Below are 107,589 nucleotides of genomic sequence, written 5' to 3' on the forward strand. Positions count from 1 at the left end.
GTTCTCCTCAAGGAAGGTAGGAGTGACAAAGCGCACTGACTAGCGGGGATCCTTGCTGCGGATGCTTCTCCCTGTACTCCGCTTAAAAGAACCTGGGAGGCTGTGGGAAAATGATTCTCTCAACAAATCCCTGAAATGCTGATGGCTGCCGGGTAAATTCGGGCAGTTACCAGGATGAGTGTCCTGGAGGAGAGCTGGGAGGCGGTGAACAGGACAGCAGTGAAATAGCAAACAAAAGTGTGCGTTAGGCCAGATTTCCCATACGCTTCCCAAAGCTGTTAGATGGGATGGTCCAGAACCAAAATCCCATCAGGGCTCCAAGGTGGCCCCTTTAGGCAGGAGGCTAGGAAGCATGGACGGTCCTTCTGACAATTGTCTCATCCCTCCGCTGGCAAAACTTCAAAGTGGTGTAGGAAGAAAAATCAGTATTTCAGGAGTCCTGTAATGAAGGCAGAGGTGAGGTCAGAGGGGAACTTGTGTTCCTACGACTACGCTCACTATTTCCTTTTATAATAAATGTATAGCAGGCAGCATGGATTTTGACAGTTCCCTGCAGCTTTTACCAATGCGTGTCTGAGAAATTGATAATTCCCCTATGTTTTCCTTCAAACATACAGGCACGTGGCTGACTTGCTGTCCACAGGGAGAGCAGGGGAGTTCAGTGGTGGAGGCATCTTGCCTTTGGGCTCCTGGACTTGTTCTGCAGCTCTGGACTGTCCTCTTTGGGGGCCAGAGTGTGGATTTGAAGCTCTCATTTCACTGCCAGGGGAAGGTGGCAGTTTGGACTTAAAAAGCTTTAAATCCTTATCTTTTTGTTTTCATTCCTTCTTATGCTCTGTGTTGCTTAACAGTTTGGAAATGAAAATCCTTTTTATAAATTATCTGAGGATATAAGAGTTCCATATAAACCTGAAAACAGTACAGTGGATCGGAAAATATTGTGGTCACGGCCCTGTGCATTTTAATGAGGACAAATTCCGTCACAGTTGCATCTCAGTCCTCGACACTCCTCTGGCTCATCACTGGCATAGTATTTCACGCCTCTTTCATTGGAGCTTTGTAAATGTGCATCTGTGCTGATTTACTTGGTGTTTTAGAATCCAAGACCTGACTTGGCTGCTCTCCAGCTCTGTTTGATAATGGTTCTTCAAGAGGAAATGCCTAATACATGCTCGTGAATGAATTAGTTTCCTCTCTGGATTTCTTTTTCCTTCACACAGGTCTCTCAGGCAGCTGCAGAACTCCAGCAATACTGCATGCAAAATGCCTGCAAAGATGCCTTGCTTGTTGGGGTTCCTGCAGGGAGCAATCCCTTTCGAGAACCCCGATCCTGTGCTCTACTCTGAAATCAGGTAATAAAGTTACAGATACCACAACAACACTGATTTGAAACTCAAGCCCTAGGAGGGACAAGGGCACATACATGGTGATAGTTGTTTGAATGTTGAGTTTTTGGTAGAAGAGTGTTCACCGCTTCCCTGCTGGCTCCACAAATTGTTTTCTGTTTCTTTTAGGTGTGGCAATTGAAGCATGTCTCTTTCCTACAGCTCTTTCTAGAGGTGTTTTGTTTATGAGGCTTTTTTTTCTTTTGTTGGTCGGTTTTTGTGTTTGAGCAGCCAAAATAATAAAAACTGTCCGTGACACACAGCTGTGTTTGACGCAGCCAGACATAAAAACCAGTCACGTACCCAGCTTGAAGAAGTAAGGCAAAGCCATGGCACTTGCATGTGTTCTTATGACTAGCTCACAGCTTCAGCCAGAACGTTGTTAAAATGCATTTTGTCTTCAGCATCATATTGCAGCTCATTTGGCTGTGTCTGTCCTTAGGCTCTTTCTGTTGTCACTGTTGGTACAGCACCAGAAGTGGTGGAAGCAGAGAGGAGCTGAGGCAATCTATAATCACATCCTTTGTAACCTTTTTCAGCACGGGTCTAAAGGATGACATGCTTCCTAAACCGTGTCTGCCTTAGCGCACTGCATTGCTTCTGCCTGCGTAACAGCTGTAGGGTGGGTGGGGACGGTCCAGCGTTTGGAAACCTTTGGGATCCAGTTCCACGATTCCCACTCTTGTCTCTCCCGTCTGTCACACAGATGTCAGTGATTGCGGCAGGAGGAAGAAAAGCCATGTGTGCTGGTAGTCATGGGCAGGATCACACCATAACTTTTGTTGGAAAATCTTATTTCTTCTGCATGACAAACAAACGTGGAAGTAGGATATTCAGAAGGGGTTACTCATCTTTAAAAGAAGAAATAAAAATAGTTCCTGCTAAAGAGCTGAAAAAACTACCAGAGAGAGGAAGAACCACTGAATTCTGTTCTTTTTTTGAGAGTCCTATCGAAGTGAAAATGAATGTTTTCTTTAAGGGCAGAATTTAAACTAGAACACAAACAACTTGTAAAATCTTCCCCTTCCTGCTGCCAGGTTTCCTGAGCTTGTAATTGTGCTTGTGCCTCATTCAATAGCATGGTTCTGATTGTTGCTGCATAGGTTTGACAAAACAGGATTGAACCTGAAGAGAGAGGACAACTGAGCATGAGGTGCTATTCTGGGAAAAACTTGGCGGGGGAAAAGCACAAGCAGAAGATTTTCTTAATTTAGGTGCTACCCTTAATTCTTCCTGCAAATCAGATAAAATTGATAGTGACTGTTGCATGTATTCTTCTGTTACTGAAGCAGCCTTTTTATTTTTTTTTTTTTTTGGTGTGTGTGTCTGTGTGTATGTATTTCTAGGATTCAAGTTTGATTGCATCATCCAGACAGGGAACAAAATATTTTCTCAAACAAGTTCGATGGTTAATTTGTGATACTTTTAGAAATGCATAGCTCAGCCCAAGATGTCATTTAGTCATCTTTTTCTGATAGATCAATTATCTAGTTTATTATTATTTAGTTATCTTAGGATCATAAAAAATGAGAGCAAAGTTGAAAAGCCAATTAAAAAATTTTATAATATTCAAGGATGCCAACATCCAACAAAGGAAAGCAGTTACTTAGTTTTTCTCAGTGCAAAGGAGCTGTTGTGTTATAATTTGTAAGAGAAACATATCAGCCTAGAAGACAGCATTTAATAAACCTTTTTGTTTTTATTCCTATAGGGAAGGTCATCAGAGAGTTGCCTTCAAGCATGACATGAATAACAACTGCCTTCCTTCACAAGAAAAGTCTCTCTCTGTGTCCTAACTTTTGTGTGGCTAAGTGTCCTAGATATTTATCTGTTTGTTCTTGTGTATCCGTACTTCACTATCTTTTGCTAATGTTCTTAAAGTTTTTAATGTAACTCTTTTCATAATCGTCATCATTGTTACTACACTATGCTAACTATACAAATATTACTTGAGAAGTTTACATTTTAGAAAAGAAAAATACATTAATTTTTACCAAATTACTTACTCCTGTCTTGGAAAACTGTTACACCGGAATGATAGTAAAAACTATTTTGTTTTGTCCAAAATAAAACATCCAAAAAGTGAATTGTTAAAGTATAAAAACTAAATGCTGTTAGTAGTGCAGTAATGTTCTCAGGGGGAATTTTGCTTCACCTAGCAAGACCTAGAACCAACTACAGTTTTTTTCAAGTGCATCTAAGACCATAGATGACACATATTAGAAACTGCTGGACACAATGTGTAGCACAAGGCTTGATTCCTAAGGCATGTTTCTTACAGAACTTCTAATCTGTAATACTTCTCCTAATTTGTATTTGTAAAGGTACTGCCATGGTGGAATTTCCTTAACATGTTTAAAATGTGACCAAACAGACACAAAAAATCCATGAACACCCAAAGATAGTTGCATGCATAATTGTCCAGGTTTGCCATACACAAAACTTACTAAAATGTGCTTGGTCCTTTGCTTTCAGTTTTTTACAGAGCACTTTTACAAGGACAACTAACTTTTTTATTAGGTTTTTAATTTTGTCTACTTTCTATTGTTTGTATTAATCTTTTAGAAGTTTGGAAATAAAATTCCTTTTCCTACTGGCTTTGAACTCATTGTTTAATTTTAACAAAGAACAGATACTGTAAGGAAGAGGATACTTTGATTTTGCAGTGGGAGGGGAGGCCTCAAGCTATTTGGCTTTTTCGGAAGAGAAGGTTGCTGCTGGATTTTCAGAAAATGTGTCTTATAACTAGAAAAATCCTATTCATAGCTATTTAGCATTTTTGTGGTAAATAGTAACAATATTGTCAGGCTCACTTATACATTTTGAAACTCTAAGGAAGAAGTTTGCAATCGCAGTATTTAATTTTCATTAATATTAACTGAAATGGGGCAATGAAGTGTCCTCCAGGCAGCTCAGTCTTTGTCAAAAGGTTTTCATGTTTGCTGTCCTGCAGGAAGACGCTGAAATGAGAATTGTAATACTGCCAATATGTACTGTGCCTCTAAATACAGAAGAGAACGTCCTTCCTTAAGAGCTTTTCTTCGCTCTGGCTTCCTTCCTTGTTGGCTATTTGAATATGGCAGTTTTTCTTTTAGCACTCAACACGTGCACAGACTGTGGAAGTCTAGAGGAAGCATGGTTATTCTTACTTGCACAAAGGTGATCAGACTCAGACTGAGGTCAAAATGCTCAGGTCAGGGAGGGAGGGAGGAATGAGAGGATGCATCAAGTGCCTTTGAGCAGCCAGCATCTGGCTGCTAGCCACTCCCTCCCAAACAAGCCCTTCATATTTCTTTTACCTCCTGCAATAAAACCTCTCCCCATCCCCACACCTGTTTCTCTCCTCAGGCCACCCCTGCTGCATCCTGCTTAGCATCCTAGCTTGGAGCTTGGGTTCTGGAGTGGCTGCTGAGCTGGCATACGGAGCTGCCAGATTATAGTGTGCAGGAGAGAGCAGCTGCTGCTAGCTGTTGTCTCTGGGCTGCCCTGCCCAGCGCCATGTGGCATCTCCCAGCTGGAGCACCACAGTCTACATGTCTCAGAGGAGCAGTGCTGCGTGAGCCTACTGCAGGTCCTGACTGCATTCCATGTCTGGCACCAGCAGCAGATAGAAGGACCTGTGCAGCAGTTGTGAGATGGATTGGGAGCGGTCCACCCTGGTGTACCTGCGAGTGTGGTGGTTATCCTGCAGTCCCATGGGAGGAAGACACGGATTCCAGTCTCTTCAGAGGAGTGTGCTTGCCTGTTGTGGTTTAGCCCCAGCCAGCAACTCAGCACCACGCAGCCGCTCACTCACTTCCCCTACCCCGATGGGATGGGGGAGAGAATCAGAGGAGTGAGAAAAACTCCTGGGTTGAGATAAGAACAGTTTAATAACTGAAATAAAGTAAAATAGTAATGATAATAATAACAATATAATAATGATAATAATAACATATGAAGCAAGTGGTGCACAATGCAATTGCTCACCACCCGCTGACCGATACCCAGACAGTTCCCGAGCAGCAATCGCTGCTCCCTGGCCAACCCCCCCCAGTTTCCATACTGAGCATGACGTCACATGGTATGGAATAGCCCTTTGGTCAGTTTGGATCAACTATTGTGGCTGTGCCCCCTCCCAGTTTTCTTGTGCACTGGCAGAGCATGGGAAGCTGAAAAGTCCTTGACTAGCATAAGCAGTACCTAGCAACAACTAAACCATCAGTGTGTGATCAGCATTCTTCTCATCCTAAATCCCAAAGACAGCACTATGCCTGCTACTAGGAAGAAAATTAACGCTATCCCAGCTGAAACCAAGACACTGCTGCTCCCCTTTGCTCTCGGAGCAGGGTGCCCACGATAAAGCAAATTAAGTGAATGCACAGATCTGTACACAAAGTGCCTCACATGAGCCACACAGCTCCCTTTTCTCACTGTCATCTCTCACAGTCCATCAGCAAATCTCTTCTCCATCTACAGGTGCCACCTGCCTGGTCACAAAGCAGTTTACAAATCTGATCCAAGAACTGAGTGTTCCCGCCACTGATGGAGGACTGGTGGTTAGTTTTCGTATTGCATCTTTTTGTCTGAGAATTAGTTGCTTCCTCATTCTTCTTAGTTATAGATGATTTAGGGGGGAAAAAAAAAGTGCATCTCTACAGTGCAATAGTAATTTTCCTCCACCTTAAACAAATGGGAGGAGGGGGGAGAATGTCACATGATAAAATTGTCAATGTACTTATCTGCGAGAGATTGAGAGTCATAAATACAGTGAAAAACAACTGGTCATTGCAAGTTCTTTTCCTTATTTTCCACTACATTTCCAGTAGCTAACTGTACACTGACATTTTTTCTACCTGATGGAAACTTAATGCAGACAGTGCTTGAATTTTGTTATTTAATATAGGCAACATGCCTTTGTTTTCAAAGTGATCTATAGATTATCTGTGCTAGTCTTCTGTGACTGTTCACATGAGAGTTCTGGTGTCAGCCTTTGCCTGTGGGAAAGGACATAAATACATAGCTTCGTAGAGGCAGCTGTAATTTTCTCCACTGTGGTCAAGACTTTGCAGAGCTGCACTCTTAAAAGAACAGATTCCTAGGCCTGGCAATCTGGGAGACAGTTCTGAAAAACAGAGCCAAACCCATGATACAAAGAGATGGAAAATGATTAGGTCAAGTGACCACAAAAATGGGCCATAAATAGTAAGCAAACTGCAATTTTTATTTAAGTCTTTCTCTTATTCTGGGCAAAACAGGGAAACACTGGCTCGTTTGCAATTCTGCTAAAAGTCTTTTTATGTTACACTTGAAAGGTGTTTTCTATAGTCTTGCAAACAATTCGGGTACAAATAATTTGTGGATATTACTGTGAACTAAAATTGCTATTAGTGGTGTCAGCACATAACTTTTAGGAATTCTCAGCTAAAAATCAGCACTCCATTTTCTCTGAGAGACCAAAGCTTTCTCCCTTAAGTGCTGGTTTCATTTATCCAAATAGTGAATATGTGTTTAATGAAGGCTCAATGTCAAGAAAGTGACATTGCTTTTTTATTGCAAGCGTAAACCATAAACTTGGGGTTTTTTTTCTTTTTTTTTCTCCTTTCTGTTATTACATCAAACTTAAAAAGATTTGTGAGTTTGAAAACTGAATCATCTCAGCTGAAGGCCACTGAACAGACACTGACATTCTGGAGCTGGCAGGCGTGCCTGTGCAAACCATGTATGCATTCCTGCAGCAGAATGGAGTTACTGTCTACCATTGCTCCCTGTGCTATTTTTGGGTGGGATCAAGTTAATTTTCTCCACAGTAGCTAGCATGGGGCTCTGTTTTGGATTTGTGCTGGAAGCACTGTTGATAACACAGGAATGTTTCAGTTACTGCCCAGCAGTGCTCACACAAGGCCTTTTCTGCTCCTCACCCCACCCCACCAGTGAGCAGGCTGGGGGTGCGCAAGAAGCTGGGAGGGGACACAGCTGGGACAGCTGACCCCCACTGACCAAAGCGATATTCCATACCATATGACATCATGCTCAGCATATAAACCTGCAGGAAGAAGGAGGAAGGGGGGGATGTTTGGAGTGATGGCGTTTGTCTTCCCAAGTAACTGCTACGCATGATGGAGCCCCGCTTGCCTGGAGATGGCTGAACACCTGCCTGCCCATGGGAAGTAGTGAATGAATACCCTGTTTTGCTTTGCTTGTGTGCACAGCTTTTGCTTTACCTATTAAACTGTCTTTGTCTCAACTCACAAGTTTTCTCACTTTTACCCTTCTGATTCTCTCCCTTGTACTGCTGGTGGGGGGAGTGAGCAGCTTTGTGGGGCTTAGCTGCTGTCTGGGGTTAAACCACAACAGACCCACAGGCATTTCCAGTTTCATTGACAAATCTTTTGATGGAAAGTGAGGGTTTGGGTACTCTTCTATCCCCTCTTCTGCAGCTTGCAATGAGAGGCCTCTTTTTTCCCTCTTACCCCTTCCACCTGTAGCCTACAATAACTGGCACTGCCTCCAGATGATTCTCATCTCCCTATTTGCCAATGCACTGTAACAGGCTGAAAAATGTGGATGCCAGCAAATGGCCTCCACCAGATTATGCAGAGAGCTACAGTCACAGCTTAGTTCTCTGAATCAAATCTATTAGAATCCTAAATTTCAACATATCTTTCACACATTTTCCATAAAAAAAATAGGTTGTTTCCTTAGCTTGATTATGATTAAAGACAGTTCAGGAACTCATCACATGGTTTCTAAAGGAGCTGTCAGAAGGAAAGAAGTGGAACTGAGCCCAAGGGACAAATGCAAAGGGTCACAGCTGTAAGTGCAAGAAAGCTCTAAGACTTTATGAGCAGCCTTGAGATTCCGGGAGATCTAGTCCATCTCTACGTTTGGAAAGCTGCATGCTCAGGGAGCAAACATAGGTGCCTTGAAAACTCTATGAGCTTCAGTGTCTGGTTTTTTTAATTCATATTTTATTTCTTGCATAAAGAGTGATAAGGTAACTTTACATCACCCATGAGAATAAACAGAGGAGTAATTCTCCAGGTTCAAGGAACTAGTTTCTTTAGTAAAATTTTAAAAACATACAAAAGAATCCTGAATTACTAAGGATTCCCAAACCTAATTTCTCTGTGAAAATGAACAAAAATTTTGAACTGAATCTATTTCCCTTCAAAGAGCTTAAGAATTTTAAAAAGTATGTGCAAATCCCCGTTCCATTCAAAAGAATTTAAGACGTGTTTGTCCATCTCTTCTTCCAGGGACTCTTTCATACGTCAATCTCCTTTTTTTGAACTCTGGTGCTTCTGCAAATCCTGAATCTGGAAAAGAAGTGGAAGGAAAATATATGTATGATAAACTACAAATACAACACATATGCAGACTTAACTATGTGTTTCTCAGAAGCAGCAGCAGACTTTAGCTTTAACCAGTATGCTCTGTATGAAAAGTATCAACCACCGTAAAATTAAATGTGTACAGGTTAATATCAACTAGTACTTACTACTACCAATGAGTTTTATGCATATCATCCTGTAATAATAATACAGGGCCTGATATACAATATAAATACATGAACCTGCACTATGCTTAACTACAATATTTCAGTAAAGATTTTAATGCTTATTTCTATTTTATTAATATTACACTCAGTACTATTCAGTAATTGTAACTGTTAATTCTTTTTAACCAGAGACATGTTCATGTTTCTAAGTTGTTTAAAAAAGCTACTTTTGTTCCTAAGATTCCGGTATTTTTACAATAAAATATTTGAGAAGTTGCTTATTAAAAATAAGTTACTGTAAGAAAATTCTGTATAGCTTTTACAAAAAGTATTGTCACAAAACTTTAACGCTGACCTAAGGATTTCATCTTTTCCAGTGGAAATACTGGCTTGGCATATTGGCATTAATTGTTTGTGGTTTAATAAAAGTTTGATCTGAAGCTTGAAGAAATCCCTGGGGGTTCCCAGTGTGTCTCTTTAACTTGACTCTGCACACATTTCCTAAACTTGAGATTTCACATTTCTTAAATTTGGGACTTTGGAAGGCTTTCACTGTATTAAGGTATTATTTCGCATTAGCATGCATAACTATATAGTATACTTATTTTTCCCCTGGCTAGTGACTAATAAAAGTAAAATAAACCTATTCTTCCAAAATCTAAAGCAAAATCATTTTTCCTTTTTTGATTTGATTCAGATTTAAGTATACCTTTGCCCTACTGGGCAAGAGTATTACAGAAAGCTTATCAGTTGGAGATCACAGTATTTTCAGAATACTGTAAAATGTGGTACCAGAAGAATCTGCCTGATCTCTACTGAAACTATTGTATTTAGAATTTTATACTATCAGTGCCAGTTACAGGTTACTGAAATACTGTTAACTACTCAGCAATACTCCAGGTCTCATTTTTAATCCCAACAGAGAGGCAATAGGTCTGTTCAGAGTTTCTGTAGGAACATTTTAATTTACACAGGCTGAAAATCAAAAGCAGTTCACCATATCCAATTAACTTTCCCTCTCTTTACTTCTATAATTGCCTTAAGCAGCCCATGAAACATGATGATATTGATGAGTTATTTGTGTTTTCATGAATGAGTCTGAACTAATTAGTGAAAGCATTTAATGCTGTGCTGACCTTACTGTACTACCAAGAGATTTAACAACAGGCTGCAACAGAGAAAACATAAATTAAATCATCTGTACTAGGAGTTAGGCACTTTATTTAAGAAGTTCAACCTTGGATTTTTAACGAATGTGGCACCTCACCTATAGGAAAGGAGCAGAATTTTAAAAAATACTACAATATACGTTATAGCAATACTTAGTCTGACAGGGACTAGCGATGCTCTCCTACTTTTAAGACTCCATGGACATAGATTATTATCAAAGAAGGTCTCAAGCTAACTATATTTGAGAAAGTAAACCAGGGATAAGAAAACTACAAAAAAAGGGAAGCCCGGAGCTTTTATATAAAGGCTGTACACAACTTCAGGGTAAAAAAGTTTTGAAGTACACACTATACCACCTATTTGAAGAAATATGCTTTGGAATGATTTCAGGATGGAGAGTTTAGCCCTGGAGACGTTAGCTAAAAAAAATATTCCAAGAATAAGGGAACGGTATGAAACAAACTTAGAAAGCTGTCAGAGTGAAATTCTTACTCCATTAATGCCAACAGCAAAACACAGCCTTTAGTAGTATCTAAATTGTACCCCCTGAATTTGCTGAATCTACTTTTTGTCCTTTAGAGAAAATACTTTCTAGTCTTTTCTTCCCCCTTTTGTCCCAACCTATGTTTACAAAATAATCTTTCCCATAACTTTTAAAATAATTCTGGCATGTTTATTATGCACATTTCAGGCACGGTCAAAGAGAGAAGAGGCTGAAGCTTACAATATTGGAGAACTACACTTTTCAATATTTTACCAAGGAAAAGTAATGGCAGTAACACAACTCAATTTTTTTTTAAATATTCTTTATGCTCAAAACAGAAAATAAATGCTTAGGAACCTTTTATCACAGAAGAAATATATATGCAAGTAAGTTTTTAGCAAAGGAAACATGCAACCGTTGGGTTGGATTGGATTTAACAACCACGTGAAGAAAATACGAAATCTAGTCTAACAGATACTCCTGTTTCCAGTTGAGTTACAAACAGAATTTCAGCAAATTCTGTTTTCTTTGGACATACCTGTTCTACTTTTTTCTTTTGTCCATACGAATGGTGGAATTTGTTTTCTCTTTCCTTTAGATTCTCCACCTATTTGGTGAAAATTCATACTTTGAAGCTCATCTGGGTCAACAAAGAAATCAGAGAGAAAACTATCAGATGCAAACGATTCACATGGGCCTGTGGATGAAAAGTCATTCCATGGGGTCTGGTTAATCAGAATTTCTGGGCTCTTAAATGTTGTGTCTCTAAATTCTTCTAGAAAACTCTTAGAGCTCTCCTGAGGTGCACAGTCACTGAAAGTTGCAAAGAAATCCTCTTTTTCAGAGTTTTTGGAAGAATGATCAGAGCTATAGTGCATCCTGAAAGGCTGTCTTTGAACACGAAGACAATTCGTAACATCTAGATGAGCAAAATCTTCACAGTCCTTTGGCACAGCAAAGACATTCTGCTTCTTCCGTGTAACTACTTCTGAAGAACATGAGTTCTTTTGCATATAGCTTGGAAGATCAGAGTCAAAAAAACCCTGATGGTGATTCAGTGGAGGAATTATGGCTTCAGAGTTCGTATGAGATGGTCCTGGTAGAGAAAAAATTGAACCATTCCGTTTGGAGAATGAAAAATTAGCTTATTTCTCTACATTTTACAGAAAACCAAGATGCCATTGAGCATTTCCATTGCAGTCTGTCTGCTCAGAATAACTGACCTTTCCATGATTAGAAGATAAATATTCTAATACATGCAGATTTTCACTTGGTTTCAAAGGTAACACATTTTCCTAGTAATTCAAGATATTACCTGTGCTGTTTTGTGCCTTACCAAGCAGCTGTAAAGACTGATGATTTTGTTTATAATCTGGATAGAACGTATTGAAGTTATTCTGGTTTTCTGGGGGTGATACACCTTTCACTGCTGTTTCTAGTGGAGCAGCAACGGTTAGGCTGTACGAAGATGTCATGTCACTAAAATGCTAACACAAACAAAAAAAAAAAGATACTTGAGGAGTGTTTATAGTACATGTCTACATGTCTACACTGTCAAATGTGAAAAGTTAAACCAGTTGTTAGGATTCTAAGAGGTGTAAGTTTTTGTGTACTGGAAAGAAAAAAAAAAAGATTTACCAATACAGAAGGAGAGGCATGTGAAGTAGACAATGTGCCACCTGTCCTAAATCTATAAACAGAGTAAGTAATAGCCTGTCTCTTGAAATACAGGAAAATCAGAACCTTAATATACTTTATTCTCTTTCATTAGTCCAGGACTGTAGGAAGTAGTGTCTGCAATGGTTTGGTGTATATCATACATCACAGAGGAATTAAACTGACGAGATCTTTTTCTGTTTTTCAGTCAGTAAACATGGCTTTACACATATACAGTTATTACAATAATATTCACGAGTTGATATTCAGTGCCCAAATACCTGTTCACTTGCTCCCTTACCTTAACTGAATGCTTCTGATGTGGAAGTTTGTCATCCAATTTTCTTGACTGATAAAAGCTGTGCATTTTTAAATCTAATTAGCTGACTATAATGAGTCTGTAATTTTCCCAGACTTGGCCCAGCTGAAACAGCAGGACCACATGATTCTAACTGCAGAGTGGGCACTTTAGTGAATGGAATTCTTCATCTTAACCTCTAGGGCTCTTTCAAATGCTTAGTACTATGAATTGTAAGTGGTCAGTTTATTATTGTGTAAGAAGATGGAAGGAAGGAAGGAGGGAAGGATAGATAAAAGTCCTGGAAATACTTAATAGGAAAACATTTCTTATTAGGGAAACATATATATAAGCTTGCATGCTGATACAATACTAGGTACAATGAAGCCTGAACTGGAAGCTGATCAAATGTGGGTTTTTTCCAGTTAAGGAAATATTCTAATCATCTTCATGCGAACATAATGGTGACTTGATAAAATCTACTGAGAATTAGCAGGCTCAACATTTTAGGTATGAATGATATGCTAAAGCATACAATTCATTTTTAAATGATACCAGCAAATGTGCATGTTGCTTCAGATTAAAAAAAACAAACTGTATTACAACATGCAAAAAGATTGATCTAATACATAAATTAACTTTGGCTAACCTTTAAAACTTTTTTTGGAACCTCTGGCAGAAGTTCCTGAAGTTCATCAAGGCTCGCAAGAAACCACCTGTTCAGTGAAGATCCTTTCTTTAACATAAATTGAGCAACCAGAGGGTTCATACATGGAAAAGCAAGCAGGCGTTTCTCTGTCTGGAAATGGAAATTATTTTGTTAGATTGGTATCTGACAAACTTTTTTTTCCTTTTTTTCTGTTTCTACAGAATGACATCCCTATGAATAGGTCACGCAGTATATCATAGAAATAGAGCTTTCAAACAGTGCACTTTTATAGCCCCACAAAAACTTTTTTTTTTTACCTACAGATGTAACAGTGTTTCATTTTTGCAAAGAGTAAGTTCTGCACAATAGTTTGATAAAAAGCAAGCACCGTCTAAAGATGTTTCTATTCTAAAGGATGAAAACAGTGAATCATGTAAACTTGATTTGAAAATGCATTACCAGCTTTACCATTTATTCTCCATTTTGAAGAGAATTACCAAAGTCAGGATAAACCAATAAAGCTGGTTTGTTTTACGGAAGTTACACTTGTAAAAAGCAATGAGACAGGTGCCAAAAGCAGGAGTTGCTAAGGGGAGGCTGAATGTCACACAGAGGGCAGCAAGTTGAGAGCTGTAGCATTTTAAGAACGTCAGCTTCTAGTTCCTGACTTTCACAAAGCTCCACACTCAGCACATACCAGGATCTACTACCTTTCCCAGAGACAAAAAACAATCAACGACTCTCAGTTTTTTTCCTGGTATCCTTAACCTCTAAACTGGAAAATCTATAATCCAATATCCCACACTTGAAAGGCCATGCCAATACCTGCTTTACAACGCTTCCGAATTTTGCAAAAGCCAAAAACAATCTTGGCTTTACAAGAGTTCAGAGCTTCCACATAAAATGAACAAATCCATATGTTTAATTTGAAAACGTTAATATACAAGTTAAAGAACATGATATATGTGACTGTGATTGATGGACCTGTTCCAGCATTTGTTGTAAATATCCAATATCAACTACTGCATGAGAAGTTAAACAAATTTCTACTATCTTGTATCAAAGCAAGTCTGTAAGCAACACCACTGACTTCAGTAATGGATCAGCACTAATGCATTTGGCTTCCTGCCCAAGTGAGCCATTTTATGTTTATCTTTTATAATTTGGACAGTTTTTCAACTGTAGTGCCTAGAACTGTAGAACCATACACAACGGCTGGTGGATGTGGAGGATAAACTTCTCTACTGGTTAATTGTGAAAGCCTGAGGAAAGTCCAAGTTGCACCTAATTGTGCTGCCAAGGATGACAGAAGCTTTATATATATATGTGTGTGTGCGTATGTATATATATATAAAAAAGTAAGTATGTGTGTGTGTATATAAAATAATACTTATTTTAATAATATATTTTAAGAGAACAACAAAAAAAAGCCTAGAACTTTATGAGTCTGAGAAACAGGAAGAAAACTGTGCAATTTAATGGAAAGATAAGCAAACCTCAGATGGCAAGACAGAAAGCCAGGATTTGTCCAACCACTCATGAGGACTGATATGAGATGCTATCAAAATGTTGTCAGCAATCTGACGAATTACCAGTGCTGTCTCTTCAATCCCTGGCGTAAGAACTACCTAAAAGTGATACGTAATATTTTTGGTTAAAACTTATACTAAGGGACGTCTTAATTTGCTACAGTAGTTAAATGGGAAAGGTTAAAGGTGACCCTGAACACAACAGCTGGTAATGTGGAGTAGTTAAACCTGATCCATGCTCATCATGAGGTAGAATACCAACCTCTGACCACTAGCCTGGCCTCAAATTACACTCTGTATTTATGCAAATCACACTCCTTATTAATGCAAATCCTATGTAGGTGGAATTAGTTTATCCTATAGGTCTTTTATATGTGATCAAGTTTATGGATATAATATGAATTCCTAAACAAACAGGTAATTCTGAGATCTAATATAGTTTAAGAAGACGTGTAGTGCTTCAAAGATTGCACACAAACTACACAAGAAATAAGTTACAAACATCAACTTGGTAAGCCAAATGAAACTTTTGCCCCATTTTTTAATGTTGATTATTCTAGATACTGCATTTCTGATTTATAATGAAAAAAGTTAATTTATCTTGCCTCATAAAAAGAAAATGCAAACTAGCTGACAGCAGAGAAAATTACACTTTCTTTTCTTCTACTACATTAGTAACATAATATTAATCTGAAGCTGCTGAATCTTAAGACATAAGCAGGGTTAATACACATTCTAATAATTTATAAAATTAAAGGTACAACCTCATTTTTTGACTCCTAGTCATAAAAACACTTCAGCTGCTATTTGAATCTGATGCAACTGGCACTGAAATCAACACAGTCTTTTCACTGATCTCAGCAGCACTGAATTAGGCTCCTTTCTCTTATTTTAGTAATTTAGAGCTATTTATGTTGTTGATGTAGAATGCATACTTGATTAAAGCACTTTAGAAATACCACACAGTGAAGATTAAAACAAAAAGGTTGTAACAAAAAAAAAATTACCTTCACTTCAAACTCTTCTGACATCTGTGTAAGTTCAATTAGAGTGGCATAAATTAAGACAATGTTAAGCAGAGTATCTCCCCTGAGACTGTATCTATAAAACAGTTTCATTGGACTGTTAATATTTAATATGCACTTGTAATAATTCCAAGATGTTTGATCCATGTGTTAATAAATGTCTATCTCATTTCCTGGGATTCAGAATACTAGTACAGTTTGAGCATTAATATCTGTGAAAGGAGAACTAGGACACATTAAGTGACTGAGTGCTGAAGGATGCACTGTGAGGAAGAAAATGGAGTCAGCCCATAGCAAAGCAAGCCTGGCCTGAAGCGAAAGGACTGGATCAGGGTCAGTCACAGGAGAAAAATCATACAGAGAGGAAAGGTGATGCACAGAAAATTTACCACTTGCTCATAGAAAAAAATCTCACAATAGGTAATAAATGAATGCTTATGAACTATATCAGCAAAAGCTGTGCTTCCATAGCAAAAAGAGAACTACTGATGGATTGGGAGAACACTTGAAGAATGTCTCCCTGTGTATCATATGCATATGCAGTGATGCTAATACAGTAATTCATAATCTTGTAACCCCTACAAAGGGGTTAATTTACTTCAAACAGTTATAAAGAATAATTCCAGTGGTTAATATCCTTAGACTTGTGAAATTTCAGGACCTGTTGATTTGAAATACACCTCACATTACCATTGCCTGCCTCAAACCCTGTTATTTTATAACAACCATTTCTTCATCTCTTGTGTAAGACTAAAAAGATCGTAACACACGAAAAACATCTTTGCTAACTTTTTTGGGGGGTCTCCAGTGATCGCTGTTGGTTGTATCATTCCACTGAGTTTTTCAGTAGGAGCATGATAACACTGTAATTAAGTGAAATGTCCAAAGCACACTACAAATATAAGCTTACAATATTCATACTGTTCTAAGGGAAATGTGTTCCTACACAGGAATTCAAAGAACAAAGAGTGTTAGCTTATTCTAATAAGCAGCTTCCTTTAGTGATAAGTTTGTTTTGTTTGTTTTAAAAATGCCAAGATAACAAAAGAATTTCATAACTTACTCTAAATTCAGTCTTTCTCTGGAATAGAAAACAATCCAACAGCACGTATACTGGAGTGATAATGCCATCATCTTCCATATTACGTTGTCACAGCATTTCTCATAATTTAGTTCTTCCATACTCTACCATAAAATTAATATAAAAACTAAATAAATATATTTCCATGGCTAAATATATTACCATGGCTGTCACAAGCTTTTAATGTGCATCACTGTATTATGCAGAAGTTAGATCAAACATAAATACAGCTAAATAATATAGGTATTAAAGACACATCTGGGAGTCAGGAAAACTAAGTTGTATTCCCAACTTTTATTTTGTTTGACCTCTAAAAACCTGATTCACTGCTTCATACCTCTTTTTCCCTCCCATAAAAAGGAAACACTGCTACTAACTTTTTAGGATGTTCTTAAGATTTTTGAGAACTTTAATAATACAAAATACTGTTATAAACCTCTGAAGTAAGTACTTAACCTACACAAATCACATTATATCTACACTGAATATATAAAGCACAACATTGCAGTAGCACTTGCAGTAGCATGTAGGAATGTCTATCTGTGTTGTGCTTGTTGTACTAATTGATTATTTTATTCTTTACCTATCTTTCAGGAGCAGTTCTTCTACCTGTAAAGTCATCTGTCTTGCTGCACACCAGAATTTAATTATTATACTATTGTCTAGGCTATTATTTTTTATTAAAAGTAGGATAAATTATTCTCTAGACTAATTCAGATAACTACATGAAATGGGAGGACTTAACATGCACACTGGTAAGAGAATATAGTCACAGGTACTTTTAATTGGTTATTACAATATTCCTTTATACAACCCTGGTTTCAAGTATGCATCCTTTAACTATAAAACAATCCAATCTCAGATCAAATGTTACACTTCTGTGAAGAAATGTAGGTAGAGACATGAGAACATTTTAAACTAGACAACCTGGCACAGACAGAATTTTGGAGTTAATGAATTTAGAAATAATTTGTGTTGTGAGACAATGCATGAATTAAGTATGATTATGAGGAAGAAAAGATATGACAGAAGGCTGCAGAAGTGACCCAATGCATAACGGAATTTGGACATACTAGTTTCATTTTGTACCTGCAAAAAGATGGCAGTACATTCATCTATTGTCAACACAACATATCGATCCGTACTTCCAAAGAGCCTTAAGGAGTAACTACTTCTTCTTTCAACAAAGGTAATGCTGTACCTGAAGAAGTCAATTATTTTAATAAATCTCAGTTAAGTAAAATAACAAGATTTTCTTAAAGGAAATGAGTAACATACATCTCAATATAATTTTTTAAATTATAGTCTTTTCATACCTTGGTCTTTCTCAAATGCTCGAGTTCACTTTAAGACACATTTGAAGAATACACATCAATGTAGCAGTGACTTAATAAAATATTACTGGATTAATTCAGTTATGTTGATAAGTGCACTGAATATGACCCTGGTATACAGCCTTTGAGTTTACAAAAAAATAAGACATAATACAGAAACTAAGATAGATAAATCAAGAAAATACACTTAGATACCTCTTTTGAGTAATTAAATCCATATTGCATTTCTTCCCTTCATGATTGTGCAGCACAGGGAAAGCAAACCCAGTGAAAACTCTCTGACTGCCATTGGTATGATCCTAAATTTTTCTGAGTGAATGAGAACTGCCAGCAGCACAGCCTCCTGTTACCAGCTGTGTTAGCAAAGACTCACTGAATGAACATTACATGTTTAGGGCTTTTGGGGAGTCTTGGCTAAGGGGGGCAGTTGAGAAGACACAATCATCACACTATCTGGCCTCATCCCTAGGAAACACAAGAGACCTAAACCTGAATCTGCCAGCACTAAGTCCTCTCGAAACTTGTATGGACAGTGTATTCACACATTAACAAAAAAAGTTAACTTTAAGATTTTCTGAAACTATATAGCTCTTTGCTCACCTATTTAATTACTTCATCAGTGCTAAAAGGAACTAGTGAGAAAGTACCAAAAAGCATTCCTGGCTATTTAGCTTATGGCCAGGCTGAACAGAGACTTTGAACAGGTCAGAGTTTAAAAGTGTATGTCAAATTAAATGTTCAACTTTTAAATGTCAAACATAGAATTCTTTTTTTTCCTATTGAACTGCAATTAGACACAGCTCAAAAATGGCTTCACAGGTGACTCAAGGATACAGCAAGGATCAAAATTGACATGTCTCTTCAGCAACATGGTGAAATCAATGATCTGTATCTCTGGCACTATGTTTAAGAGATGCTGCTGCTCTGTCCCCTGTTTCTTTCTTTCTTTTTTTTTCCTCTCCCCATGATAGAAGGTACTTTTACCAGGTATTTATTATTGTGAAAGGAAAATGCAAGAAAATTATGTCAAAGAAAATAATGCACATATGCAATGATTTACACACATGAAAATTTTTGTACAAGTTAAAGAGTATTCAAAATTAAGTGAATATTGGATCAGAATTTTACAAATAAAGTAGTTTTGGTTTTAACTTAGGCTCTCCCAAAAGCTGTGATGCATCAGAAAATGAGACTGTTTTACTGTTGTTTGTTTTGTTTTTTTAGCATAGCTCCGGTAGTTAAAAAACAAAAAATCCAAAAGCAATTTTCATGAAGAATTAAACACAAAGTCTTCCACAAACCAAGAGGCACTAAAGCAAAAAATGCTTTGGGATAACATTATGATTTTCAGGGAAAAGTACACAATTGAAAAAGTTGTTTTGATTAAAAGTGCCAGCTTATAATTAAAATAAAGAAATCGGCCAATTCCATTCTGGTTGACATCTGTGTGAATCTATAGAATTAAGCTATCAACTTCAGCAGAAAAATTATCTTCTTGTCTCTTAAAATGCTAATAGTATAATTGCAGTAATGTACCTGATAGCCAAGTAGGTGGCTACTACATGATATAGCAGGACAAGATACATGTCCTGGAAAATGGAAAATAAATAGACAATAAGATTAAATAGATTATTTTCACTCACTTGGATTCCAAAAGCTGAAGAATATCTGGCATATTAAGAAGACCTTCAGTTGTCAGAAATACATATGGAATCTGTACCTCCAGAAGAAAGGAACCACAGTGATTCCCTGAAACATTTTGTGTATGTAAGATAATAGTTTCATATGCAAAAAAATAAAGATACATTTAGGTATTTAAATAGACATATCTTTTAAAAATGCAGCTTCTATTCATCCCCATTAAAGTGCTTCCATTATATGCTTTTTTTTCCCCAGAATTAAACTGTTCTAAATCTCTTTGAAATTAAGCTTTAATTTATATTCCTTTAGATCTACAGCAACATTCCCTTAGGATGACGAAGGGTAGATATACAGCCTGTAGTAACTGTAAAGAACCTGTGAACTTGGCACAAGTCTTTTATCAACCAACATTTACTACTATATCCTGGCCAAAACTAAGCTCACAGTCTAAGAAAAACACCTTCCTATCTTGCTGCATAGAAAACCAGCTCTGTTTGCTTAGCTTTAGCCTTCATAATTTATTATTCATTCTCTTCCACAGGCATATGAATGTAGTATTCTAGGGAACAGAAAATGCTTTCCTTTCATATGCCAGCCCAATTGTTTATTACAATTCTAGAGAGCACTTACCCATTTGTATTGTTTCAGGGAGGGTTGTTTTAAAAGTCATGTAACTAACATTCAGATTTTTGCACAGATTTTTCCAGCAAGAGTTTTCAGAATAATCATATTCCATTACTAATGAGAAGTGTGTCCAAGGGAAGTCAGCTCCAATTTGCTGATTACGTACAATAACACAGGAATATCTACTAAGGCTTAAAAAAACAACAAAACATTAACAGAGAATTACCCTCAGAACAAAATAAACACATTTTTACTTTGAAGAATTATCACTGTTTAATGTCTGTTTACAAAAAAGTATTTACCCTTCCTGAATTTAAAACTGTAACTTCTTTAAGATTAATTTAAAAATTAAAAGCTCTACTCCCCCCCAATTATCTACTTGAAGTATTTTTTCCTGCAATGTCATAATTTGCCATTATATCTCCTATGTCCTCTCACACACCCCCTTTTTCTAAAACATGTAAACCAAACATATTTTTCTACACATTTTTCTAAACAAGTTTTTCTGAAGCCTGCAAAACAAAACAAGAAGTTAAAAATACGCAATTGCATGCCTTCTAAAAGTTCCTCTGAGCCTCACAACTAAGCATTTTACTAGAGTGTGGACAATATTCTCCCCTCCCAGAATGAAGCTGTAGATCCATATTCTGAAATTTTTACTCCAGACTGGAAAGTCCCATGGAAATGAACAAAAGTAACAAAAGTTTCAATCATGTTAGTCCTGAGTAAAGACTGTGTTCTCAAAAATCAAGAATTTAACTTACTTGCTTATGATATCTTTATAACCTAAAAAGGTTCCCTTTTTCTCAGAATTCAAATCTACAGCTTTTAAACCTGCATGAAAAGAATTAAAGCCTTCATCAAACAAATGAGCCTCTGTGGGTATGAATCAATGCACAGTGGTAAGAAGCAAATATGGAACCACACAGGATGTTAAAAATTTATGTATTTCATTGTCTGTCTTGATGAAGTCCTACACAATTTCAGTTGGTATTGCACTGGTGGGTATAATGATTTAGAAACTTCCATTTTTGAACCCAAGGAAGTAATGCAAACAAGTTTCATGTCTCACAAACTCACAACCCAGTTACCTTAAAACGAAAAATTAAAGGTTAGTGCAAAAGGAAGCATCTTTGCCACTTTATCATTTAAATTCCTTTACACTTTCTGCACACCTCAAGTTTTACAAGTATGACTGGAAGATGTAGCTAAAAAGGATATTTGGATAACACAAATGCCTCTCTTCAAAAGTTTAGTTAGTTGGATTAACCTGTGTTTGCAACCAAGTCTTCAGATCTTAAAACAAATAAAATACTTTTCATTAAATACTATTATTAGTAAAAGCATTGTGAACATGCCTCCTCCCTTTCAAAACATTCTAGAAGACTGGCTTCTTTTAAGAGCATAGGAAATTTAACTTTATTTTTAAAGGCACAAGAACAATACAATACATGACACTGTTGATAAGGTTCAAGCAAGAATGGGTTACAAAAATGGGCTTTAAAAAGAAATATGAAAGGAATCAGTGGCTTGCTCTAAACGTAAGTACAGGCTCAAATAACAATCTTCCTGAAACATGTTTGTTTTACCAGCTGAATCCGCAACGTTGAACAAGCTTGTACAAAAGTTACCCACAGGTAAAATGATGAATTGATGAAAGTGTTGCTTGTATCAGTGGGGGGGGGGGGGGGGGGGGGGAGGGCGTGATATTGGAAACAGTATCTTTTTTCCTTGAGTTTAATAGATTGCTAGAATTTATGCTTACATAGTTAGCAAATTAGCAAACAAGGTCAGCAACAGATGGCTAAGGGAAATCATGATCTGCACCTAACTATTCACTTAAGGTTTTATGCTAGGGAGCTTAGTTAAGACTTCTAAATTCTAACTCCTCTTAATAAGCTTACAAGGAAGAAAACTTGTGACCACAAATCAGCTAAAAACAATGGGACAATCTAACCAAGACAACAGATGCAATTATAATTAGGCAATGGGCTGCCCACATCTTCCTTTGTATTCTCTTAAATAAATCTTTGACTTGACAGATGAACTATCATTCTCTTGCAACAGAAAACATCATACCAGAACTCTTAATCATGGGGAAATAAAATTACAAGAAACAAAAAAAGGCTGTTGGAAGAGTTAGGAAACAAAAAATAGTGAGAAAGGCATATAGAAAGGTTCCTGATAAGGAGAAAAGAGAGAAACACCTGCAAAAACCATACAAACATGAATGCAGCAAAGCACAGAGCAACAGACACTTTTTCTTTCAAAAATACACATAAAAATAATTATTTACCTTCTACTCTAGATAAACTGTGAATGAGGGCAGCTTTTTCTCTCTCAGAGTCCATCCTTGTTATGATTAGTATCTGGAAGAAGACAAGTAAAAGAATCTCTAGTACTGTAAAAAAAATTATTCTTTCAGCCTGCATACATCTTTCTTCCTCCTTTGCACAGAAAGCATGAGATTGACTAAGCAGGTGGCATAAGTGGAAACCTCGGAGTTTTCCAGAATGACAACAGAATCATAGAATATGATTCTATCCAGTTGGAAGGAACCCATCAGGATCATTGAGTCCAACTCCCTGCTCCTCACAAGACGACCTAAAACTAAATCATATGACTAAGAGCATTGTTCAGATGCTCCTTGAACTCTGACAGGCTTGGTGCCATGACCACTTCCCTGGGGAGCCTGTGCCAGTGACCAACCACCCTCTCAGTGAGGAACCTTTTCCTAATGTACAATCTGAACTTCCCCTGATGCAGCTTCATTCCATTTCTTTGTGTCCTGTTGCTGGTCACCAGCAAGAGGAGATCAGCACCTCCCCCTCTGCTGCCCCCCTTGAGGGAGTTACAGACTGTGATGGGGTCACCCCTCAGCCTTCTCTTCTCTTCTCCAAGCTGAACATTATATTATTAATTATATATGTAAATATTAATAGTGTGTTAGATCTTGTCAGAAAAGAACTTCCAGATATTGGTCAGCCTGACAAGCTTAAGGCAGATTTCAATTTCCGTATGTTGGTGCAAAGAACAGCCACCTGACAACCCACTGGCTCCTTTCAAAGCAGTTTTGGACAACTGCATTTTAAAATGCAGACCTGCTTTTTCACACACGATACAACAGCGTACTCATTACATGATGGTGTGAGCTAGATGACATTTTTAGTCATGTTCTATCTAATAATGAGTACAAAAGATAATGAAACAAAGAGTAAAGTCCACTTTATTCCATTCCATTAGCAACTTCTTGCTTGCAAAGGAAATGTCCCATTATAATCCTGCATCAGTAACAATTTTGGCTAATGAAAGGATAACCAGATTATCATATTTCACATCATATCAACTGATGCTGATGTGATGTGATAGAACAGGAAATGGCTTATTCAGTACAAATTTTACTTCTTATTTAAACTGGAATACTCCTTCTGCCTATTCTGGCTCATTGATACCTGTCTCTGAATGTTAGGGAACAGTAAACAATCTTATCATTGTGAATAAAATCATACATATTCTTACATTGCATGGGTATGTGTGCGTGATCTCAAGTTTAAGTCAAGCAAGCAAGACAAAACTCAGGAAAGTTATAATTAAAATTTTTAAAAATCGTATCTAGTGGAGTTCAGAAGAAAAGCAAAATTGTCACTAGCTGACATTAAGATGACTAAGTTTCCATATGTCTCCTAGTACAGAATAATCCTAGCAGCACAAAGCAAAACGTATTACTCTTAAGAAGAAGAAAATGATGCTGAAATCAGCTTAGAGGGTCTACTGAAGGACAGACACCAAGACCATCAACACCATTTTGTTTTGGTTGCTTCATTTCCATTTTAAATTCTAAAAGGGCGTACAGTAAGCTATTATGGTGTGCGTGCTCTGAGCCACACTGTACATGTACACAATCCTGACTTGTGCTATCATTCTCTTTGCACCAGAAGATTGAGGCCTTCAAATAAAAGGTTATAATACAATTTTCAGTAAGGGACTTGATACAATATACTTACCAGGGAAACAAAACCACCTGCAAAAATACGAAGCCCTGGCAACGTGAAAACTCATATGCATGCTATTTCAGTCATCGAACAAGGGGAGATTTGATCAAACAGAAACCTGCAGTGCTCCTGATAGTGGTCTTAAACTTTGTTACCCTTATTTAACAGATCCTGCGAGTTGGAAAGGTAATTATAAGACTTTCTTCCATAAACCAACCCTTGTTAAAAGATGGTTTTATAATTATTCACATAGTTTGGAGCAGTTTTGTTTGCTTATAGAAATTGTTTACATCGTTAACCTTAACACTGTGTTCCTGTCGATAACTTTGCATCCAATTTAACATTTGACACTGAAGTTCTGTTATTTTGGGATTTGTTTCATGCTTTTTCTGGCTGCTGTACTGTACAATCTTCAACTGCCTCCAAATGTTATTCAAACAGGATTCTAAGATGTTTTTATAGATATCCTTTGCCTTGGACAAATAACCTGTTAATAAAGCAAAAAAAGAAGTAATTGCAGTGACAAAAAATAATTGCCATGGTTTGTGTCTAATCTACACATAAATTTAAAATCTATGTGAAGGTATCTTGCACAAAAAAGATGAAAATTTAATGGCTCACCAATATGGAAGGATACTGTTACTACTAATCAGGTACATAAGTGGCCTTTATAAAACTGCTATACCTCCTGTACTATCTGTTATATTACTCCAACTAGAATTATAGAACATTGCATTCTATAGCTGCAGATACCAGCAGCAGCACTGTTATATTTAACTAGTCTATATCTTTTATACTAAATAACAACTTTATTAATATTCCCACTGTCCAAAGCTTTACCTGTCCTGTGTTTTCACCACTCTTCATATTATCACAACTATTTCTCAACTCTGAATGATGCCTTTTGTATATAAATGGTGAACAATGCTGGGGTTATTTGCAAATGCGTAAAGAAAAAATACATCTAAGATAACTATGTGATGAATCACACAGCACAGCACATCACAACAATAGGATCTACTTAGTATCTGTCTCAATTTTATAAGTTTTTTTCAGGTATTTTTTACTTGTGCAGTTTCCTGTGTGAGGTGTTGCTGGGATCTGGAAGGACAGGTGCTGTGTAATTCTGAAACATCATCTAGGAGTGCTTTTGCTACAATAGAACAGAGGAGGAAGAACTGCTCATTTGTCTCCCTCCCAACCTCCTATGTTGCTTATACTAACTGTAGAAAATAATTCTACTTACAATTCTACTTATATATTCATTCTGTATTTTTCTTCCTACTCTTTTATTGTTAGAAATATTTAAGTGAATACAAAATAATTTCTTTTCGCCAGTTAGGTTTATGGCAGATGTTTTCCATTTTACATCAATTTTAAAGAAACACCCTCCATCAAGGGATAATTCAGAGTGACTCAAGTTAGATGCTCTGAACCGCCTTATCTCCTCTAAGGACAGAGGGAGCCTGACTTTCCTAGGGCATTCATAAAAGCTGACTTCAGCTCCTTATGAATCTATTCCGATAAATCTATCTGAAAATTCACAACACACAACTATGGGAACCTGACAAGCACGGCTTTACCATTTCAGGCATAAAATTGGGTTACAACGAATTTTCATATTCCAAATCTGAATAGCATGAGACCAGAAAAGCTGAAAAATAGCCTCTGTGTGAGTCCAGTGCTAAGAATTGGGCTGTAACTTCAAACTCCTTGTCTCATTAGATAATATTTCAGATTTTGCTTAAAATACCCTCAGTTTTAAGTACCTCATTTCCAAGGAGCCTAAGAATACTTTTAGGTGGAAAGTGTTCCACACTCACAGAAGGTGGACTGTAAACAGCAAAGGACTTGCCATTTTTGCACGTTTCTCAGTTTCCACACAGAGATTCTGATAAAAATTTGTCATTCTGAGATACAAGACAACACATTATATATATGTGGAAGTTCATATGAATGTTTCTTAGGCAAATCCATGTAATAATATAAACAGTGGTGTGTTAGTCATGAACTGAGCATATACACTGCTAAAGTACAATCTGCATTGAATTAATTTCTAATGATGGAACAGAAATAAGGAAGCAAAGGGCGTTGAATATCATATTCAAGCTACACTGGAGGTATACGGATGGCAAAGAATCACAGCCTACAAACATGAAAGATGGACTGCAGAATACACACAAGGTATTGGGTTTCTGGGTATCATCATTCACTACTAAAAACAAACCTAGTGCTGTGTCCAAGCCACACGTTAATAGAAGATCTCGAACTGTCACCAGCAGGTGCACCAGAGCAGCATGTCTGAACAGCATGATCTCTTTCTCATCTATTTTACCTTTACAAATAGAAGACACAGGTGTGGTCTGTAGAAATCATGCTATACATATGTAATCAATTTAAAAGATCCTAGTATCTTAGAATTTTCATTAAACACACTTAAACAGACATAATCTTGAAAGGTCAGATCTGGTGGTCTTGGCAAATAGCTTATGATACAGCATAACTTTTCCTATGTCATCTGACCCAGAGCAAGTGGCACACAGGTAAGTGTTTTTGAAAGGTGTGGAGGGATAGATGGTGCTATCAGGAGATAACAGTTTCCCTAGGTATGCCATTAAATCCACACTGCCTTACTGATTTTAGTAAGGCAATCTTTAAATATACATGGAAACTGACAAATTTCCCATCTTTTGGTCTGTCATACAAGCCCAGATGTTCACATTACTACTTCCTCATCTGACTAGTCAAATCACTGTATTTTTCAACAGCACTGTAACTCCATCTAACCTATTTTCCAAACATTTCAGAACTCTTCCCAAGAAATCAAAATGGCAGATTATCCACTAATCAATAAGCAATTCTAAAGCAGTGATAACCTCAGATGGAGCTTTTCACAGAACCTTTCCAACAAATTTTAGATTATAAAAGCCACATTCTTTACAGCAAATGATTTGGACCCAGCTAGTCTTCACACATATCATGAGAAAAATTCCTATTGTCTCACAATAATGATCCATGTAGAGTCTTAACTCCTAATATTACCTTCCCCACATGTAACTGACCTCTCCTGATGAGACTCTTAACCTTCTTTGAGAAGGTAAATTTGGAGGACATCTGCTTCTTCTTGGACACACAGAGTATATCAAACAATTTATGGACTACGTATTCTGTATTATGTCCCCATTTTGAATAAATCTTCAAGGACTTGACTGAACAGGAAGGAATTACTAGTCTGAAGAAGGAAGGCATTTTTGGGAATTGAACTCAAGGTATGGTGTAGTTCATTATCTTAAGAAAGGAAATATGTGACTACTGCAGAGTAAGTGGACTTAATAATAAAATACTTCAAGATGCTAAAAAATGGTTGAGAAAGATAATTAAAGAATAAATGCCTAAATGACTACAGCTGATCAAGGAATTACTGAAGGAGATGCATTACACAAGAAAAATACTAGTTCTGTGTGCTGGGATCAACACAGCTTTTAATTAAAAAAAGACAAGTGAAGTGCTTAGGAAGGAAAAAATCAAACTTATGAACACAGCATACAGAAGAATTAGCTGGAAACAGCATGGAAGGCAAAGATCTTGCCACTGTTTTGTATGAAAAGACAGAAAGTGACTGTCATCTCCGTCAGTAAAGGTGCTGAAACTGAAGGACTATGTCCAGTTCTTGACACCACTCACCGTAAAAACTCAGTGAGGAATACAGGTCATTTAGAAACAAATCAAGACAGTAAGAAATCACATTTTATGACGAAGGACTGGAGTATTTGGTAATATTTGGTGCAGAAAGAAAAGACCAGCAGGGGAATAATAATCTTCTAATAGATCAATAACATCATAGTAAGTGATTGTTTCTACGTTCACTGGGGGATTAATGAGAAAATGCATCAGCATACTCTGGAGTAAAGTGGAATGAGATTGGCTATTGTGAAACTATTTAAAACCAGGAAGGCAATAAAAGAGTGAAGTAAGTTACCAGGGAGGTTTTGCAATCTCCTATACAGTTATAGAAATATTCATTAGGAATGGATTGGATATGTTAGAGTTTTCCTCATTTCTATGTTTCTGTAGACCTTCCAGCAAGAAAATTCTTATATCCTTCTGTTTCTTTAGTTGGGGACAAAATGCAAGACCTCCCTTGCACTTTTCTGTCTCTTCAGTGCAGAAAACAGTAGCTAAATCAACCTGACTCTTTTCGGTATTTTAAACAAAGAGCAAAAAGTTTTTACTGCTTTCCTTGAGCTGTAGTCCAAAGACCCACCTATTTCACAGGTCAACTTTGCGTTCAACAACAGTTATTTCTGTATAACAAGGGATGGGTAAATATTATCCATTCCTTAGACAACACTTGCCCTTAAAAGGAAGGTCCAATAGATGAATATTGCCTCATCAGTATTTAAGCCAGTAAGCATTTTCATTGATTCATTGCTGTTATTTTAGCAATTGGTAATATACTGCACAGCTAATCTACAAACAAATAGCCAGGCGACTTGGCCCAGCTCTTACTTTAGGCTACATTTCTACAGCACATAAACTGCATTTGAAAGGATATAAGTTTTCTTAAATTAATCTTGAATTAAAATGCAGACTCTTAGATTTTTTCCCTTGATCCTGACAAGCAGTAGTAGTTCTCGGTATACTTTTCTCAGCAATGTTTTCCTTTCAGTGATTCACTGATACAGATACAGAGCTTCTCCCTCATGTTTGTGAAGCTGGTGTTTGCTTTTTTTAAGTTCCCTCAAATTAAGAGAACCCCGCTGCTGACAATTTTAATATGGTAATTCTATACATTACAGGCTGTCATTCTGCAGACACCACTAAAATTTTTTTGTTTGCCTTCTCTCTCATTGTAATTTCATTATCATTAGTTTTATTTTGAGAAAAATATATTAAGCACAGGAAACAATACAGTTTAGATAGCTAAAGTTTATCACATAACTCGTGACACAATATAAAAACTTGGCAGGTAGTAGATGGCCTGCTATGTTATCCGTACAACTAGTTCTCAACTATGAGCAGTACAACTCAAAAAATAATCCAAAATACTCAATAGCTTTCTAAATCTTCCTCAAACACAGTCTGTATTTTGCTGTGAGGTTTTCCTGCCACTCTCTTTACCTATAGTCAAATATCTTTGTAAGGGGACACTGATTTTGCTTGGTTTTGTTTTCATTTTTTCTGGTTCTATACAGTTTTCACATGCCAGATAGGAGAGAAAGTAAGTCAGAAAGGAATCAAGTTAATATGGATTTTTTTTCCTCCTCATTTCTAACATAGGCTTAGCACTTTTCATCATGCAGGTGTGACTACAATAGCTACTAAAAGGAGAGAAGCAACAAAAACACATAGACAGCTTTTAATTTTAAAATCTAACATGAAAAAAAAGAAAACCCTTAAACATTGTTTGATATAGAAGTAACATTTCTGAGGCATACCTAAAACATTTTTAAATGAAATTCAGTCAGAATACGTTTTGTATTACAATATTCAGGTTAATAAATGTAATGCTGAAGAACTAGGAGACATTCTTTTGAAAATAGAAGAAGGAATTCACTACTGCAACTCTACAAGATAAACTGCTCAAAGTTCTATCATTAATTTATCAAACATCTTGAACCTTGTGTCACCAATTAAACCCATATTAGTACTGAAGATGAAAAAAACAATTATTTTTCTAAAAGACATACCTTCTTTAAAATGATCACATATCACTTTCTCTTGCTGTTTTAAGAAAAACCTTGTGTGATCAAATTTAACACTGTCAAAGCTCCAATTTACAGAAGCAAGTACACCCAGATGTGTCAAATCTTTTAGAACAGGAGTGGCTGCTTCTTCCAAGAGGCAGTATGCCTGGCATTGGCTTTCTGGATAGCACAATAAACAAAACATTAACAATAAAGTTTGTTTTCATATACTACTACTGGACAAGAATATTCCAAAGACCTAGCAAAACACAAAGAACACTGTCTTCTTCATGAAAGGTGTAACATTAGTAGAAAAACAGTTGCTCACCAGGGAGCCCCCTGGGTGATAGAATTAAGCTGCTCCTCACAGCAGGCAAACATGTTATTCCATGCATTTCATAAAGTGATCAAACTCCATGGCGAAAAGTTAGAATTTTCTACTGCTGTGACTCCCATGAAGATTGTACTACTATTCCACTGTCCTACAGCCACCTTCTACTTAGTAGCCTAAACTTAGACTTAGTCCCTTTATATCCATTTGCTACTATAACTTCAACTGAAACAGCCCTTCTCCTTCCCTGGTACTTAACTTCCAGTGTCTTTGTCTAGCAAGGCTAAACAAGCCAATCTGTTAGTCTCTGTTTTCTTTCATACTAACAGTTCTTAATAGCTTCTGGGTGGCTGTTTTACAATTCTTTCCAAATTACAACTGAGTCTCTTGCTATTAGCAGCCATGACAGAGCTGTCAATTGCTGAATGAGTTGAAATTCCTCAGGTAAGAAGGTGAAACTCTTCCATAACCATTTTTTAAAATTATAGTCGAGTTGATCACATCAACAAGATCGGAACTCTGCGATTCTTCATTTTCAAAGATTTACTATTACTTTTCAAAAATATTTTCAACTGAGCTATACAAATTATTTGACTAGCAGCTGACTTCACTTGGTCAATGCATTGTTTCATAAGAGCAATTAATAACTTCCTATTTTTAAGCATTCTAAAAAAAGATATATTATGATGTCCAGTTTTTCAGCCTTTATAGAAATAGGTCAGATACTGCAGTATTCTGGATGCCCATGTTATAATTTCATTTGGGCATTCCTGTATTAATGTATCATCTTCTTTTTAAATTGTATGTCTAATCATGCATCTTCAGTGATTCAATGTTAAGTGAAATACTTGCGTTAATCTTTCTAATCTCTATTTTGGCAATAGCTTGGTTTTGAGAAAGACTCCTTTCCTTCATGTGCAAGGCCACCATGGTGAAACACACTTTATTTCAAGGACTGTAAGAGGACATTCAGTCCCAACAAATACTACCTTTGCAAAATGATAATTTTTATTTTGACTGCAGAAAAGCTTTAATTTTTTTTCCAGTTGCATTAAAGGAGTCTTGCTTTAAAATTTATTCAAAAAAAAAAAAGCTTACAGCTGTTCAGAGATTCCCATCTCAGATGGGAACAGACAAAAATACTGCTCTACTCTTTCACTGGTACTGTGAAAGAGACTCCCATTAAGCACATGGTTGGAGTGAATGCATGTCCATTCTGTGCTAGGTCTACAACTTTCTAGCACTGGGTGTGCTTAATTTGAGGCTGTAAAATATCTTGGATAAATATCTTCCATGTTCTTCTCCACCAGTTCTACTGCATGACAAAATTCTTGTCAGTGCATGTCCTTTGATACAATGCCTTGAAAAGTACAACAGCAAGAGTTCACAGGGTAAGGCTCAGCCATATATGAGATAAATTCATATTGGATTACTACTGTGTTAAAGACATTTCCTACCAAAATGACTGCCAATCCCTTCCATCTCCAATTCTCTCATTTACTCTGTCAGAGAAAAAAATGCAGAATAATAATTTGAGGGTACTGATTGGCGCAAAGAGATTTCATGTCCGCTGATTTAGATCAGACATAACTCAGAAGTCTGTACTTTTCAGCTTGCATGCTAAAGGCTTTAGTCTTAAGACAGAATTCCATAGCCTGCTCTCACACCTCTGTCAAAATAAATATCCATCTATTTGGAATGTTTTCAGTCACAAGGAGTAGAGACTAAGCCTAATAATTTCCATATTTGTCTGAGTAGTACTATTCAACATAAAATTCTATTGCAAAGCTATATAAAATAAAGCATATCAAAAACCAGTATACCTGATGCTTGAATATCGACTGTGACACTGTCCTCATTCTCTTGTTCTTTCTCCTCTATTCGTACAGTCTCACAAACAGAACTGTCCTCTTTGTGAACATTCATATGCTGTTCTTCAGGTTGCAGCACTAAATCATTAGACACAAGTATCACAAAAACAGCTCAATGAATAAGAAAACTGTTCTATAAATGACTCTACATGCAAAAATATTTTCAAATTAAGTAGTTTCTATGACACATACATTTTTCTTGTCATGAACTTTATTGTTTTCATGGGCTCATACAGTATGGAAAAAACATTGAGACACAGAGAGATGAGGCCCTGTCAGCCTTCACAGCCCAAGAAGTCAGGCATTATTAGGTTCCTCTTCCTTAGGGCAGAAATACAGAGCTGGGAAAATTAAGGAGCTGGTACTATAGCTCTATAATACAGCTCCACAGGAAAGCTCATATGCCGGTATATGGAGAAAAACCATGTATGACAGGAAAGATGCTGCTCACTATAAGGAGCTCAGACTATGAAAACTATCTCAGTGAGTGTGAGCAGAAGAGGTTAGATACCCTAAGTTACGCAGAAATAACATGAAAGCTGCAAATGGCAGGAAAAAAAAAGAAATTTGCTTATTCAAAAGAACTTTTCCTCCTGTCTTATAGCTATCTTTTGCAACTTCTTAGTATTTCTAAGTCTCCTTCCCTTCTTCCTTACAAATACTGATGCATGAGCTACAGCTTCTGCCCAGAAAGCTTCTTTTGGCAGCTCTACTTCTTTATTTCTGAGAGGGGATTCTGGCTGAATAGTTGCCTCCTAAATATTGCTGATTTTTTCTGGTTGAGAATGTCAGTTTCCTCAAAAACCAAACTGATCATACAGAGACAGAAAAAATTATTTTTTTTCTAGTTAAGTTAAAAAAACCTTCCTGATTTTGAAAAGCTGTACAGGGTTCAAAATTGGATCAATGAACTGTTTCTACTACTTCCCTCCTGTGTATTTTCTGAACTAAATATTACACACAATGACATCTTTGCAAAATAAGCCAAACAACAAAGACAATAGAGAAAGAACCCTACAAGCAGTGTTGGCATTTCTTATGTTTAGTTAAATTTAGAATGACCCTTAATAAAATTTTTCATTATTACAAAAGTATACAACAATTTACATAATTTCTCATCAGTGTGGTAAGACCTATACATTTTAATGGGTTCTCTATATGGCAGACATAACTGACCTGCAACACTGGAGTCTACATTCTAAACTGCATTTAACTTAAACCTCCACAAGCCTGTTCGTACATGTAACATAGCTTGTCTTCCAATACATTTGGATTTCTTGTTAGGAGATGCAGTACTAGTCAGAGTTCACTAGATGGTAGCATAAAACTTCACTTCAGGTACCTTGCTCTCCTACTTTTGGGATTGTTGCTTTCTGAGGCCATGGAAGTGTTTTATGCATGTCTACTAGCGTCAATAACAGATTAATTTTACCAAGAAATAATTTCCTCCACAAGATTACATAAGTTTGCAATTAAACAAATGTCCCAATTCCATTCTATAGGAATTATTGCTGAAAGCTTTTATGTAACAATTTTGAACTTTTTTTTTTTTTTAAAATGCTGGGACATATAACTGAAACACAGATAAAAGTTATTGTCAAAATTCTGCCATACAGGTCCAAAAGGTGAAAAATATTATTTTTTAATATAACTTTAACCTGAAAAGTGAATCTAGAAATATGTCACTGTCTCCCAATATTTTGTGTCACAAATATTTATTTTTTAAAACAAATAAGGACCACCTTCTACTTCTTTTCCCTTGCCACTATTTTTCATTTCTGCAATCCTCAATGGATAGGCTGAGATTCTCTCATAAGCAGTCATCAACAAGAACAGGGCTACCAACAACCTTCTGTTTTCTCTAAGACCTGTTCTGCCTCATTGTTTGATGGGGTTTGCACCAAGGCTGCTGGCTCAAATGGTTCTTTCCAGAGAAGAACTTGAGCTCCTGTTCATTTTCTAGGCTATGTTGGTTCTACAAAAATAGGAGTATTGATAATTCTTATTTGATAACTACAGCTGATAACTACTATTTCTCCAAAGAGGCCAGGAGATCTGATTCAGAACATATGGACAGAAGAGATCTTCTGGAGTAAGTACCATTCAGAGGTACTTTGTCAGAATACGAATAAACTCATATGTTTATTTTATTAAAAACGACTTCTACCACCAAATAAACCCCAAATCCAAACCCAAAGCACCTCCCCCAACCAAAACAAACAAACAGAATCCCCTAAGATATCTAAAGGAAAAAACAAAAGGTTGAAAAATTCAGCTACATTAAAGATCATAAAAATGTTACCACTGACTTCCAAGGATTTTTTCCCCCATAAATCCACTAGCATGAACTAGCCATCTATTGTAATTGATATAAGAGAGTAGAAATAAACCTGGAAAAATGGCAGAATAAAGTGGTTCACATACCTTTTTCAGGACTACCTACATCATCTTTTTCCTCTCTCTGGGTGAGTGTATCTTTAGATCTCAGCATGATAAAATTGCTTAGATCAGAATCATCGTTGTTCCACTTTCTATCAAGTGCAAATGATGCAGGCCTTTGATTACTGGATGAGTTGTCTTGTTTAGAAGACACATCTTTACAGCTGACTGATTCAGATGATTTGGGGAGTTTCTTTTCTTGGTTTAAGAAATAAACTGCCTCTTCTACCTTACTCTTTTTTATGCTTCCTTCAGTAAGCTCTTCCACAGATGTATTTGTACTGCGAATTTTGGCAGATGATGCAGCATTCACATGCAGGGCAAAGTACTGCCTTTGAGTCTGCGGTGACATGCAAGGATTAATTACTTTATCTGACTGATCTCTTTCAGCAGAAAGCAGATCCTGGTTTGTCATGGAATTCTTCTCTTCAAGCCATCCTAAAAAATAAAATCTAATTTCTCTACTGCAAGATAGATTTTTTTTTTTTCTTTTCTTCCTCCTGGTTGGAGTTAACTATTTTGGATAATTATAGAGAAAGCATTTTTTTATTTCTTCTTTCTGCCTTCCCAGATCATTAGAATCCACTTTTAGAAAATTTGTACTGATTAGTCTTATGTAAAAATGTACAATGTTGAGAAACAGAAGGCCATGCTACTGTTTGGAGAAGTTTTCACCATCTGCATGGTGCTTAGTGGTGTCAGATTTCTAGGAAGTGGGATGCAACACATTTCATTAGGAAGAAAGATTAAAAGATCAACAGTTTGTTTTTTTTTTTAAGAGAAAAAAAAAAGAAGTATGCAATTAAGCTCCCTCTAAAGATGTGCCTCACTGGAACTGCAATTTTTTGCATTGCTGCTGCACATCCATGTTAAACACAGTAGATAAACACTTTGGGATATATGAAAAGCAGTTAAGGGGAAATGTTCTTTCATGAGCGGTGCCTATCTTTTTCACAATATATCATATTATTGCCAATCCTTGGAGTTCTACAACCACAACCGGTGCCTTGCAGTCAGGTCATAATTATATAAGAAAAGCTAAATAACTTTTTCCATTTTCTGTTCAAGTTTGATTATAAGTATGCGTAACAGTCCACGAGAAATTCTGAAGTTTATGAGTGGTTCACATTTGAAACCACAGTCAGCATAAAAAACCCCTCTGAATAGCATCACAAAATAAAGAATTTTCACCGTAACATACTCTCCCCACTGACATTCTGCAGATAGGACTATACAAATATCTGCTTTACTAAAATATTCCAGTGCAAAATAACTATTATTTGTTAAGAAATTCTCCTGTATGAAACTATTTTATTAAAAAATAAAGGCTACTTTTCATCTGCACATTAATAGAAAAGATAACTTTGCGTAGTTAAACACTTTTGTTCCTACAATTTGTTCTAAGTTTGTGAAAGTACACCGTAATTGTAGCAGTGTTGCTACTTCATGTTGCTATAAAACATTTTGTTCTTGACAATAAGAAATCTTCCATTTCCTTCCCTCTTGGAGGTACGTAACTGTCACTGTGTGATTCTCTGTTAAAGAGAATCTTTGCCTTTTTGTAACTTTTTTTTAAAAGAAGATACTTACTTTCTAACTGATACGTAATTTGTGTGAATGTTTCTACTTCTGTAGGAAGCAAACTGTCTGTATTACTGGCATCCATATTTAATTGCTCCAAAGTTTCTGTAGAGACTGGATTTAAACCCAAATGAAGCCACCAGCCCTCCTCTAGTGAGCTAAGCACTGGTGCTTCTACCTTAACTGGTAGCAATTCCTTCAGTTCTGTAAGCAGATGATGCTGATGTACAAATTTAACAGTCTGATGCTCTACAAAAATCAAAATCAACATACAATATTAATAATTGAGAAACATGAAAACAGAATGCCATTTCAGAAATGACAAGTACGGATGACCTACTACATATATCCATTGTTTATACTTCCATTTTTAACTCAATGTCTATTAATAGACTTCAGAGCAAAGCATTTAGTGTTACCAGGGCAAGTGTGCTTTTTACTTATTGAGTATATGAGTAAAGGGGGGCATTACATTTTTTTCAGATCTAATAATGTGTAGCTGCATTACTAAAGTAACAAATTATCTTGTTCACTATCTGTCATGCTTACAAAGATTTAACATAACCCTTACCTGATAAAAAATGAACTTAAATAGTAATGAGCTTACTATACATTATTTTCAACTATGAATGCATGTACAAATGAATTGGACAACATAACAAGTCAATATATGTAACTTAATCCTGAGACTTGTAAAATGAAAGCAAATGAAATGAAAGAACAGTGGTAATAAGAATTCTGGTACCGTTAGAAATAACATGCAGCTTATTTTGGTTTTGTATATTTTGCTTCCTAACATGAACTCTGCTCTTGTCATGTTATTATTTTCCATTAACAGTACTTTTCTATTGATTGATACAGATTTTTAAACATTATTCAAGGAAAAATAGCACACAGAAAAAAGTTCAACAGAGTACCAAATTTCAATTACCAGTTATCAAATATAATTAGTAGTAGTGAGCTGAACATTTTCATAATGAAATAAAACTCTTACTTCATTCAAATTACCTCCACAGAAGGATACACGACATACTAACTTCTATGTTGCCATACTGTAACCTTTGATATGTACTAAAAGAATCAGATAATCCAAACTTCAGAGGGTTACATTAATTGGATAAAGTTCAATGGTTCAAAAGATGTGCTCTGTAATACAACATTATCTTTTTTGCTCTATTTTCTCCATGTACATGGAACTCTTCAACATCAATTAGAAATCCTTACCGACAAGCAAAAGAGAGTTGATATTATCCCGATACTTCTCTGACTGCCATACCAAACATTCTAAGTATTCCCTAGAGGGCTCTGTAATCAAAATACTAAGAACAACACAAAACAAGACTTGGAGGTGTAAATTTTAACATCTTTATCTGTCGAATTTTGATTTATACAAAACTACCTTTTAAAGATCCACTTTCTCTCTAAATTTTCAGTTTGTTCATTCATTCACTCATTCATTAAAATTTTTTCTTGTCCGTATAGAGGGTCATTTCATGCAAAACCGCGGTGAACAGGAAGGAGTGAGAGAAGCCACCAAGGCTAGTTCATGAAGTAAAGTGGCACCAAATTAAAATTCTATCTAGATTGTGGTTCTCTCCCCAAAAGGATATTTAAATTCTTCGTCTATATGCAAGAATGATAGCAAGGCAAAAACTGCTAGTCTCGCAAACAAGATGAGAATGAAAGGATGAAGCAATCCTGACCCTACGTCAGCATGAAAAGGCTTAAATTCCATTGTTGGCAGACACCCCCAAAACACAAACAATACTTAATTCCTGTATCTCTTCTGGATATTTTGTAGGTGATACTTGCTCAATGTATGTGTTTGCCATATGTATAAGTATATGCATATACACACACAGATACTTGCTATATACAGAAATATTTTCTGTTGTCTACTCCAAGAAGGAGATTGGATTTTCAGGCTATTAAGTCTGCCAGGAGAAAGAGGTCTACAGTAGTGACTGTCATTTCTTTTTCAAGCTACCCTGGAAAGCCACAGATATGGATCATGCACTCTGTTCACTCTTTCACACAGAAGACAAAATATATGCAGCTGTCTCAAAGAACGTTAAGTACAATTCACAAACAGACTAAAGTTATTTTTCCACTAATTTTTTGAGGATTTATGATTTAGAGGATATATGAGAGGATTTATAACTACAAAGTTTTCATTACCTGTTACCAGAAAGAGGAATAGCTTCTTCTTGAAGTCCAGTGCACAGAAAATTAACCCATGATCTTTGTTGTCTGCATGGAGGAGTTAAAGGTACTTCCATTTTGTCTTTCAGATATGGAACACAATTAGCTAGAAATTGCAGAAAGTCCCACTCAAAACAAAAATTAAAAAATCTAAATCACAAAGCTACTTGTGAATGAAACACACATACTTAGGAATTCAGAAACAGACAGTCAGGATTTTAAAGACAAAACTACTCTTCCAAGCAGAATTAGCACTCATTGCAATTTCTAGGGATGACGACTGAAATGAATTACAACACCAGTTTTTTTAAAGCAGTATACAAACAAACCTGGCATGTTAAAAGTCCTCTGCAAATCACCTTTCACATCCTTTTTTTGCCAATCATATTAAATGCAGACATTTTAATGGATTATTGCTTTTTATTCAAATCTAATAATGAATTTGCAACTTCATTGATTTTGGTGTCATTCCATAAAAATTGGTGGTTTACATGATTGCCCTGGTATTCATCTCTCTGGTATTCTTCTAATAATATTTCTCACTAAGCTTGGCCAGAAAGTAGAGGCCACAAAAAACACAGTTCCTCCATGTTCTGTGAAACCTAACAGCCAGAAAAATTGTATGTAAATAAGTGCCTCCAGAAGGAAAAACACTTGTAACAATTCCCTATTCATTCCAACAGGCAGTAAGCAGCTGCAATCACCATACACACAGTGTCTGGCCAACTGGCACACAGCAGGCTGAATCAGCCACCTGCCCAGCTGCTTACAGCTGCTCCTTGTCCAACCTAACAAGCAGATTGTACAGCAGGAAGGATAAAGGACAGTGTTAGAAAGCCAGAGAATGTACAGTACACATTGGGGAAAAAAAAAAAAAAACACCAAGGCAAGAAATAAAAGTGGTTACAAAAGAAAGGAACAGACTTTCAGTCAGTTTAATTTCTTTCCCATTTACTTAGAGAAAAAAAAGCTCAGTGAACTTCTGCTGTGAACTTCAGCTCACAAACTGTTTTTTGTGGTGAGAAACAAATTTAGCACTTTTCTTTGAACAGGACAGGAGTTGATCTCAGGACAGCAAAAATTCCTGACATATCTAAGAAGAACAATTATTTCTCTGAGCAATACTGTTCATATTCATTCTTGTCTAGTTATTTTTGCCTTTGGGACTGGAACATTTTGACCAGCTACATTAGTTAAACTCTGCCTACATTCAGGGTGCCATTCTGCTTCTCAGAATATTAATAACAGAGTGACTTCTCTTGTCCCTCAACCCCTTTATCAATAAACAATCCCCACACCTAGCAGGAGAGGAAGGCAAACAGTTAAATGTTTACAGAAAATGCCATTATTTTATGACTGTTTCTTCTCTGAGTTCAAGCAAACATATTTCACTTCTGTAACTCATAAATAGCAAAATTAATGAGGAGAAGACTGTAGCATATCTCTGCTGAAATTTGACACCTGATACAGGAACTTCCATTATCAAGTAGTGTCTTATCAGTGCATGTACAGGTTTGCAGGTCTCTATCCTACAGATCTGAGTATATCCTAAAAAAAAAAAAAAACCCCACACACACAAGCTGCCTGTGTCCCAATGATTGAATCTTGCCCAATTCAATGGCAGAGCTAAGCCAGCAAACTGGCAATGAAGATTAATGCCATCACCTTCTTTTAAAAACAATTCAAGATGGTTTGACTACTCATCTACTCTGGAAGAATGGACAATATCCTAGACAAGATCATAGTTAACTTCTTGTTACTGTATACAGGAGGAGGGTCCCAACCTGAACAGATCTACTGCACTTAAGCTCCTCCTGCTTATCATAAACTTTAGAAGTAAAGAGCAGTCAGATAGCTCACTAGATTCAGATTACAGTTAATCATGCTAGGCAATAATCTGCAGATGGAAACTGAGTTTAACTTTGTCTTGGTGGGACAACATATGGTGGGTTTGCCTTGAGCTTTTATATCAGACACTTGGAGCTGATATGATTGCTCCCAGCAAAAGCCCACTACAATACAGTATCAGGAGTGTGATGCTATTAGCCTGAAGGGGACAACAATCAGACCAGTTTAAATCATATTGAAACAAAGACAAGAAGTGGGGTCTTGGTCTGGAGAAGACTCAAAATTTCTCAAGGATTTTAGTAACTGCTGGATGGAAAACTACCAAGTGAACATGCGCTGGAGGATAATATTGCTACTGTCCAATGCAATAATGGATAGACTTTTTCCAAGATAGGCTATACATTAGGAAAAGAGGTACATGTTTATTCAGGTATTGCTGCTCTGCCCAGATCACATCCATTGGCAAATGTCACTCTTTGCACAGGCTTTTCTGCATGAAATTAAAGGTGAAAACTGTCACCAGCATAGCCATTTTTCTGCCACTCTTAGCCAGCCAACATTAAGCTGTGAAAACAGTAGGGCTGGCAAGCATATCCATTATTCTGAGAGATTACACCTGGACCCAGAAGAAATCCAGCTGAGGTTGGATAGTTAGTCTGAACAGTCTGACACCAAACCCGTCTGGCATTGGTATGCATTGTAACCAGCAGGCCTGACTGAGTTTTCAAGCTATTAAAGGTGGGTACATATAAAGGATTTCCTGATGCTAGTGTAGGAGAAGCCAGGATTCAATGCACATATTAGTAAATATTCAACACTTTCAGTTTATTTCTGTGGAAAACAACTCTGATGACTACGTGTCTTAATTTCTTGATCACACAGCATTACTGCACCACTTCCAAACCAAAATGTCTGCACAGGAGTTTTGAACCTCTAGAAGTTATAAACTCAGTACTCCTCCCTGGATTGTCCTCCATCACCCTCTTTTGAAAGCATTTACACAAGAGTTCAACAAACTTTAAACTGTGCTCTTTGACTCCACAGTTTTAATCAATCTGCCTTAACTTTCCTCTGCCCTCTCTGGGCAGATAAATTGTTAGATTAAAAAATGTAAAAAGCTGATCAAGTGCAAAAGATAGAGACACCACTTGCAGCCAAAAGCAACATGAAGGAACTACAAAGTTGGTTGTGTTTAGCTTTCAAAACTCTTGAAAGGAGTACAGCCCTTCAACCTCCTTATGGTGCAGGTACAAAATAGGAGATTAGACAATGCAAATGTTCTTATCTTATATCTATACGGTGCATGTACTCCCAAGACAGAATATGGGGACAATCACTTGAAGAATTAATTTTAAATATCACTCCTTGATCTATGTAACTCTTCCTACCTGACTCACAGAATTCCAACATACTTCTACTATTACTGGAGCAAACCTCTTGTGGTACGGGACAGTACTTGGAAATTTCTATTTTGTATGTAATTTCTGCTTTGAGATCTGAAAACAGATTTTAAAAGGTGCTATAAATGAACCATTTATTCCTTTTTCCTGTCAGAGTAATTTTTTTGGTTTAATCTTTTAATTCAATCTCCATAATATATTGCTATGAAAAATTACAGTTACGCTTAGTAACCCCAAAGGCCGTAGATGATCAGGGCAGTGCTCAGTCTTATCTCTTAAAGGTGCCAGAAAAAAAATACAATATTGTACAGTCACTATCCAAACTATTTAAAGTTCTTATTAATACAGTGATGTGATTTCTGGAACAAGTAGGTAGCCTAAACGTAGTTTACCAGGAGTTTGTGTATGTAGATTCTCTTGCTACTAAAAAGGACTAAAACGGAACAAAAAAGAATAATAGGTTGATATCTATGTACAAAATCCTCAAACCTCTGCAGTGGAGATTGGGTCATTCAGCTTGGAATGTGGCATGTAGGTTGTGATGTACTAAATATATCACAGGAATGCACACGAAACTGCCTTAGTCAAGTATACACTTTTAAAAGTTCTGTTCCTGTCTTCAGTAAGAGACTGGATTACTCCAAACTGCTGCCCTATCAGAAACAGAATTCAGCACACACCCTCCACACTCAGAAGGATGAATCTTGCTTCTTTGAGCTGCTTCCTGTCCACCAAAGGTTTGGTTTTCCTCACTTGTTTGCCAAAACCAATGCAAACTATTTTTTTAATCAAAATTTAAAAATCTGAGGCACTGTCTTATTCTTTTAACTACACAAAATACTGTCACAATATCAATCCAATAGCCAATAACTGCCATTAAAGTTGTACTTATCTGTAGTATAAAAGCATTTAGTAATTTTTTTTAGATTCCTTTAAAGAAATTACTACTGTCATTTAGAATGTTGCTGTTATCCATGGAAATATTTAACCCTTTTTTTCCCAGAAATCTGCTTTCATGTTTGCAATTACAATATAATACAAGCAATTTTTACAGTATGATCGTACTGCATATAATCCTCTTAAGAATGTCTCTGCAAGTAAATTTAATTACAGATAACAAAATATAATACTAAATTACTATATTCATGGTAGACTGGATATCATGAATCATGGCTCATTTGCATTTGTTCCCAAGATTACAACACACCCATGGATTGAACCAAGTGGCAAATTATTCACTTCCTCTTGGCTACTTGACAAGACATTTCTAATACTCAGGAATTTGGGTATAGCACAGGTCATAGTTTCATACAAATAAATTCTCATTTGATAGGCTGGGATGTAATTCATAAGTGAACTGAATATAAAAGAGCTAGGTTGTGTTTAATGTGTGCAAATGAAAGGAAAAATCGGGTCAAGCAAAACCAACCCTCACCTTCTTTGATCACCTCTTTGCACATGTCTTCATCAGCCATAGTTTCTGGAGCTACATTTAACAACTCTTTCAGTTCTAAGTATGATGGAATCTTAACAGAATCTGATCTGCTGTTGCTGGGTTTGCAGACTGCTAACTCAAAAGGCAACATGAAGTACTGAAAAATATTAATCACAACAGAATGGTAAGTAAAATTTTTTTGATGTTGCTGTACAGTCTAAGCTTTTTCAAAATCTTGAAATAGCTTAATTCTAAACCAACCTAAGAGCTTTTAAGAAAGAAGTCATATGACATTTACACAGCATACACAAAGCTTTGCTCAATACAGAGGAAGAAAAGAGTGTTACTGTATTTCAGATTGAGTCTGTGGAGTGTAAAGAGTGGATCTTATAACTTGCACTTCCAAATCAAGTAAAATCCTCATTTATTTCATTAAAGTTTGGTTTTTTAGAACTTCAAAAATGGAGCAAAAAATAGATTTGACTTCTTTTAAAAAAAGAAGCCAAGCTGGCCCCCCCACATCCCTGAGCATGTCTTCGAACTTTCTCTTCCCCATGCACATATCATGGCTTCCTGTTCTGGTTCATTTTTATTCTTGCTGTAAACATACCTACCTAAAACTGCTAACACATCAGGTCCCAGGAGAAACAGCTAAACAGAGTGGAGATTCCCAGCAACAGCATCCAAGAATTAAGAAAACCACAAATAATACCAGTGTTTCTAATCTTGGAAATATGAAGGCTACAAATATTTGGCAAGTATGAAAAGAATTCAGTAAAATGACTTGCAGATGAACAAACATTTAGGCATAACATAAAGCAACCACTAATATAATAATTACTAAGAAACAACATGATCATACCTCTTCATCTTTTACAGATATGGTACAGAAGTTCTCTTTAATCCCCTGCAGTTCTTTTTTACTCTTGTGCATCCCCGTTTCATTTTGGAAAGTCAAACATTCCCTTTAAAAGATCGTAAAATAAAGCAAGTTACTTCTTTGTATTACTTCATATCTAAGACTGAAAGTCTCAGCAGTACCTTTGATAGCCATATAGGTGGCAAAAGTTATTTTTTTCTAAATTCATGCTTTTCTAAGAAACCAATTCCAAGGGATGCTGTACCAATCTCTGTAATTAACTGAAATTATTTTTCAAGAACTAGTACACTATAAGCAGAGTAGAACCACTTAATATTGGGACCTGCCTTAAAAAAGTTACAGAAAAAAAACATATTAAAATTGTTCATCATCTTAACATGTAAGTCCTGTCATGCAAAAATGCTTTCCGCAAAAGCTGCAGACCTAATTTTCTTCTAATGTGAAGTTTTTCTGCTATATATAAAATTCAGTAATCTATAATGTTCACAAGATTTATCTTTTGTCACCTTTCATTTCTATTTTCAGGAATCATTGAGCACCAAAGAAGGCAGAGTGTGCTCGCTATTAATTAAAATGAAAACTAGAAGTATGTTCCCTTTCATCAGGCTTGCCCCTCGTGGCCATTGCAGGCACTAAATCTGTAATGACTTTTTAGGACAATAGCTTCCTCATTGGTCCCTGACACAGCTATTTTCCTGGAGGAATACTTTAGACTGAAGCGTATAAATTGTTCCATGCCTAGCCTTGGGATGTCCACTGAACTTCATCTTAAGCAGAAGTCTGTCTAATTGTACTCTTTGTCTAAATGCATCTCCCTGTGTGCTCCAGTAGGACATTTGGACTCCCACCTTGAGAAGGCTGGTGGCTTTGCTAGTAAACTGCAGATCAGCAGGTCAGAGCTATTTCTGTAAAGGTTCACCCTAGCATTTTTTCCTCCTGTGACTGGTATTTCTGAAAGTCATTGCAGAATTTGGTTCATGTTCTTTTTGTTGGATATTTACAGTACTCACACGTGCACAGTCTTATGTCCAAGACTCACTGTGAGATCAGGTCTCATATTTGAAAAAACATGTAAACAACTCCACTCCTCCCTGTTCTGTTACTATATAGGTACCGCTAAATCAGTTAAAATCTGCTTTGCCTTGCTTGTGAATCATGCAGCCCTATCAAGTGCAAAAGAAGCTATGAAAGTCATCGAGGCATGGAGTAAACCAGTGCAAAATTTAGCCAGACTTTATGAATGTATGTATATAGATGAATATATTTACAAAAGACTAGGCACATTCTGAATATAACTTACACCTGGTTTAATGTACCAGTTTGTTCAAATTCCTGACATAAGACATCATTCAATTAAAGTCAATCAACCTAGCAATATGAAAGTGAGCAAAAACATAAGAATAATTCATATTTGAACTTAAAGAAATACAGTTCAGCAGGGTAAGAGCATGGATTTACTGACAGCATGACTGAGAGGAGAGAAAGAAGGAAGATGGAAGCACGTGTAAAATCCTGGCCCAAATAAATTTAGTGGCATTTTACTGACAGGGAATCAGTCAGTCTGAGGGAAGACCAGGTCCCTTACAGATGGATGTTTTTTCAGTATTCCAAAAATAAAATCCTGAGCACAGTTCACGCTTACAGAATATAAAAATGGCCTAATTTAATTTATCCAGTTTTCTTAAATAATGCATATAAATTTCATCCTACTCATTTTTTTGTAAGTAAGAAGAATAGCTGAATTCTTTCCCTGTTGCAAATGCAAATTCGTTAAAGAGTTAACATACAACAGAAGATGTTAAAATGTTAATGGCATTACAAACAGACTATTATTTATGTTTAATATTATACAACAATTTGTAGATACCTGAAAATGTTCTCTTCTGTTAAATTCTGTCCTTCAGAATCTAAAAGGGGATCTTTCACTAAAAAAAACTGTAGTCTGCTCAGAAGTACAGAGGAAGAAGGCAGTTTTTTACGAAACTTTTCAAGATTATCAATAAAAACAAGTTCCTCTTCCATACATAAATCTGAAGAAAAATAAAAACAAATACATTAACAAACAATATAAACATAATAAGAATTATCAAAATAAAGAGAATTGTTGAGCAACTGTTGGAATGCTATAAATGTCAGCAAAACAATAACTACTTTTTACTTTAAATGTTTTAGGAATTTTAAGCTTTAAATGCAACAAAGTCTAGACTTCCACTGGTTCACATGATAAGCTTTGTTTTTCTTTTGCTTTTTCTTTTGTAACACCTGTTAAAAAGAAAAGGTACTTTCTTTTCATTCCCTTGTTTGCATTGTGAAGTATGATAAAGGAACGTTGAGGTAGGTTTTCGCTGAGAAACTTAGCTCAGTGCAATTTTTAATGTAGAAATGACACAGTCTCTCCATACACATCTAAACCTAAATGCAGATCTCTAATTCTGAAGCAACAAAAAATTTATTTACAAAACGAGCAGACAAAAAAATACAGGTTACAAATTGTTATGATTTCAAGAAAGACGACATTATGGACCTTAATTTCTTTTGAATTTAGACTACTACTCTCCATGAAACAGAACTGATGCAGTAATCACAACTCTATTTCATACAATCCTTTATATTTGCAATATAATAGGCACATATATACACACACACATATTATACATCTATAACACATATAGAAGGGAAAAGGGAGGTTTTTGTTCTTCTTCCTTACTTTTTACCAACATGGAAGCCTCCTCATTCCCACATCCCCCTTTCACTCCCTGGATGACTCCCTGCCTGTAATAACCCTCGTTTCCTTCCTAGTGGCTGGAAATGATAGATACTGATTATGTTCCCCAAAAACTGTTTTACACTGCTAACATAAACAGATTCCCTTAAAGAAATCTATCACTTAAAAAATAAATGCCTCATTATAAAATGCCTCTGTTTAATGAGATGAACAGTTCAGGAGAGGCTACTAAGGCTTCTAGTATCCTATAAAGCTTAAAGTACCTCCAATAAAAAAATTGACATCTTTTTTGATACAATTTACAAAATCCCTGATTTACTCTTCTTCCTTTTCTTCAGGAAACCAGGAAAAAAAATAGGAAGCACCTCATTATTCAGCAAGTAGTGGTTGCAAAATTAGGTGCTAAAATCAATCAGTAAATAAAGACTGCTTCAATGACATAAACTTGATGTCCTCAAATAATATCACATTTAATTTCTGTTAATCCAAAGAAAGCAGGATTAACTCCTTACACTCTAACACTAAATCAGGTGAAATAAGGCACAACTTTGCCCTTGACTTGCATTTATTATCCCAATTTAGCTACAGTTTTTATTATTTTTTATTATATTCATTTGTATTGTACCTTTTTATTATAAGTGGCTCTAGTACTTAAAGTGTATGAAAAAGGAGAGGCTTTTTCAATTAATATAATTATTCTAATGTGATTCAAATATTTTAATTGGTGCATTTATTTATTTTAACACATTTTAACCTCTTACTCCCCACCTCAGGAAAGCATGCCTACACAAGAATGCACTTATGCATTTACTGAAGTGCCCTCCTGAAATGGAACAGATGCAATCACAGACCTAACTGCTCTCCTAATACATAATTTTACAACTGCAGCAATAGGTAGAGTTTGAAATTCCCAAATGTCAGTGTTTGAAATCCATACAAAACTGAACTCAGTTGCAACTTTGTGATTTTAGGAAGTGCAGTTCCACGTGTTTTAATATGCTTTTTTTCAGAATTGTAACTTGAATGCAGTATCATCACTTTCTTTGATTCAGTAATTTCTGACCATCAAAGCACTTAAGAAAAGAACATTCATAGGTTTAAGCATGTGCTCAAGTACTTTATCAATCAGGGAGCAAATATTTTCATGTTTGAACGGGGGTTTCAGAGCCAGCGCTATCATGTGCTAGTGTAAAGTCAGTGCTCTTCAGCTTAATGGTACAAAGATGGTTGTCATTCCAGTGTGACCTCTTTCTCATAACAGACAGCCTATGCAAAACAGAAAGGCTATTAACAGCATGCTAAATATTGAAAATTTATTTGTAATCTAACATAAATCTAATGTAATTGGGAAGAATATTTGAACTTTACAGTTACTGACTGAACCAAATTAAGTTTTTAGCTTTTCCATTCAATGTGCTTCATATTTCACAGGTTTTAACTTTCTTACCATTTTCCACTGCTACAGCCCAGTAATAATTTACGAGCTACTTTTTAAATGTGTGCATAACCTGTTACCCTAAGCTTCACAACCTTACTGGAAACTTTTTTGCTTTAAACAAGAACCGTTAAATGCTACAGCTCCTAGTAAGTATTATATGCATTATTTCTTATATTACACCTTTAAAAAGTGAAATGACTGAAGAAATTGCTTTTGTTCTGTGAAAGGAAGAACAGGGTTATGTTAACAGAAATAACCATGAAACATTTTAATATGCACAAGCTGGTAGGAAAAAACCTCCTGCAGTAATAAAACAAGCTATTTAGAATTCAAATATAACCTTCCTCTATTGGAAAAACAGATTTTAAATTATCATTTCAAATCCTATTCTTTCTTATTTTTTTCAATACAGGTTAGATAATTATGTCATATCACCTATAATATTCCACTTCTAATAATTTTTATCTATCAGTAAGTTTCCATGTTTTTACATTCTATGTATGTATCTTCATGCCTTTAGTGAAACCTAGTCAGTTTTATGCTGTTAGCAGACTAGCTGGCATTAATTAGCAGGTTCTCAATGATGCAAAATAGCTTGCAAATCTTTCAGAATGGCAGCTTTTAAAAATATTAGAATTAATGCTTCCCTCAAAAGTCAACAGACTTTTGCTAACATTTCCTGCTTTAACGCAAACAGACAGTTAGAAAAAGGATTGGCAGTAACAGATTGGGTACATTGAAAGATAATTATTGACCTGCTAATTCAATAAACCAGTCATGAGAATAGTGACTAATTTAATGTTCTCCCATAAAAAAAAAATCCAGTCTCTTTAGCTTGCCTATTTATGTTTGTTTAAGCACAATAATAATCTGTAGCTTTAAAAAATATAAAAAGTTTTATGAAATTTATACTTTTTTTTCTTTCAGAGACTCCTGTCCATGGAAGTTTAGCTCTCTTGATTGTTGCTAAGAAAGTAATAGCTAAGACACAGGATTATTTTTATTCTCTTTGTAAGCACACAATATGGAGAGCTTTATCAATTGTCGAAACCTTGTGCCATATGCCACCTAACTTTGAAAAAAAAACCAGGTAATTACTTAATCAGATTAATTGAGATTACTGCCTTTCAATTATTAACTGTAATACACTTGCAGTGTTGATACTGTGTTCCTAGTAAATGTTATCTTGTACAATGTTGTATCAAGAACCACCTGCCTCCTGTCTGTGACTGTGGAAAAAAGCTCTTAGTAAATGATTACATTACTTTCCCTTTCTAAAGTAATATTGACAAATATCAAAAAACCCTGTATTGAAAAGATAAACCTGATATCTCGGAATAATAAATCATAATACAGTTGAATCAAACACTTTCTCAACATTTTGCTTTCTGTGATCAGAATTCATTATATCTACTAGGGCACTACCAATGATAAAATTCCAGAAAACACATAGAAACACTACCCAATTTGAACTATCTTCATCCCAGCAACAAAGCGGAAACTGCTTACTTCTTTCCCTCCTTGACACAGTAAAAGAACATGCCACAGGGATCTAATTTTATTGCGGTACAAGGGATTATTAGCATTTTCATCAATGTCTGATAAGATCCACTTATTGTGATACTTTTTGTCACTTTCTGCTACATATTTCATCAGCCTGAAACTTCTTTTGGCTTGTATCTATCTCGAACTGTTAAGACAAGCCCTGCTTCTCAAGGGAATAAATCTCTCTTAAATGGTTGTAACGTCTGCAATTGCAAAGGCTGTGATCATCTAAATGATCTCTTCAATCTCTACAGATCATGCACAAGAAATAATGGAAGTTAACAAGCTGACTCTACCAAAAGTTAGAAAACAGCGTATTAAACACTTTACCTTGCCATTGTTCTTTAAATTCAGTGGCATAGTCAGTCTTCAAATATTTATCTTGGGTGGATTCTTCCTTAAAAACATTCTTCGTAAGTAAAAAAGGTCCTTCTTTGTCAGTCTGAGAGCAGGGATTTGAACTTGGAATAACTTCTATTAATTCATTACTACTATGGAACTCTACAGAAGAGACAGGTTTCCTAAAAAGCAGAAGAAAAATCTGATACTCAAGCTGTTGTAAAAGTACTGTTGTAACTTCCCTGACTCCTCAGTGAATCAATGTCACTCAAAAAGATACTTTAAGAACTTTGATAATCACTGTATTCACTGAAGAAGATTGGAAGTTACAGACTTGTTATCACTATTCAGTAGATCCAGGGTTAAATTACATGTTTAATTCTTCCCCAAGAAAAAGCCCTTTAAGTTTACCCCTAGCATTAAATTGAACAAAAGGGTAACAGCTGGAAAAAAGCATCAAACCTACTGATGTCATAACTTTTATGACAAAAATTTGCTGCTGGGTTAAATGTATAGTCATGTTTCAAAAATCATTCAGAAATTGCAAGTAACTGCAATAGGAAAAAGAGAGGATAAATAAACAAACAAAACCAATTCATTTTCCTGTCACTTTTCACACTAATGTCAATACTACTATTTGTCAGGAAAAAAGCTGCTTGCCAAATAAGTAGTGAAATCATTTGACTACATAAAAAAAAATCATACTCCTGAGCTAATTATGCATCTGGACAAAATATTTGTAATTGCTGATTAAAATATGGTTGTATTAATGCTATGTTATTCATGTAAATTGACTGGACAAATAAACTGACTCTGACTGATGAGAGCTGACATTTCTGAAGAACCCAAATTTTAGAATCATAGAATGCTTTGGGTTGGAAGGGACCTTTAGAGGTCATCTAGCCCAACCCCCCTGCACTGAGCAGGGACAGCTTTAACCAGATCAGGGTGCTCAGAGCCCCGTCCAACCTGGCCTGGAATGTTTCTAGGGATGGGGCCCCCACTACCTCTCTGGGCAACTTGTTCCAGTGCTTCACCACCCTCATTGTAAAAAATTTCTTCCTTCTATCCAGTCTAAATCTACCCTCCTTTAGTTTAAAACCATTACTCCTTGTCCTGTCACAACAGGCCTCACCAGAGCAGAGTAGAGGGGCGAGACCCCACCTGGAGTACTGCGTCCAGCTCTGGGGCCCTCAGCACAAGAAGGACATGGACCTGTTGGAGCAGGTCCAGAGGAGGGCCACAAAAATGATCGGAGGGCTGGAGCACCTCTCCTACGAGGCCAGGCTGAGAGAGTTGGGGTTGTTCAGCCTGCAGAAGAGCAGGCTGCGGGGAGACCTTGTGGTCCTTCAGTACTTAAAGGGGGCCTATAGGAAGGATGGGGGCAATCTTTTTAGCAACGCCTGTTGTGACAGGACAAGGAATAATGGATTTAAACAGAAGAAGAATAGATTTAGAATGAATATAAGGAAGAATTTTTTATTTATTTTCTGCTCATCTATACTTATTGAACTTAATATTCTAATTTCAGGTAACTGATTTCTCAACAGTGCATCTTATTGATTTATTCAGTTTTTTTAATAAACCTTTGCATTACACAATCTTGCTGTTTGCCAGTCATCTGGAGGTAAATCTCATAAATGGAATCAGTATATAAGTGCACCTGTGAATTTCAGTATAGAATGTTATGTGTAGGCAGCAATAGTGAGGAATCTCTGTACAGATCTAAAAAAATATCAACTCTTTTACAACATTTTCAGTATAGCTCAAAAGTTAATTTTGAAACTACAAGTAGTATAGTTCACAAGCAATAACTATGCAGTATTGATAATAATTAATGTCCAAACTTTAACATGGCATTAGCCTTTGAAAATCCATGGACCTTAGAACACTGCCAAGTTACATGTGGGCCAGCTTCACTGAAACCAATGGGTTCCCCTATAGTTTTACAGATAGATCATGCCTAAGTGAGTTGCGGATTTGAGACTACATGGGGCAGCCTTTTCCAGAGTCAAGCCCTTAGTAAGGCTGCTCTGGAAAACAGTAAATCTTTTAAATGACAGACTAAGTATGGAAACATATGTTCAAGTCATACAGCTATGCTTGTATACTGTTTTGAACACAGAAGGCACTATATTAGTTTTAATGTATTTAGCTTCAATTAGGTCTTTACAATATGAAGTAAAACTTTCAGCAGTATCTTTGAAATACGGACAGTTGAGTCCCATCATCAAAATAAGCATGGCAATTAAGTGCATGTACTACAGCTAATAAGGGGGTTTATCCAATTAAGTAATTCGGCATTTTCTAGGAATCATAGACTCACTTCCTTATCTCCTTTCCTGCGAGGTGTCCTCTCACCCCTGCTCAGGCAGCCTGTGTCTCCTCAGTGTTTTTCTCCCACTTGTTTCTTATCCTCTTTTTGTTTCTAAGCCTCTCCAAGGAGACAACAGGCTCCCTGGCACTTTGATGTGGTTTTCCCTAATGTATCAGTCCACTTCAGTGACCTCTCTGATCAGTCATTCACACTTACACTCATCACTGGCTTACATGAAGAACTTTTAAGAAAAAATCACAAACCCAAAACCAAGTTGACAAGCCTATATCAAAATATCATCTCCCCTGATCTAGCTACCTAAATTTTTAGACACACAGAGAAGCATAAAAAAAATCTACACAAAACCCCTATATAGTACTAAGAACTTGTGCCTTCGGTTAAAACAGAACAGTCATCTTCTGAGCAGAGTCTTAGAAAAGAATGTATTGAATCTTATAATAAGCAATCCAGAGATACCCAACTCAATTATAACTATATTACATATCAGCACAACTGGGACATACTTTGATAATTATTATGCCAAACCATAAGGAAGTCTAGAATCTTTGAACTAGACAGTTATACTTTTGTACAACTCCAGGACTACAGTTCTCCTGTGAGCCATACCCAGCAGTGAACACTGTACTCCAGAAAAAATGCCTACCATTGGTTTAAACAACAGCAGCAGAACATTTTAGTGCTTGTTTCTAACCAGTTTTGAAAAGATTATAACATCTTGCTTATTTCCTGTCATCTGTCATTTTGACTATTAGAAAGAAATCAGTGTTATCTATAAATTTACTTGTCACGCTATTCACTCCCTGTTCCTTAACAACACAGTCTACTGAAAAACATTTGCTGTAGGTCAAGTTTTAAATATTCAAAATAAACGACCTACCATATTTATTGTCTGTTCATATCTCTTTTTTGGGTGTGTCTTGGTTTGCAAATACATGGCAGTATATTACGTTCCTCACCAAAATACTTACAATGACTTGTGATGAATTATGTGTATTAATACTGCTTAGTCCTACTCACAGGGAAACTACTATCCTAAAATATCTAAGTTACTTAGATTCTCTTTACTTACCTTAAACAAAATGCAAAGCACTTGAAGAACCTGAAGCACAAAGACATCCTTTCCTCCGAAGTTTAACTCCTTGCTCCTTATTCCCTAGTCTCACTCCAATTAATTTTTCACTGGTACACAGACTAAGCCCACTTAATTTTAAAATGCAGTAAGTAAAATAGCCTCACATTTTCTGTAACTGGAGCCTAATGCATGCACCGATTTCCTCAGATTTATCTATATGTTATGACTAACTTAAGTGCTAAAACAACAGGTGAGAAAGTAAGTGCTGTTTGGTCTAATAAATTTCTTCATTCTTGGCATTTAATATTCCTTGAGATGGCATCTAACTGACTCCTGAATTGCTCACTGTTGATATCTAAACCACACTGTGTCATTATAACAACTTCTTTGGGAATTTTTTTTTTGTTACTGTTATTAGTCTAGACTATGTCTTGGGTGGTATCTTTGCATGGGTTTTGCAGCATCCTCATAAGATTTATGACCCTCTGAAGGTGCAAAGATTATTATATTACACACTATAGTCTTATTTTTTTCTGAAGATGCAAAATATAGTTTCAATTGTTCTTCAGTGCAGCTTTCAGCATTAATCTAAACCTATAGTTCAAGCTCATTATAAGGCAGAGTTATTGCTATAATGCAAGTTTGACTTTTTAGAGCTGCCTTTTACACCTTTTCAAAGATTTATAAATACCTTTCTTCAAATAGCTTCATCTACAGTTATGAGAGATAACTGTCTTAGAGGAGGGGGTGGGGGAAATGTCCTCATGGTTTATTTTCATGTTCATGCACAGATTTCAGAGACTTTCTCCAACGTCATAAATAGATTACACAACCATTACAAAAATGAGAAAAAGAAGCAGAGAACTCCATAAAAACACAATACTACTTTTAGTGAAAAAGCCATCTTTAAGCTATCTGCTACAGTGGGCGCACCGTACAGTTGATACTGTCAGAAAACATTTCCATATTCTGTTGTCATCATTAGCTTATGATTCACAAAGTACCTGAATGATATCAAAGGGATCATATATGTTTTTAACTTAAGGTTACTGACTTTTCCAGGAAATCCTCCACAGATAAACTTTCCTTCCATTGATGCAATACCGAAATAGTGATTGTGTTCTGTGTTGAAGTAACTGAGACAAAAAGAGAGAAAAAGAATCACACAGAAAATATTAAAATTAATTTTTATTTTTACGTATTGATCAAACCATTGCAAAAGCTAACCAAACTTTATATAGAATGTACAGAAGAAACAATGCTTTTAGTTTCCATTAGCAAAAGTAAATGCAAATACACTGGAAAGATGCAAATACTTTTACATATATGTTTACCTCTATGTTTGGAAATCCCCAGTTTTTTCTGCATATCAAAACTTCAGTATCATCTTTCAGTCCTCTCCCAGCTAATCAGATTTGTTATTTTACTTATCTCTGATCATTGCTTTTCTTCCATAACCACATGTCCAGATAGAAAGTTTTCCAGAGATCTCTACAAACTAATCAAATATCACCCCCATTTATGGTGCTATACACAAATAAATATCCATTACCCATTTGCTTCTACTTAGGCAGTGAACATGTTCTATCTTCAAGGGCTATACAAACTGACATACTGCTACTTCTGGAAATGATTCTTTTTTTTTTTTTGCCAGACATCACGGTATGCACAAACACAAACTTTTCCTTTAATCCACAGTAAATCTAAACTAAAACTTACGGACTATACAACCTACTTCTAGTCCATGGTTTCCTATACTTCTCATCAGCAAAGAGTCCAGTGAGATGATACTTTTCATCTTGATGTAAACAGGGAGGAAAGCAAAGTGATAATCTCCAGACAGAAAACTTCTGCCTTGCCATGCTCTGCACAAAAAAGGCATGTGATAACATGACGAGAGAGACAGTTCTATTCTTTTCCTTTTTGTGCATTATCTCTTCAAACAGTCCCACTGTTTCCAAGTGTTTTCTACTAGAACATGATTGTTTATATTTAAACTTTATTTTTTGTAAAACTGACACAGTCCAAACTAAGAGAACATATTAACATCCACCAGACTTGATATTTAACTTTTAATCTATACTTCTGCATACGCAAAACTACACAGATGCTTAGCTACGCTTACCTAAACTTTGTCTGTGCAATTACAAGTGCTTAACACTTGCATTGGTCTCCTGAACTGACACGTGTATAAGCTGACGAGAAACAATTTAAAATCATTCCTACTATTGCTGCCTTAAGTGCTCATAATATTCTAAAGCCTCTCTGCCTTCACATGCCAGTATGAACTTACAAAAGCCCTTTATAAATCCTTTTATCATCAATAAAAACAACAGGGGAGCATGGTAGTAATCAACTGAATTCTAGAATTAAATAGTCAATGTGGCAACTTCAGTAACTCCTCACTGAAGACCACCTTCAGTAAACTGTGTAGCAGTTCTTTTGTCACAAAAGCCCCTATGCAGTGCCGTATATAAATAGCACAGAACCACAGAATAAACAGTGAGCTTAGGAAGCAGAGAAAAATGATTCTTACACAGGGGTTTGGATTTAACAAGTTTATAGCTTAGGAAGCAGTTGTCTCTAAAAATTCTGGGGTGTAAAAGGCATATTGGAAAAGGCAACTAGCTATAGAAATGTGGGAGAACATCATGAGTGACACCAGAAACTTCTCTCTAGTTCTAAGTCCATCACCTGATTTCAGCTCTGTTGCTTCAGGTCCTAGAAATGTCCACCATTTCAGCATATGCTGTCAAGCCAGTTATAGCCTGTGCTCTTAGAGATCTCAGGTGACAAACTAGAAATAGTTCACTGACTTGGATTGCTACCAGAACAACAGTGCTGTTGGTGCACTTGTCAAACCTTCCTGTATAGGCAAAGAGAAAATGGGGAAAAAAAAAAAAAGACTACATGGGAAGCAATGTGAACAAACACTGTCACTTCTATGAATGGTCACTATTACAGATCCTTCTTCCATTTCAGTTTAATCCTTTGTGTGATTGTTACAATTCTGTAAATGCCAGTTAATTTTAACAAAAAAAGGCAAAAACTACTGCCATCATAGCATCTTTTCTTTAAAAGGCTCTTATAAAAAATTGATAAACACCATAATGATCCAATGCATTCCCTCTTGCCTAAGTCAAAGCATGATGTTCCCGCAGTGATCTCCTCCTTTACGAATTCTGAACAAAGAAGGCAGAAACAGACAACTACAGGCAACTGGACCTAGGTCTTCTAAGTGTTACTTGCCATACATCACTTTAAGGAATCTGTATTGAAGTTACTGCTAAAACAACTGCTAAACAACTGCATTCATCATAAAGTAGAGCTAGTGAAGTTCCTGGTAGAGACCACAGGAGCAAAAGAGCTGATGGTAACCTTTCTCTTCATTAAAACAAGCTGTAAGGATTGTGACATAACAGCTCTCAAAGTTCTCTTAGGTTACAGAAGAATGACCATCTGCAGTTTAGAAACTACTGAACAAGTAAATACAAGCAATAACAGAGATCAGACAGAAATTTTGAACACCAGTATGTAGTTTTAATGAGGCTAACTTCAGCTTAATAGCTAAAATTGTTTTCAATCACTGATGTTTGTGAAGTGGAACAAAGACATCCTAGGGCTATAGTCACAGATAATGGCCTTAAAATAGGAAAATTGTGCATTTTACAGAACATTTTAAATTAATGTGTTCTAAGTGTACAGGTTAAGCTGAATTAGTTCACTTTACAAAGTCTGCTAATACATAGCCTCTCTTGCCTTTCTCAAATATATACAAGTGTTTTTCAAGGCCATTATTAATGGCTATGGCATTTAATCAATGTCCCTGCTTCTCAAGGAAATGAAAAAGTCTCTGCAAATTTCTCTTCTAACTGAAAGATGTTATGTGCCTTTTTATAGTTCCACACAGCTTGCATATATTGTCAGTTTATAACATAAGAGAATATTGAACTTCTAAGATGACTTTGTAATCACACCTGTAACACTCAGTAGCATGAGGAACCTAACTCTTATGTCTCTAATGACTGAAAAGGCTCCTTTCTTCGAAGATACCTTTATACTAGGCAGCTGGAAAAACGATATCTGGAATTGATAAAAATGCGTAACAAGTACATTAAGAGCAGCATTCCACATCCAGTTGAGCCACATGTGTGCACGAATCAGAGTCTGATACGCTCATCCAATTCCAGCATTTCCTAAGAACTGGAAGCATTAGGCAAGTGCACTTGATATATCAGATGCCTGAAAAGTCAGTTTAACTTACCATGTACTTTCTAGCAGGAGGGTACAAGTTAGGCACAAGAGCGGAACAAGAAACTTGTTTTAGCACAGCATATCCCTTGGACAGTCAGGTCTGTAATACCTTTAAATGTGTGATCACACCCACTAACCCCTTCTGGCAGTATTACAGAGCAACACTCACACTGTTCCAGAGCAGCCATTTCAGCAAGTTGCTAAATGTTTCTCTTCTACCACTTTTCATTTGTCCTGCTGTCAACACCACCGTACTCCTCAAAATTCAGGCAAGAAAAGCCATGAATTGTAATTCTTCTCTTTTGCACGACAGCCCACAACATGTTTTGCTAACACACCTATTTTTTATTCACAGATAATACAGAAACATCTAAAGATCAAACTGAATGGAATTACTGAGAGAAGGTTTGCACGCAAATATTGAATGACAGATTGCATACTGCTGGACTTAACAGAAAAAGAAGTTTTGGTTGCTACAATCTAAGAGAACACTGGGCACATATGCAGGTACTACATGGAACAATTCCTACACTGTAAGGAAAGGGATGGGGGCAATGTGTTTCATAATGTGGATCTCAGTTTACCCGCAAGTGCTATTGCTGGACCACTTCCCAGGCTGTATTTCTCCAGCTATGTGCCCGGAGCGCTTATGTTATGTACTTGCACTCTCCCTGAACTCTTGAACGAATCATGTCTCACTACCTCATTCTCCTGCTTACATGTTAGAAATGTCCCCTCTTGGCAAAGCACCACTGTGCTGGCGAAGTTTTTTATTTGGTTCATAGGCTTTCTTTGAAAATGTAAGTAAGTAAAAACTCAATTAAGTAAGACAGTGTGCTTCAGTGATAAACAGTTGGCAACATCACACAGATGTAGACAGGAAGAAAAACAAGACTTCCTAAGGTTTCTATGTCTTAACTGACCAAGATCTATAAAGCCAAAATATTAATTGTAGGTGACAGAAAACATCTGCTTTCCATGAATTTCATCTAAAACATTATATAAACTCTTCCCTATCATCAGTAGGGAATACAGTGTTGTGTATCACTATCCTAATACACATTACAGGAGCTAGAAAATTGGATTCCTTCTCCAAAAGGGTAATTAGTTGAATTTTATGCATTAGAAGGCACAGTGCACTCTCCAGAGAAAGCTCTAAGCAGGGAACTGGCTATAAAACACAACTGTAAGTGCAACAGACACTAAAAAAAAAATTATTCTCTTTGGTTTTGGCAAAATGGTAATTTTTTATTAAAATTTTTATTATATCACTCCACTATGTTATCCTAGCAAGTGCAGTACAACAGCCTGACCGAAACAGAATTTCTAAGAAAGTAGTTCTCTGCATCTTTTTTTAATGTGCACTCAATCTTTTTTTCAGTTACTGCCATATTTCTTTCAGAATATTAAGAGAAATAATAAAACTATACCTCATATAAGTAGTCTGTTGAGTGATACTTCAAAGCTGCAAACATCTTGTTTTGTGATGTTTTCAACACTTCATTTGTCTAGGAGATATACAGAATATGGATTAGTTAAAAGCTTCCTACATCATGCAAAAAAGTTGAAGGAGAAGGTTGAAATTAAGGTTCAACAAGAATAACTTCCTAACTTCTGCTAGCACACACCCGTTGGACTGAATTTCCTATAGAAGGCAGCTACCCAAAGCATTCAGTGTTATTCCTTTGGAAGGATGTAACAGAATAACCACAGACCACGGATAATTAAGTTTTATCCAAAGGAACTGGGCTTTTAGGTTTTTTTTTTTTAGCTATGTCTCTTGCTGTTTCTTTCCCAGAAAACCTTTCAAACCATTAAGTGAATGTAAGCAATACAAATTACCTCCCCTAAGCAGCAATTTTGAGAATTGAGCTGATTCAATTAATTTTTATGGATTCTAAATTAGCTTTTAAAGACAATAGTTCAACTATCTAAACTATTAAGTTGTCAATGCCTCATGTATTTATGAGGGGACTTTTTTTCCTCTCCTGCACTTTTACAAGGGAAAAGGTGATTGTACAAGCTAGTTGAGAGCAAGAGGTCCTGCTGAAATACCAGGTCTCTAAATTAGTTGATGCTTCTAATGGGAACCAGGAGAGAGATGAAAACTCTACAAGGACAGAGATAAGGTGTGAGTGCAAACCAGGATATACTGTTGCTTAGGTATGCATAAGGTAAGAGAATACTTGTTCTTAATTAAAATTAGGCAGGAGAGTCAAGGCTAAAGTAAGATAATTCTATCCAAAATATGTGCAATGTAAATGAAATGCAACCAGCGTGAATTGTAGGGCCATAAGGGAGATTTGTGACACAAGGCTGTCTTCATATACATACCAGTAGATATCAGTTACATATTAGGCTAAAATTGCCTAGGTAACAGCATTGGAATACCAAATTTGGGTATGGATGTAACAGAACTGGGACCAATGAGGAAAAAAAAACCTAGGGGCTGGTTGCTTACTTGAGAGGACTCTGGGTGGAGAAAAGGAAGTGCAGGGGAGGTAAAAAGGTGGGTTCAGGGAAAGAAAAGAAACAGGGAATAAGGTATAAAATCAGATGGAAAACAAAGCAGAGGGGAACCTTCTGATGGAAGGAGTGTGGGTGGTTGGAAAGACTGGTGAACCCAGCCAGTGGAGCACAAACACTGGGGATGCTAAGGAAAACCCTTTGTACAACCTGCTGGGCCCACCATCAGGTCTACATCCAACAGACTTGGTGTGTGAGGGTGGAGCAAGAAGGGATCAGTTTGTAAGAAGGGATAGATTTGTACCTTACTACTAAGTGCAGGAGGACAGGGAATAGAACTGCAGCTGAATGGGATTGATGTGTTATTGCTTATTAAGATTTCTTTATAGTAATATAACCATGCAACCATACAAATACTAAGCAACAGAATTGCAACCATTACTATTAGTTTCTTAAGGGTGTGTCCCTTAACCAGTAAACATCAAAACCGTATCAGGTATGTTTCAAGTTTCCAATTTAAAATGGGAAGAGTGGGACTTAGAAACACTAGTCTGCCAGGATACAAGGAAATCCAAGCATACTTACCATCTGTTAAGCTTTTAAGGAGAAACCGTAAAAAACAAAGAAGAGCATGATCCTGTTTCATTCTCCAAGAACACTAGGGAACACCACTTTAAGTAAGCGAAATACGCAGTATCCGGTGTTTCTGCCAGCACCTGAAGTTTTTAAACCTGCCGTTTTCAAAATCGGTGCAGAACCGCCAGAGGCTAAGCGGCAATGTATGAGGGAAGCGGAGACCAGCGGAACCAAAGGCCAGCCCTGCGCTCAGCAGCTCTCTCCCTCCCGCCTCACCGCCGCCTTTACCTTGGGGCAGCTCTCTCCCTCCCGCCTCACCGCCGCCTTTACCTCGGGGCAGCTCCCTCCCTCCCGCCTCACCGCCGCCTTTCCCACAGGGCACCTCTCTCCCTCCCGCCTCACCACCGCCTTGCCCTCGGGGCAGCTCTCCCCGTCCCGCCTCACCACCGCTTTTACCTCGGGGCAACTCTCTCCCTCCCGCCTCACCGCCACCTTGCCCTCGGGGCAGCTCTCCCCGTCCCGCCTCACCGCCGCCTTGTGCTCAGGGCAGCTCTCTCCCTGCCGCCTCACCACCGCCTTGCCCTCGGGGCAGCTCTCCCCGTCCCGCCTCACCGCCGCCTTTACCTCGGGGCAGCTCTCTCCCTCCCGCCTCACCGCCGCCTTTACCTCGGGGCAGCTCTCCCCGTCCCGCCTCACCGCCGCCTTTACCTCGGGGCAGCTCTCTCCCTCCCGCCTCACCGCCGCCTTTACCTCGGGGCAGCTCCCTCCCTCCCGCCTCACCGCCGCCTTGCCCTCGGGGCAGCTCCCTCCCTCCCGCCTCACCGCCGCCTTTCCCACGGGGCAGCTCTCTCCCTCCCGCCTCACCGCCGCCTTTACCTCGGGGCAGCTCCCTCCCTCCCGCCTCACCGCCGCCTTGCCCTCGGGGCAGCTCTCCGCCTCCCGCCTCACCGCCGCCTTTCCCACGGGGCAGCTCTCTCCCTCCCGCCTTACCACCGCCTTCACCTCAGGGCGACGCCGGCCCGGCCCGGCCCCGCCCCCCGCTCGCGCGGGAAGGGCACCTCGCGCCTCTGATTGGCTCCCGCCCGCTCCTGCCCGCCCCTTCCGCCCCCGGCACCGCCCGCTCCCCGCCTCAACCCCGCCGCGGCGCTGCGGGGGGGCCGCGGCCTCCGTCCTCGCTGTGAGCCCCGGCCCTGGGCTCTGGCGGGCCCGGCGCGGCCGTTTTACCTCAGGGAAAGGCCTCGTCACTCGGAGCTGCTGCAGGACAGTCCGCCGGCAGTCCCTTGAAACTGTCCGGGGGTGTTGCGTTGTTAAATACTGCAGACTTTCCTTTACAGGCAGCACCCCAAGGAGTCAGAAGCAGACAGCCCCTCAGGTAGCCCCTGCTCTATATAAAAGAAAAGTTCTCAGGAGGAGCAGATAGGAAAACTTACTTGATCTTCTAAGCAGAGCTGAAAATATTTTTAAAGCAGTAAATGCAGTTAAGTAAATTTCATCTTCTGTCCACCGGTAGCAGCTTGTAGGGGAGAACGAGCTAAAGAAAGAGAGGTTAGTTTGTAAAACTCTTGCTAACCTGCTGTCTGTTACCTTGGGAACAGAAATAGAATGGTGCCAGGGTTTAATATCCAGAAATGCTTCCACTTCACATGCTCAGCAAGCCTATGAGATGTCAGCTTCTACAAGTAGCTGTTAACTTTGGGGAAAAGACCTTTTTTTTTTTTTCCCCCCCCTTTTTTTTTTTTAATTGGCTGCCTAAATTGCTCTCACAGCCCTCTGGCTGCTGTCTAACAAACTGTTGTGTGTCTCAGCAGGCAGTGTAGCATCAGATTTCTGCTGTGGTCCAGGCTCCAACTAATCCCTGGACTGACAGAAATTTCAAGACTAGTTGTGAGAATGCTCCCTCTCGCCCCGCCCCGACTTTACACACATCCTAGCTGCAGCTGGGCTCCAGATGCAGTTCTGCTTGCTGGAATGGCACCTTCTTACTGTGGCTGGCACCACAAAGCCGTTATATTGCATGTCCTTAACCTCCTCCTTTTACCTTAGAAGCGGATACCCACAGAGGGTGCATCAGAAGTGCAGAAATCTTTGGTAATGGTGCAGCAGGTGCATTCAGCCTGTTGCTACGATAGTTTGGGGAGTCTGGAAAATGTGGCTCCTCCAAGAACTCCTTGCAGGTTGAGTCCCAGATGAGGATAGATTTCTATGGAGAAAGCAAAATTTACACTTTTCACTCTGGTTTTAAGAGCTCCATTAGGTTTTGTACATCACAGTGAGTGAAGAAGTTAAGTAAAAAGCATGTAGACAGATGCTGTCTTTACTGCTATGAGGTACTTTTTTTTTTTTTTTTAACTGAGAGGATGGGTTTAGCCCAGCATTAGCATAGTTTCACCAAGTACAGGTATATTGCAAATGTTTCCCTATGAAAAGCGCAAATGCCAACACTTTATTGTTGTATTAATATTTATATTTTTAAAATGTATTTCTGTTCTGCTCTCTGAGAAGTAGAAGACAAATTGTTGAGACAAGTAGGCATAATACACAAAACACAGGAACTTCCAATTAAAGTATGTCGGAAGCACTCCTATCCCAGTTGGAATATAGAGAAATGCATGCTTTTACCCCAAACCAGGAAACAAAATAACAGTGTATTATGGGTAATTGAACAGGATGTTACAGCGGAGAAATGCCCCCCAATAGCAAAGCCTTTGAAGTACCTGGAAAAGGTAAAAGTAATGACAACAGCAGATCAGAGCAGAGCAGATCAAGTACCTTACGTAGCTACTCCACGTAACAATGCGGCAACACATACTGTGGTTAAGAGGATAGAAAGACTCTATGCAAATTATGATGTCTCCAGTTTGTCTTCATCAGACTGAAGAGTTAATAGGTTACACAACCTGCAGGAGAAAATTGGCAGCAATTCATAGTTACCTCCATGACTCTTTTCCTCAGATATACCTGTAGATCTAGATGTCTGTGCATACAACTTTTAAACAGATGCATGGGGATTGTCTGTATGGCTGATAAAAAGCAGTCAATGGTACATACTAGGTATATATGCTGTTATGATTAAGATCATGAATGGAAGAAACCTTTCCAGCTCACTACCTGAACCCAGGCAAAGCCTTCCTCCATGCAGGATGCCAGTGGGGGCTATGTGAAATTGAAGTGGTAGCTTTGGTACTCACTGGGCACACATACTTTCCTTATAAGACTACACGCTGCATCTTAGTTGCATTTCTTGTGAGTGAAGCTGAGGATGTTATGGATGAAAATAACATGAATGCCAATTAGCACTGTCTATCAGGGTAAGGAATGTGTGGAGACACAAGATGAAATTTGGCAGCTGCATGTGTTTCTCATCCGCATCTTTTACAGTGGGGCTGCTCTTTAGAATTACCAGAAATGATGAAATATTTGTTTTTAGCCCTGACCAGCCCTGTGGAATCTGCTGCTGTGCTCTTTCGTCAACTTTTGAACTCCAGGAGGACTTTTTTGAGAATATATTGGAGGGTTGAGTGCAAGAATATTATGAATACAGTTATAATCTTGACTATATCTCATTGTTCTCTAGAAAATAGTCTATTGTGAGCTGGATCACAGATGGTCCAATCCAACTGTGTATAAATGGCACCAACTCATGTTAACTGACAATTTGGTCCTGTGTCTTTTTTACATCTCTTTTTTTTTTTTTCCTCATTTCATTTTGTGTTAGTCATAGAAATCAGACCTGAATGTAAAATACCATTAAGGCAAGAAGGCAATAAAGATGTAAAGAAATATTTGTTATTTGGAGAACAGAAGTATTTTGCTTCATATTGCTTTGAGATCAGAAGAGATTGAAAATATATGAAGTTGTGGGGGTTTTTTTTGCTAGAGGAATCAATTTATTTTCTTTCAGAGGATTTATCTCCTTGGATAACGCATAATGGAGTTATGCCTGATTTGTTCTCTCAATATGTGTATTCCTCGAGTGCAAGTTATTCAAAACCTCCACAGAAAGGTAAATGGTATAAATATTTTCTGTGTTACTCATCAAGAATTTTGAATGAACAAACAAGTGTTCATTCTACAAGAGTAGAATTTGAAGACAGCACAGTGAACTGGGGCATCCAGAAAAACAAGACACAGAGAGAAAGGTTAGCTGCATGATATAAACACCTAAATGTATCACAGTCGTTCATTCAGAAATATACCTTCCTATGATGTCTTTTAATCAAGTTGCTACTTCATGTCACTACTGCATTGTGACATGCAATTATATTTATATGGGAAATGAATGTTGAAAGAGACATACTTTTCTGCCCCAGCCATTGGTGGAAAGCTGGCAAATTCTGTGGAAGATGCAGTAGCTGCTGAGAGAAGAGTAGAGGGAACTGGAACACACCTACAAAGTGTGTCCTTGGGTCATGTGTTTGTACTTGAGCTGTGATGCTCAGATACTGAAATTAGAAGAGTTGTAAGAACCTGAACACAATACGCTGCTCTTTTATTTGCTTTGTATTTTATATAAATTTGGTTGGCTGTAGAGGCTATTGGTGAAGTAGCCTTCTTAGCCTTCCAGGCAGCTGCTTAGGGGCTAGAATAAGATGCCTCAGCTCTGTTAGGTGGAAATGGCAGCTTTGATTTATAATTATTTAATACAGAGTTTGTTAATGATGAGGAAAGTGATAGAGGATCATAGGCTAATTCAAGTTGGAAGGGACCTCAGGAGGTCTCTAGATCAATCTCCTCCTCAAAGCAGGGTCAGACATCAGATGAGATGAGATTGCTCAGGGCTTTGTCCAGTTAGGTTTCGGAAATCTCCAAGGTGGAGGTGGCCTAACCTCTCTGTGTCCCAGCTCCATTGTGTGGCTGTCTTTGTGAGGGAAAATCTTTTCCTTAGCTCCATTCTGAATCTCTCCTCTTTGTGCCTATGACTGTTGTTGCTACCAGCTACCAGTTCAGCTTGCTGCCTGCCAGGGCCCAGGGCCCAGGGCCTTCCCCTTAGACATGCTCCTTGGTCCCGCTGGCCCTGGCTGGGATCACAGCTGGGCTTCTGCCTTTCCAGGGCTGTGCATTTGTCCTGGCTGGGTTTCATGTGGTTGATGTTAGCTCCTTCTTCCTGCCTGTCCAGGCCCCTCTGGATGGCAGCCCAGCCTTTGTGTGTATTCACTGGTCCCCATAACTTGGTGTCATCTGTGTACTTGGTGAAGTTGCACCCCCTTGCCTTGTCTAGGTCACCGATAGAGAGCTTAAACAGGACAGGTCCCAGGATAGATCCTTGGGGTACCCGACTTTTACCTGCCTTCAAGTTGAGTACGACCCATTAGCCAGCACTCTCTGAGCCTGATCATCCAACCAATTTCTACATACTTATTTTTTCATGCATTCAAACCACAGCTTTCCTTTTCAAACTCCAAATCCAGACCTTTGGGGTTTTTTTTTTTTTTTTTTTTGCTTCCTTTCTTTTTGCAAGAGGGAAGCTTCAGCAGCTATTTATGCCAAATTCTTTTTGGTGTTGCGTAAGAAGAATGGGGCAAGCAAAATCATCAGTTTTTTTCACCAAAAGCTAAAAAGGGCTATCAAATAAGTGTGTGGAGTTGTGAAGCTTAATAGTTGACCAACATTTCCCCTTGACCAAGGAAACTTTTAAAACAACTTGTTCCTAACCATCATTGGCTCTATTCCTGGGATATCCACTGCAAGATAATACAATCATCATAGAATCATAGAACAGTTTGAGTTGGAAGGGACCTCAGAGATCATCTAGTTCCAACCCCCCTGCCATGGGCAGGGACACTTTCCACTACACCAGGTTGCTCAAAGCTCCATCCAACCTGGCCTTGAACACTCCCAGGGATGGGGCATACACAACTTCTCTGGGCAATCCGTTCCAGTGCCTCACCACCCTCGTAGTAAAGAATTTCTTCTTAATATCTGATCTAAATCTACCCTCTTTCAGTTTAAAACTGTTACCCATCATCCTATCACTGCACTCCCTGATCAAGAGTCCCTCCCCATCTTTCCTGTAGGCCCCCTCCAGGTACTGGAAGGCTGCAGTAAGGTCTCCCTGGAGCGTTCTCTTCTGCAGGCTGAACAACCCCAACTCTCTCAGCCTGTCTTCATAGGAGAGGTGCTCCAGCCCCCTGGTCATCTTCGTGGCCTTCCTCTGAAGCCACTCAAGCAGGTCCATGTCTTTCTTATGCTGGGGGCCCCAGAGCTGAACACAGTACTCCAGGTGGGGTCTCATGAGTGGAATAGAGGGGCAGAACCACCTCCCTCAGCCTGCTGGCCACACTTCTTTTGATGCAGCCCAGGATACAATTGGCTTTCTGGGCTGTGAGTGCACATTGCCGGCTCCTATTCAGTTTTTCATCCACCAACACGCCCAAGTCCTTCTCTGCAGGGCTGCTCTCAATGCACTCATTGCCCAGCCTGTATCCATGTTTGGCATTGCCCTGATGCAGGTGCAGGACCTTACACTTGGCCTTGTTGAACTTCATGAGGTTTGCATGGACCCACCTCTCTAGCCTGTCAATGTCCCTCTGGATGGCATCCCTTCCTGCTAAAGTATCAATCACACCACTCAGCTTGGTGTCATCCACAAACTTGCTGAGGGTTCACTCAATCCCACTGTCCATGTCTCCAACAAAGATGTTAAGTAATACTGTTCCCAGTAGGGATCCTTGAGGAATGCCGCTCATCACTGGTCTCCACTTGGATATCGAGCTGTTGACCGCAACTCTTTGAGTGCAACCATCCAGCCAATTCCTTGTCCACCAAGTAGTCCACTCATCAAATCCATGTCTCTCCATTTTAGAGGCAAGGATGTTGTGTGGGACAGTATCAAATGCGTTGCACAAGTCCAGGTAGGTGACGTCAGTTGTTCTTCCCTTATCTGCCAACATTGTAACCCTATCATAGAAGGCCACCAAATTTGTCAGGCATGATTTGCCCTTCGTGAAGCCATTTTGGCTGCCACCAATCACCTCTCTGTTTTCCACATGCCTTAGCATAGTTTCCAGTGGGATCCACTCAATGATCTTGCCAGGCACAGAGGTGAGACTGACTGGTCTGTAGTTCCCCAGGTCTTCCCCTTTTCCCTTTTTAAAAATGGGCATCATGTTTCCCCTTTTCCAGTCAGCGGGAACTTCACCAGTCTCCCATGACTTTTCAGATATGATGGATAGTGGCTTAGCAACTTCATCCACCAGTTCCCTCAGGACCCGTGGATGCATCTCATGAGGTCCCGTGGACTTGTGCACATTCAGGTTCCTTAGATGGTCTCGAACCTGATCCTCTCCTATGGTGGGCAGTACTTCATTCTCTGTGAATTGGGTAGCGTGGGTCTTGTTGGTAGAACTGTTATATCTTTTGTAAATATGGTTGTATAAATACAATCAGTTGTGCAAGTTTTAGAGGTTGAACAGGAGCTAAGAAAAATCTTGCTTACATATACACGCTCATCTAGCAGAAGAAAAAATATGCAGAAAAGTCACTAATATGAAGGAACACACACAACTTTTAAAATATCTCTGTGGTGGTCTAATTGCCTCTTATATCCTGCTTAGGACTGTCTCTGTAAAGTATGCAATGAGTCTTGCTTAATGAGCTGTCCATTCATTTCCTTGTGAATGAAGTAATTAAATTAATTGCAAGGTAAAATACTGTTCTGTGCAGGAGGAGGAGTGAAGAAGGGAAACAGAGCAAGGAGAATCCATCTTACAGTCATTACAAAGTGGTCTGTGTCACAGTATCTTAAAAGTGGTGAGAATCACAGGTAAGCATGTATTTCGGAATGAAAACTACTCTTCGAGGCTAATCCTTTATGTCCTGTTGGTTCTCTCTTACTTATGTTGCAAACCTCGTTGAATTCAGTGGAAAGAATTCTTTCTTATCAGTAGGGTGAATAAGAGGGTTGCACCATCTGACCTCTGATTGCGTGAGCAGACCCTGTGCATAGTCTTGCTACCTTCTGACTGTACAAAACTTTGTGTGAGTAAGGCTTGCTTTCTGTGATAAATACACTTAATCTGGGTGTGACTCCATTACTGGACTATTAAGAGAGAAAATGCTGCTCATGAGTACTCAGTTGCAGTTAAAGAAACCTGAGTTCATCACAGGTGAGAGTCTTAATGCAAAGTCATTGACAGTTTTAATATATGAATATGGTATTAAAATTGCTTTTGCAGCTTTACTTTCAATGACTTCAATGAAATAAATGCTTCTACTGTATTTTAAATGCAGAGGGGTGGAAAGCCTTTTGATGCTTCACAATTTCACTAAATTAACAGAAACAACTTAGAGCAGATATGTTAATGGCAACCTGTGATACCCTCTTTTTTCAAATACTGTTGTGAATCTGCATCAGAAAACAAGATATTTATAGATCTTTTGGGTTGATTCTATGAAAAATTGAATAAAACAGTGCAAGTTACTAATTGCAATGTAGACATGCAGGGTAGAGTAAAGTGATTGATCTAATCTGTTTTCATCATGAGTTAAATCAGCTATCAGGTAAACATATTTTAAATAAACTAAATCATGTTGAGTTATGCAAGTGGCAAGCCCTGACCTGTGGTGTATGAACAAACCAAGAACATGAGAAATTACAGATCTTTACAGATAGGAAAAGGTGAATAATATATACATAGCTGGCCAGCCTTCACCAGTGGATACAGCAACAAGATGTCAACATAATAAATGACAGAAATGAGAAACACTGTACTTAAAAACCAAACCAAACCAAAACAAAAAATGGAGTCCAGTGGGGCAAGACTAACAGGGGAAGGGTGGTAAACGCAAAGCATTAAATGAGGGAATATTTGGAGCTCTCTTTCAAACACTGATAAGGACAGATGGTAGTACTGTCACTTCATCTCTTCCTCTCTCCTAACAATTTCATAATTTTTTTCAAATTTTACTTAAGATTTTTTTAAAGAAAGGCTGATTTTTATTAGCCCATATTTTTTGCAGTTTATTTTCAACTAAATGCAGTCAGTACATGAGGGTTGGTATTTTTTTCCAGTGAAAAACATGTATAGGGATATTTATTAAAGTAAATACCTTCAAATGGTCTTGTATGGATTCTTCATTTTAATCTGTTTTATTTTGTTTTCAAATGGTAGGTGATGCTTTTTAAAATATGTGACTCCAATTTTTCTAGTCTCAGGATCTGTTTGTGTAGAAAGTGAAAGTCAATAAGTTGTAAAAACCCTTTTTTGTCTTTTGTCTTATGCAAAACTATATTTGCCATTTGAAGTTAACTTGTTAAAATAAAGGAGTTATTTGTGAATTGAAGTGATTGTTTCTAGTTACTAATTCCTTCAACATACCCGAACTAGTAATATTCATATCTAATTTCTAATCATAACTTGCAACAGGGGAAAGGAATTCCTGCTCTTTGAACTCCTTAATTTTGTAGGAATTGCTCACGGCTGTGTGGTATCTGAAAAAAATGGGAAGAAGAAAACTTACAGTATCTAGCGCACAGGCTCCTGATGGCAAGAGCAGCCTTTGCATTTCACTGCATTTCATTGCAAGTGTTTACTGAGTAACTTAGACTCATTTGGCCTGCGCCTAATTTTATTTGAATTAAACTATATTAATATTAAATCTGTATCTTTTTGTAGGTTGACATCATGACACATTACATCTTAATTTTTTGGAAAGCAAATGCATTAAATAAAATCATTAAAAAAAGCAAATTGATTCTGCCTATGTTGTTAGCCACTTAAGTGGTCAAACTGGTAGGGCCATACTAGCTTACTAGTCTTTCTTTCACAAATGAGAATCTAATTGTGTGCATTTATTATTCAACTAAAGTTGCAATGTGCTTTACATTGCACCACATTATTTAATTGGCCGTCATTTTTATAATAAAAAGGGGACTTTTTACTGATGTCTAGCATATACCCCAACTGTTAATTAAAAATCTGAATGATTTCTTTCAAATTTAAATTCTTTACAAACCAAGCCTACAGATAGAGGATATGGGGGAATAATACAGGAAAATAAAAGTTAAGATCCTTTCACTGCATCACCGTGATTTGTGAATACCATTTCTTTGAATACCTTTTACAGTCTTTGATTTACATCTAACCAGCTGGAGTTAAAGGTAACTGTGTGAAAAAAGCTGTCCAGAGGATAAATATGACTCTTAAAGCACTTGTCTGACTGACCTTTGATTAAGATTTTTAGAAGAAACAAAGGCACATTGTCTTCCTTAATCCTGTAGCAGAAATCATCTGTTACTGGTATGAAGCATGTACCCAGCTGAGTGTCTGAAGACTTCTTGGTGATCTGCTTTTGTAATTGACTTCTCTGGAAAGACATCTCAGTCCTGGTATTTTTGGTTACATGGAAAACCATAACAAATCTTTTGGCCTCTCAGTAAGAAGATATTGGCAACAGCAGCTAACCCTGAAGTCCTGATGTCAGCAAGACTACCTTGATTGATTTTTCAATTTTTTTTTTTTTTTTAAAGTTTTTCCCAACTACAAGCAAAAGCCTATCAATGTACATGCCGAAGGGACATTCTTGAAGCCAATGGGATTTTTCTTAACAATCCAAATGGAAGGGGTTTTGGCTTCTTCTCTATAATTTATTAAATCTATATTTCTGCCTCTACAGCAAAATATTTATCTTAGAAGAATAGTGCTTTGGTATTCTGAAATCTCCTGCCATTTTTGCTTTTTTTTGCACTTATTTCAGCAGTTGCCTGGACAGTATCCACTGCTGGTAGGCCTATTTCAGTGCTGCCACATATGCTAAGTTCTGACAGTCAAAAGATTATGCTAAAATGCCTATTTAAGACATCAGCTTTGGAGTCAACTGGCAGTCAGAGATAAGGGCAGGATCAAATAAAGCTGATATCTTTCATGTGACAGTGACTTATTTTTGCAATATTGAGCTTTAGAAGTTTCAGTCACAGTGGTCCTGCCATTTAATGCATGATTCTGAGGGAGGTTTGTGGTTGATATATCTAACAAAAAATGAAAAAAAAAAAAATTATCCATGACATATGTTACAGATGCACTAGAAGTTTGGAATACATCTGTAAGCACCAGGTGATCAATGAATCTAGATGTTGTTATCCAAACATCTTAGGTTAAAAGTGCTAGGATTCAGATTAAATCAACTGATGCAGTCATTGCAGCACAAAAAAATCTCTGTCTATCCAGAACAATGCAATCTCTTGATACCTGCACCCTTTGGAGGTCAATCAGGAATGACTTTTCAAGAGCCTTCAGCAGCTCTGAAGATTGACTAATGCACTTCCTGGACATGTAATTTCATAGGCACGCTGTCTTTCAATAACTTGTTATTTGGCTGACAGTCCTTTCCTCCTGATTGTACTTTGTTCGTTTCCATGGCTTGCCTTCTGATTTACAGAAGTACAGATGCTTAATAATGGTAGAGGACACATCATGCTGTGGTAGCCACATTTCAAATAGATGCTTCGCTTTTCTTTTTTACTTGAGGTTTATTTGCAATTAAGTTAAAAGAAGAAGATGAATCAAGGAATGATCTGTCCTTCTTCACAGAATGCATACTGCGCAATCCATGTGAACCAGGTTGTACTCTCTTATTCTAAGATCTATTGTTACATGTCTACACATTAGCTTGCATGTTTATGGTATTCTCCTTTCAAGAATAGGGAGGAAGGGTATGAAGAGGGTTGATCTTACTAAGTAAGTACTGGGTTATTTGTACTTTAGAGTTAGCGAGTCTCATGCCATTTGATGTAAAGGCTTGAAGAATGATCCATCGTGACTGGAGAACCCATTGAAGTTGCTGGTCTGGTTTGTACAAGGCAAGAGTCTCATTTCCCTTATGAAAAAGTGTTTGGCTCTGGAAAACCACCTTTGTAACTTACTGTCCAAACAAAAGGAACAGTGATTTGTAGAATCAAATCACATTCCTAGAGAGACATTATTGTAGAATTACACTTCACTGAGGAAATTGGAAGAGTTTAACTGGTAAACTAGAACTGTGGAATATTTGGGTTTTTATAGTCTCAGCTGCTCTAGTTACATCAGCTATGTAATGCAACTCCAAAATTGATGCCTCAGTATGAAGATAGATGGGTTGATGAGATTATGTTTATTCCACAAACAATCATATTGTCTATTCTATAATTTGTTATGGTTATACATTGGCCTTTGTTTTGCAACACTGCTCACACCTACAGTAATATTTCAGTGTTTACTTTTTAATAGGTACTTTGAATCGGATAATATCAGGGTTGATCTTATCACGTTACATCATTTTGATCACTAAGAGACTGCCTTTTGTCAGAACATCTCAACCAGAATTGCCAAATTTCATCATAACAGTGATGATAATAACTTTTACATTAAGGTCAAATTCGTCCTTATTGGCAGGAAGTCACATGACATTGGCAAACAACTTCATGAAGGAGGGAAAGACAGAAATTCCACTTTCAAACAAGACAGCTGAAGACTGCAGAGAAAAGCAAAGATATTAAAGATATCTGGTAGTAAGCAAGGCTGTGCCACCTCAAGTGAGAACAAATGCCTAATATTATTTTTTACTTGTGAATCAGAGTAATAAGAAAAGCAATAAAACTTTATATTCACTTTCATTTCAGAAAAAAAGTAACTGGAAAATATAATTGGTAAGTCTAGAAATTATAAAGGGAGGAAAATAAAACAACTTGATGAACCAGGGCACTTAGCTAGTATCTAGTTAAAGTGCATGAAAAATGAAGAAACTTGTGGTCATGTTCATTCATCACCAACATTTGTAGAAAAATACACATCCAAGTAAAGCAAATCCTGCAGTGCTTGCGTAAGAGGTTTTGTGAAAGGCTGCTGTGGATATAATTGAGCTCCACTAGGGGCTGTCATTGTCACACATCTGGGTAAACAGCTTCCACTTGCAAGAGCGAAGCATAGACAGAGAAATCCCACAGGGACTGAAAGAGAAGGGCTTCAGCTCCCCAGGTACCTCCCAAGCAAGGGATCTTCCTGTTGGCCTAAAGAAGCAGCTCCTCTGTCAGAACAGAGGAAGCTCAAAAGGGGAATTGTCTTCAGTGATAGCCACTGAAATAAAAGTGCAATGCTTTCATAGAATTTTGATGTATTTTCTTTGCTGTTTGATTTACTTCCTTCCAAAGGAAAAAGAAGTGGAAGTTAGTGACAACTGAATTATTATACTGCCACTGAAACATTGTGAACTTAAACATTTTTGTTTAACAGTTCCTGAATACTGCAAATTATCATATCATCAAACCATGGATGTAGGGTATGTGATTGTTAACATATAACACTAAAGATTTTTGCACTGGTTTTGCACACTCTGTTTGTAGAGGAGGAAGTATTATGTAATATTTTTACATAGTTCTGATTTTGGTATGAAAAATACTTCTGTCACACATGTCTCAACTAAGCCCTGAAAGAAGTTCAAATAATTGAGTAGTACCATTCTAATACTAAGAATGCTTTTTGAAGTACATTTGCAAACCTCATCTTACACTGAACAAAGCAGGCATCAAAGTGACAGCAGAAGATGACTCTAGTCCTGGGCTGTTTGCATGGTGGAGGCGACCCATTTAAAAGTGACCCTACTGAACATGTGCTAGCCCCAGACATCCCTGGAGACACATAAAATCTTTAGCAAGATGAGAATAGAGGTTTTATTCCATTGATTTCTTTAAGATTGGAGTTTTATTATCGTTCATTTTACAAATTGGACTAAGACATTCTGTGGTATGATAATGAAATATTATAGCATGCCTCAGGTATGCTAGCTGTAGAAACTTGGTGAAAGCATAAAGCACTGCCTCAGAGAATGTTTAAATTGTGGCTGAGACTTAGTCTTTAAGCATAGTTTCAGTGAAAACCACAAGGCAAAACAGATGGATTTGTTTCAGTGTTTCTCAGTGAAATCATACAGGAGGGACAGATTAAACTTTTTAAAAATTGCAGATAAGGATGGTTATTGATGAAATGTTTCAGTTTGTTGACTAGTCTAACTAATGAAACACTAAACAAGGCATCATCAACAGCTTCAGTGATGCCTCTCCCAAGGTTCAAAGATGACCTTATAAACTGACATTCTCTCTCCCTGAGACTAATATCTATTTCATAGGCTTTTAATGCATCCCTTGTCTTTTGAGGTGTGTTACCTGTGATACATGTTTTTATGCTCTGCCTTCACTGCTCTTGTTTCCATCCAAGTTTAATTTCATTCTCCTGCCATATACATATAGTACTTACTCAGCATATTATCAATTTTAATCTTAGAACTGAAGGGCAATTCTGAAGTTTATGTTGTTACCATAAAGACATTGGTGTGAAAATTGTGGCTGTTTTGTAGTTTCCTCATGATGGCTCATGGGCCACTGGTTTCTCTTCAGATCTATGGGGCTGGCACAGGTACAGTTCTTTATGTGACAGCTTGCAAGTATACTATAAACCTTAGAAAAGGAAGGCATTGAGTGGTAGGATGCATATAGTCTTAGAAAAGAGCTTAGACTTAATTTACAGGATTGTTCTCTCTTGGGACTCCACAGGCACCCAAAACAGGAGCATTCCTACACTGGAGATGCTACAGAAGCCTCAGCTTTTCTAGGCAGGTAATATGAGTATTGCTTGTTGTTATAAATTTTGGGTGGGCTCTTCACTTTCATGTTTGAGAGAGGATTTTCACCATAGCACTCCTAATCATCCTGTTCAAAACTATGGACAATAGAGGGAGAAAAAATTCAAACCAGCAGTTTGCAAGGAGTCGATACAATACTATCTTCTTTTTAAGTGCGCAAACTTGATTTTAAAATCTGAAAGTCTTGCAGCCACATCCCAGCCAAAATATCAGTTGCCATAAAACTTTGCTTAGAAGGGCTTGCTACCATCCCAAACTGCTTGTGTGTTAGGATGTGCTGTGACTAATCCAGCAGACCTTTTTGCTGATCTTCCCCTTCTGTCCAGTTTGGAGGTCTGATAGAAAATAAGCTTTCAGTCAGTCAGAATCCTAGCCAGGCTGAAGTATTAATTGCTAAGAGAGCAGTTACAATGGCAATTCTTTCCATTCACATTTCTTTGTTTCTTTGTCACACAGAGATTTCTAGCATGGTAAGGGATAGTCTTAACTATGATACCTTTCATTTTAGTGTCTGAAGCATATCAACACCTTGTATGTTTTCAGTGGCTAAAAAAAGACGCAGGGTAGTCATTGTGGCTATGCTTTCTACTGACTGCTTATTTCAGTGTATATTATTTGATAAGATATTTTATTCACTTTAGGCAGGACTGTGGTGACTAAGAACAAGAGACTAGCATTCTTCTGAGGGGAAAAGAAGTAATTTTTCTGTCATAGCTGTACAGATCAAGAAGAAAAAGGAAGAAACCCAGGATACCTTTTCATTTGCTTGTCTGGAACAACTGCAGCAATATTTGATGAATCAAACAATGACAGGGACACTTAATTCTGGTGATGTGAGTCTAAATCTGAAGACAAAGTAGCAGAAGAGCAATGACAAGCCCCTTCTGTGCTGCACAGGTAGAAAGGTTACCAAATTCTGGACCTTCCAGTGGTCATCATGTGTTTTTAATCACAAGGGAGGCACATACATCGTTTAATTCCAGGTATTTAGAGTCAGACTCCCTGTATAGGCAAGGACCAGAAGTACTCTATATTTCAGTGCTCTGGAGAGTTCTCAGTATATTTCATTGCTTAGGCTGGGGGATGGGTATTAGCTTCCCCTTAGCTATCAAACCTATCTCCTAACTCAGGCATGTGCAAAGCTAGACAGATTATTCCCAGCAGTTCTGGGTTTCTGGCCTAGAAATGCCATTCTGCAGCGAGCATCTGCCATTAGAAAACAGCATCAGTTCAACATCCATGTCTACCTGGTTGTGTTGCATTGCTGTTGTCATGCTGCCATCTCTGTCTGCTCTGTCTTCAAAGCAGCCTCTGAAACTTTTGCCAGGATCTCTTAGGCAAGAGGTCACACAAAGACATGAAGCTGAAACACTGTGCTCCATTAAATGGTGCAGCTCTCAGTCCTGGTAATTAGACTACCTGCCCTCAGTGCTTAATAACACAAACCATCTCTGCATCTGGACCATTGCTGGGAAACAATATATTTAACATTTCCTTCAGCAGGCTCAATAGTAGCTTGCTCCACTGTGATGTGTGAGTGGAGGATTAATGATGCAGGACTTTGTGACACCTGCACCATAGAACCATGGAATCATAGAATGGTTTGGGTTGGAAGGAAGTTTTAAAGATCATCTAGTCCTATCCCCCTGCCATGGGCAGGGACATCTTTCACTAGATCAGGTTGCTCAAAGCCCCATCCAGCCTGACCTTGGACACTTCCAGTGACGGGACATCCACAACTTCTGAAAGACAGCTTGTCTTTCACCCAGGCTGCCAGTAGGACTAGTGGAAAGGTGAAGGGTGGAAAAGTGAAAGGGGGCAACATGCTGACAGTAGAATGGCAGAAGAGGTGCAGGGAACACTATGCTATGCATCTGTTAGCAAGGGCTCACTAGGTCAGGTAGCCAAGGCCACAGGAAGAAAGCAAGGACTGTATTTTGTGGTTTTATAAAATTTGCAAATTATAATAAGATTACAATACTGTGAAATACAGAGGTCCAGACTCAGCGAAGACGCATTTGCAATATCCTTAGGGATGTACCAAATCTAAAGGGAATAGTCTGAAAGTAGATATTGCATCTAGGTGAAGGAAACTAAAAAGAAAACTGCAGAAGGAAGAAGATGAACACAATGTCTGCATGTGTTATTAGGTAGGTAGTTAATACAGTCTGTGTTCTCTTTAATGCAGACACTTTTCCAGGTCTTCTTGTAGTTATGACACCAACTAAGACTCTTAGGCATTCTTTCGTGTGCATTTCCTGCACTTGCTAACTATTGGTAGTGGTTGATACTTTCTGTGAGCTCATTTGATGACTGATCTGAGGCATTTACATTTGTTTGTCTCCTGTGTATCCAGAGTTGTGAAAAGTTAGATATTAATGAAATTCTTAATAGAAAAGGCAACAGTCAGGCTATTCACAATACTTACCTGAGGTTACTGATTAGCTGCAGTTTTTTGTTCTCCTGGCTTCAGTGGATATTTGTAGATATCTTGAATAATATCTTGAATAAACAAGTGGAGAGCTTGAATAGTTCTTTTCCGGATAGGTCTATGACTCGGTAAAACTGCTCTACCATCTTGGGCAGCCATCTTGAGTAGCCAAAATCAGGCATCTTGGGAGTTGGGTATGGAGAAGCTAAGTACTTTAGCACTGGACACAATATTAGTTGCTGATATGGCCATTTTTTTTTCATGAATAACAAAACAACAGATTTTGAATAATACGGCTGAAAAGATAATTTGTTCAGTCAGATAGTTAGTGATGTATTTATAGACTGGGGTAGCAAATAGGATGCTAAGGCAAATCTATGAGGCTCATGTAAGCTATCAGCTATTGTGTTCTAATGTAAAAGCTTAGTAAAAATCTCTTTGCTTGGTTTACATACGATGCTTTTTTACTTGTGAGGCTTACATATGGGTTTAAATATGGAGATCGTTTCTAACTGAACATTTTTGCACATAAAATGAGGAATAACTGTGTAATAAAGACACAGTAATATGTTTTGCATCTCTAAACATCTAGACCACCTAATGTTTAGTATTTTGTCTCAATAGCACTCCAGTTATACCCAGAAAGCTATATTCACCAGGACAGAAAATTGTAACAGAAACAAGGAGATGCTGACAGTGGTAGGAAGCATTATACCTCATGAGGTGAAGTTTTCGTAAGTCTCCTGAACAGGGAGTATTCCTTGTTATAGCCTGCTCTAAGTAGCTTGAATGATAGAGATGTTCACTAAATTATAGAAGAGAGAGTAATTTTTTTTCCATGCAGGAAATAGACAAAGATATTTCTGGTGTTAGGGTGAAAGAAGCACAGGTGTCTCTAGACAGTGTCTGAACTTACAGACTTTTGTAATTATGGTTGAGCAGTTTTCCCTTGATTGATGGGGTTGTTAAAGACTTTTGACAGTTCCTCTGGATGCTTCCTTATCACAGTCAGACTTGACATCTTCTGGTCTGAGCTGAAATGAAGCCAAAGGGTTGACATTCTGCAGTGTGCTGGGTTTGACAGGTAATAGCATCATCGAGCTTTGAAGACTTGCAAGCCAGATAACTGCCAGCTTCACAACAAGACTGTAGTTCAGATATCATCTCAGAAGTTTCTACTGTGGTTAGGAATGATTTACAAATGGGAGAGCAGGGGGACTAGTTCGAGCATTGAGTAATCCCATTTCTGCTGGAAGGATGGCCTGCTGTTGACTGTCAAGCCCTTCAGACACTAATGAGAAAAAAACACAGAATGAGAATGCTCTTTCCCTCTGCCAAAGGAGTCAGCAGTCCCCTGTGATCATTAGGATGGAGGGCGTTGAACAAATACAGCAAAGCTGTGAGGAAATGAGGGAAGCAGCTGGCTCAGAATACAATGTCCGTAAAAACTCACTTCCAAAGAAAAGAGCAGTCAGAAATTTGGAAACACCGATGCTCTTGACAAACAGAGGCAGGAGGAGACTGGGCGTGGGCTTTGAAATTTGTGTGGACGTCATGTACTGACAGCCTTCTTCAGTTGCATGACCACATCTAGTGCTATCCATCTGTCTGGAAAAGGTATTCAAAAGATCTCCCTGTGGTCAGTGCACACTTTGAACCTGATCTTCTCTGGGATCACCTGTTCCTAGCTGGAGTCTGAGGAAGTGAGCAACTGCCATGTGAAATCTTTTGTATACAGGGTAAGTTTCCCAGTCCATACCACAGTCGGCAGCAAGCAGGGAGTGACATCATGATCTCGGGAGGACTAACAGCTGGTGGTGAATTCCTTTCCTATAGGCTTAACTGTACACCGAACACTTCCAGAATGATAAGGTGTTGACAGCTTCTTGGAAGTTATAATCCAAAACAAATGCAGCTTTTTGCAAGGCCTGTGATTTAATACATCAGATAGCACACTAACGGGTATTTGGAGTGCACGCAGGAACTGTGATGTCTGGTATAGGGAAGCGCCCTTAAAGAATAGGCCCTGCAAGATGCAATATGGAGCTACAGTAAGTAGAGCTCTGCAACTAAATGTTTCAAGACTTTACAGTAGCAGTGGTGGCTCCAAGGAGAGCTCAGTTCTCTAACTAGAGAGAAGCATTGACATAATGATCAGGATCAGAACTTACCTGAGCTCAGGAGATGTCCTTGTCAATCTGTCTGCCTTAGGACTGTGCTCATGCTACTTGTGTTGCACTTTGGTAACTATTCCTCCAACAGCTGGTGGTGGTGAAAGGCAGTGTTGCGGTCAGAAAGCCTCACATACACCAGTAATGACAGACTATTCCTCTTCCCTTCACCTTTCACCTTTCATTAAGTGTTTCCACACCAACCAGCTATTATCTGTTTAATCCCTCTTCAGAAGCATTGAATATTGATAACTGCTGGGGGAGGCATGAGACCGGGCTGGGTGTGACAGTGGTTTAATCTAGGAAGCTATATCTCATGTGAGTCTCCATGCATTTTTACTCTAACTTTCTTCAGACTGTAATTAGTCATCTGTTTGGTTTCATGTTCCACACCTGATCGAGCACAGAGGGAGGCTTTGTTTTGGGCTGACACTGAAATGCCATAAAAGATAAACTACTGAAAAGGTGCCCCCATTGTTTACTGAAGTGTAGTGTCACTGAAACTGTAAATGTTGTTGAGTAAAATATTTTCCAAATTGTGATCTTTAGCAAATCTCTGTAAACACCAGTGACTTCTCTCTTTGTTGATCTGTAAAATCTAATGACAAGGGTTTAGTTTGTTTAAGGAAAAAGAAGAAATTAACATAGAGAAAATAGATTCTATAGGTACTTCATAGCAAGGATAGATTCATTTGAGGAAAAGGTCCAGTTCTTCTGACATGTATGTTACTGTTGGTAGCCACAAGCTTTTATTAACACACAGTGTCTAATGAACTCTGTGGGACTGGCAATTTTGAGGATGTTATTTGCTCAAGAGCCAGAGATAAAGCTAAAAACATGCAGTGTGCTTTATTTTATCTGTTAAGTGCTCTCTTCTCACTTCTGAAGCCAATTCTTATCATTGGCTCCAAGCCTGACCTTGAGTAAATTATGTCATCACTAAGTACTTTGAGGATCATGGATCAAAAACATAATTATTGCAAAATTTTATTAAGTCAGATTTCTGCTTATGACTGTATTCAAGTGTCATGGTTTAACCCCAGCCAGCAACTAAGCACCATGCAGCCGCTCACTCACTTCCCCTACCCCGATGGGATAGGGGAGAGAATAGGAAGAGTAACAGTGAGAAAAACTCCTGGGTTGAGATGAGAACAGTTTAATAATTGAAATAAAATGAAGTAAAATAGTAGTAGCAGTAGTAATAATAATAACAATATAATAATAATAGTAATAATAATATACAAAGCAAGTGATGCACAATGCAATTGCTCACCACCTGCTGACCGATACCCAGACAGTTCCCAAACAGCGATCGCTCCCCCCAGCCAACTCCCCCCAGCTTATATACTGAGCATGATGCCATATGGTATGGAATAGCCCTTTGGCCAGTTTGGATCAAGTATCCTGGCTGTGCCCCCTCCCAGCTTCTTGTGCACCTGGCAGAGCATGGGAAGCTGAAAAGTCCTTGACTAGTCTAAGCACTACTTAGCAACAAAACGTCAGTGTGTTATCAACGTTATTCCTATACTAAATCCAAAACACAGCACTATGCCTGCTACTAGGAAGAAAACCAATTCTATCCCAACCAAAACCAGGACACAAGCAAATGATCTGGTATACTGAGATCTTCCAAGGGTATTTACCATTCTGTGCTGGAACTCTCCCTTTCTATCTTGGCTGCAGTGCATAAAGCAGTATTTTTTATACTGCAGAAATTAATGAAAGTAATGTTGCCTATCTTTCTGTTGAAACATTATACTTAATGTTAACTACTGGAGACATGGAAAACAGGGAAAAGATAGCTGGTGCAAATTCATAGGGTTGTCAATATAGTTGGAACAGCTTATACACAGAATCTGTCCCAATGGGCTGTAATCATCGTGTACTCCATGTGACTCATGGAAAAACTGGAAGAAACACAGCTTTGAAAGCTGCAGCAGTAGCAAAAAGTTCACATGTGGCAACAGTTGTGTGAGGGTTACTAAAGAGAGAGTGGGAATCCTGAGGTGAATGAGTTTGAGGATCACCAGGATATTCTTCTGCAACGCAATCACAATATTCCTATTGTACCACCACCCATAGACCAGAGAAGGTTGTATAGTTTGTCGAGTGTCCCCAATACCACTGGATTGTGTTTGCAGTGACAAACAGCATTTGATTCTGCTTCACAGGGATACTCTGGCAACATGATTCAGTCTCTGCTACATGTGTCACCCTAGCTTGCTTTTGTGCTGCAAGTGCCATCAATCTGAGATTAATTTCTACAGCTGTGTTCCAAGTACCTTCATGATGTCCTTTTGTTTTCCTTCCTTCAGGTCTGTGTGAGTAGCACTGTCTAAGCCCATTTTCTCTACACACCTGGAGAATCCTGTACTATCAGTTGAGTAGGGGGTCATTTTTCGGTTGACAGAAAGTCAGCAGGAGAGAGCAGCTTCAGTTAGCACAATCCATCTGTAACTCCTGCTAATACTCCTAGCTCCTGTCCTGGGCCAGCTTAGTCCACAATGACTTGTACTACCACCCTTTTTTCCCTAAGAGAGCCTAAAAAGTGAAGCCCATAAAGGAATGAGGTTAAAAATCAAACACCTTTTCCCTAACCTCAAGATCAGAAAGCTACCACGGCTGGACCCTTGCAGCATGCCGAGTAATCTTGTTCTGACATCCATTTCCTGGCATCCATCCATTTTCATGTGTCATGTTTAGTTTCCTTGCAATGCCATGCAGCAACAGTAAATTATAAAATTAGTAAGTTATTTGAATGAGAAAGCTTCTTACTGTACATGACTTACAACGTACAGGGCTAAGAATGGTACAGTCATGCAAGAAGAGCTTTGCATAACACAGGTTGCGTTACACCTCCAGAGCATAATTGCATGTTCCATCGGTACTGCAAGGAGGGGCAGGTGCATATTTACTCTTTGCCACGTTTGTCTTCTGCAATGTTGTTATCTCATGTCATGCTCTTGATGTCTCACTCACAGGATCTGTCAGAAGTTTCGAGATTGTCAGAATTCCCATGTAACCAGTATGACATTAGTTATAGCTTTTGTATGACTTTGGAAAATTAAGGGAAGGTTTTCATGACATGTGTTGTGTGGCCTAAGAAAAAGTCCAGCTGAATTTTCAGTCCAGCCAACTCTCCCTGCCATCTGCTGAGCAGGGTGACAAAAGCAGAGAATTACTATTGGAGAGAAGTCTTCAATAGGAAAAGCATAAAAATCAGATTTCTATACAGAGGAGCAAACCTAACTGCTTAATTTGTATTTTCTTAAATTAGGCAGAGAGAAGCAAGGTAAAACACCATGTACAGATGTTTCTGATATGTTCACACCCCTTATGAGTTTATCTAGTGTGAGTTAAAGAAGAAAGAACAGGTCTTTGACACTTCAATTGAAAAGAAAATGAAAGAACTTAAGGCGATGTTCAGTAAGCTGCATCCCATGCCTGAGTCCTGTTTTGTAATGCCGTATTTGGAGGTTGTGGTGTTCTTTTTAGGAATGAGACCCTCAGCTGTGAAAGCTGAGAAGCATCCATGGTTATTCATTAACACCAGACTCAGCCAAGGAAATGTCCTTGTTAGTATGTGCCATGAACTGAAATTAATGGGCAACACTATGGTTTCAAACAGAGTTTAAGAAAGTATTTTGTTTATTTTTGTTTTGGTTTAACTTCATTTTCACTATAATAATCAACTACTTAACTTGAAGCAAAAAGTCTAGATCACTTTTTTTCTTAAAGCTTGTCCTGTAAAAAGGCAGGTATTAAAGTAAGCCAACAGGCTCTTTCTGTTCTTTTGGGGTGGATTGGTACACCCTTGAAATATGTATCATGCAAAAAGTCTTTTGGGATGTTCAACACTTCCCTAAAAGCTGCGAGGGCAAGGTTAAGGCAACAAAGTAATCCCCTTTAGAAATGTTTTGGCAAGCAGCCATAAGCAACTCACAGCTCTAAGATTACCTGGAATTGTGGCAGCTACGTTTTCCCCAAGATTTAGACACCATCCTACACAATTACACTCTCCCCTTTATATTAATTTACATATGTTAACTTATATAAGTATGTTTTATATATTAACTTAGTATATACTATTTACACACCCTCCTCATTTTTTTTATTCTTAACTAAAATTTATTTACAGGCAAAAAATAGAGTTTTGGCCAGGGAACACAGAGTCTTTGTTTCTACTCGAAAAAATCAAACCAGCAAAGACTTTTTTCAGTATGGTGGTCATTTTCTGTGGGTAGTTATGTCTGTGACTGCAGCTGATGTTAGAGATGCTAAAATCACAGAAGGCAAAGATAAAAATCGCCCTTAAAAATGTCAGCTACTCCATTCCCTGATCTTCACATGATATTTCATTGTGTTTTGTCCAGTCTTATATTAATCAAGCAATTTGAGTTTTTTTTCCTCAGATGAACATCCTCACTGTGACTGATACGTATTATGGTAGTTACAAGATACCAGTACAAACCAGGGCACCATCATGCTGCACTGGGCACGTACACTTAAGAAGAGAGTGAGCCTTGGCTCCAAATGTGCTCATAAGCAAATCAGGTTTTTCTTAGTCAGACTCAGTATTGCATACTGAAGTATTTACACAGTAGGATCTGTTTGGAAGAGAGAAATATTTTTAATATTACAAAACTCTTTGTGTTGCTGACTCAGCTCTAGTGATTTATGCTGTACACACCTTTCGCCTAATTTTCATATCCACAGAACAGTCTTGACATCCTCTGTCTCGAGATAGCACTTTTACATGGCTGGAACGTTTATCACAATGCAGGACAAAGACAAGCCAACCTGTTTTTTGCCTTGGCCTGCCAAAATGTACTCCCACTCAGTGCTTAGCTATGTGAAACTAGGTGACAAGAAGCTCCACATCTGTTTTTGTGACTAGTTCTGCATTATTTTATTATTGTCACTTAAATGAACAGATAAAGAACCCATCCTGAAGAGTCTGCAGTTTAGGTCAGATGTGATCTAAAAAGGTGACACTATATGAGGAAATGGAAATAGGAGGGAGGATTACAAGTGAAAGGTAATGGGCTTCTTGCTTACTAGTATGCATGTATTAAGCCTATTAGTATTTTTAAAAGAATACTGTTCATATGGATGCAGACTGTGTTTCTCTAACTCATGCTGAATGGCACTGCAGTCCATGAGCAGTCCCACTGAAAACTGATCAGGATTTAGCAGGACTCTGGCTGGTCTTGGGAATGTGCCCAGCAGGGAGCTGTTCGATATTGAGGAGGCATCGTCTCATATCAGAAGATGATTTATTTTAGATGATGTGACAGACAAAACAGAGAAACAAAAGAAAATCTGAAATCCCCATCTATGATATTAAAGCATGCATGATACAGTTTTGAAAGAACAGTCACCACAAGAAATGGCCAGAAAAGTCAGAATGCTACACAGAACACCACAGGAATCAGTATTGAGGACTCTAAGGCTGACAGGGCTTTTTCTGACTTTGCAGCAGAGTTAAATCTCTAGCAACCAGTAATCAGGAGGAAATACAGCCAAGAGCCTCCTAAAGACACTTCTGTCACAATAAATCCATAGGAGTAATTGCAGTTGTGAATCCACTCTCAGTACATCGGCAAAGACAACGACAGAGGATGAAAAGTCTTACAGGAATTTTGGGGCTCAAGGATATTTTTTTTTCACACAGAGGTCTTAGACTGTTCAACATAAAAGCATTCACAGAGTCATTCAGTCTGGAAGTGACCTTGGGAGGTCCCTCCTGCCCAAAGCAGGGTCATCTGCAAGATCAGCCAGGATACTCAGGGGTTTGTCCAGTTGAGGTTCAAGAACATGCCATGACAGAGAAGGCACAATCTCTTTGGGAAGCCTGCTCCGCTACCTGGCTGTCCCTGTGGGGAAAAATTTGTTCCTTATCTCCAGCCTGAAACTCTTTAGTTTCAGCTTATGCCTGTTAATTCTCACCCTCCTGCCAGGCACCAATGTGAAGATCCTGTCCCTGCTCTCTCCATCCCCTCCCCATAGGTGCTGGGGTGCTGTTAGGTGCCTCAAAGCCATCTCTGTTGCAAAGCTGAGCTCTGCTCACACTGCTGCAAGTGCTGCTGGCCCCTGTTGCTGATCCGATGCAGGGCTGGCCCTTGCTCAGCTGGCTGCCTACCAGGGCCTAGAACCTTCTCCCCAGTGCCAACCCCAGCCCCACCGGCAGTGCTGCCGGGACTATTCCTGCCCAGGGCAGGGCTGCACATTGCTCCTGCCCCAAGTGCATGGGAGCCCTATTGGACCCTTTCTCCTGCCTATCCATGTCCCTCTTGATGCCCTCATGCCTTAGCGACTGGTCCTTGCAACTTGGTGTTATCTGCTAACTTGATGAAACTGCACCCCGTCACCTTGTCCATCGCGTCAGTGATACAGATCTTAAACAGGACAAGTCCCAGTACAGACCCATGTGGACTCTACTTGTTACCAGCCTCAAGGCAGAGTGCAACTCATTATCCACCAGCCTCTGAGGCCTATCATCCAACCAGGTATTTACCCAACTGGCTACCTACTCACCCAGGCTGTAGTATCCCAACTTGGATATGAGAATATTGTGGAAATAGTGTTGTAAGCATTGCTAAAGTCAAGGTGAATGACATTCACTACTCTCCCCTCATCTGCAGTTCCAGTCATTTTATCACGGAAGACACCCAGCTCATCATGCATGATTTACCCCTAGACAATCCATGTGGACTGTCCACAGTCACTCCTTCTTCTCCTTCATGTGCACAGAAAGTGCTTCAAGAGGACTTGCTCCAGCTGCAGTGAGGTTGACTGCCCTGTGATTCCCCAGTGTGTCCTTTTGATCTTTCTTGAAGATAGGTGAAGATAGGTTTCCTTTACTTCAGTTGTCAGGGACCTTTCAAATATTTAAGCAGCCTTGCAAGGACAATGGTCATCACTTTTCAGTGCAGCCCATCGGGTCTTACATGCTAAGTATTTACAATCTCAGGCTGGGATTTCAGGCAGACGTTAATATGACTGTCAAGCAAATAGTCCTGTATCTAAGGTGGCATGTCTTCCGCAGTTGAAGAAATCTTACAGTGTAGCAGTTTGATGGATCTTTTTTTGTGCCACGTCTCTTTCACGCAGTAGTGACAGTCATTATTTGACCCCCACTCACAAAAGGTCCACCACATGTTGACAATATGAGTTTTCAGAACAGTGTATAAGAAGAGGAGTCCAAAGAGCAGTTTACAGAGCGTGTTGGCACGGGGTGTTTCACCTACGAGAGGAATTCAGCAGCTGTGTGGGGTATGTGTACTGTCAGCATACCTGAAGTAGTCAATTAAGTTCTGTCACGGCCTGTACATACATACCATGACTATGGCTGTGCAGAGTACTTCCCCAGGTCCCTGCTTTCAAGGACTATAAACAATGCCTTTAAAGATGAAGGATTACAGAAGTCACCGTGAAAAAGAGATTACTGGATTTCTTCATTGAATCATTTCCTCCACTGCTGTAGGAGAGCAAAGCTGGAAGGGAAGAAGGCAGGACTCAACTTTCCTCCTAAGACTGTGCTGCAAAGGACATTTGTCTTGCTATTGCAGCACATGAACTGTGCAGCCTGAGACACCTCTCGGGGCGATGGTGCTGGTCAGCCATCAGTAGGGCTTGTACTGTGGGTGAGTGTGGTGAGGTTCTGGGGGTAGAATGGTCCCACTGAGCCAAGACAGCTGGAGGTTAATGGCCTGGAAAATTCAGAGAGTGAAACTGGCTCACTGTCTTAACACCTGCAAGGACTATCATCCCAGCTGCTGCTAGCGAGCAGCACACAAAAGGAGGCTCAGCATGGCTGGCTGTGAGAATGCACATGCATGCAGCTGCATGGGGCAGCTGTTTTCTACATGTTACTAAATCCTGGGAGTATCTTAGAAACTGTGGCAAGCCTTACTAAGCCTTGTAGCCCACAACTTTATTTTAAGAAGGTGAAGATTATTTCATAACTAATTCATAACTAACATGAAAGCTTGTTAGGTATTCCAGGATTTTCCTTCCTATGAAATTTTAGACACATTGTATTAGTTCTTTATTATTATATATAATATAATTTTATTAGATATATTATTAGATATTATATGTCTACATAGGGATCTGTGTCTGTTTTATACGCATTACATTAAAAGCAAAATAATTTGCAAAGTCTCATTGATACTTAAGCCTAAAAATATGCACTCTACAGGATTTCTTTGTGTTTTTCCTATGGGGTTCTCTCACTGAATGTCACAAATGTCTTTTCCAGCTCTAAGGCTGAGAAGGTGGGCTTTGTGCATGGAAGGTTAATGCCATGAGAAAAAAGCTTCTCTCACAGGCTTGGAGGCCACCATAGGTATGCCATGTTGCCCTCACGATAGATGAGATTCTAAAGGAGAAGCCACTACCACCAGCCAGGTGGCTTGCATAGGTACCAGTGCAAGCCTGGACTCCTTTCTTCCTCTGCTCTCATCACACAGTGAAGCCACACTGAGCTTGTAAGGGAATTGCTTAGATGACGTATGCTCAGATGATCCAACAGATTATTTATCTTCCAGCTGCAAAAGAAGTATAAAACCAGCTGGTCCTTCCAGTCAAACTTTAGAAAAATCATCCCAGATTGTAAGGCTGCTGCTAAGGTTGACAGACCATTTGAGCATCCAAGAATAGACATCCTGGCATCACTCCTGCTCAGTGGTCTCAACCATCTGATGTCTCTTCTCTATCTGTGGCCACTGCCTAGCACATCAGATAATGGCTAAAAAGAAAAATCCATAATACATGCAGCTGAGTTTGCTGTTCTCAGAAAAACAAAATCATTCCAGGTTTTTGGCAGTGTGACTGCCTGAACTTTGCAGAGCAACAGTCGCTAGGGGTACACTAACATGTCTCCCCTGACAGGTCTCCCTAGAGCCCTTGGGAAAGAGGTGAAGGAGACAATATGAGGATTCACAGGATTGTATATCTTATCATCAATATTTGAGACTGATAGTGAAATAGCAGTTTTATAAAACTGCTTTTTCTAGTGCTCTGTTTCCATAGTTACATAGAACGGACACCAGTGTCAAGGGATCAACAGTACAAGAAGATCCACTTGCTGGAAGTCAAAACTAATCAAATTCAGGCTGGAAGTAAGGCATGAATTTTTAACAATGAAGCCAATTAATCACTGGAAATTGCACTTACCCAGAGATTCTTCATCTCCTCCAGGACTGGAGATCTGCTGAAAAGAAGTGCGGAAATGCTCAAGCAGAAGGTACAGGCTCAATGCAGAAATTGCTGAGTAAGTTTCTCTGAACTTACAGGAATTCAGTTTCTGTCCTGTCCTCAGAAGCTCTGTTCCAAGTCATTCAGCAAAACACTTCCTCAGTATCACATAGTAGCTTTTAAAGATGTTCCCTTCAGATCAAATGCTGGCAAACCCAGACAAATTAAATCAATACTTGCTGGTTTACACACATCTAGGGTAATGGTGATACCTTCTGATATCTGAGATAGGGCACTGCTGTCATGATTGTGGGGGGTAAACACTGCACAACTGGGACTCACTGCAGGAGTCAAGTGGGTGAGGTGAGTCAGATTAGGAAGCCAAACAAGGATAAAACTATTCACTTATTTATTTGGTAGGGCTGGTTTTATGTCAGCTTAGCTCTGTGATCAAGCTGGTCAAACGAGCGCCAATAGTGGTGAAAGAGGAGCAGCAAGCACAGAAGAGGGGAGAGGAGCAGGGCAGCTGGGTAATTTAACCACTGTCTTCAGCAGCAGCCCAAAATTAGAGTAGTTCACCTGTACTGTACCTTAAGCCTGGGAGCTGTCTTTCCCTAAGCTGACAAGGTGGCCACTTGAATGCACTTCCTCTTTTCTTGCAGCAAAGATGAGTAAGAGCTGATGTTATTTTTGTTAGTATTTATTGTTTGTATTGTGTAGGTGCCTCATGGGCCATCCTGTGTGAGTGGCCATACCCCACCTGGGGATTACCCCCCCCATAATTAGAGTTGCTTATAATAGATATAATGGCTGGTGAGTCCCACCCCTTAATCCTGGCAAGGTGGAATATATGTAAGGCTTGTCAAATGACATGGCATTCAGACACTACAATGATGGGGCAAAGTGTAAACACATAAAGAGTTAGGGAGATCAGATTTGCTTCTGAAATTATCTGGGTCTCAAACAAGACCTCTCAGATAGGGGAAAATGGTTGATCCTTAACCCAGATAATTTCTTAAGCCCTCAGACAGCTGCACGGCAGAGCCTAGGGCTGTGGGAGGGCCATGAGTAACGAGCAGCAGGGTAGGAGGAATGGGGAGGCAGGAGCTTCTCAGGCGACCTTCATCACTGGAGTAAATCTGTCACTGAGTCATCCCCCCTTTTTTTTGTGATGAGAAAATACCAGAAGATACTTAATTGTAGGACATGCTATCCAAGTATTACCACTGTTTAAATGACTATAATTATAATAATGCATCACAACTGAATACAATGCTTCAAATACTGCAGCTACACAAAGATATGCTTGATGGCTGTGTGCTTTCCCAGTGTGCAGTACTGTCAGTTGGTATGTCATCTAGTTTTCCTAACTTTCCATTATCCTACCAGCTTTACTGTCTTGGTTTTTTTACAGGAAAAAATGTCATTCCCTAAATATTTAGGAAAGTACATATCTCACCTATTTTATTTCTTGGTTCAGAGAAGGGACTGCCTCTTCCCTTTTGGCATCTCTCAGTTTTGATGTATTGCCCATAGCTGTCTTTCTGCTTTCAGTATATATCAGCTCTGATCATTCTCTGTTGGAAACACTTCTCTATTTGAATAAAATGTCTGTTCTTAGACATGTCTGCAAATGTGAAAGTCTGTGGTGTAAACTGCTAAACATGCTATATATATATATTGTCTTCATACTTACTAAAGAACAGAATCTTCAAGTCAGGACATTTTTGATCACCATATAGGGCTATACATTAGTGTTGCAGAGGTCTGTAGGGTTATTTCACATATAAGGGCTGCTTTTTTTCTGGTTGGGAAGGGAATTGAGAGGTGGCTTTAAAAGACACTGACTTTGGTAACAATATCAGCTGATGCAGACCTCAGCTCCAAGACTTAATGCACAGTTTGCTTCTTCCCTGTGATGCTACAGAGTTAGTCTGTTAGGTGTTAATCCTGGTGTGCACTGTGCCACAGCATCATCCTAAGACAGAAGCTGTGATTTTTTTTTTTTTTTTTAAAGTTATATGTAGTTAACTGCTTCAATGGGTATGTATCAAAGCCACCAGACCTGCACATGGCATGATTGCCACAGTCCTGGCTGGACCCCCACCTTAAAAGTACATCCCAGCCCTTCCTCTGTGCCAGCTCTGGCATCTGTCAGACCCTTTGCTGAGGGAGGAAACTTGCAGCCCCAGAATGGACAGCCAGCAGCTGGCTCTCCTTACACTGCCACAACACTGTAACTTGCTGATGCAGTTTCTTGTTTTGGCTGAAGCTGCCACCAAAAGGGGAAGTCTTTCTCTCCTTCTTCCTCTTAATCTGGGTTCCTTGTGCTAGTTGTCATGTAACCAAAAAGCATGAACAAACCCAAAATTGGTTTTCCATCTAATTAGTGAGTGGTTAAAGCAGCGCTGCCAATGCAAAGAGAGAGGAATGTGAATGTCTCTGTGTGTGTATGTGCACCTGCTTTCTTGAAGAAAGTTTAAGCCACTGCATCCAGAGCTCTTGGTGGATGAAGTGTGTGTCTGCTCAAGATGTTAGAGACACTTCAGTGCTATTTGACATATCTGCTACCAAAGAGTCTTGTTTCTGCTTTGCAGGAGAGTGCTTCTGTCTATATGAAGAATTAGCAAACATGCTGAGAATCTCTGCTTGTGTTTTTCCCTGTTTGGTGATGCCTGCACTGAGTTATGCTGAGCCTCTTATTTTTGGTTATCAGGATGGATTGAGTTATATTACAGGACAGTATTAGCAATTTTTATCAGGGAGGTAAGTGGTTATATCTATTTTAGTAAAAGAAACATTGGATCAACAAGGTTTTACAAATGTGCATGTATGAAGGAATGGAGGAATTAATATTCTGAAATGATATCTATTAATTATTTCCATGTAATATGTATGGTGGTATATGCTTAAAATTTTTCTGTACTATACTTCAAATATTTCAGTAAGCAAAAACTAAAGAAAAAAATAGTCCTGGGCTTAGATGAGATGAGAGTTTCTGGCACATTTTCCAAGAGCAGTGTTACAGTAACTGACATGCACCTTGAATAAAAGGAGAAGGAAAATTATTACAGAACAGCTACAATTTGGGAAACAGCTTCAGTTATGCTATAAATAATGTAAGTGTACTTAGTGTTCCTGAAAATAGTTTAACAAAGGAAGGCTTTCACAGACATCCTGGGGGAAACATAGAATTAACATGTATTCTCTGGGGAGGCTCAGAGGTGGGGCACTGACAGAAAAATGGTGACACGTATATGATGAAAACAACCCACATGAGGAAGGTCAAGGACAACAAGACATTGGTATTTGAAATTCTGTACAGTCTTTTTCATTTGTTTATCTTTTGACAGGATCTTTTATTATGGATACTTTTAACATTAGAGCCCAGCCAACACTTTGCTCAGTAGCTCAGCAGTTGCTACACAAATGTTCATTGGCTGCTCTCCATGTCAGGATGTGAAAGAAGTTAACCATAGTTCAGCACAACCTGCTTCTCATCGTTTTGGCTTGTGTGTGGAGAAGGAGAAGATCCTTTCTCCACTGGTCTTTCTTTGGCCTTTGAAGACCACTTCTCTTATGTGAAGTATCCCAAGGCCTGAGGGGCAGTGTGGCTCATCAGTGTTAGAAGAGGGATGCTCTAGTTGTTCTTCGCAAATACACTGATACTGTTAGAAAGCCCAAAGCCTTTCTTTCCCTTGGGGAAATAGTCTTTAGGCTGATGAAGTAAGGTGACATATTTACCTGAAAAAGCCTGCTTTGGGCCTTCTCATGAAGTCCCTAATTGGTTGACAGAGGTCTTTACTTTTCAGGGTGGCTAGCTGAGATGTTTCAGATGCAGTTCCAGTCTTCTAATAAGATTATGAAGTTTCCCATTCTTATACTGCGTTCTTGGTATTTGCTTTTTTACCTAAAATGGGGGACAGACCAACTTACGATGCACCTTGGAAAACACTAGTGTCTTCAATCAGCAAGAAAACACTTTTTTTGTTTGCTAATAAAAGCCAAAGGAAGCTGTCATATCCTACTAAATTCTGGTCTTGCTGTGACGAAGGTATAATATACGCACAGTAGTTTTTCAAGGTGGTGGGTGGAAGCTGCGCTTCAGAGCTATTTGTAAATAGGCTGTTCCTGCTAAGGAGCAATACTTTGCACTCCCCGTCCTCAGCAAATGCTCCATAATGTGCCTTCTATAGCCAAGATGGCCTGTCTGGCCTGTTTTCCTGGAATGTAAAAACACATCATTCTTGCATCTCAGCTAATATGCTGTTTTGCCAGCATCAGCTTGTCCAGGAACAATCCAGCCAGTCCTGCAGTAGAAAGTCCTTGCAGGACTCCAATCAGTGTGCCAGTGGGGACTGGTAAATTCAGGCTGTATTTGCCTTTGCCATTCAGAATGCACCGGTCAGGAGTGTGGTCCCACATTAAGGGACATGATTACTTCCCTTTAATCACTTGAAACCATACTCATGAAGCTCTAGCTGGAATACTGGTGTCCACTTTTGGGCAGAACAACAGAGATATCAACAAATTGGAGTGAGTCCAGAGGAGGGCCACTGAGACGGTTCAAGGGGCTGGAGCACATGGCATGCATGGAAAGGCTAAGGAAGGCAGATCTGTTTAGCCTGCAGAGTAGAAAGCCAAGCAGGGATCTAATGGAATTAAAATACTTAAAGATGGGCCACAGAGAAGACAGAGCCAGAGGTACACAGTGGTGTATTGGGTTTGCATGGCAAGGTCTTGGTAGCCTGGTGGCTATAGGGGTGGCTTCTGTGAGAAGCTGACAGAAGCTTCCCCTGTGTCCGATAGAGCCAATGCCAGCTGGCTCCAAGACAGACCCACTGCTGGCCAAGGCTGAGCCCATCAGCAACAGTGGTTGCACCTCTGGGATAACATATTTGGGAAGCGGGGGGGTGGAAAACAACCAGGGACACAAAATGCAGCTGGAGAGAGGAGCGAGAACATGTGAGAGGCACAGCCCTGCAGACACCAAGGTCGGTGCAGGAGGAGGGCAGGAGGTGCTCCAGGCACGGAGCAGAGATTCCCCTGCAGCCCCTGGTGCAGCCCCTGCTGAGGCAGCTGTGCCCCTGCACCCATGGAGGCCCACGGGGGAGCAGAGATCCACCTGCACCCGGGGAGGGCCCCACGCCGGAGCAGGGGGACGTGCCCCAAGGAGGCTGTGACCCCGTGGGAAGCCCACGCTGGAGCAGGCTCCTGGCAGGGCCTGTGGGCCCGTGGGGAGAGGAGCCCACGCTGGAGCGGGTTTGCTGGCAGGAGTTGTGGCCCCGTGGGGGACCCACACTGGAGCAGGCTGCTCCTGAAGGATGGCACCCCGTGGGAGGGACCCACGCTGGAGCAGTTTGTGAAGAACTGCAGCCCGTGGGAAGGACCCACGTTGGAGAATCGTAGAGTAGAATCATAGAATCGTTTAGGTTGGAAAAGATCTTTAAGATCATCCAGTCCAACCATTAACCTAACATTACAAAGTCCACCACTAAACCAATTAAGGGTCGAGTAGCAATTTCATGTTTCCTGGCTTGGTCACTGGATTATTTTTAATGAAAGTCAAAACTAGGAATCATTAAGGTTGGAAAGGACCTCTAAGATCATCAGTCTAACCATCAACCCAACACCACCATGCCTACTAAACCATGTCCCAAAGTGCAACGTCTACCTGTTTTTTGAACACATCCAGGGATGGTGACTCCACCACCTCTCTGGGCAGCCTGTTCCAATGCTTGACTACCCTTTCTATGAAGAAATTCTTCCTAATATCCAATCTAAATCTCCGCTGGTACAGTTTGAGCCCATTTGCTCTCGTCCTATCGCTAGCTACTTGGGAGAAGAGACCAACACCCACCTCACTACAGCCTCCTTTCAGGTAGTTGTAGAGAGCAATAAGGTCTCCCGTCAGCCTCCTCTTCTCCAGGCCAAACAACCCCAGTTCCCTCAGCCACTCCTCATAAGGCCTGTGCTCCAGACCCTTCACCAGCTTCATTGCCCTTCTCTGGACACGCTCCAGCACCTTCTTGTATTGAGGGGACCAAAACTGGACACAGGATTCCAGGTGTGGCCTCACCAGTGCCGAGTACATGGGGACAATCGCCTCCCTGCTCCTGCTGGCCACACCATTCCTGATCCAAGCCAGGATGCTGTTGGCCTTCTTGGCCACCTGGGCACACTGCTGGCTCATGTTCAGCCAGCTGTCAACCAACACCCCCAGGTCCTTTTTGGCCAGGCAGCTTTCCAGCCACTCTTCCCCAAGCCTGTAGCGCTGCATGGGGTTGTTGTGACCCAAGTGCAGGACCCGGCACTTGGCCTTGTTAAACCTCATCCAGTTGGCCTCAGCCCATCGGTCCAGCCTGTCCAGGTCCCTCTGCAGGGCCATCCTCCCCTCCAGCAGATCGACACTCCCACCCAGTTTGGTGTCATCTGCAAACTTACTGAGGGTGCACTCAATCCCCTCATCCAGATCATTGATAAAGATGTTAAACAAGACTGGTCCCAAAACAGAGCCCTGGGGAACACTGCTCATGACCGGCTGCCAACTGGACTTAACTCCATTCACCACTAGTCTCTGGGCTCGGCCACCCAAGCAGTGTTTTACCCAGTGAAGGGTACGCACATCCAAGCCATGAGCTGCCAGCTTCCTAAGGAGAATGCTATGGGAGATGGTGTCAAAGGCTTTACTGAAGTCCAGGTAGATGATGTCCACAGCCTTTCCTTCATCTACCAGGTGGGTCACCAGGTCATAGAAGGAGATCAGGTTGGTCAAGCAGGACCTGCCTTTCATGAACCCGTGCTGGCTGGGCCTGATGCCCTGGTTGACCTGCACATGCTTGTTGAGCACACTCAAGATGAACCTCTCCATAATCTTTCCTGGCACTGAGGACAGGCTGGCAGGCCTGTAGTTCCCTGGGTCCTCCTTCCAGCCCTTCTTGTAGATGGGTGTCACACTGGCAAGCCTCCAGTCATCAGGGACCTCCCTGTTAACCAGGGCTGCTGGTAGATGATGGAAAGTGGCTTGGCAAGCTCCTCCGCCAGCTCCCTCAGTACTCTCGGGTGGATCCCATCCGGCCCCATAGACTTGTGAGCATCCAGGTGGTGCAGCAGGTCATTAACTGCTTCCTCCTGGATTACGGGGGCTCCATTCTGCTCCCCGTCTCCATCTTCCAGTTGAGGGGGCTGAAAACCCTGGGGATAACTGGTCTGGCTATTAAAGACTGAGGCAAAGAAGGTATTAGGTACCTCAGCCTTTTCCTCATCCTTGGTGACAATGTTCACCCTTACATCCAGCAAAGGATGGAGATTCTCCTTGGCTCTCTTTTTGTTGTTAATGTACTTGTAAAAACATTTTTTATTATGTCTTACAACAGTGGCCAGATTGAGTTCTAGCTGGGCTTTTGCCTTTCTGATTTCCTCTCTGCATGACCTAACAAGATCCCTGTACTCTTCCTGAGTTGTCTGCCCCTTCCTCCAAAGGTGGTAGACTCTCCTTTTTAACCTGAGTCCCAGCAAAAGCTCCCTGTTCAGCCAGGCAGGTCGTGTTCCCCGCCAGTTGGTCTTACGGCACATGGGGACAGCCCGCTCCTGCGCCCTTAAGACTTCCTTCTTGAAGAAGGTCCAGCCTTCCTGGACTCCCTTGCCCTTCAGGACTGTCTCCCATGGAACTTTCCCAACCAGCATCCTGAACAGGCCAAAGTCTGCCCTCTGGAAATCCATGGTAACAGTTTTGCTGCCCCTTCTCCTCATAGAATCCTAGAATGCTTTGGGTTGGAAGGGACCTTTAGAGGTCATCTAGCCCAACCCCCCTGCAGTGAGCAGGGACAGCTTTAACTAGATCAGGTTGCTCAGAGCCCCATCCAACCTGACCTTGAACGTTTCCAGGGATGGGGCCTCCACTACCTCTCTGGGCAACCTGTTCCCGTGCTTGACCACCCTCATTGTAAAAAATTTCTTTCTTATGTCTAGTCTAAATCTATTCTTCTTTAGTTTAAATCCATTATTCCTTGTTCTGTCACAACAGGCCTTGCTAAAAATGTTCTCCCTATATTGTCACCGGTCTCCATGTGTACATTGAACCATTGACCACAACCCTCTGGATGCGACCATCCAGCCAATTCCTTATCCACTGAACAGTCCACGCATCAAACCCATATCTCCTCAATTTAGAGAGAAGGATGTTGTGGGTGATGTGTGATGTCATATCACCAAGAATCAAAAACTCTATCATATCATGGTCGCTAAGCCCAAGGCGGCCTCTGACCATGACATCTCCCACGAGTCCTTCTCTGTTTGTAAACAGCAAGTCAAGTGAGGCACCTCCCTGGTAGGCTCACTTACCAGCTGCGTCAGGAAGTTATCTTCCACACACTCTAGGAACCTCCAAGACTGTTTCCTCTCTGCTGTGCTGTATTTGCAGCAGATGTCTGGCAACTTGAAGTCCCCCACGAGAACAAGAGCTAGCAATTGCGAGACTTCTGCCAGCTGCTTATAGAATGCTTCATCTATCTCTACATCCTGGTTGGGTGGTCTATAGCAGACTCCCAACAGGACGTCTGCCTTGTTGGCCTTCCCCCTCATCCTTACCCATAAGCACTCGACCATATCATCATCACTGTTGAGCTCTATACGGTCAAATCACTCCCTAACGTACAGAGGCACCCCACCACCTCTCCTTCCATGCCTATCCCTTCTGAAGAGCTTCGAGCCATCCAGTGCAGCACTCCAGTCATGAGAGTTGTCCCACCATGTTTCTCTGATGGCAACTATGTCATAGCTCTCCTGCTGCACAAGGGCTTCCAGCTCCTCCTGTTTGTTGCCCATGCTGTGTGCATTGGTGTAGATGCACTTGAGCTGGGTTATTGATTTCACCCGCAACATTGCCATGCCACCCCTGGGCTCCTCTCTAGTGAGCCTGGTTATATCCCCTTCCCCCTTCGAACCTAGTTTAAAGCCCTCTCAATGAGCCCCGCCAACTCATGGGCAAGAATCCTTTTCTCCTTTGGAGACAGCTGATCTCCACCTGCTGCCAGCAGGCCTGGTGTCATGTAAACCTCCCCATGATCGAAAAAAAAGAAAATTCCACTGACAGCACCAGCCTCTGAGCCACCTGTTAATCAGGTGAGTTTTCCCGTTCCATTTAGCATTCTTCCCTGCCACTGACAGGATAGAGGAAAACACTACCTGTGCTCCCTATCCTGCAACCAATCACCCCAGTGCCCTGAAGTCCTTTTGGATTGCTTTAGGACTTCTCTCCGCAACCTCATCACTGCCAACCTGTACAACCAGCAGTGGGTAATAATTGGAGGGCCTTACCAGGTCAGGGAGTTTCTTAGTAATGTCCGTAACCCGGGCCCCAGGGAGGCTGCAGACTTCCCTGTGGGATGGGTCTGGACAGCAGATTGGGCCCTCAGTTCCCCACAGGAGGGAATCACCTACAACAATTACCCTCCTTTTCATGGAGGACTGTCTCCTGTGGGAGGGACCCACACTGGATCAGGGGAAGAGTGTGAGGAGTCCTTCCCTGAGGAGGAAGGAACAGCAGAGACAACGTGTGATGAACTGACCGCAACCCCCATTCCCCATCCCCCTGTGCTGCTCGGGGGGAGGAGGTGGAGAAATCGGGAGTGAAGTTGAGCCTGAGAAGAAGGGAGTGGTGGGGGGAAGGTGTTTTAAGATTTGGTTTTATTTCTCATTACCCTACATATGTTCTCACTCCTCTCTCCTACTCAGTTTTGATTGGTAATAAATTAAACTGATTTTCCCCACGTCAAATCTGTTTTGCCCATGACAGTAATTGGTGAATGATCTCCCCCTGTCCTTATCTCGACCCATGAGCTTTTTCATTATACTTTCTCTCCCCTGTCCAGCTGAGAAGGGGAGTGATAGAGTGGCTTTGGTGGGCACTTGGCAGCCAGCCAGGGTCCAACCACCACAAGTGGAAAGACAAGAGGCAGGCATTATTCACTAGTTACAGCAAGAGAAATTTCAGCTGAATATAAGAAGAAAAATTTTTCACTATGTGATCCAGCACTGGCCCAGGTGCCCAGAGAGGCTGTGGGTTCTCCATTCTTGGAGATACTCAAAACTCAGCAAGACTCCAAGCAACTTGATCCAGTTGCTTCTGCTTTGAGAACGGGTTGGACCAAAGATCTATATGGGTATTTTCCCATTTAAATTATTCTATGACCTAACTTTAAAGCACCTGAGCTGAGCACTATGCAGAGTGGTAAGGTGGTTTGGAGAAAGAGAGTGGCTTTGCAATTACATATAAAAAGACCATGGACATCTATACTATCCATAGGTTGTGTTTGATCTCTAGTGGACAATTGTTTGAATAATTAGGCTCAAATAGTGAAAGTCTGAATGTCTACTCTATTCATCACATGACTACCCAGGTAAGTTAGGGAGGCAGTAATATATCCATAAACAACTTTCACCATGGATGAAGACAGAAGTAAAGATAAGTAATATTTAGTGCCTATCTTTGATTTCTCTGTTGGTTTTTTTTTTATTCATAGTCTCATGTTTTTAGGTAGTCTGTCATTGTTCTACATGACAATAGGTATAGACTGTCTTAAGTGCATGTAAAATAATTTCAGTCTGCATGAAAGCTGCTTTCTTAGCCTAAATCAATTGCAAGTATGTATTTTTATTTCTATCCTTTGAATTAAAGAGCACCTGAAAGGCTATGGTGGAGATTAGATACTCAGTACAAGCACGTAATAAAACATTGTCGTACTGTCTAGACTAGCTTGAAATTGATTTTTTTCTGAACTTATTCCCTTCAGTCATCTTTAAAGTTTTGAATCAAGTATAGTAGTTCCTGTTAAAAAGTAATGTCTTACCTAAAGAAGAGCATGTTTGCAAAAGGAAAATTAGTTGGCTGTAAAATGCTGTGGGGACACATTCAGGTGTGCTCTGTTGTTCTCAATCTATGTATCACTTTAGCTGACACTACATCCCATCAGAGACCCATTTTTAATTGTAGGATCATGAATCACACACAACCCCCCCCCCGCAAATATTGGCAGCTAAAGGACATAGGAATAAAAAGATTTACCTTTTTTTTTTTTTTTTTTCAAAAAAGGCAATTTTGATAGTTGGGTTTTTTTCTGTAAGCCGATATTTATAGCTCATTTTCTTCCTTTTACCCCAAATTTAAAAAAAGAAAACAAACAAAAAAAATCCAGTTCTGAGCAGAAATGAGGTTCAAGTAAATGAGTAATGAGATTCAAAGAAATAGGAAAGATTAAGCTGAAAACCATTTTCTCAACAGAGGATAAGAAAAGGACTTCTTAATCAACTAAAAGAATGTGAACATATAAACACAAGAAGTAAAGAAAAAAAGATTCTCAATTCCTTCATTGGGTGCTATGTATGAAGTTTGATTTGCTACTACATATAAAGTCTGACTTGCTAGTATGTGGAACACTGTGAAAAATTAATTGACAAATCTCTGTTCAAGTTCAGTCCTGCAGTTCTAATAATATTCACAGATATTTGCAGGCCTTATCAGGCCTTTTGCCTGGAGCTGTAAGACCAGGAAACACTTTATTTCCATGGTACAATAAAGTGTAATGAGATAAACTAAGTTAAAGAATATGTAGGTGGATTGCCAGGAAACACATTTCTTCATAATGATGCCTTTCAGACTGGGGGGTGATCACACAGAGGAAGACTTGGAAATCCTTTTATTTGAGGAACTGCAAGCTGTAAAAAGCTTCTGCAAATATTTTATGCAGGAAACTGTCTTTCACAGACAGAACTGCATTAATGTGAGGCAGCTTTCCTGGAAACAGAAAGGGACTTTTGTTAGAAAAACCAGGAAATGTCCTTCCTTTACTCCTTCCCCACAAATGCCTCCATGAGATTGTGTGGTTAAACAGATGTACAGGAGATTAGTTAACGAACTGCACAATCTGGGATCAGACTACAGAAGTAAAAGGGCTCCGTGGAGTTCTCACTTATTTTCCTAATTTAGTTTTTATCTGAGTGAAAGGAAAATTTGCTGCAGGTGATTGAACACCTGTATCAGGTAACACCCTACATAATTCGACAGTGCAACATATTGAAGTATTTTCTCAATTTTCTCAAGCAAGTTAAAATAAAAACCCAGTTGACATCTGCTGACTGTTACAGATCTGATATATGGAAAATGAAAGTAATTTGCAACAGTCCTGATTAATTTTGAGCAGAGTCTTTTACAAAAGAGTATTTCTTTGTTGATAGTTTAGTGGGAAGGGATGCCATCCAGAGGGACATTGACAGGCTAGAGAGGTGGGTCCATGCAAACCTCATGAAGTTCAACAAGGCCAAGTGTAAGGTCCTGCACCTGCATCAGGGCAATGCCAAACATGGATACAGGCTGGGCAATGAGTGCATTGAGAGCAGCCCTGCAGAGAAGGACTTGGGCGTGTTGGTGGATGAAAAACTGAATAGGAGCTGGCAATGTGCACTCACAGCCCAGAAAGCCAATTGTATCCTGGGCTGCATCAAAAGAAGTGTGGCCAGCAGGCTGAGGGAGGTGGTTCTGCCCCTCTATTCCACTCATGAGACCCCACCTGGAGTACTGTGTTCAGCTCTGGGGCCCCCAGCATAAGAAAGACATGGACCTGCTTGAGTGGCTTCAGAGGAAGGCCACGAAGATGACCAGGGGGCTGGAGCACCTCTCCTATGAAGACAGGCTGAGAGAGTTGGGGTTGTTCAGCCTGCAGAAGAGAACGCTCCAGGGAGACCTTACTGCAGCCTTCCAGTACCTGGAGGGGGCCTACAGGAAAGATGGGGAGGGACTCTTGATCAGGGAGTGCAGTGATAGGATGATGGGTAACAGTTTTAAACTGAAAGAGGGTAGATTTAGATCAGATATTAAGAAGAAATTCTTTACTACGAGGGTGGTGAGGCACTGGAACGGATTGCCCAGAGAAGTTGTGTATGCCCCATCCCTGGAAGTGTTCAAGGCCAGGTTGGATGGAGCTTTGAGCAACCTGGTGTAGTGGAAAGTGTCCCTGCCCATGGCAGGGGGGTTGGAACTAGATGATCTCTGAGGTCCCTTCCAACTCAAACTGTTCTATGATTCTATGATTCTTTCACCCCTTTGGGATAGCAAAGCTCATGTGTCATTTGTTCAGAGAATCAATGCCATATTGGTTTTAACATTTAGGAATTACAGCTCATAAGAGATCTGGACTGCCAAAATCATGTAGTTATGAGCACCTGAGACAGCTGGTTTGAGCTATATGTCTCACATGGGTCTGCACTCCACCACAGTCATTGTTGCCACTGTGATACAGTTGTATTATTAGAGGTCAAGCTTAAGTCCTCTTTTAAAACTAGCTTCACTTAATTAATTTTAAATGACAAGGTAAGCATCTACTCTCAAATGACTGTAGAAAAATTAATTCAGTTAACCTTGAAGTAACCTTGTGTGGAAAAGAAATTGACATTATTTCTGTATTAGAGAAAAGGAAAAGAACCCCTACAGAGACACTATTGTAAGAGATTTGCTCAAAGACCCACAGGGAATGTAATTCAGGGAATTAAGAAAAAAATACTCATATCTGTCTGTGATTTTGGTTCTCAATCACAAAAGCGTCTTTTTCCTTAACGTTCTGCAGACAAACTGTAAGCATTGAGAAATTATCTATATTTTTACTGTGGCTCAACTACCATTTTTCTTCTGGCCTCCTTGTTTTAAAATGCATACTATTTTTTTTTGTGGTCCGTGCCATGAAGGCTCAGGTGGATTCAGACCTTGCTTTTTCTGTATAAGGAGAGAGAAAAAAAAAAATCACCTTTAGCTCAGTATTTCCCACAAGCTGGAAATTTACTTAATCCATTTTTATCTGTAAAAAAGCAGATTAGATTTGGACTTTACACTTACAAAAAGTGATAGGTTTTGTTACATGAGTGAGTCTGTGGCTAGTCTGGAAAACTGCATCACTTCTGATGGTGAGTATAGTCAAAGCTTGTGAGAGAAGTCCAGACTGAGATATTGGTAGATGGTTTAGAAGAGGAACACATAAGCTTTTCATCCAGCTTCTTCACTAATAGCTAATTCCAGGTTAATTAATGTGCACCTAACTAATTAAATTGCACTGATATCATAAGGAAAAGCAAGCAGTTTCCTTGGGACTCTCTATTAACAGTTTTTAGCAACTTGGATACAGACTCGTTTGCCCTACAAATACTGAAAAATCTGTTTTGCTTTAAGACCTAGTGCAATGGGATGCTGGTACACAATAAATGTGAAAGCCTATCTTGATCACTGTCTGCTTGTTTCCTTTCATTTTAATATATCGGGAGGTGTTAAATAGTGAAGCATTATTTTTTCCACTGTTTTGTGTGAGATAATTAAAATTTTTAAGTAAATGTAATCTTTTTTCTCTAGCTGTGCTTCCTTCCAGTGCTTCTCTCTTCTGCATCTGAAGAGAAACTCTTTGTCTTATTATTCTTGCACAAAAGTCAAGGATGAAGGTGATCCAGCTTAAACTGACTGCTGAAAAAAAGCAGAAACTGCCTCATTGGCCTCTGTCTTGTAAACCCTCACCAGAGATACCTGGGTGAAAAATAACATTATAGAGAAAGCAATCTTATTTTTAACACCATTTCAGCGCACTAGTTTATAGCTTGGCTTCAAACAAGCTGCACTGCCAGTACAAAAGCAGGAGCAGTGAACTGCAGTGAGGGTTTGGGGAATGAGAGAATTAGGGAACTTTTGAAGACAGCTTTTCTGCCAAGAAAAAAATCTGTGAATCTGCATACTTGGGCAGCTTGGATCTACAGGAAGTGGAACGTAGCTACAAGTAGATTTTTAGATGTCATGATTCTCAGGGAAGTTGTTTTTCTCCCTGTAGCCTCTGATTCTAGTCTCATGTGCTTACAGAATCACAATTTCTATTTAGACATTCCTAGCTCTCAAGACTGCAGGCTAAGAAGTGTCCTAAGTGCAGCCTGGGCCTTGAAACCAAAACCAGAGAAAGAAGCCAGAGCATTTTTGCATTGTGTCACTTTTAAGACCCTCCCATGGTTTTAGGCAAATCTCTGCTGATGCTTCAAGGCTTACTGTTGGTGATACTGAGTAGCAGCATAGGATACCCTGAGCACCAAGGAGCATGATCAGGTCAAAATGCAACCCTGCCTGCAGTCACAGGGCAGACACTGGGTCAGGTCAACATCTACATTCAGTTCCAAACATCTCCGTGTTATGAATGCAGCACAAAGGATCATGGTGTATCTCAAACCCAAGGACTCAGTTTCTGTCTTCCTCTTTCTCAGGAACAATATTCTGTATTCAACTTTAATGTTGACAAAGTTCAGGAAAAGAGGGATAATTAAAATGCCCAGTTGTTTTTAAAAACTGTTCTGTACATGGTCATGCTTATGACTGATAATTTCTGGTGCTCCAGGAATCACTTATTCTCTATATGCAAAAGTTTTGGCAAACATACTACTTTTGTTCAAACATGCTGCAGTCCAAAAGCATAAACCAAATTAATTAAAACAAACAGAGAGGAAAGACCTATTAATCTCCTTCTCTCATAATCTTACATGCTCCACCAGAGCCTTCTCAACCAAATGGTTTGTAACCACCCTGTCCCACAAAGTACATACATTTGTTTTCTGTTTCTATAACCTTTTCCCTCCATAGATCTTTAGGAAATGAGCAATTTTTCATTCACAAACCCTCACAGCTGGCCAGTGTTAATATCCCCAGAGTATGTATATCATTGTGGACAAATTCAAGCAGACCAGGTAATGGAGCTTGTCTTTTAGAACTCAATGACAGAGCTAAAAGATGAAACCAGTTTTTAGAACTCCACCTCTACCTTCAGTTTTCTACCTCAGTGTGTGTGTAGGCAACCCTGTGTCCAACATTATGTATCAGGCATACTTTTCCACTGCTGTTTACATCCAGTGTTCAACAAAGTCAATAAATGCAATTAGCAAAACTGGCCTCAGCAGAAAAATAGTATTTTGTCTCCCATTGTAATAAAGTACATGACAACAGAAAAGTGCAGACTGTTGGACAACTGACGAATCCAGATGTTGGATTTCTACATGTGTTAGCCAAGTTCTTTCTCTCTGCTTTGCTTCAATTTTAGGAATATGACTTCCTTGTCTTGTAGGAAGTAAATACTTTTTTTTTTTCCTACCCAGAGTTGGAGTCCATCAATTTCTTCCACAGTGCAGAAACATCCCAAAAGGGGCTGGAGAAGCAGCAGTATTTTTATATAGAAGCTGCCATGATCAGAGTCATGTACAGCATAGTCTTCACTGGGTAAAAAAATGGCTAGGTGGTCAAGCCCAGAGACTAGTGGTGAACGGAGTTAAAGCCAGTTGGCGATCGGTCATGAGCTGTGTTCCCCAGGGCTCTGTTTTGGGACCAGTCTTGTTTAACATCTTTATCAATGATCTGGATGAGGGGATTGAGTGTGCCCTCAGTAAGTTTGCAGATGACACCAAACTGGGTGGGAGTGTCGATCTGCTGGAGGGGAGGATGGTCCTGCAGAGGGACCTGGACAGGCTGGACCGATGGGCTGAGGCCAACTGGATGAGGTTTAACAAGGCCAAGTGCCGGGTCCTGCACTTGGGTCACAACAACCCCATGCAGCGCTACAGGCTTGGGGAAGAGTGGCTGGAAAGCTGCCTGGCCAAAAAGGACCTGGGGGTGTTGGTTGACAGCTGGCTGAACATGAGCCAGCAGTGTGCCCAGGTGGCCAAGAAGGCCAACAGCATCCTGGCTTTTATCAGGACTAGTGTGGCCAGCAGGAGCAGGGAGGCGATTGTCCCCATGTACTCGGCACTGGTGAGGCCACACCTGGAATCCTGTGTCCAGTTTTGGTCCCCTCAATACAAGAAGGTGCTGGAGCGTGTCCAGAGAAGGGCAATGAAGCTGGTGAAGGGTTTGGAGCACAGGTCTTATGAGGAGTGGCTGAGGGAACTGGGGTTGTTTGGCCTGGAGAAGAGGAGGCTGAGGGGAAACCTTATTGCTCTCTACAACTACCTGAAAGGAGGCTGTAGTGAGGTGGGTGTTGGTCTCTTCTCCCAAGTAGCTAGCGATAGGACGAGAGCAAATGGGCTCAAGCTGTGTCAGGGGAGATTTAGATTGGATATTAGGAAGAATTTCTTCATAGAAAGGGTAGTCAAGCATTGGAACAGGCTGCCCAGAGAGGTGGTGGAGTCACCATCCCTGGATGTGTTCAAAAAACAGGTAGACGTTGCACTTTGGGACATGGTTTAGTAGGCATGGTGGTGTTGGGTTGACGGTTAGACTGATGATCTTAGAGGTCCTTTCCAACCTTAATGATTCCTAGTTTTGACTTTTCATTAAAAATCATCCAGCCAGCAAGCCAGGAAACATGAAATTGCTACTCGACCCTTAATTGGTTTAGTGGTGGACTTTGTAATGTTAGGTTAATGGTTGGACTGGATAATCTTAAAAGTCTTTTCCAACCTGAACAATTCTATGATTCTGTGATGGTATGTTTTTGAAAATGTCCAGCATCAGAAACTTCAGAGGGAAGTGTAAGTACTTCTTATTTAGTAGTAGTTAAGTGCAGGTCCTCACAGTAATTAAATAAGATCATAATATTCAGTACTTAGAAAAATTGTCTCAGAAGAGACCTCTCGTTGCTGTCTGTGGCAAATGTGCCTTAGTAAGGAATAAGACACTATTACATGTTTGGTTTGTTGTTTTTTTTCCTTCATTTCCAAGATCCATTCTAAACACGGAATTTTGATCCTAATTTTGCTGCAAGGACCTCCAACCTTTGGAATGTTCTCCAGCAGTCAGAAAGGCAACTCCTGTATCCTTTTTGTGCACAGTAGGCACTTGAAATTGATAATGGAAAAAAAACCACACGGATAGTTTAGAGGACAAAGTCACCCCTGGAAAATTATCTGACTGGCCTTAAAATTAACTGGAAAATTTCATTGGGTTCTGTGACATACTTTTTATTGGTTCTGTTCTGATCAAAAGTACTGTGGCAAGTACCTTTTTCTCCAATTACTTTTAGTTTCAGCCTGCAGTGAATCTTGGCAATGGAAAAGGAGATGAGTGAAAAAGGAGTGGACATGAAAATAGTTTGCTTTCGGCTCCTATGTGTTGCTGCCATGCAAATTATTGGGTAATAAAAAAATCATAACTGTTACAATTCTTGAAGCAGGGTTGATTTATAGATAAAAGATTCAGATCCAGCTGAGTATAGAAAATTGGTTTTACTTGTTATTACATGCTATCTACAGAGTGACTTCCCTTTAGACACAAAACAGGAGATCTTCAGTTCAAGCTTTGCCACTCAGGCTTGAGTAAAAGTCGATGCAAATTGACTTTTTACACCCCTTTGTGTACCAGCTTTGCCTGCACACTTCAGAATAGTAAATTTGCAGTGAGTAGA

General features: G+C 39.2%; 2 protein-coding genes across 2 annotated transcripts in view; one reads left to right on the forward strand and one right to left on the reverse strand.

The window, feature by feature from the left end:
* Nucleotides 1-3,119, forward strand: part of GNG10 (G protein subunit gamma 10) — a 5,459-nt gene extending 2,340 nt beyond the window's left edge. Inside the window, exons 2-3 of the mRNA XM_075726308.1 lie at nucleotides 1,221-1,352; nucleotides 3,097-3,119. Of these exons, the coding sequence (XP_075582423.1) occupies nucleotides 1,221-1,346 (126 nt within the window). The 3' untranslated portion in view covers nucleotides 1,347-1,352; nucleotides 3,097-3,119. The remainder of the gene's footprint in view (nucleotides 1-1,220; nucleotides 1,353-3,096) is intronic.
* Nucleotides 3,120-8,582: 5,463 nt separating this feature from the next.
* Nucleotides 8,583-82,383, reverse strand: SHOC1 (shortage in chiasmata 1). The gene is made up of 31 exons (XM_075727114.1): nucleotides 82,270-82,383; nucleotides 62,814-62,975; nucleotides 61,064-61,729; nucleotides 59,164-59,241; nucleotides 55,215-55,344; nucleotides 54,534-54,615; nucleotides 50,061-50,251; nucleotides 45,890-46,052; nucleotides 44,005-44,107; nucleotides 43,143-43,299; nucleotides 41,696-41,803; nucleotides 38,436-38,565; nucleotides 37,482-37,576; nucleotides 36,267-36,506; nucleotides 34,662-35,114; nucleotides 32,190-32,315; nucleotides 30,039-30,215; nucleotides 26,576-26,683; nucleotides 24,639-24,835; nucleotides 22,653-22,725; nucleotides 21,121-21,190; nucleotides 20,363-20,541; nucleotides 19,735-19,840; nucleotides 17,847-17,958; nucleotides 16,740-16,861; nucleotides 15,659-15,752; nucleotides 14,619-14,750; nucleotides 13,123-13,272; nucleotides 11,835-12,006; nucleotides 11,058-11,615; nucleotides 8,583-8,683 (listed from the first exon to the last, which is right to left on the reverse strand). The coding sequence occupies exons 1-31, from the start codon at nucleotides 82,381-82,383 to the stop codon at nucleotides 8,583-8,585; spliced, it is 5,349 nt and encodes a 1,782-aa protein (XP_075583229.1).
* Between the last annotated feature and the right edge of the window lie 25,206 nt (nucleotides 82,384-107,589).

The sequence above is a fragment of the Pelecanus crispus genome, chromosome Z (assembly GCF_030463565.1).
Source record: "Pelecanus crispus isolate bPelCri1 chromosome Z, bPelCri1.pri, whole genome shotgun sequence".
NCBI lineage: Eukaryota > Metazoa > Chordata > Aves > Pelecaniformes > Pelecanidae > Pelecanus > Pelecanus crispus.

Bases quoted from the DNA above. Each gene is read 5' to 3' on its own strand.
- SHOC1 (XM_075727114.1), bottom strand. From the start codon at position 82,383: ATGACCCCCTACTCAACTGATAGTACAGGATTCTCCAGGTGTGTAGAG. The intron at 61,730-62,813 runs GTAAAAGGAGGA...CCCGTGGGAAAG, and splicing joins TGTGGGTATCCGCTTCTAAG to GCGGCGGTGAGGCGGGAGGC. The intron at 37,577-38,435 runs GTAATGAAAACT...TGTTGTTCTTAG, and splicing joins ATTCCTCTTTCTGGTAACAG to TATTTTGATTACAGAGCCCT.